Consider the following 128,922-nt stretch of genomic DNA (forward strand, 5'->3'; position numbering starts at 1 on the left):
GCTTGCCCACTCCGATCGCATTATGAGACTGTCTCGGCTTGCTCACCCAGCCCCTGATCGCGTTCATGTGATTCGCTTGGCTCGTGCGGTTTGGCTTGCTCGGTTCTGCAAACCGAATGCTGTCAAGGTTCTCCTTCCTTCAGGAGACTCAGCTCAAGTGAAATTTTTGCTCCCTTCAGGTTAGCGCTTTGCCGTGGCATTAGCCCTCTCCTTCCTCCGTGCTGCCGGCATCACTGGTTGATGATCATCCATGGTCGGCCTCTCCTGCTGGTTCTTCTAGCGGGACAGTTAAGAGTGCTTTTTTCTCCTCTCTTCCCTCAAACCCTTTCAGTTGCTGGTGTGGGATGCAAGTCTGGTAGAGAAGACCCCGACAAGTTTTGTTTCTTTTTGGTGTTCCGCTACAGGGATCTACGTCTCAGACTCAGCTTGCCGTACATCTGAGTAGCCAAGGATGGTTTTCTGGGTTCTGGTGAGGCTATCCCTCCAAGGAGAAGAAATCGGAAGTGTCGTGCCCCAGGAGGACTCGAGGGTTGTCTGCTTCGGGATGCAAACACTGTTGATAGATCTTCAAGCCGATTTGTCAGTATGTGCAATGATATCAGGGAGAGGACCATGGCATCCCCTGTTAATAACTTCACTGCTCCTTGCAGGGGTTTTGTTGGGGCTGCCGCAGTCCTTGCTTGCTACGAGGGCTTTTTCAACCAGGTGAATGCTTTTTTTCCCTGGACAAGGCGTTCATTTTGGTCGAGCCACCCAATCAAGCTCCTTCCCCTTCCTCTTCCTCAACAGAAACGATTCTTCTTGCCTCAGAGGGGTCTTATGCCGACTATCATATTGTCCTGGCTCTGGCTCGTCCAGACTTGGATCAATCGCCGTTTCTCTTTGCCACGAAGGGTGTTCCCTCTCGCAACAAGAGATGGTGAACCTGGAGGACACCACTATGGTGTCCCTCCAGGTAGTGTCCTGATGAATTTGTGATCCTTCACTTTTTCAAGGTTTTACCTGCTCGTATGCAGTCATTCCTGAAGAGGACTCTGCCTTCTAAAGACTGTTCCAGTCTGGGGGTGGGTTCGTCTACCCAGCATCAGACATCAACCTGTGGCAATTCTGGTACTAGGAAGAGGGACACTGTCCTGATTCCAATCTGCAGTCTAGTAAGTCCCAAGTTGTCACATTCCCCTCAGGAATGGACCTTTACTTGCTTCTGCCTCCCTCTTTCGCAGAGACTAGGTAGATACTGCCGTAAACAAGGTATGTGCCAGGGCAACTGCCGTGTCCTCCAGACAATGGCAGGCTAGCTCTTCCTCAGCCCCTAAGAAGTCTCGTGCTTCAAAGGGCGCTCGCAGAATACCCAGCCTTCCTCTTCTCTTCTTAGAAAGTGTGCATACGTGTGTCTCTTTCAACCCTCTTTCCAATCAGGAAGAGGGCAGAGGGAGAAGAGCAACGGAGAATGCTTGGAATGGCGTTTTCCTCCTGCTGTTGCCTCGATGAAGAAATGACTGTCAAGTCATTGGACTATATGACAGCAACATAGCCAAGACCTGGCCATGGATATCCTTCAGGAGAAGTATCTGTTTTCCTCTGGGCCTTGGCCGCCTTTCATCGAACTTCCGTTCCGTCGCCTCTCCTGTGTTCCTGACTTTGGGAGCAGCCAGCTGGCTAGAGCTAGTCATCTTTCGTGTCCTATCATCGCTGCAGAAGCTGTCCCCTCGGGTAGCTTTGCCTTCGATTCTCTTCAGGAAGAATGAAGATCTGCTTCCAGTCTTTAAAGGCTTAATCCTTTCCTCTCTTGAAGGATGAGGGAGGATTTAGGCTGGTGCTTGATCGACAGGAACCTCTGAATATGCCTGCATATTCTTCTTGCAACATGCATCTGTTCTCAGATCCGCTGACTGGGGAATAGGAGCACACCTTTAAGACCATTGTCTTGGAGGTGTGTGACCAAGGTGAGGTGATAAGTACCTTCTCATCAATATAGGTGTGTGACCAAGGTGAGGTGATAAGTACTTTCTCATCAATATCCTGGAACTCAAGGCAATTAACTGGCCCTCCAAGAGTTTCAGGATCTGTGGTGTTGTTGAGCAGCAACACCACAGTAGTGGCATATGTCAACAAGCAAGAGGGTCTTGTTTCCCTCCTGTTGCTTCAGTTGACTTTGCAGGTGCTCAAGTGAATTGTGGTGCACTCTGTAGAGCTGTCAGCCAGATACATTCCAGGCAATGGGATGTATTGGCAGGCAAGCTCAGATTCTGGCATCGAGTGACATGACAGAGAGCTCCCTTCACTCAATTCTTCACAGAGATGTTGCTCGACTTAAGGGTTCCCTATCATCTTTCTGTTCACTGCCCGGCACAACAGAAGTCTGCAGGTCTTGTGCTTCATCGTACCAGACCCACGGGCCATTACGGTGATGCATGCTGACACTGTGGGACAACCTTGAAATCTTTGTCTTCCCTTCGTATTTGTCTAATTAACAAGATGTTCAGCAGAGTGTCATTCACCCTGAATTTAGATGAATGCTGGAAGACTTTGCCTTATGCTCGACCTGCTAGCTCAGCTTCCGAGGCATTGAGAAGAGTTCCTCCCTGACCTGACCCTCTGTGTCAGCAACATGTGAACCAGTTCAATCCCTGTGCCTTCACGACTAGAGACTTTCCAGCTTCCCTTGCTAGCATAGGCTTCTTGCTGAGTGGCAAAGGAAATAGCTGGATATATCTATCAATTCTCTGCAGTAGTACCCAGGGATTGGAGCCGTTCTCACTGGTTGGTGTCATTGATGGGACTTTTTTTCTCTGGTCCTGCTCTTCAGCAGGTCGCGGACTTCCTCGCCGAGAGTTGCCTCTCTCCGGTTCAGTTGTGAAGACTTAGGTCCACATTCAGCCAAGTCTTTTGCCTGAAAGTAGCCCTTTTCTCCTTAGTCGAGATTTAACTACTGATGAGAAGCTTTGATCGGTCTTGCTCTCCCAGGGATCTCAGGCCCCTGGGCAGCATCTGACTCGTTCAGGGTTCCTGTCTCGTACTCCGCACGCACCCTTGTGAGAGTTGTCAGACAGAGATCCGACTCTCAGGACCATCTCCCGGCATTAGAGAAGAGGATAGATGATCTTCATAGACCTTCGTTGCTGTGGTATTAAAGGGATGGGGGTCAGTAGCTCGACTCCTCCTCAGAGGTCGTAGCGAACTCCGAACCCGTCGGCACCTGTTGCCAGGTTCGAGTTCTTCATGATCCCCTCCCCCTTGGACTTTCTAGTTGATGATCCAGATCAGTCGCTGCTTTGTCCTGTTTTGGTGCTGCGGTACTTTCCAAAGAAGACTTGACATCTCTAAATGAAAGAAGTGTCCAAAGAAAGAAGTGTCCAAGGACACAACTTTCTTACTGTCCTCGTGAGGCAATCAGAAGGGCGTACTCTGCAGCTGACGTTGACGGCACCTGTACACTCCGCCCAAGAGCTCACGAAGTCAATGGCTTGGTCCATCCCTCGCATTCCGGAAGTTTCTGTTGGTCTGAAAGTAGAGATGTGGTCTCATCAGACCACATTTATGTCTTTCTACCTTTGGACTTTTGCCCACGAGTCCTTGGAACCCCCTTTCCTTGGACCTATGGTGGCTGCTCAGTAAGCTGTGTTTTCTTACCCAGCTCATATAAGAGGACAGGTAGCATCTCCCCTATGGTGTATGGTTCTGGAAGTGAGAGGGATTACAAGAGTGACTGGTCTCTCCTTCTCCTTCCTTGTCCCCCTGCTGTCCTTCTTCAGGCAGAGAATGGGATTCGAACTGACACTTGCTGGAACTGGCATCTGATGCAGTAAGCTTACTTATCAAGCACCCATTCTATTTCTCTTTCATAGAATCATAGAAGCAATCCCGTTCCTTCCTCTAGCAAGGGGAGGAAGGAGACCCTGGCAATATGACAAACCCTTTTCTGGATTTTGCCTTACTGCCTCTGACTCTTTAGAATCTTCCTAGCCTATTTTCATATGAGTTAAGATTCCTCACTCATTCAAAAAGGTCCAGAAGTCTGACAATTGATCTTGCAGTTCCTATACTCCGATCAATATACCAGAGGCATGGTACTCTTCCTCACTCTTTCGACCAGTAGCAGCCCAGGTGTGGCGAACTCCAGTCAATTCAGAGACTCGCTCAGATTCCTTCCTCCAACAAGTAAGTCTTCCTAATGTAAAGGACCGATGGTTTGTATATCGTATAGGAACAAATCACAATATTAAAGTAAGTTGTATTTTTCCTAACTATACAAACCTGAGGTCCTTTACATTACATTTATCCCTGCTTCATGCCACCCCTCAATCTGAAACCTGGGCCGAAAGGCAAATTGGTATGTTTACACCCGGGCAGGTGGGACTCTCTCCTACCCGACGGTAGTTACTGCCTTACCACTTTGTTCAAGAGATTTAACTGCTGTTTCTAGTTTTGCTGTAAGTAATTCCTAATGTAAAATTGTGATTTTAAACTGCTCAGCCTTTTGTCAGAAAATTTTTTGGCCAACAGTGCCTCAATGCATGTAAGTGGATGCTACTACAGCAGGTGCAGTAATTTTAACATTTTCATGGTATAGGATGAAGGCTTATGCAGCAATTGTTTGTAACCATAGAATAACATTTTAAGGCACTGAATATGATAGCCCTAATAGAACAGTGAAAAATAGAATAAGAATGAAAATCCACACAATACAAATATTAGATAAAAACATTTCAATCTTCAAAACCTGAAAATATTTTGCCTATCATTAGATATTGTACAAGTACACTACCTCACAAACATGACAAATACTTATTGCAATATTCTTGCTATAGCAATATTTGCTGGTAAAGTCTTTAAAGATACAGCACAGACATTTGTAAGGTGATAATGTTTCCTGGGAGTCAGGGTAATTTGAAGAGTGTGAAGACACTGATACACATTTACTCATAAGTTACTACTTGCCCACTGACTCATCTACTGCAATCTCCCAACACACGAATGAATCTTTGCAACCATGAATATTTTTCTTTGTATTTTGTTTATTCACTATTTTAACTAAGTATAATTTATATATTTCATTCAAATGTCATACACATTTCTGATTACTGTCTAGCAAACACAGCCTTCCTCTCTGGTGAAGGTAAGCTTACAAAAAAAATAAAAGACTTAACCTTCAGCCTGTAGGATGCCCAGTAAACTTCCAAGGCTTCTTTCATGAAAAGATAGTGTCTTTGATGCTGGGAAATATGATAATTTTTTAGATACAAAAATAGATTGCTACTGAAAACAGAAAATGGAATTTCAAAATTAAAAGCTTTCAGTCATCATCACTTGACAGCTCTTCTTCATTGATTTCTTCATAATCTTCAATTTGCAGTTTCTCTGTAGACTTTGTAATATCACGCTGAAAAATAAAATACACCATATTAACAAAATAATAAATAAAAGACATCTGAACAGTAAAGTGCAAGGTCTATTATACATCAAATACCTTAATACAGTATAAAAAAAAAGGGGGAGTACAGAACAATGTATCCAAACATCTAAGTGATTGAGGAACATAAATCCAGACAATACACCTATAGCTTGTGAATTATGTACAGGGCAGCTGTGGGCACTCAAATTTCCCAATTTTTTTTATTTTGTTCTAGTAGATCATTTAAATTTCTACCCCCGCTGCTTTCTCGTCATCAAAGGTTCTATACAACACCTAATGTGGCCTTGCACAAGAGGCAGATTAACCCAGATCTAGTTTGTTTGGACTGGGGGTTGACCCTAGATCAAGTTAGGTAGGAAGATCCTTCCCTAACTTATCAGTCTGCCTTGGAGTCGACTGTCTCTTCTGCCTTTCAGATGTTGTCTTGGTTCGACTAATGGTCTACTGCGGTGGCCAAAATTTCTTCCTCGGCTCTAGGCGATTCAGAAGACAGTGCCCCTTTTGTTAGACTTTTACAGTCAGGTGGGAAAGCTATTTCTTATCCGACACATTTAACTGCTAATGTTTGGGTTAACCTTCTGCTGAAGAGATGAGATGCGGATATCTCAGCTGTTGCTAGCCCTGAGAAATGGAGATGTTTTGAATTCCCCTTCTCTCTTTCCTATAGAACAACTAGACTTAGCAACTGATAGACATTGTGCAGACAATAACGACCGTCTAGTTCATTTAGTGGTTTCAAAGTCAACTGGCACTTCTCGCCCTAATATGATGAGATTTAGGCCTCAGTCCTCTGAAGATAACCACTAACAAGGCCTCTAGACCAGTTCGAACTTCTCAAACAACTCCTGAGAAGACTCTACAACAACAGCCCTTTCAATCCCACTCTCCTAGACCAGGAAGAGGAGCTAGAGGCAGGACCAGAGGAGGTAAGTGATAGAGTAGGTGCCCCTCCCCACTTGTCACCAGTGGGGGGATGCCTGGCGAGCCACTGGGCTGCTTGGCAGAGCTTCAAAGCAGAGTCTTGGGTAGTGGATGTTCTACAGGTGGTATCAACTACCCTTTGATTTCTCTCCTCCTCTCTCTGAGCAACCTTTACATCATCTGTCATATGCCCAGGGCTCTCCAGAGTTTCTGGCTCTTCAAGAGGAAGTGAGAACAATGATGGAGAAAGGAGCAGTGGAAGTGTAGTCAAGCATCCTTCTCCAGGATTCTACAGTCAGGTTTTTCTTGTTCCCAAGGCGACGGCGACTGGTGACCAGTAATAGACCTCTCAACCCCGAACCTGTTCATCAGGAAGACCCGACTCAAGATGGAGACTCCTCATACAGTCCTGGCAGCTGTCAGGAGCAACGATTTTATGCTCACGATAGATCTGAAAGATGCTTACTTCAAGATTCTGATTTCTATCGAAAGATGCTTAATTCAAGATTCTGATTTCTATCGAAAGATGCTTAATTCCAGATTCCGATCCATCACTCTTCCAGGAAATTTCTCCACTCCATTCTGGGAGAACTGGTACTTTGAACCAGTTCAAAGTCTTGTGCTTTGGCCTGACAACAGCCCCTTAGGTATTCGCAAGAGTAATCACTCTAGTGTCATCACAGGCTCATTCTCAAGGAATTCAGCTCTTGAGATGACTGGTTGGGCCTGGCAAGTTACCAAGAAAAGCTAATCCAAGACAGAGATCGTCTACCCTAATTTTGTCACAGCCTATGCATCATAAATTTGGAGAAGTCAAATCTTCTCCCCAGTCAAAAGATTCTTTACCTGGGAATAGTGATAGACATGGTGTCGTTGAGAGTATTTCCACTGGACCAGCGAATTGAGAAATTCTGGAAAGGTGCCCAGTCCTTTCTGTCCAAGCAGAAGCAACCAGCACGTCAGTGGCAAATAATTCTAGGCCTCTTAACCTCTCTGGAGAAACTAGTTCCCCACGACCATCTCCACCTTTGATCCCTCCAATGGAGACTGAAAGAGTTTTGGTCAACTGCAAGATACTTCCTGTTGTTCCAGGTACCTCTGTTTGCAAAGGTGAGAAAGGACCTTCTGTGGCGGTTGGCCAATGAAAACTTGACTATGGGAATGCCTCTTCATTTTCTTCCTCCAAAAATTCTCCTGTTCTCAGACACCTCATATGAGGGTTAGGGAGCTCATTTAGAAGATTTTCTGGCATCTGAAGTCTTCAGGACAAGCAGCTGCATATCAATGTTTTGCAGCTGGAGACAGCCTTCCTGGAACTTCAGGTGTTTAAATAAACAGTATCAGGGCACTCTGTAGTTCTGATGTCACACAACACTACAGCAGTCGCTCATGTAAACAAACGGGGCACTAGTCTCTTGCCAACTTCACTTGATGATGGTACAAATCCACTTGTGGGGATAGACCAATCAGTAGACCTCTCACCCAGATATATCCCAGGCAAAAGGAATGTGGTGGTTGACAAACCAAGTCATCAGGGTCAGGTCCTGGGGACAGAGTGGTCTCTACATCAGGAGATAGCAGACAGGCTCTTCCATTTTTGGGGAAGACCAATGATAGATCTGTTCGCAACAAGGTTCAGCAAAAAGCTGGGGATCTTCTGTTCAGTTGTGTGGCAGAGGATGCCCTTCAACATCCCTGGGACAATCTGGAAGTCTACACTTTCCCTCCCTTTTGTCTGATCCATCAAGTTTTGAACAGAGTAAAATATGTCTTCCCGGAATCTCAGAATGACCCTTGTAGCTCCATGGTGGCCTCACGCAGAATGGTTCTCCGATCTGCTAACCCTTCTGTCAGCAATTCACACAGAGAGGTCCCTCCTTGGCACACCCTCCTTTGCCAGCCTCACATAGAGAGGTATCACCACTTAGTAGGGTCCCTATCTCTTCAGGCTGGAGACTATCCAGTATCTCCTGAGAGTGAGAGGCTTTACTTGTAGAGCAGTGACAGAGATGTCTGACTACCTCAGATCTTCCTCAGCTGTGTGCCAAGGTAAATGGGCCATCTACTGTGATTGGTGTCGTCGAGGAGTCTCTCTCCAGTTGAAACTTCTGTTCAGCAAATAGCAATTTCCTAGTTTTTCCCTGAAGGGAGAAACATCTTTCTGTGTCTGCCATCAAGGGCTATAAGGCTGCTTTGCATTTGGTTTTGTGCCTAAAAGATGTAGACCTGTCTTCCTCTTGTGATATATCAATGCTTCTATAAAGGTTTGAGCAGTCTTGTTCTCTTGCAAAACTAAAACCTCCTAACTGGGACCCGACTCCGGTACTACCAAAGCAGTCTCACTCGAGCCCCATATGAACCGTTGCGACAATTTATGAAAGAGAATTGACCCTTAAAATGGTGTTCTTGCTGGCTCTAGCTTCATCAAGGAGAGTGGCCAAACTCCATGGCCTCTCTTCTAATGTTAAACACTCGAGGTGTTGGGGGTCCATAGCCTTCAAATTTGTCCCGGAATTTGCAGCTACAACTCAAAATCCCTCAGTTCATGATAACATATGAATCCTTTTCCATTCGATCCTTAGGAAATTTTGTTGACAGTGACCCAAACAAATTACTCTTTACCCTGTTATGGCACTGTGTGATTATCTGAAAAGGACTTGCCACCTTACGCCAAGGTGCCGAAGACTTTTGTCAGCACAGGCTGGAACAAAAAAGAAGTGTCCAAGAATACCATCTCCTTCTGGCTACGTGAGATATTAGTCTTGTTTATAGCTCTTCTACAACCTCTACCCCCTCAATTTGGGACCACCTTGACATGGTGAGGGGTCTCTTGAACCCCAGGAATCTGTTCCTGGGTTTGAGTCCAATAGTCCCATATACCATTCAGTATTTCTTTGAATTAATTTTTGTGGAATTTTCTGCTTTTTTAAAAATTTAATGGGCCTGATAAATAGGAAAAGATATCATAACTGGGATTGGGTTTATCTCCGAAACTAAATAGTTGGAATGGAACTGTGGTAGGACCATCAACTGCCCGATAATGTTCAGACCCGAGAGATATCCGGCAGAACTATTCTTTAGGAGTGGACCACGGATTCCAGGGGGATCTGGTTCTAGGGATGGGACTCTCGGCATTCTATCTAGTTTGTCCATAACATGATTAGGGTGGGGATGATTGTATTCCAGTACAGTAATATTGTCAGTCCTAGCAAGCGGGTTTGGCTTACACTTGGGCCACTCTAATCATGTTGTGCCATCCCCTGTGGGGTAGGGTAGGGAGCGGACATTTGGGAGTCGGTTCTCACTTGTGCCATTGGAGGAAGGATAAACTCCATGAAAGACTGATGATATCTTTTTAAAATTTTCAGGTTTAACATTTTTTTAATTCTTAAATCTTTATGACAAGTAATTTTAAAGACTCAAGTACCCCTGGGCCCTCTAATGGCATCGTTCCAGCACAGATGATGACCGCTGCTCCAGTACAGAGCAAACCTTCTAGCATGGAAATGGACAATTCTCTGGATAATCCAAATAATCAAAATCAGAGCGGTATTAAAACTTTAATACCTTATAAAACCCCCAAAAAGAGTAAATACCAACACGACCCAACCTTGACTCACTTTGACTCCCTCTTTGGGAGTGGAAGTTGGTCGAGGTTCCTAGCCATGGAAGCTGACCAAAATATTTTATTACAAAATTATTTATTAAACAGACATCCAACGACAGTTATGCTGTTCAGACAAATAAAAGAGAAAACTTGGCTTATAGAAGCCACAACAAAAAGTCAGTCCGAGGACTATTTGTCTTTGAAAAATATAAACAATATTAACATAAAAGTAAAAAAAACATGATACTATGAACAATATTCAGGGTACCATTGTACTTCTTGAAAACAAAAACGAACCAGTCGATAAGAAAATGCTATTAGACTCTAAAAAAAAAATACCCCAAGGTCCAAGATTGTGAGGTATATGTTGTACCAAGTAAATATAGCAATAAACAAATATTAAAAATAGCAAAAATAAAATTTGAGGGTGAAGATCTACCTCAAAAAATAAAAATTTTAGGTAAAAATAGAGAGTTAAGACCCTATGTCCCAAAGCCACTGCAGTGTCAAAATTGCAGTAAGCATGGGCACACACAAACATTGTAGAAATAACCGGTATGCGCTTATTGTGGATCTACTGAACATACCACACAGTGGAAGTGCAGTGAACCTAAGTGTGTCAACTGTGGGCAGAATTATCATGCAAGATCCAAAGAATGCTTGTATTACATATACAATACGGAATTGAAAATACTACAAGAATGAACGGGGATGTCTATAAAAGAGGATAAGTTGGAATTAAAAGTGAGAGGCATTCAAGATCTGTCTAAGAAACATATATATTCTTCAATAACAACAGCAAATAATGAAACAAAAATGCAAACATAGAAGTAACAGAGCACAGAAAAGTAAATCTCAAGAAAAAATCAATAATTTAGAAATAGAAAATAAAATGGTAAAGAATAAAGAAACAGGTACAAATGAGAAGGATAACAGTTTATCCAATTCATTTGAAATATTAATGCAAATAAAAACACAGGAGGATGCTACTACTACTGAAGTAACAGAGGAGGGTTGTGATGGACTGGATATTAAAGATAAAAAAAGACCTTTGGAGAGAACACCACCCAAAATGAAGAAACCAACTATTATTAGAGAAACATCGGTTAAACCAAAGCTAAAGGAGATGAAAAAGGAACAAAAACAAACTAAGAATATAACTTTATCTCCTAAAATAATAGTAAAATCCATGAAGGCAGATGTCAAAAACACTGAAGTGAAAGAGAACCATACCATAGCTAACAGTGATTATGTCAAGGGAGAAGAGACTACTCTTTCTCCAGTAATCGATACAAGAGCAAATGAAAAGAAATATTCATGATAATACATGTGGATGTAATGATTGTTTCATTGCATTATGCAATAACAACAAAAGCATAACAAAAGATGGTTTAACAAACATTATAAGAAATTTTATGAAATGTAAGAAAAAAGAAGCTATGGATTTGAGTACCCAAGAAAAAGAGTATATTATAAAGAAAAGCAAATGAATGTCATGAGTAAATTATTAGAAAAAATCCAAATAGATAATACAAAAAAAAAAAAAAAAAAGAGAGAATAAAACTCGACCACTAAAACACACGAACACACACGTTTGGAAGAGACAGCGTCAGGCTCTTACAATCTCAGAAATTCTTTAGTCACTTTGTCGTAATTTTTGCACCATTTTTTATTAGCCGTTATATAAAGTTTTATATATGAAAATGTGCGCAATTTCATTTAGAATACAACAAAAAATAACTCATGGTTGTAGCTTTTATCAATTTTGAAATATTTTCATATAAATCACAATAAGTGCCAAAATTTCAACCTTCGGTCAACTTTGACTCGACCGCAATGGTCGAAAAATGCAATTGTAAGCTAAAACTCTTACATTCTAGTAATATTCAATCATTTACCTTCATTTTGCAACAAACGAGAAGTCTCTAGCACAATATTTCGATTTATGGTGAATTTTTGAAAAAACTAAATTTTCCTTACGTCCACACACGCTAACTCTGCTGAAAATCTCAGAAATTCTTTAGTCACTTTGTCATAATTTTTGCACCATTTTCTATTAGCCATTACATAAAGTTTTATATATGAAAATGTGTGCAATTTCATGTAGAATACGACAAAAAATAACTCATGGTTGTAGCTTTTATCAATTTTGAAATATTTTCATATAAATCACGGTAAGTGCCAAAATTTCAACCTTTTGTCAACTTTGACTCGACCGAAATGGTCGAAAAATGCCATTGTAAGCTAAAACTCTTACATTCTAGTAATATTCAATCATTTACCTTCATTTTGCAACAAACAAGAAGTCTCTAGCACAATATTTCGATTTATGGTGAATTTTTGAAAAAATCTTTTCTTTACGTCTGCGTGCTAACTGCTGAAAATCTCGGAATTTCTTTAGTCACTTTGTCGTAATTTTTGCACCGTTTTCTATTAGCCATTACAATAAGTTTTATATATGAAAATGTGTGCAATTTTATGTAGAATACAACAAAAAATAACTCATGGTTGTATCTTTTATCAGTTTTGAAATATTTTCATATAAATCACGATATAGAAAAAATTCGACCTTCGGTCAACTTTAACTCGACTGAAATGGTCGAAAACTGCAATTGTAAGCTAAAACTCTTATATTCTAGTAATATTCAATCATTTACCTTCATTCTGCAACAAATGGGAAGTCTCTAGCACAATATTTCGATTTATGGTGAATTTTTGAAAAAAAAAATTTTTATGTCTGCTCCTTACGAATTCATGCATCATTTTGTGATAATATTTTCTCTGTGTTGCTTTGGTCGTTTTACAATTTTTTTATATACCAAAATCATCGCAATTTAGTGTACAATACAACGAAAAAAAAAATAACTCATTAGCTTTAACCGTTTTGCTCACAGCGCAATTTGTATACAATTATATACAAAATTTTCTTTTCACGCTGTCATATATTCCAATATTTAAATATGATAATGATATTTTTTTTCATTTCTGATGGTTGCATACTAAACTTCAGGCAATGAGAAAAAAGGAGCCAAAAATGAACTCTTAATCTTAAAAACTAAGAATGCTGTGATTTTTTTAAAAAACATTCTTTCTGCTTCGGCGCTAACTCTCAAACCCCGCCGGCATACGGCAGACACTTTTGTAAATAGAGGCTCGGCGTTTAAGGGTTAAATTATTTATGAATTATTACGGAGACAGAGAATAACATGAGAGACAAAGAGAGAAGTTATCCTTACATTAGGTATCAAAAGAAGGAAATTCAGTACTGTATTAAACTAACTTTTAAATGAAATTAAAGTTACTGTAATTTCATTTAAAAGGTAGCTTAATACACTAACCTTAGAAAAAAAAATACTGTACATGGATGACGTATAAATATAGCAGTGTGGGAAGCTTAGTACAGTATACTATTTCTCTCTCTCCCTATTCCACCGATCTATTTTTAGAAGTCTTCTCAACCTTGTTTTTAAAAACTTCTTTATTCTGTTTCTTTCTCTTTGTTCTGAAATGCTCTATGTCTTTATGTTTTAAAACAGTGCATTTAGTTGTATAAGGTACAGGTAAAATTATATCAATTTAAAATTGTCTACCATACAGTTAAAGACATACAGAGAAATAGTAATACGTAGGTTGCACTAACTATGAACGAGAGAGTGAGAGAGAGAGATAACAGTTGTCCTTACTTGAGAGTGAAATTTTTTATGAATTATTACAGGCACAGACAAAGAGAGAGAGAATTGTGTAAGAAACCTTTGGCACGCTAATCAGCAACACTCTCCCTTCTTGTCACGTTAAATTGACATGTCTGACAGCTTTGCCTTGAGCTTCAAACAAAAGATGAGGGAAAGATGTTTGTTTAAAATATGTATCACATACAAATTTTGTTGTTGTTGTTGTTGTTATTATTATTACTATTACAGTAAACCCCCATATTCACGGTCTCACTATTCGCGGATTTCTCTGTGGAACGTATATACAAATTATTCACGGGAAATTTGCCTACTCGCAGTATTTTTCACTTAGAAATATTCACAAATTACTGTATTTTCATATTTTCATGACTAAATGCACTTTTTGTGATAAAACTATTAAAATACTCAAGTATAAGCATTTTTAGAGTTTTTTTTTTGTTTAAACTATCAAAATAGGCAGTTCTAAGTGTTTTGAGAGGGTTTTAAGTATTCGTGGATTTTAGCTATTCTCAGGGGGTGCAGTACGCATCCCCCATGAATACGGGGGTTTACTGTATTATTATTAATCTTGTTAATATTTGAAAATTAGTACTTATTATTAGGTAAAAAATTTATTTATAATACAAAGCAAATAAACATATACTGTACTGTACATGTACCATAAAAATTCTCTCACCTTAGTAAAAGAGAGAGAGAAATTATTACATTACTTTTATTGTTTAATGTTATTTAATTTACACATAAAAGCTGGAAAACTTATAAATTACATAAAAAATTACATAAACACTTCTGCACGGTTTCTCAGTATTTGCAAATGTTCGTGTATCTGTGAAAAACTTGTGTATGACAATTAGGTAGGTTCCAACAAAAAGTTCGCATGTCTGTAAATTCGCACAACTCAAATTGTGCACGTTCGGGGCATTACTGTAGTATAGTAATAATGAAGAGTTCAAAGAAAAGTAAAACTACGAACTGTAATAAAATTTTCTTTGTTTTACAACAAAAAAACTAGTTTTTAGTGATATTGCCTACGCTACTGAATCTTGGCCTAGACTATTCCCAAAACTTGATGGTTTTAAATGTATAACTTGTGTAATGTTCGAGCCCTGATTTTTATGCTTAAATATAGATCTCCAAAAATTGAACATTACACAGGTATATACACTATAGTTCCTACTATGAGTCATAAGCAATAAGAAGTAAATACTAGCTGTTTTTAACCATCCCAATATTTCCATCTTTTTAATATTACTGGCAATATTAAAAATTTAACAGGTTAGCTCTCATACAACTTTGTTATAGTACAGAGGTATACAACTTTGTTATAGTACAGAGGTACTAAGTCAATAGAATAGCAAATAATCATGCCAGGAGTAAAATTGTTTACCTTACCCTCAGAAATGCTTGTGGTGGCCTAACAAAATGAAAAGAGAAATAGAGTAAGAAAGTTCTGAGAATCAGCACCTACCTTTTTCCTGGTTTCTTTTCGTTCTCTTGAACTTTTAATTACTGGAGAGAGTGATGATCCTTTTCCGACTCCTAAAACCTCTGCTCGACCACTAGGATCTCCCTTCAGTGCATTACGAAACTCCTGCAATGGTAATGTTGACTCTTTAAGGCAACTATTCCTTACTATGCATGTAACATCTACAATACTTAACTTACAAGTATGTACTATATATCAAAATCATGTGCTTTTATAAAGAACTACACATCTTTAATCATCTTTGTATCCTGATCCTTTACTCTTTTTGAGTTGATATTACAAATCAATAGCTTTTGTAAAATACTCCATGCAATATATTTTTGTGAGATGTATTAGTTAAATTTCTGCAATATATATATGAAATGTTATCTTAAAAAGGTATACTGTATATTTTTGTTTACTAAATTACAAGATCCATCATCAAACCCAGGTACATCACAGACACCCAAAATCAAAATAAAAAATTAAAAAAATATAAAAGTGACTAAAAAACAACTTTAAGTTCAGTGCACCAGTCAAAAAGAATAAATAAAAAATTAACAAGCAAGTATCACTCAAGGATAGTTAGAAAACTTGAAAAGTGTGAAGTACAGTATCTATATAATTCAAGACCCAGAAAAAGAATGGTTACAACACCGCAAGCAAATGAAATATCAAAATACAGTAATAAAAAAAATATGAGTGCATATCACTGCAAAATCACCACATCACTGTATATTTTTGTTTTACTAAATTAAAAGATTCAGTACTCTGGTATTTCATAGGGCAGACAACCTAATTTAGGTACATAAAAAAATACAGAATTTCATGTCAGTGAATATATTCATTTAAATAAATGTAAGCCATACTGACAAGGCTGCTCCCTCTGATTATTTTCACTTTCAAGCAAACCTAGGCAATTGTGTGTGAGGGGAGCCTTGAAGGACCTTGATGAAAGGATATGGTTTTTAATCTACAAACTTAAAAAAAAAACAATTGTTTGTATGAAATAAGTATGCACAAGATCAAATAATCACTTGAATGTAAGGGAAATAGAACATCCCACACACGCAAGGTATGGCCTGTATACTGAAGTCCAGGCGACCTATTGAAGTCCAGTCGACCTATTTATCATCAGAAAAATTTGGAGTGTAGTTGCCATGAATTTCTTTGTTTTAAAATTTTCAGTACTTCAATGTTTACGTATTTGCTGTTTACCGCAATCCAAATATTGACAATTCTATATATGACTGTCTCTTGGAAAGGATTAGTAAGGCTCAGTCTGAGGATTCGAAAGTTTCATTCATTATTTGTGGAGACTAATGCAAAGCACAGCGAGTGGCTAAATTCAAATTCCACAGATCAACATGGCTGGTCTGCTCTTGGGTTCTGTAATAATCCTCCAATTTTGTCCATCTAATTGAGGAACCAATGCATATTTCTGGTAACAGATTAGACCTCATACTCACAGATGTTCCAGCTATTATAAAGTCAAGATCTGTGAATATATAGGCAATTCTGATCACTGCACCATTGAGACAGACATATCTGTCAATCAGTACAGTATATTCCTAATGTCACCATTGGAAAAACCATCTGGCTGAAATCTAGAACCAATGGGACTGCATTATGTAGCCTTTAAGGCACTTAATAATTCAGATGCTATATTAGATCCTGATCCCAAGATGATGTTAAATGAAATGATGATGGCTATTTTAATAAGGTATGTCCCTGGAAAGGTCATAAAATTCAGGACAGGAATTGCTCAGCCTCATCTTTGGTGGACCACATTGGCATCATCTGTCTTTGGGTCAGGCTTGCCTCCCATTCCACCACTACTAACAGATGATGGTAGATTGGTTACTGGCCCTAGGGAAAATTCTGAAGTGCTTCATCGAGCTTTTGAAGCTAAGCAATAAGCTGGGGATGTCCCTCTTCCTGATACTTGTCATTCTGAACCTACTCTTCAAAATTTGCACTTTGCCATAGGGGTGTTAAGAAAATTCTGGATAATCTTGATAGCTGGGGTGGAGATGAACCTGATGGTTTCTTCCCTTTGTTTTTTAAAAATGTTTTTAGTGCGTTGTCTTACAAGATTAGTAGATTCTATATATTTTTATGTTGACATAGTATCTTTGTGGATGAGCGTAAGCTTAGTAATGCAGTGCCTGTTCCAAAGAGTGGCATATCTGCAGACCACTGTAACTACAGGCCCATTTCTGTTCTCCCTGTGCTCTCCAAAGTTACTGAAAAACTTATTTTTAAGCTACTATATAAGTATATGGAATCTAAAGGATTGTTAGCTGATAGTCAATATGCATGTAAAAAGCAGTTGGGTACCTGCGATGCTCTTTTAGACTTGACATGCCATTTGAAAGAGATTCTTGATAAAGGTTTTGAGTGCAGAGTAATTCAAATAGGTTTTAGTGCTGCTTTTGATTTAGTAAATCATAAAGCACTTATTTATAAACTTCAGAACCTTTGAGTGGGTGGATATGTTTTAGGATTACTTCAAGATTTCCTTACAGGTAGGCAGCAGTGAGTTGCTGTTGATAGGATCTTTAGTGAATCAAGACCTATTGTGTCTAGAGGGTAGTGTTCTTGGTCCTCAAGACCTATTGTGTCTAGAGGGTAGTGTTCTTGGTCCAATGTTATTTTTGGTGTACACAAGCAATATGGTTGTTGGCCTGAAAAACAAGATTGTTAAGTATGCCAATGATGCAACACCTGTGGGTGTAGTAAAGTCTCCAATTATGAGAAATGAAGCTGCCCTCAGCCTCAATTGTGACATGGACCAGATCAGTGAATGGTGTAATCGGTGGGGTATGAGACTGAACTCCAGTAAAACAAAAACACTATTGATTAGCAGATCTTGTCAGGAGCTTTAACTATTCTAGGTTTAACTTCTGACTCACTCTTAGTTTTGAGAAACATCTAATGAATGTTTTAGCAAACGCTGCACAAAAGTTAGGTATAGTTCGTAAGGCCTCATATATCTATAACAGTAATAAAATCAATGCAACCTGTTTCAGGTCATTTGTGCGTCCTTTACTAGAATACTGTTCTTTGGTGTGGATGTCTGCTTCTGCCAGAGATTTATCTCTTTTAGACAGTGGTTCATGGTGGTAGGTTTGTTTCCCAATACTGTACTGTATTAGCAGTTATGACTTGGATCATCAATGGATGGTCTCTTGTTTGTCACTTTTTCATAAGTTGTTTTTTAACAGGGATCTTTTCCCTGAGGATGTTATGCAATTGGAACTTCAAAAGTTCAAGCAAAGATGCAACACATTGCTACCCTAATGCTGTTCTCCTTGAATTTTAATACACTTTTATCTATTTATTAATTTACTTATTTTTAGTGAGTGAGATCTTTTCTTTCTGTATTTCCATTTACCTTCTCTATTTCCTATTGAACACCAGATTCTTTGGAAGCTTGAATTTCAAGTTAATGGTCACTGTGGGCTTGTTCCATATGAATAGGGTTCATCTCAATAATAATAATAATAACTGCTTTAATTTAGTGTGATCTTACAAAGAACACTTTTGGACAGAAAAGTGTCAGTCTCATTCACTTTAGCATCTGATAAGTGTGGCACACTTAATGGATTATTCCATTAAGTATGAATTAATACCAGACTGACAAATCCAGTAAGCCCATTACTCTAAGGTGTCAGTGTATTGCCAAAATTTGGAAGTTTAAATTACAGTTATTATTACTTGTCAATCCCTAAAAACAGGGACTGAACCTCCAAGAAGGCAGTGGAATCTGAGTAAACATATAAATACCCTTTAGGGTAGGTAGTAGATGGAACAGTACAATGATTTTTACTGGTAATGTTGCGATATGATATGGGCAAGATGAAGCCAAGTCATTTACTGGGAAAGAAGCAATTTACTGCACTGCTTCTCCAGCTTTTACTTCTGTTACTGAAAGCCTTTGGAAGTCTTGCCATCAGTGTTAATGCTTATATTTACAAAGGCTACTGCTACTGTGGAAGGGCACTATGTTCCTTTGCTTCGATTTGTCTTCTCTTTCTTGGCTGCTACTTACGTATACAGTGCTCATTGTTTCCATGCAAACCCAGTAACATTATAGTCTAGTGTGCTGTCTTTCAAACCCAAAAACATTGCAGTCTACTGTAATGTCTATCTGCACAAACCCCAGACACTTCATAACAAGAAGAAAGAAGTGTTACTAGAAGTAGATGGGGGTCAATGCCTCTGGTTACCTCTGGTTCTCCAGCAGAAAACTGGATAACTTGACTGTGTCTGTAGGCCTGGTTTCAAATCAGAATTTTCCCAAACTCAGTTTTGCCTTTTTTTTTTTTTATTTCACTAATTTTTTGTTTCACTGCCAGCTAGAACACTATATCACTTGGGAAGGCTGGGGCATAATTGAATGGTGGTTAATAAAGAATTGGGGGTTTATCCAGGCTTAAGGAAGGGGTTTTGCCCACCTGAAATCAGATGTTTTTAAAATAATTCTTGGATGGTCTGCCCTTCAAAATACCAAAGTGATAAACTCTAGTATGGTGATGGTATTTTTTATACAGTTAAAACAATTCTGTTTACACACAAAATGCAAGGTAGTGAAGCATCGTAAAAATATTTTGATAAAGTTAGTGCTCTTGTGTATTACCGCATCAAAGACGTCTCTTGCATTGCGGAATGCCTGCATTGAAAAATAATATATTAGTAAAAGTAAACTTAAAAGGTATATTATTCAATTCATACTTTATCTATAACCGAGTTACAGTGGTGACATAAGGATACAACAATTTGTCAAATAGACCTATTTTACTATAGTTTCTTTATTTTCATTATATGAAAGATTAAAGTATTTTATATCACAAAATGCATTTTAAGACTAGTAAATTGAAACTTAGCAAATGATGTAAAGCTCCAACACTGAAAATGCCCCATGTATAACTATAGTAACCACTGTTCCTTCCTATTACTGGTGAAGTTTCTTAATACAGTAGCATTTTCATGAAATACCCTGGAAAATTTCATGTTTCAGTACTTTAAATATAAGACAATGAAAAAATTTAAGAAAAGCATTAAAATTTTTTGTAATAAAATTTATTATTGTAGTACACTCCCTGAACACCTGAATTCGCCCTTAATCCCACTAGCCCGAACAACTCTCAATTACCAATCCCACTATTGGGAATTTTAACAGCCAGCATTACCAACGCTCCAGGTAAAATCGTCACTTGAGCTACCATAACAAAGTTGGCAACACTGACACAGGTGTGCCAACACTCCCACTTTCGTCAAATGCTTTTTGTTTGTGCTGCTGGAAGGTTGTTTCCTTCTGCAGTGCGAGGTTTTAATGCTATTACCGGACTTCTCTTTGTATTTTGGACTTCTCGTGAAGACCTGGATTGTATCTACCAGTTTTTTCTCCTGGATTTTCTAGATATCTTCGATGTGGAACGTCTTTGGGAATTGGACTTGCTGGTTCCCAGTCTCGATTGGTCATCATGGACTCTTTCACCTTCTATTACCGCGCCTTCAGCTTCGACATTGACCTCAACTGCCCCTACGACTGTGGATGCTGGAGCTGATCGCTTCTTCCTGCCAGAGACGGATGAGTACCTTGAGATACAATATACATTCTGTCAGGTATGTAGGAAGGTTAAATGTGATGTGATGTGCAGACTCATTGCGATGAATGTTCCAATTGGAAGGCACAAGAGATAGAGGATTATATTCGTCATCGCAAGTCTTTGGCTAGTAAGGGTGGCAAACATTGGTCAGATTCTCGTTGTCTCAAGTGTCTCAGGCTTCTGCTACAGATCAGTTGATGGATTTAGCGAGTTCAGAGGTAGTCAAACAGATAGAGGATACGACTGCAAGTAGTATGGAAAATTTAATAGCTAGTCTTCTTCAACATTTCTCAGATAGGGATAGTAGTAGTGTTAGGATGTCTAATCCTTCTTCCTTTTCAGCTCCCCTACCTGTTCCAGAACCACCCCTAACGGGTGCTGAGGGTAATGGCAGAATCACAAGCCTCCGAGTGGGTAGGGTTTGCCGGCCCCCTCAGCGCAAAGCAGGCAGTGAAGGATCTCCCCTCAACCCCCTTGTAGTATTGATAGATTTAATGTTGATAATGTTAGTAAGGATCAAGTTCTAGGTGTGATAAAGGAGGATAGGTCTGGGTTAGGTAGTGAGGAGAAGGTATTAAGGGTACAGAGTCGTTCTCCTGGACAGGTTCCGGTTTCGGGTTCGAGTGGTTTTTGTGCTATGGCAAGAGTTTTGCCTTCATTGCTTCTTTTCGGTCTGGCTTAGTCTCAGGTCAGTGTTTCAGTTCCGGTGGTGCAGAATCCTTCTGTCCTACGTCCTAACTCACTTCTGACTGTTTCTGAATCTTCTACTGTAGTTTCCCCCTTCTCTGTATTTTTCTACTCCTCCATCTAGCAAGGCGGATTCTGGTGTGTCCTTTTGGTTTCTAAAAGTAGTTTGCGGGACCTGCAATTGGATGTGGCGGAAATAAGGCAGATTTGCTGGGTCTTTCAATGGGTACAGATCTATGATGAGAGGTTATTTTTTGAATGGTTTCTCTAACATTAGAGAATATGTGACACAGTAGTGCCCAGAACTCATGTTGGATATGTTTCAGGATTACAGTATCGAGGGGGGCCGGATTCGGTGTACCTTCTGTCCTTTCGTTCTAAGTTTTCTTCTGGGTTATCTGTCGCTTCATCTCTGGCTCCCACATTCTCTGTTACTCTTTTTTCAGTCTCCTCTTCTTCTGCTCCGGTCTTTCCTGTGGCTTCCGCATCTTCCGTTTTTCCCTCCTTCAACTCTTGGCTCTTCCTCTTCTCAGGAATCCTTTTTTATGTGTCTGCTATCCCTCTGCCTTCTGCTTTTCCTTCCTCAGTATAGTCGGGTTATCTGTCGTTTCATCTCCTGTTCCCACATTCTCTGCTGCTCCTTTTTTCACTCTTCTCTTCAGCCTCCTCTTCCTCTGCTCCGGTCTTTCTTGCAGTTTCTGTGTTGTCCGTTTTCCTTCCTTCTTCGACTTTGGCTTTCCTCCTCTCAGGTAACTTTTTTTATGAGTCTGCTATTCCTCTGCCTCCCGCCTTTCCTTCCTCAGTACAGTCTTCTCCGGTAGGAGGAGCTTCCGGACAGGTGAAAATACAGTTTCGGCAGAATTTGGCCACAGGGGTTTCATGTTCCATCCCTTCGGGTAGCCACAACCCCTTGCTTCCGCTTCAAGCGGCTGTTCGTAGAGCTCCTTACGGAAGTTGCGATGTCCCTACCCATGCGAAAGTTCTTCTCAGACGACCGCATTCTCACCATTATCATCCAAACCTTCGCATGCTGTACCTAGTTGCAGGGTGACTGTAGAGAGAGCCGCTAGACAGTCCGGGCTCCCTAAAGCTGTGGCTAGACAGCTTTCTTTTAGCTTAAGAAAGTCAACCCGTAAGCCTTACCAGGTTCAGCTAGACAAGGCATAGAAGTTAGTGTTGTAAGGAAGGTCATTCCATCTCTAGACCTTCCATAGCCAAAATAGCTGATTTTCTTTTATTCCTTTGGAAAGTCTAGGGTCTTTCGTATTCGGCTATCGCTGACTACCGATCAACGATTAGCGGCACAATTAGTTTCCACCTTCCTGAAATCTCTAGTAGTAAGATAATCGATAATTGATGATTTATTACGTTCTTTTAAGACTGAACGTCCTGTCTTGCCGACTCGGGCCCCTCCGTGGGACTTGTCGGAAGTACTTCAATATTTTTCTTGCGTTCCCCTGCCTTTGAACTCTATGAAGCTATAACATTAAGACAGTGACTAAGAAGCTGCTTTTTCTTATGGCTTTAGCTTCAGCTAGAGGGTTGGGCGAGCTTCAGGCAGTTATTAGGTTGGGTTCCTATGCGAGAAATGATACGTATTTGTCTGTCTTCCAGAATTTGTGGTGAAGACAGAGTCGGAGGTTCAAACTCTGCCTCATTCATTTAAAGTTCTTTATCTGCAAGTGTTCTTTACCAGTGATCCAGCAGAGATATCTTTATGTCCGGTATGAGCATTAAAGTCTATTTATCAAAGGTTGAGAAACTCCGTCCGCTTCTGGCGTACACCTCTTGTCTCTCCGTGGAATCCTTCCCGTCCGCTGTCAAAGAATGCGTTTAGTTACTTTCGGAGGGAGGTGATTTCCCAGGGTTCTCAGGGTTCTTCTTCGTCGTCTTCAGCTCTGCATTTCCCCGACCGCACAGTATTCTGAGTATGTCCACTTCATCTTCCTTTTTAATTAATTATTCAGGGCCTTCTATTCTGGAGGCAGCTACTTGGAAGTCCGTCTCAGTGTTTACTTCTTACTTAAGAGACGTTCGATTTGCCTCATAGCGTGTAGCGGCGAAGTCTACTATCTAAGGTGCGTTCATTTAGCTGAGGTGGCATTCGCTTAGTGTGGAGGTTCGGAGGGTTATTCTCTTAGTCCATGCGTAGCGGCAGTCTATTATCTAGGGTGCGTTCATATAGCTGAGGTGGTATTTGCTTAGTGTGGAGGTTCGGAGGGTTACTCTCTTAGTCCACATGTAGTGGCGAAGTCTGTTATCTAGGGTGCGTTCATTTAGCTGAGGGGGTATTCACTTAGTGAGGAGATTCTTAGTTAACCAGATAGAGGAATTCCTTCTAGTCTTTAGAATTCTTAGGCAACAGTGATAGTATAATCACATGAACTTAGGTTTAGTATGTTTTAAGTATCTTAGTCTTTGAGAGTTTCCCTACAAGAGTCCAATGGGATGCTCTAGTAGGCTAGGCTCTTTCACCGGCGCTGAGATACTTCTTCGCTTGTCAGTCGTCAGGCCTTATCTGCACCTGGATGGCGGAGGGTCAGCGGCTCGGCACACTGCTTCATTGCCTTTCATACCTGAGAGGCTCTGAATAGCCACATGGGAGGTTCATCGTACTCCTCCATACATGAGAGGTTCTGAAGAACCACAAGGGAGGTCGATGGACCGAGACAGTACGGACCTGATGGGCGATCAAAGTACTCTCCAGCATGTCTCATCACCAAAAGCACCGATTGATAAGGTGAGTGTATAACTAAATAGATATCCTATGCAGAGCAGATCGGTGAGCTGCCATCTCTGCAGCTGTAAAAAGAGGTGTGCCGCAAACTTAGATGGTCCTCCCGGAGGGCCAGCGGCTCTGCACTCTGCCTCATTCTCCTTCATACATGAGAGGTTCTGAAGAGCCACATAGGAGGTCGACGGACCAAGAGTACTGACCTGACTGTCGATCAAAGTACTCTCCAACAAGTCTCTTCACTGAAAGCATTGATTGATATGGTGAGTGTATGACTAAACAGATATTTTATGCAGAGCAGATTGGTGAGCTACCATCTCTGTGGTTGTCAAAAGGCATGCAATAGAATTGATCCCTCCTCCTCTAAATGTTGTTAATCGGGTGAATTCAGGTGTTCAGGGAGTGTATTGCAATATGAAGTTTTCATAATAAAATTAATATTGTAATACTTACCTGAATGACTCCCACCCTGCCTTCCCCACATCAATTTTGACCTTGAATAAAGCAATTGACGAAAGTGGGAGTGTCGTCGCACACCTGTGTCAGCGTTGCCAACCGTTTGTTATGGTAGCTCAAGTGACAAGATTTTACCTTCAGCGTTGGTAACGCTCGCTGTTAAAATTCCCAATAGTGGGACTGGTAACTGAGAGTTGTTCAGGCTAGTGGGATTAAGGGTGAATTCAGGTTTTCAGGTATTACAATATTAGTTTTATTATGAAAACTTCATATTTGGATACTTACCTACTGTTAAAGTTAGCTCATATCTCCTCATCTATACACGCAGAGATACAGTATAAGCTAACTTTAGCAGTAGGTAAGATTCATCCCAAATAATCAATACTCTTCTACCTCTTTTTTTTTTTTTTTTTTTTTATTATACTTCCTCCAACATGTTAAGTCAAAACCTAAATACCCGTCATAGTTCTATTTAAAACATTTTAAAGTGAGATAGGATAGAAACTATCTGCAGATTATTTTCCTCTAACAGGTAGCACCACAGATAGTGTTAGCTTTCCATCAGGAGTCTGATATAGCTTCAAACAGCCAGGAACCATGGGGATAAGTATCTGAGGTAGCCTGTTTGAGCTTCAGCCATTAAAACTTAAATTTAGCTCAATTCTAACAGCTTAACTGTAAGCACAAGGAATACCTAATTTATCTATGAGCTGATATGAAGACATTACACTTTTAGGTTCACAATAAATATAGAGAGAAGAATTTTCTAAAAATTATGACACATTCGGCACCAAAATGACACACTTTTGTGGAACTCAGAAGTTCAATTTTTGATACTTGATTCATTGGCTCTATGGAAAAGTAAATGAACAAGTATAAGACTGATTTGAGAAAATCCATTTGAAACATCAGAACCTGATTTTATCTACATAAATAAATATGGGTGATAGTCAATAAGATATAGAGTGAAGTATACGGAGGTAGTTTTTAGTAGTGGGAAAATAATTTCACTGCCATGAAAGCAGTTACCTCTTTGAGCTGAGCTTCCTTAATGAGGTATGCCATTACTCTTCAGACAACAATCTTTTGACAATACTTTCCTAGATAAGTCAGTAAATAATTTACTGATTTCAGTGAGGTGCCCAAGGAATTTATTACATCTAACATGATTCTTCTGGAGAGACCCAGTGGACGAAGTACATCTCATATTTACAGTTTCTCATTCTTTGTGAGGATGCAATAGTACAGAGATCCCAATTCTATCCAAAGGGCCTTACTTATTTCAATTATTCTACTTATCAAGGGAGGGAGGGAAGGTGCAAGATTTTCCAGATCAGGACATTCAAAAGGAGCTGATACATTGATGGTTTTCTTGGATCATCTTAAAGATGTCAATCAAGTTCCATGATACAACTCTGAAATAGAACTCACCCATAAAACTAACATTAAATAGTGAATGAGCTAAGCTTGTGTGTAAGTCTTGACTGTGGATATACACTGGTCAGTAGCAAAGAAAGTATTACCAATTAAAAAAAATTATCTTTAAAATGGCACTCAACAATATACTAATTCTGTGGCCCGTCTTCCAGTGAATATGGCTGCTGTCCTAAAAAAATAGCAGTGAAAATAATTCTTTTATTTATTATCTTGCTTGGGACCTACTTCTGAGCAAAATTATCTACCAGGAAGCCAAAAATGTGAGCATAATCTTTACATCCCTTTACTACCACGTATCACCTGGAAAATAGTTTTATGCATGTCGTCTGTCTGAAGGGACTATGAATGGGAGCAGGTGACCTGCTGTTAATTGCTTTCCACTGCAAAATGTCTTCATCAGTAAAATGCTCTCTTTGTGAAGGACTGTTTTCTGAAGGCATGACTTATGGCATTAGAAATTTATGAGAACAGTAAGAGACTATTGCATTACATGGAAAGATGGAAAATTTTTCAGCTAAAAGGACTGAAAAGTGTGACAGTGATGAAAAATGAAGATAACTGTACTCTGAAGAGAGAAGTGCTGAATCTCTCCAGGACCTACACTGTTTCTTGAAATGTTCAATACCAGCTTCTTAAATTATTCATGACTACTGTGAGTGAAGATGTTTCAGATGAGTTGGAAAAGCCTGTAAACTTGATGTGAAAATCAACATTCCATGCACCTTTGCATAAACATAAATTTGCTTCAAGACAGCAAACCCCAATAATATTAGTATATATATATATATACTGTATTTTTTATGAATGCAAATAAGAAGTAAAGAAAGAAATTGAACAAATTTTAACTAAAATAAAATAAAGGTAAGTGATGTATAATTCACTCTCTGAAGAAATAACTTATAGTGGGTCATATAAAAAATGGAAGTGGCTAACAATACTCGCTCTCAAAAGAAAAAAATGTAGTGATTACTAATCATTCTTCATGATAAAAATCAATGATAATGATGTGATGCAAAGTGACACACCCAAGCACAATGCTGGGCTATGATTTCTCCAATGCATTGGAGAGGTTGTCACCTTAAGGTAAATTTAATGAAATTGAACAAAGTTCTTCCAGGATGCCAGTTGCAGATAGCAAAAATGGAAATAATTTTGGAAAATTCCAGGGCACAAAGTGTAATGATAAGAAAGACGAATGGCTGAAAATAGTACATGGACCTAGACAAATGACTGTTGACAATGATGTCACAGTTGTCCAAGACTGATAAATATCCGCCATCAGATTAAATCTTGAATGACTTTGAATCCCATTACCAACTACCTAACTGCCTTGTTAAGCTTACAATACTGAAAAAAAGGCAGGTACAAAAAAGTTTCATATGCACCTTACATAACTGGCTTCATTTAATACTACTGGTATATAAGAAACAGAAAAAGTTAGTATTTGTTATCCAGCATTGTATTGTTCACCTCAATATTTTAGGTTTTCAGTGGTTTTTAAAATGTTGAATCCTACATCTTTAAGAGGGTAAACAAACTAAAGGACCTTCAAAATGAAAAGCAAGATAATTTTCCTTGCGATGTTAGGCAATGTAGGGGCATGAAAAATTATATTCCTACATCTCATGGGCTAAAATGGTTAAAAAAAATTTAGTTGTTATGAAGAACCCATTAAAATAAATAGCCTTATTCTGTGCAGAAAGCACCTAGATGCACCAACTCTAGAGAACTGAAAGTAAAAACTCCTGTGCAAGAGCCAGCATCACTACTCATTCTTCCGTGTATCATTACTCATTCTTCTATGTACCTCAAAAGCTGTGGACATGCAGACTGGTCTTCCCAGGGCCAATGGGTTGCATTCACTGAATTTATCCCTTGCCATTCATAGTCATATTTTTCATCTTTCACTCATTTATGTGAAACTTTATTTACTTTTAACATTATGCCCACTATTTAGTGAGTTATTTACCTCTTTTCACTATTCAAATCTCCAATACCTAGCCTCTTGGTAGATGCAAGTGAAGTACCTCTGGATTCTTATCAGCAGTCATTGCTGGTTACATATTAGCACAGAATTCAAGGAACTCCAAAAATGCTAAAATAGAAAGTTCTTCGTAGAAATTTTTTTTACATTAAACAATCAAAGAAAAATATTAATAAGCATGTGTGCTGGTACTGTGAGGAATAGTGCACTGGGATAGACATGACCTGCAAGAGGCTGAGTCCCATATGGTCAATTTTAGACCATGTGGCATAAATACTGAGTGTACTAATCTCCTAGTACTATATAGTTATAATACTGACTTATAAAATTACTAAAACATCATCATCCCTTGAAAATACAATTGGTAAATGTTTAATGATCTCAAAACTTCTAAGCCTCTCAGTGTGTACACTTATAATAGCTGCCTATTACATTTTAAAGATGTTAATTTCTACCACATAATAGCATTCAAAGAGCAAGAGAGAGGAGGAAGGTTTCAGCTTTAAAATGACAATTTTATGATAAAATATAGTTTTATATTAACTTATCAAGTAATTACATAGATAGCTATTAGTTTTAACTTGCACAGCAGCTAAAATTTTGAAACTCGCGGTAGCTCTACTTTCGATTTGGGTAGGTGACTAGCCCTCTTTCAGGGAAAGAGAAGAACAGCTCAGCATAGGACTCAGTGTTTGTGCCCTTCTGCCCATATGAGGGGAGGAGGGAGGGCTCTGATCATGTAATTACTTGGTAAGTATATGTAAAATTTTATTTTATCATAAAAATGCCATTTTTATATAAGTAACTTAACAATCCAACACTGACAGGAGGTGGGATGCATGGACATATCTACTCCAAAACAGTAATGGTAATGAATTTGAGAATAGAAAAAATATTGCTAGCATTGATATAATGCTTGTTGTTCCTTACCTGGTAAGAGAGCTACTGCAGGAAGATGCTGCCTCTGGGTGGTGCTCATCTTATCCTGTAGTGGCGTGGTGGTATAGCCATGAAGCGCCTACTACTTCAGTGGGAACTTTGCAGGAAGGACATTTCCAATGGCTAGCAAAGTATCCAATGTTGCCCCTGCCCGGGCGCAGTACCACAAATAAAAACAACCAGAGAAAACAATGCTGTCATCTACACCACATAAATAAAAACCACCACCCATCCGCTAAAAAACTGGAGGGCACTCCAGGTATACAGTACCCCCCGGCTCCCCTAGAACTCAACACTGTCACGGCAAAGAGAAAAAAGAATGGAAGGGATGCTTCCTAGGCTTCTTCCCCCAAAACCATGCCTGCACTGACAACGGACCCAGGGTACTGCAATTTTCATACACGGTTTCCACTTCCTGCAAGTAATGGGTTGCAAAAATTGACTTGCACCTCCAGTAAGTTGCTGGAAGAATGGAGGTGAGAGACAAGTTGTGTTTAAAAGCTAACGAAGTAGCAACTGCTCTAACTTTAACTGAGGGTAAGATATCCTCCCCAATCAGAGAATGTGCTCCTGAGATAAGGTCTCTGAGAAAAAATGCCAGGGCATTCTTAGACAGTGGATGAGAAGGGTTTCTCACTGAGCACCATGGGTTACTCGCCAGTCCATGGATTTTCTCAGTTCTGTGCAATTAATACCTTAATGCCCTCACAAGACAAAGCGCTCTCTCTTCCTCTTCTGGTTCCAAAATCTCCACCAGATTCTTAATAATAAACAAACGTGGCCAGGGGTTAGATGGAGTCTCATCCTTGGCTAAAAATCCCAGGGTAAAAGAACAGACTGTGTCCCCTTGGAAGCAACCAATCCTCTTATCAATTGTGTGTAGTTCACCAACACACTTAGTGGTTGCCAAAGCCACAAGAAAAACGATCTTTCTGGTGAGATCCCTTAGTGAAATCGAACGAAGGGGCTCAAAATGGGGACTAGACAGCCATTTGAGAACCACATCCAGGTTCCAAGAGACTACTCCTATCTGCTTGGCTGTGTCGAATGACTTAATGAGGTCGGTTAGATCCTGGTTCGAGGATAGATCTGTTCCCCTATGTTGAAAAACAGAGCCCAACATGGCCCTATAACCTCTAATAGTGGAGGAGGATAGACCTATAGAAGACCTTAAATACTGCAGAAAATCTGCTATCTCTGCTATAGATGTCTGAGAAGACTAGATGTTGTCTTCTGCACCAAGTACAGAAGACTGTCCACTTGGCTTGGTAGACTTTGCTAGAGGATTGATATCTACATCTAGCAACAGCCTCTGCAGCTGATCTTGAAAAGCCCTTCACTCCAATGAGCTTCCTGACAGTATGTATCCTGTCAGGGCCAGAGTGGGGCTGTCTGAGTAAACTTGGCTTTTGAGGGAGCAGCCTCGGAAAATCCACCTAAGTCCGAGAAGATCCGGCAACCACTCCTTCGAGGGCCAAAACGGGGGTGTAAAGTCATGTTTTGGTGGGTCCAAAACACATCTATGACTTCCCTCACCATGTTGAATGGCGGAAAAGCATAAAGATCCTTGTTCAACCAGTCTTGTAGCATGGCGTCCGTCGCCCATGCTGGAGGACCGGGGTTGGCAAACAGAACATCGGAAGACGATGATTCATAGAGGTTGCAAATAGGTCCAAGATTGGCTTTCCCCACAGCTTCCACACATCTAAGCAGACTAGAGGGTCTAGGGTCCATTCTGTGGGGAGAACCTGTCTTTGAAGGCTCAGCTCGCCTGCCAATACATTAAGTTTTCCCTGAATGAAATATGTCAGGATTCTAGTCTGCTCAGAGGAGAAGGGCCCTTGCTGCCTCGCAGAGGGAGAAAGTGAGTCCTGCCTTGTTTCCTGATATAAGACAGGGCAGTGGTATTGTCCATGTTTACTATCACTGTCTTGTTGTGAGGTTCCGACGTGAAGAACTGTAGCCGCAAATGGATCGCCTTTAATTCTTTGACATTGATATGCCAACTTCTTTGTTCCAGGGACCATGTCCCAGAAACTTCCTTGTTCCCCAGAAGAGCTCCCCAACCTAGGTCTCATGCATCTGAGTAGAAGTCTAGGTCGGGGCTTAGAGGGAGGAAAGATTTCCCTTCTAACAGCTTGCCTTTGGAATTCCACCATTGCAAATCTTTCCCAGCTGGCCCTCAGGAAGAAAGAAGAAATCTCATATGCAGTCTGCCCAGACAGACGAACTGTTCTATGGAGGCTAGAGTCCCTAGAAGACTCGTCCACTTGTTGGCTGAGCAGTTTTGGAGAGAAATTCGTTGACTGTTCTCAGGCAGGATTCTACTCTCTTAGGGAAACCCAAAAACTCTGAGTCTATCATCATTCCCAAATATAGAATCTCCTGTGTCGGAGTCAGCTGGGACTTCTGCGTATTGATCAGTAAGCCCAAGTCTTGGGCTAGGAGAAGGGTCTTCCGAAGGTCCACCGTACACTTCTCCTCTGACTGAGATCGAAGGAGCCAATCGTCCAGATAAAGGGAGATGTTGATCCCCATAAGATGGAGCCACTTTGCAAGAGGGGCAAGAACCCAAGTGAAGACTTGAGGAGCCGTAGAGAGGCCGAAGCACAGAGCTCGAAGCTGATAAACTCTGTTTCAGAACACGAACCTGAGGTACTTCCTGGAGCCTGGATTAATGGGGACGTAGAAGTATGTGTCCTGCACACTGAAGGAGATCATCCCTGGCGAATGGATGATAGGACAGTCCATTTCTTTTTCATCCTGAATTTCGTCTTTTGGACAAAGAAATTCAGGGCGCCGACGTCAAAGATGGGACTCCAGCCTCCTGATGACTTGGGGACTACAAAAAGACAGTTGTAGAACCCCTAAGAACTGACGTCTTCTACCACCTTTATTGCTCTCTTCCTGAGGAGGGATGAAACTCCTTGGGAGAGGGCTGAAAACCTCTCCGAGCCTACTGAGTAGGCAGTCAATGTGATGGACGCATTGACTGGGGGGTGGTTTCTCCCTGAATGGGATGGAGTAGCCCTCCCTCAGGGGTTCCATGATCAAACATTCTATTCCCTTCACTTCCCATCTTTCCTAAAAATGAAGGAGTCTGGCTCCTACTGGAGTACAGAGGACAGAGTCCTCACTTCTGTGAGGAAGGCTTGGAGGAGGACTTCTTAATGGCACGAGACGAGAAGCAGACGTTTGAACAAGGTCTGGAGTAGGCATCTAGTCAAGTGGGCCAAGAGGTCCTGCGCTGACCTCTTTTGAAGGTCTGATGTGATTTCTTGAACTGTAGATTGAGGAACTGGGTGTTGACAGTCTAGTGGGGAGAAGAGGAGCGCCGACTTCAGCGAAGTAACTCCCTTGGTGGTGTACGAACACCAAAGCTCTCTCTTCTTGAGCACCCCCATGACAAAGAACTCCTGTGAGCCGTCTCTAATGCCCTTATCAGTACAAGAAAGGACATGAAGCCAGTTCGCGGCACAACCTTCAGGTAAATCAGCACAGTCCTTAATCTTATGTGCAGGGGCTCCCACAGACAAGTCCAAGAAACTCAGGACTTCAAAATCTTTAAAAAGATTAGTGGGGAGATGGTCAAGTTCTGTTGTGGAGAATATCACTATGGCTGAAGAAGAAGCCGACCTTCGGGATGAATCAATCAGACTCCCAAGGAAGGAGCTTCCCCCCTGGTGTATAAGTACCTCCTTCAAGACAGCCTGGAAGGAGGCCTTCCCCTGCTCTCTCTTCTCAGAGAGTCAACACTCAACTTCAGTCAAGGCTTTCCTCGCTGAGGAAGAAAGTACCACCTTAGGAAATCCTTTGGAGTCTATAGGCTGGTTGCTCATTAAAAAAGCTGAAGCTGGTGAAGCCGGTTCCGTTGGTGATACGAAATCAGAAAATTAACTAGTAAAAATCTTAGCAAGGCCGCATAAGCCGAAGGAGGAGTGTCCTGGTCTACTTCCTCTTCCACATCTGATGACACCAGGGACAAAGACAAGTCTGCTGGAGGTTGAGCTGTCAATGGAGTCTTCTTGAGCAAGAACTTGAAGCTGAATGGGGGCCAACGATGGGTCAATAACTGCGGGTGCCTGAGTATCTGAGACAAGTGTCTGACGAAGAGGCGGCAGTTGTATGGAGGCTGGTGCTGCAAATACTGGATCTGGCACCGAACGCTCAAAAGCTGAGACTGGACAGTCAGGCACTAATGGGAGCTTGGATGCTCTCGGGCACTCAAGACACTAAAGGGAGCTCGGGAGCTGCGGGGCGCTCAAAACGACGACAGATTCTTGGATGAAGAGAAACGTTTACGAGAGTAAGAAGCAGAACGCTTGGGAGCCAAATATTGGCTCTCTACCTCTGAGCGCTCTGAGGGAAAACATTCTGGACTGTCCCAGTAACTGCAAGACAGATGAGGGCCACAAGCAGGTTCTCTGAACCTTTTGCTGGGCACTGGAGGAGAGCATGATACATCTACTGCATGCCTTTTCAGTGGCTGTGATTCATCCTTAAACACCACTGGCACCTGAAACACTAGAAGAAAGACAATGCACTTCCATAGAGACACCTCTCCAATGACTCTCTGTCATAACCTAAGATGCAACAACAGGTCTGACTGAAGGGGCAACTACCTGTGGGCAGATTTCATTGACCTCCCCTGGGCTACCAGTATGACTCCCCCAAGGTTTAGGGGAGTATGACTGACTTCTGCCTAGGACAATCGGCGGGACGCGCAGCCACCTCCTCCACTGCCACTTCGCTTGCATTGTTATCACTTATCTTGTCCATTAGGACTCTCACTGAAGACCCCAACTGGGCCATAGTACTCACTATCAAATTGAATTTCTGATCAAATCTTGACTTGAGGCAGGCAATGGGATCGGGTTCGAAAGTGTGAGAGCCAGGTAAAGAAGAAGGTGGTATGGTCTGAGGACTGGGAATGGGAGACACAATAGACATAGGCTCAGAAACAGGAGGAACAATAATATCATCTGAAGACTTAGTAGAATCCTGGCTATCTAAGGTCTTACTATTATTGGCTCTAGCAGCTGCCTTCCTCTTCCTGTCTCTTTCCAGTTTAGCTAAATGTGACTTTAAATTCTTCCACTTTTTGCTATCCCAGTCTTTACATTCTTCACATGTCAAATCCACTGAACATACCTATCCCTTACAATCTGTGTGAAAGGGTATGCCATAAGAAGCCTTTGTCAAACTTGTATTGCAGCCTTTGCTGCAATACCTAATACCAGGTGAACTTGAGTCGGACATCGTACACAAATCAACTATCAAAAAAGCCTAAATTGTGAAAAAATTGTCTCCAGTAGTGAAAATAAGTAAAAAATCAGTAAAGTCAGTCATAGAGAACCTATCACTGACTAAATATGCCGAAAAGGCTACCAGATGCAAGAATACTTCACTAATTGGGTGAAAAACGTCAACCAGAAAAGCAAAGAATTCCACAATGAGCTGCTGCATACAACTGGTCTACAGTCATAAGCTGGCAGAAACATACTGAAGCTCTTTAATGAGCTGTTCCTCTCTTTCCCCAAAAGTGGGTGGGGCTAGTCACCTACCCAAATCGAAATAGTGCTACCGCAAATTTAAAAATTTAGATGCCGTGCAAGTTGAAACTAATAGCTATGTAATTACAGTATTTGGTAGTTACTTATATAAAATAAATTTTTTCCACCTTAATTTTTCAGGATATGTAGTAAGTTCATGTTATGAAGTCCCTACTTTAAATGGCTTATTCTTGCTACAGGTATCTTAAAATACAATTAAACTTCCTCAATAGAAGGCAGCAAGTACTAGTTATAATCTTCCAAAACCAGCAAACACAATGAATGTATTTCCAGATGAAATATAAAGTGTTACTATCAAATGGGAAATATTCTGCAACAAAGACCTACAATTTATAATTATATATTGGGTATACTGTATAGTGTTATCAAATCTGAGTTTTTATTTTATAACAACAAGATAACATGCAGTAAGATTTATTTCAGACATACCTCTAAATCATCATCTTCATCTATGTCTGATATCTGGCCGTATGCTTTTGTATACAGTTCCAATGCCTTTGCATGAAAAGCCAACTCAGTCTGTAAAAATATACCTCAGTATGATACCATGCCATCTGAAATTGTGTTAGTAATTCAACTTTCTATAGGAATTTAAATGTATTTTTTTTTTGCTACTGCAAAATTTTAGGTCAAATACCATGAATTACTATGAGTCTTAAAGTCTGGATAAAAGAGGGCAAATGAAAGCATAACATTATTTGAAATCTGAAAGACATTTTCAGCAATTTCTAACCTACAATTGTTTCTGTATTAAAATCTGACACTGGGTGAAGTTGCTACAGAAGAACTCAAATATTTCAGATAATGACAGACAAATCAGTAATCAAGTTTCCCATATTGCAATAAAATGTAAAAAAAGACAATCTGAAATCAGTTGAATGTGAAAACGTTACCAGACAGAATGGACTCACACACAGGTACAGAATCAACTTTACACAATAAGCAGGCTGATGAAGCCTGTAATATGATAAGTAGCATTTTGTTGTAAAGAATGGTACTCTTTATGCCGCTGAGCTTATATTGTGCCTTCTCAACTTGGGGTATAAGTTTCTTTGCTTCAGCAGGTAAAGTATATAGCAGCTGTCCAAAATTTATTTATTGTCCCAATGCTTCAGCAGTTTTTGCCACCATGTAAAAGGAGTGTGGCACCTGGGGACATGAATGGAATGTTTATACCAGAAAACAGGTTTGCAAAGAAGCCGGGGGGTGATTTTTGGTTTGCTGGTCATATTCAGGGACCTCTCCTATTAGCTGTAAGTCTATCTGACCAATAGGCGTACTGATTGGTTGGTGCTAGGGGCTTTGCTCATGGCTTGAGGAGGAGGGTGGCACACCTTGTTGTTCTGACAGTGGTTGACAGGAGGGTTTCCTGAGTAATAATGAGAGCGGGTTTCCACCAAAGAATGGCGAGGGCCTCCTCCTAGCAGAGGTGGCAGCGGTCTATTTTGCTGCCAGGGATTGTGGAATGCCTCACGATCTTCTGGCCAGTATTGGAGGGTGTTGCCATGTTCCCTCATGCAGTGTTGGTCTACTGCCCCTACATGGAGATGGATGGTGATCCTCTTAAAGAGGTGAGTCGTGGTCATAATAATGCGAGAATGATGGCATCCATTCTCAGGGCACAGTATATGGTAGGCCACTCCTCTCTTCACGGGATCGCTGCTGAAGGAGCGGCTGTTCTTCACAAGATACTGGGCATTACAAGACTGTATGGTCGGCTGCTGTCTCTACTTTGGCAGGGGTTACATGAGCCTGAATTATGTTCTTCAAGGCTGCCTTGTCCTTCTTATACTCTGTATTCGTATATCCCCTGTAAAATGATTTTATGGTCCTTGCACCCTCCTGGGGGGGGAGATGGCACCCTTGCAACTTTTTGGTGGCCATATATTGGCTGTTCTGTATTGTATACAAGAAATACTAAACTTGTAACATAATTACTGTAAATTTTTATATTGAATATTAAAATTTTTTTTGTACCATTTTTGTGTCGTAATGAAAACATTATGACACGTGATAGAGTATAATGGCCTCCGATGGTAGCCTAGCCTTAAGGCTACACACTAAGGCAATTGTTTTTTATGTAACCATACCCTCGTGAATTAAATAATCCAGATTAGGCAGTATCCTAGATTAGAGTAAGTGATAACCTGGCTATAAGATTATACATTACTGGGTTACTACTTTATATAATAGACCAAATAACCTAGGACTGAATACAAACAAGGGAGGTGGTCAGCCTGAGCTAGACAAAAAATAGGTGCTTGTACTTCAAATTTCATGAACTGAACTTAATTTGTTATAAGAGTGCTGTCTGAATGAATACTGATGATAGCTTTAAGAGCAATTGTATCAACTCAGTTGCAAATCACTGAGACACAAATGCACCTTGCATACCAAACAAAATGGAAACAGATTTATGTAAAGCTTGATTTGAGATAAGTGCCTGTGATATAAGATTGATTCAGTATTATAAGACTATTGTAACAATTTTTTAACCCTTAAACACCTGTTGGACGTTTTAAACGTCGTCAAAAATTGTCTGTTGAATGCCGAGTGGACATTGCAAACGTCGACTGAAAATGCTTTTTTTAAATATTCGCGGAAAAATAATTATAGGCCTAGTTTGCGGAAGATTTCAAATCACGCGCCTTGGCGGATGCTGGGAGTTCACGGATCCAGGTGTTGTGTTGTTTTTGAGCATCACCCAGACGTGCATGCGCGAATTCCCTCCTACTCACGCCAGATAGCATCAGCGTCGGACCTTGCGGGAGCGATATTTTGACGCAGACGTATTTTGCAGAACTTTGGCGTGTGTTTGCGTATTCGTGCTGCACTAGGACGTTTGTAGATATGTCACAAAGGCGTCAGGACCGTGAAAGGCGCATACTGCCTGTCGGAAGTGAGCGAGTGAGGCGAGTTTTAGACTGGGATGCTGGAGAAGGACACAGCAACCAAAGTGAATTTTAACATTCGGTCAACTTTGACTCGACCGAAATGATCGAAAAACGCATCCGTAAGCCATAATTATTACATTCGAGTAACAATCAATCATTTACCTTCATTTTGCAACAAACGGAAAGTCTCTAGCACAATATTTAGAATTTTTGTGAATTTTTGAAAAAAAAATTTTCCTCCGCTCCGCACTCGCGAACTCCGCTGAAAATCCTGTCATTTCTTGCGTCAGCTTGCCGTAATTTTTTTGCCGTTTCATATTATTCGTTACATAAAGTGTTATACATCAAAATGTGCGCAATTTCATGTAGAATACAACAAAAAATATATCATTCCTTTAGCTCTTCACAGTGTTTTAATATTTACATCGAAATCACGATAACTGACAAAATTTTAACATTCGGTCAACTTTGACTCGACCGAAATGATCGAAAAACGCATCTGTAAGCCATAATTATTACATTCGAGTAACAATCAATCATTTACCTTCATTTTGCAACAAACGGAAAGTCTCTAGCACAATATTTAGAATTTTGGTGAATTTTTGAAAAAAAAAATTTTCCTCCACTCCAAGCGCGCGAGCTCCGCTGAAAATCCTGTCATTTCTTGCGTCAGCTTGCCGTAATTTTTTTCGCCATTTCATATTATTCGTTACATAAAGTGTTATACATCAAAATGTGCGCAATTTCATGTAGAATACAACAAAAAATATATCATTCCTTTAGCTCTTCACAGTTTTTTAATATTTACATCGAAATCACGATAACTGACAAAATTTTAACATTCGGTCAACTTTGATTCGACAGAAATGATCGAAAAACGTATCCGTAAGCCATAATTATTACATTCGAGTAACAATCAATCATTTACCTTCATTTTGCAACAAATGGAAAGTCTCTAGCACATTATTTAGATTTTTGGTGAATTTTTGAAAAAAAAAAAAAAAAAAAAAAAAAAAAAAAAAAAAAATTCCTTCGCTCCGTGCGCGCGTACTCCGCTGAAAATCCTGTCATTTCTTGCGTCAGCTTGCCGTAATTTTTTCGCCATTTCATATTATTCATTACATAAAGTGTTATACATCAAAATGTGCGCAATTTCATGTAGAATACAACAAAAAATATGTCATTCCTTTAGCTCTTCACAGTTTTTTAATATTTTCGCCGAAATCATGATAACTGACAAAATTTTAACGTTCGGTCAACTTTGATTTGACCGAAATGATCGAAAAACGCATCCGTAAGCCATAATTATTACATTCGAGTAACAATCAATCATTTACCTTCATTTTGCAACAAACGGAAAGTCTCTAGCACAATTATTTAGATTTTTGGTGAATTTTTGAAAAAAAAATTTTTCCGCTCCAGCACGCGCATCTCCGCTGAAAATCCTGTCATTTCTTGCGTCAGCTTGCCGTAATTTTTTCGCCATTTCATATTATTCGTTACATAAAGTGTTATACATCAAAATTGTCGAAATTTCATGTAGAATACAACAAAATATATGTCATTCCTTTAGCTCTTCACAATTTTTTAATATTTTCGCCGAAATCACAATAACTGACAAAATTTTAACATTCGGTCAACTTTGACTCGACGGAAATGATCGAAAAACGCATCCGTAAGCCATAATTATTACATTCGAATAACAATCAATCATTTACCTTCATTTTGCAACAAACGGAAAGTCTCTAGCACAATATGTAGATTTTTGGTGAATTTTTGAAAAAATTTTCCTTCGCTCCGCGCGAGCGGACTCCGCTGAAAATCCTGTCATTTCTTGCGTCAGCTTGCCGTAATTTTTTCGCCATTTCATATTATTCATTACATAAAGTGTTATACATTAAAATGTGCGCAATTTCGTGTAGAATACAACAAAAAATATATCATTCCTTTAGCTCTTCACAGTTTTTTATATTTACATCGAAATAACGATAAATAGAAAAAATCAACCTTCGGTCAACTTTAACTCGATCGAAATGGTTCAAAAATGCAATTGTAAGCTAAAAACTTACAGCCTAGTAATATTCAATCAATTTCCTTCATTTTGGCACAATTGGAAAGTCTCTAGCACAATATTTTGATTTTTGGTGAATTTTTGAAAAAACTTTTTTTACGTCCAGGCGTTACAAATTCATGCATCATTTTGTGATAATATTTTCTCTGTGTTGCTTTAATCGTTTTACAATCTGTTATATACCAAAATCATTGCAATTTAGTGTACAATACAACTTAAAAAAATTAACTCATTAGCTTCAACCGTTTTCCTTACAGCGATTTGTATACAATTATATACGAGTTTTTTTTCTTTGTCATATATTCCAATATTTATATATGATAATTATATTTTTTTATTTCTGATGGTTGCATACTAAACTTCAGGCAATGAGAAAAAAGGAGCCAAAATGAACTCTTAATCTTGAAAACTAAGCGCTGTGATTTTTTTGAAAAAACTTTTTTTCCGCTTCGGCGCTACCTCTCGGAGGCCGCCGGCATACGGGAGACGTTTTTGAAAATAGGGCTTCGGCGTTAAAGGGTTAAGATAGGTTTATTGGTCAATGAGATTACCAACTGAAGTATTTTGGCTATTCTGATTAAGAAAATTACCTTTAGAGTAGCATAAGCAAGATGGCCATCATAAATTAAATAATAGGGGACTTATTGATTGTTGTTTAGTTACTGGTTAGGTAGGGGCTGGTTCAGTGAATTATTGTCTACAGGAATTCAGAGTTAACATGTGCTGACTGTACAATTTTGGAAATAAAATTAGCATATAAATCTAGGTTAAATAGTGATTTTATGATTTATTTCCCATGATTGTTAAAATGAACCATTGCTCTTACTCTACACCTTTCAGTTAACACTGTTCTTAAGAGGGAAAAAAAACATGACAACTTGAAAGCAAGACTATCTGCTGTTAACTAGTGTCTGGGTAATGCGCTCAAGTTCATTGAAAGTCTCCAAGAAGAGGAGTGGGAAAGGGCATAGCTAACGTAGGCATTTATGATCTATGTTTTGAATTTATCTGGGCTCTCTCCATTGTGGAGCGACTCCTGCAGGAGCTCTGCATGAAGGAGGTACCTTTTGTTGATCAATGGGGATGACTAAGGACTCAGATCAACAGAGTTGCCATGGGTTCTCCCTTTGGTGTGCTGTTCGCCAGCTTCTACAAGGGAGTTATTGAGCAGCATGTCTTCAGCAGGATCCCAAAGCCTGCCCTGTACTTTACAAGAGCTGGAGACACTTCGTCCTCCACTTCACATGTAAAAGACCAGTTGATGATACCATCCCCTTCATTGACGTCTGTGTTACCAGGATTCCCCATGGCTCTGAGACGAAGGTCTACAGAAAACCAACCGACATCATGCTATGCCTCAACAGCAATGGAGAGTATCCAGATCAATTTAAACGTCAGTCATAAATGCCTACGTTGGCCATGCCCTCTCCCACTGCTCTTCCTGGAGTGTCACCTCTGAAGAACTTGAGCATGTCACCCAGACACTAATTTGCAATGGATATTCTTACCATCAAGTTGCAAGGGTGTCGAAGACCAGTGTCAACAGATGGTATCTGGGGGGACAAGGACTACAAAATTATTCTACAGGGGACAGATATATGCAGAGTATAAGGAGGACGATGCAGCCCTTCAGAATATTGTTTGGGCTCATGTAACCCTTGCCAAAGTAGAGGCAACGGTTGACCTTACAATCTATTACTGTATAAGGAACAGAGGACTGCCCAGTACTTCATGAAGAACAGCCCCTCCATCAGCAGTGATCCCATGAAGAGAAGCAGAGTGTCTACTAAATACTGTGTCCCAAGAATGGATGCCACCATTCTTACACTGGTATGACCACAATTCGCCTCTCTAAGAGGATCGCAGTTCATCTACATAATGTGGTGGTATACCACCTGCAAGAGGGAAGGGAACATGCTAACTCGCCCCCTAAAGGCAGCAGACCATGAAAAATATCACAATCCTCGACGGTGACATGGACCACTGCTGCCTCTGCTTACAAGGAGGCCCTCACCATTCTTTGGTGGAAACCAGCTCTCAGTGTTATTCAGGAAACCCTCCTTCTGCCGACCACTTTCAGGAGAACAGTGAGGCGTGCCTGAGATAATGCTACAGCCACCATCCTCCTCGAGCCGCAAGAAGAGCCCCCTGGCATCAACCAATCAGCGCCCCTGTTGGTCAGCCAAACTTGCAGCCAATAGGAGAGCTCCCTGAATTTGACCAACCAGTCAAACTTTGCCCCACTTCTTTGGAAACCAATTGCTGGGTATAAATAGGACATGCACATAACCTCAGGTGCAATTCACCCCTTTTAGATGTTACTGAGGATTACCAAGTTGTCGGGTTAATAAATGAACTTCGGACAACCGTTTTATAATTTACCTGCTGAAACGAAGAGGCTTATGAGTAAAGTTGAGAAGTCGCAATATAAGTTCAACAGCATACAAGGTGCCATTCTTTTCAACAAAATCTGCCTCACAGAGGTCTTCTTCCAAAATAAGTAAATTACAATATTTTCATTTCAAAACAATTACAAACACTCCTGTTCATGTATACCAGAACAGCACACTGAAAGCTTCAAAACAAAAACCTCCACTTTTTGAACTATGCCTGGAAACAAGAGCCCATCACTCCTACAAATCTGAGTGATGGAAACATCAACTGAAGACCAGTTACAAGCACAGGTCTCTCCTGAAATAATAACATTTCTTTCAACCACTTGGCTGACGTACAGGAAACAAGTATTCCTTGAGTTACTTACATAGCCTTTCCTTTGAGGCATTAAAGGCCTCTCACAAATTATGGCAAATATAAGATTTATATATATGAAAAACAGAATCTCTTATGATGGAATTTTTATATCACTTACAAAGAATGCATAATGGTTAGACAGTGACAACAAAATGAGTACAAGCCATAATTGCACCTGAGAAAGTCCTTACCTATATTTAGGCATGACAGTTACAGATGGCTTTTGACTTTCCTAGTAAATAGGGTATAAACAGTCATTACAGAAGGCAGCCAACTTTTCTAGCAAAGGGTGGTTAGCTGCTTACAGAAAAGCACATCTTTAAGCGGCAGTTGTTCTTCATAACAGTGAAACTATCGTTCTACCAGTAGAGTTGTAACACCAGCCTCTGATTAATTCTGTGAGTGCAAATGATGAAGTTAAGGTATAACAAATAATTCACCTGATAATATATAAAAGGAGGTAGAAAAACATAAGTTGATTCTAAAAACCACTTATTATTTATACTCCAGAACTCCTCTTTACAGGGGAGGCTGAGATGCTGAATTCCCGAGTGCATGTGTTTGCATATGCAAGTAGGATTATTGAGCAATTAGGGACTGTAATGAGTTATGGTATGAGTCTGGTAGTACCCAAGTTTGTACATAATAAGGTAAAAGACTTATGGTAAGTAAAGCAAGATGCTCGTATCGTCTGGTAAGTGTCTCTCAGATTTGAAAAGGAAGTATGTTTACCATCAACATTAGACATAGTAGCCAATAACTCTGGAGCTCTGTGTTTCCTGATAATGCCATGAACGAGAGATACAAACGGGTTATGGTGAGGTGGAAGATGTCTAGTTCCAAACTTCTTCCCAACAGGTAAAACATGTCCTGCTATAATTAAACAAGTCCAACCCTTTATGAGAAATGTCTTTCAAATAAAGGTAGCATGAGTAGTCTGACATTGCAAAATATCTTTTATGTAGTTGAATATAAGATCATTCCAAACTGTCTAAGAGTGAGTGCATGCAACTTTCTGGACCTGCACTCTTACCTGTTCTTTTTTACCTGTTCCATTTTTCCATCAGTCACATCACTGTAACTCTCAAAATCACTTGCCTTAGCCAGTCAGAGACCATGTTCTTCATGACTTGCTTCTTCTTTAGGGCTGTGACCAGGAGCATTCTGAAGATGTTGTTTCTGAAGTCTGATCCTAAAGCAGATAAAGCCTGATATCCCTCACAAGACAGAGCTAGATGTCCTCTTCTTTGTTTAGGTATAGAAGGCAAGAAAGGAATCATGAAGGGTTTTGCTGAAGAGTCCAGGCTACAAAACTGCTGACAAAATGTCCTACAGATGCCAAAAATGCCTTGCAGATCTTGAGGTCAGCAATCACTCCAACGGTAGGACCTTGTTTCCTGTGCAAAAACTGCCAACTATCCCTTTGTGCCTTCTTGAGATGAACCTTGGCACCATGCTAACCTTGTATGCTTACCACCACACAAAAATGCTGACTACAAGCCAACACAATGTCCCAATTCAGCGCCATCTTTATTTTGTTAGTATGCCACTCTTTTGCACCTGACTGCCTCATGAAAGCAGAAACATCAGGTAGCCAGGACCAATACAGTAAACCCCCCGTATTCGCGTTGTCATGGTTCCCGGACTCACGCATTCGCGGGTTTATCTGTGGAACATATCTAGCCATTTTTCGCGGAAAATTCGTCCATTCGCGGTATTTTTCAATGAGAAATATTCACTAATTACTGTATTTTCATATAATTTTCATGAATAAATGCACTTTTTGTGATAAAACTATTAAAATACTCAGGTATAAGCATTTTTACAGAGTTTTTCTTGGTTTAAGCTATCAAAATGGGCAGTTCTAAGTGTTTTTAGAGGGTTTTAAGCATTCATGATTTGACCTATTTGTGGGGGTGGGGGACGATCCCCGCGAATACAGGGGTTCACTGTACTACTGCTTACTAGTCCCACAAATGATCAAGCTTTAGTGTGTGGGTAAGTGTTTGTGAGACCTTCCCTAAATGTGAATCCTGTGGGACTGTCTCATATATGCAAACACAAGTAGAAAGATCATCTTCAGGGTGAGATCCAACGTTGTAACTCTCTAAAGTGACTCATAGGGTGGCTTCAAAAGACTTTACAAATCAGAGTCCGATCCCAATTAGAAGGTCTGAGTGACCAACTCCACTAAAGAATCCATGTTGAGCACACTAAATAAAAAAAAAAAGGGAGAAACCTTGTACGAGAATGGATCTATATACCATGAAAGTGATGACGAACAGCTTCCTCCACTGAATTAAGCAATTTTGGGTTATGGGTAACCCATGGGATCGTCAGCAACTCACTGTTATATGGGTTCCAAGTTAAAGCCCCATTCATGGCTTTACCATTCCTATAAGCTATGGATGAGGGTATGGGGTCACCCAGTTCTACCTGCTGAATCATCAACAGCCATTAACTGGATCCCTTTGATTCTAGCTTGGGTGGAGAGAGTTTGGGCACTGATCAAATGAGTATATATTCAGTCTCTGGGACATTGTGTGACAGCACAACAATCTGTCCCTTGCGCTGCTACTCGTGAATGAGCTTTAAACCTGTAAGCATGTAAATGGAATTGATCAAATTAATACAACTTCCGTTACTATAATTACAGAATTAGCCTCACTTTGCCATTTAGAGATTGCTATTTGAAGTTCTGCAAGATGTTATGATAACTGGACTGTTTCTTATGAAAAACCTCAAACTCTGAACCCTTTCTAGATAACCTCCAAGCATCAAGATAAAGGATGTCCAGGTTGTTGTGGAATCTAAATGTGCAGATCCTTCAAAAGCTTATTTCAGATCAAGACTCCTGAACCTGTCTGCCATCCCAGACAGGCAGTCCTTAAACCATTGCTGCTGCAACCTAAAGGCACTATCAGAATCATCTTTGTGTTCTTGAAGGCCCAGAGTTCCTCCAGTACTTGCATGATGAGGTCGTTCAGACTAAAGTGTAAGCAATGACATCATCCCAAGGATGTAATACAAGTCTATCCTCCAGGCTACAGGGGACTGGCTGAGCTGATGAGTACAAGGGGGTTATGTGGGTTTACTATCTGCCAATAGTATGCCCTACAGATGCCTAAAAAGCCTTGCAGATCTTGAGGTCAGTGACCACTCCAATGGTATGACCTAGTTTCTTGTGCAAAGACTGCCAACTATCCTCTTGTGCCTTCCTGAGCAGAACTTTGGCACTATGCTGACCATGTATGCTTCCCACCACACAAGAATTCTGACTGCAAGCTAACACAATGTCTCTGACTGAGCACCACCCCTATTTTGTTAGTATGCCAGTCATTTGCAGGTGACTGCCTCATGAAAACAGAAATTCCAGGTGGCCAGGACCAATACTGCTTAGTTCCCCTCTAAGTTAAGTATACCTTAGTTTTACCAGACCACTGAGCTGATTAACAGCTCTCCTAGGGCTGGCCTGAAGGATTAGACTTATTTTACGTGGCTAAGAACCAACTAGTTACTTAGCAACGGGACCTACAGCTTATTGCGGACTCCGAACCACATTATAGCGAGAAATGAATTTCTATCACCAGAAATAAATTCCTCTAACTCTTCATCAGCCGGCCGGAGACTCGAACTTGGGCCTACCGAGTGCTAGGCCACAGCTCTACCGACTTGCCTAACGAAGAGCTTAGTTCCCCTCTGACAAGAGGCTTTACATCTGTGTATAAATATTGTCAATCTTATGTTCCTATCATGCATATAACATACCTGAATGAATTCTTTAAGTGTCTTCTTCAAATCTGACACTTTTCTTTGTTCAAACTGGTCCATCTGTTCTTCAAGATTTTGACAAGCACGTTTTGCTTCTTGAGTAGATTTCTGGAGCTTTGTTTCTGCAATTACCTAAATGAAATAAAACTTATTTAAGAATTATTGGAATTTGTAGAGCAATTACTGTACATGATAAATAGAAAATGATTTTAAGGACACATTTATTCACCAACACAGAGGTCAACTCTGAGTGATGAAAAGATCATTTGAAAGATTTCTTTGAGAAATTGTTTTGTTATGCAAGTACTGTACTATGTTACATCTAGTATAATAAAAATCTTGTACAGCATAATGCTATATAAAATCCATGATAGTATTGTAAAAGAAGAGCTTTCAACTGACTATACAGAATATTTTAATGATGCATAGGACCCTGCAAAAGACCACAAAACTTCAGTTCTCAACAGAAGCTTACTATATGAAATAAAAGACAAATGTAATGTATTCTTTCGACTGATATCATTCTAAGAGATTTGAAATTAAGAAAAAAATGTGTCAATCTTGAGAATTTACAGCTTGATTTCATGGGGCTGAAGATACACTGTACTTATTACTGTAGGTCCTAGTTGTGTTTGCTTCATCATGTTTTATTTTTACATATTTCCGTTTGAATGTTTTCTTAATATTAATCTATAACACATACAGGTGATTTTCCTTCTAATGTATTAAGGATGTCTGATAAACAATGATCATTTGCATGAGATTCTGTCTCTTGTCTTTCTACTTTAATTTCTAACAAAATTACTAACTGGGATATCTTTTGTGATCTTATAAAACAGAGAAAGCTACATGTTTCACTGTATTTATCTGCAGTTTTATATTTTGCAGCTAGTAATCATTGGTGAGTGAGTAACCTCCCCTCTTCTTTGCAGTTTTTTGAGTTGCTCATACACAAATTGTTTGTCTTGGTAGTGGTGTCTTGTTTTTAAAATTCATAGGAATGGTAAAGTAGTTTCAGTGTATCTGTATGTGACCTTCTGAGTTTGAATACTTAGGAAAATGGGAAGACCATATTATAAGAATGAGAAATTTCGGGAGTTAAGAGAGCATGTGTTGCTTGCTTGATAGACACAACAGGAGTAACTTAGCGACTACTAGGGGTGCGAGTGTCCTAGATGTATGCTGGCCAGGTGATGGTGTTCTTTTTATATGGAGTGCACCCAAGGAACTGCTGAGAGCAAGATTAGTTATTGCAAACTGAAGGGATTATTTTAACTAGATATTTCAATAAAATGACAATGATTGGTTCTTCTTGAACTCTTGGACACCTCTTTCTTGGTCTTGCCATTGCTAACTAAAAGTCGTTGACACCCAGGCCTGAGCTTTCAAGTCCTTTTAAGGTAGCACCACAGCACTCTAACTGGACAAAGTAGCATCTTGTCTGGTTCGTTACCTACAAAGTCCTCTAAGGAAGAAATCAAGAAGGACTCGAATCTAACATCAGGGACTGATGGATTCTGAGTTTTCACCATGAATTCCAAGACAAATTCGAATGAAACAATTTCCCATTCCCCTTGAGTGTTTAACATTAAGAAAGACCATGGAGTCTGCCTACTCTCTTTGCCGGTGCCAGGGCAAGCAGAAATACAGTCCTGAGGGTGAGATCCCTGTCTGACGACTCATGTAGGGGCTCACGAGGTGCACGAGTCAGGCTTCGAAGGACGAGAGTCACATCCCACTCAGGGGGTCTGAGTTCCCTGGGAGGGCAAGAATTTTCGAAACATCTCATCAGCATGTAGATCTCCCATGAGGAAGAGAGATCTATGTCCTTTAGATGTACAACTAGGCCCAGAGAGGCTCTGTAGCCTTAATTGCTGAAACAGAGAGATACTTTTCTCGGCAAAGGAAGACCAGAAAGCCTGCTATCTGCTCAATAGTAGCTCCGACTGCAGAGAAACCCCTTCCACAACACCAACCACAGAAGATGGCCCATTCCCCGATAGATGTCCGCAGAGGTTTTCCGAAGACACCCAGACATCTCTGACGCTGTTAGGCGAGAATAGCCTCTCACTCACTGGAGACACTGGATAGTTTCCAACCGTGAAGGGATAGGAACTCTATGGAGTGGTGGAACCTCTCTACATAGGGTTGGCAAAGGAGGTTGTGCCAGGGAGGAATTTCTCTCGGTGCCTCAGATAGCAGAGCTAGCAGGTCTGGGTACCACTTGGCATGTGGCCATTGGGGAGCCACCAGGGTCATTCTGAGATTCGTGGTGATTACCCTGTTGACCACCTGACGAATAAGGCAGAATGGAGGAAAAGCTTACGGGTTGAGATTGTCCCATCGGTACTGAAAGGCGTCCTCTGCTGCAGCCCAAGGGTCCGGGACGACAGAGCAGAACACCAGCAACTTCCTGTTGACCCAGGTTGCGAAGAGGTCTATTACTGGATATCTCCAAAGGTTGAAAAATCTCTCCACAATGTCTGGGTGTAGGGACCATTCTTTCCCTATCACTTGATCCTGACAGCTGAGTTTGTCTGCCACTACATCCCTCTTGCCTGGGATGTAGTGGCAGACAACCCCATTGAGTGTGCTACTGCCCACTCGTGCACTTGCACCATCAACTGATGAAGCTGGAGAGACACTAGTCTCCCTTGTTTGTTGGCGTATGCCACTACCATGGTACTGTTGCTCATTAGTACCACGGAGTGCCCCATCACTCGATCCTGCAATTCTTGGAGAGCTAGGAAGGCTGCCTTGAGCTCCAGGATGTTGATGTGGAAGTGCTTGTCATTCTGATTCCACACGCAAGAGGTTTGTATTATTATTATTATTATTATTAAAACAGTTTAACCAGACCACTGAGCTGACTATCAGCTCTCATAGGGCTGGCCCAAAGGATTTGGATGAAATGACAGGTCTAGGCTAGAAGCCTAGCACTGGGACCAAATAGGTCATTGGATATGGTGATGAATGAATAAAAATGAAATTAAAAACTGCACAAAGGCATACGCTCTCATACTGGAACACTCACACAATAAATACATTTATACGGTACTCACATCTCCATATGTACCCACTAAAAAGGTATATTAAAATTTAAAATAAATTTATTAAAATTTAAAAATTTAATTTTAAAATTCATTAGACCCCTAAGGGTTTTAGTATTTCTATTATACTCTGAGTTCTGTTTTGTTTGCCTTGTGTCAGGCACTACATTTCTGCTCGGAAGAGCTACGTATTGACCTGTCTGTTTGTTGTTTTGAATAAATTAGTAAGTCACGTGCCTCTGCACAATAACAATACATACCAAGAGAAGGAAGAAAGAATGAGAAAGATTTTCATACAAGTGATAAACATGTTCTGTAGTATCATGTAAGCTGTATCATCAGGTTTTGGGTCTTTGTTACTGAACAAGTTTTGTTACCTATCAGGGGTCCATAGCCATGCACTGTCCATTAAGTTCAAATGCCAGTGTATCAAAACTTCAATGATGTCAGTTACTTTTTAAATAAATTGAGCTATGTGGTACTTTCAGGTACATAAACTTTACAAAAACCCACTACTGTATTTGCTTTTTTAAAGTCTTTCATACACACAACTATAAAATGACTTCATCATATCAAACTTACAATCTGCTGTCTGTTTTGAGGATGACGATTTCTGGTTTTCTCTAAATTACGACGAATATTCATCTCCTGTTGTCGAAACTTGAAGCATGTTCCCAATTCTTCTCTAGCAGTTTTGCAGATACCTCCATACAAGGACAGTTCTCCTACTACTTTTGTTTCCAGTCTCTCTACTTCAACATTTCTGAAAATTTAGTTCATAAATTGTTAGATAAAACACAAAGGCTTCTTCAACCTAGTTAAAAGAAATAATACCTATTCTAGAATTATCAGCATCACCATGTAAAAGTATGACTTCATTAATGATAGTTACTGAGATTGAAATCCATAACAGAGCTTGAGTACTGTAAGTTTTATTTGTGACATGGAATGTCAGTCAACCTTTGAATTATTTGTGACATGAATACTGTAATAATCTTCCTCTAGAATGAAACCAAATAGAAACTGGAAGTCAGTTTACCTAAGCAGTACGATAAATCTCTAAAATTGACAAACTGTCAGTCTGATTTGCATATGAACAATTAGCCCAGACACCTAAAACTCTGGTATAACTGAGGAAACACAGAATCTGAGCTAAGTCATTATTTCATCTCCAGCTACAGTGCTTGAATCACCTCCAAAATGCTCCCTTTGTGTATCCAGAACTTGATATTTTCCGACACACCCAGACCAGGGACCATGGCCCAAAGATACATGATATACCGGATATAAATTTTTAATAAATCTGAAAAAACTGCCTTCCGGTGCTGTGGCTTCACGAAAATGTTGGTAATGCTGCTTACACTCATAAACAGACTGCGAAATGGTTCTGGGCAGTGGGGGAGACCTGGAGAAGTTTCCAAGGTTGGGGGAGGGGAGGATGGCTGAGCACCATGGGAGAGGGGCAGTAAGGGTGTTTGGAGGAACTCACTAAAAGAAGGGGTTGTTTGGAAGGTGGGGAGCAGTTTCCCTTACTGGGAGGGGGTGGGGATGCAGTGTTGAATGGGTGAAGAAATGGGTAGACATCTGACTTGATAAAAGCTTTTTTGTTTTGTGTTTTTATGTTTATGATTCTTGCGTACTATCTGTTTCATCCTCAAGGAGTTACCCTCCATGGTCTAACCAGAGCTCCATGGGTGACCAAACTAGTATCAAAGAATTCTCTTACAGCTGGTCTCGTGGCCAGGTACTGTGTCATAGTGATAAACACTAACACTTGATGGAGTATATAATGACTCAAAGGTAAGGGGGCACTTTCCCAAATCTTTACAGCAAGGCTGTATACAAATGTTCTTCCATCATCAAAACCTGCTTCGAAAAGGAAGTGATTAATGCGCATGTGCAGTCTGCCCTAGCGTCAACAACAGACCCGATGTGGAGACCAAGAAGTATTACTCTCTTTGGTCAGAGCTCCAAAAAAATTCTAAATTTTTCTCCAATTTCATTAGGGAAGATCATGGAAACATCAAAAGAGCAAGATAAGTTCTTGATATTAAGTTCCAGTTAAAATTTTAGTTTTAAACTTTTGGAAGTAATAATTAATTTGTGTGAAAAGCCAGAAAACGGCGTTCCTTGCCACCAATGGTCGGCGCTTGCTCAGTGTTGATTGCTAGTTTGTAAAGTGCAAATTGTTTTAATTTTTCATTCTAACTAAATGTTTCAACTAAAAGAAGAAATGTTCCCCACCTTATCATTAATATAGAAAATCCTTGCAGATTATACAATGTCTACAATAATCTAGGCAGTAAGTAAGAATAATTTAGACTAGATTAACAGTGGATGTTGTCTGCAGCCTATAAAATGGAATGGAATATGAAATTTTAGGCTTGAAGCCAAGCACTGGAATCCAAGGGATTACTCAGTGCTATACTGAATTTGGTTTGAGATGAATAGTAATGGCAATGAATTTATGAATTAAATAAAATTTAAAAAATGATTTTAAAACCATGGTAAAAATAAACATTTGGCAAAAACTGATATTCCCTATAAAAAATAACTTTGCATTTAGGATATGCATATAACCTTTACAGTGTACAAAATTTTAAAAATTTAAAAAATATCCATAAACATGCTTATATACACAACTGCAAACGTGTATATACTACGCTTGGCAACGTACCAAGAGTCAATATTAAATTTCATTATAGAGGTTAATGTCTCTAAGGAATGCAACTATGCTATTAACAACTGCTTCAGGACCAAGCAGTTCTGCTATATCCCTGCCCACTAACCCATGTCTTTGCCATGCTGCAGCATACTTATGGCAATGTGATAACATGTGTTCCACAGTAAGAGGACAGTCACACTGTATACAGACTAGTGCAGTTCCCCCCCTCTGAAAGGAATCTGGGTCAATTGAGTATGGCCAATTCTCAGACAACATAATACAATTTCTACCCTACAGTTTTGTTGGAATCCACATGGCCAATGCTCAGTACTTTGTCTGATCTTCCTGTACTTTTTATTGCTGGCCAGAAGGGGAGAAGACCAATGTGCTTCCCATTTATTTCTGATATATGATCGAATAGTCCATTAGATATCGGTAGCGGGAATACGGTGGAATAGAATGTCATCTTTAGTAATGACATCTCTTGCTTCATGGTCAGCAAGTTTATTACCTAAAGTGCCTACATGGGCAGGGACCCAGCAAAAATGGATTAATTTGAATTTGGAAGTAAGCCTATACAACCATTTTTGAGTATACTGTACTGAATAATTGGATGTTTAGGGTTATATTGCTTAATAGCCATGAGTGCACTATAGGAATCTGAGTATATGGTGAATGTACTGTATTGCCCTGTAGAGTAGAAACAATCTCATGAGATTTGCCTAATGCAGTTAACTCAGCCATAAAAATAGGGGCATTATCAGATAGTCTGCCTGCATATGAGCTATTACCATGAACAACAGCACAACCAACGCCACTTGATGTCTCTGATCAATCAGTGAATAGTTTAACAGAACCTGAAAGTATTTGGCCATGATCAAGAAAACGAGCCTTCCCTTCCTTGACATTATCTGATTTTTTAACAGGAGCTTTTTGACAGACCGGTGGTTCTGGAGACAACCACGGAGGCAACTTAGAGCAACGTATTGCCTTAATTTTTTGGTTTTTAATAGACACATTGTCAACTGCAGCATTAACTCTTACATGAAAAGGCTTGGATGCTCTAGCATTTGCAAACTGATGTGCACTGTTTTGGCTATGAATGGATGCTGCAGGGTTTTCAGGGGAACCTCTTAATTTGATTATATACCTCAGTCCCAGTTCCTCTCAACGTAAATCTAGAAGGAGCTCTTCAGTGTCGGTATATAAGCTTTCAACTAGTGATGTCTTAAATGCACCAGAGCATATTCTTAGACCAGCATGATGAACTACATCCAACTCCTTAGTTTGCTTACATTTGCTGAAGAGTAGACTTGGCAACCATACTCAACCTTGGATTTACATAGTGAGCCATATAAATGTAAAAGTGACCTCTTATCAGCACCCCAGTTAAAACCTGAGACTACTTTTGAAATGTTAAGGGATTTCTTTACCTTAATTTTCAAGGAGTCACTATGACTAGCCCATGTTAGCTTCTTATCAAAAATCATCCGTAAAAACTTCACCTCCTCCTCATTTGGTATCAGAGTGTCTTTCAGCTTAACATTTGGAATAGTTTCCTTTCAAGCACTTCTAGTAAAACAAACTGCCACAGTTTTGGAAGGGGAGAATCTAAAGTCATTGTCATCAGCCCAATTGCTGATTGCATTAACTGACTTTTGCAAGAAATTACAAGCTGCAATAGCATCGTAACTAGTGACATATATAGCAAGGTCATCTACAAACAGAGATGCCTTTACTGGAGGTGAGACACATTCAACAATGCCGTTTATAGCCACGGCAAATAAGATGACACTCAATACACTGCCTTGTGGGACACCTTCCTCCAGCTCAAGAGCAGTAGACAAGGTATTTCCAATTCTAATTTTAATATACCTATCACTTGAAAATGAGATGATGAAATTTAACAAATTAACTTGTATTCCCATGTCATGAAGCCACTTAATAATACCAAAACACCAAGTAAGGTCATAGGCTTTTTCGAGATCGAAGAAGACTCCAATAGTCTGACTGCATTTTAGAAACCTTGCTGAATTTGGGATGATAGTCTTACTAGTGGGTCCAGAGTGGAACGATTTCTCCTAAAACTAAGTTGGACAGATGATTACAAACCATTTTTCTCTAGATGCCACATTAGTCTAGAATTCACCATTTTCTCGAACAATCTGCACACACAACTTGTAAGAGATATTGGCCGATAGCTTGTAGGAAGATGTGGTTCTTTCCATGGTTTCTTAATGAGGACAACAACTGCAATCTTCCAAGAAGGGGGAAGATTACCAGTTTCCCATATTTTGTTAAAGATTTTAAGAAGATAAGATTTAGCTGAATCTGGAAGATTTTTTAGCATGCTATAAAGAATGTTATCATTCCCGGGGGATGTCGATTCAGATGATGATAGAGCATCCCTTAATTCCCTTAAAGTTAACTTGGCATTATAAGATTCACCATTTCCAGAATTTAAATTAAGGGAAATGGTTGAATTCCTAATATTCTGGAACCGAGTTGGTAGTTCCTAGAACTCGACACTTCAGAGAAATGCTCACCCAGTTTTTCAGCAACTTCATCAGGTTTGGTGACAAGGTCTCCATTGATTTTCAGACAAGGCGTTGGTGATGGAATGTATTTGCCACTTAGTTTTCTTATCTTTTTCCAAATTAACCTGGTTGGGGTCTTAGAATTTATGCCATTTATATAAAAAAGCCAAGATTCTCTTTTACTTTTTAAAAATATTTTCTCTGTTTTGCCGTACCTCCCTGGTAAATAGATTTTGCTATTGCAGATTGACTGGATTCACAATGCCTGTAGCATTTCCTTGTAATTTTCCTCAAATTACCACAAGTTTTATCCCACCATGGAACAGCAGGTATGCATGGTTTCCCTTTGGTCTTAGGTATTGAGTTTTTACACTACAGTATTCAGTATTTCAGAAGCAAATTACTCATAAGCCTTTATAGGGGACTCAAAGGACTCAAATTCCTGGGATAGGTTAATACCTTTTTGAAATCTGACCCAGTCTGCTTCCTTTTCCTTCCATTTAACAGGATAATTCACGGGGACATTTCTCACAAACTTCAGATGAATGGGAAAGTGATCACTTTCATGTAGAAATTCATCTACAAACCAGTTAAAAATCCAGATAGAGAGAAGAGGAGCAACTACTTAAGTCTATAGCAGATGAATCACCTTAAAAAGTGTAGGATCATTATTATTAACAATGTCATCAATGATCCTACCCTCGTGTCTACAAAATTACCACCCCAAAGTGGATCGCGAGAATTAAAATCACCAAGTGGTAAAAAAGGATGAGGAAGTTGATTAATTAAACCTTGAATGTCCCCAAAGTGAGCCTACATTTGAAAAACTGTGATTTCATGGTTAAAAGTAACCCAGATAATAACTGCTTGAAGCTGCGTGTTCAGGGGAACAATAAAATATTGTCATGTTTTAACAATAATTATTGCAACACCTCCATGGGCACAGTCCCCATCAGTGGGGCTCATCTTATAGATCTCATAGTTTAGACCAGGATTGTATACTGCATCCCCTAATTTAGTTTCTTGGAGACATACAACCCTGGATTATGCTCATGCAGTAATACTTTTAGAATTTCTGAATGAGTGCTTAGCCCCTTACAATTCCATTGTAAAATGTCCAGATTGAAATTTTAGTGCTAGGATCTGCCAAGGGCAATCCACTATAATCTATATAATCTTTGATTTATTGTCCTTATGGGACTTTATAGGAATTTCTTTAAAAAATTGTCTTGAGATATGTGGCATATGATTAGCTCCATTATGTTTTTTATTAGCTTCTTAATATGGAGTAGAGTGGACTTCAACTACTATTTTCTTATTATCCAAGGAACTTGATTCCTTGACTGTTTCTGAGGCAGAAGCAACCTCATTGTTGGCCTCATTCTTTTTACACTTTTTATGGGGTTTGGAAATTTCCATACTTTGAGCAGGTGGAGGGGAGGATGAAGGAGTTCTTACTCTCTTTGGAACTTTACTGTGTTCTTGTTCCATTTCTTTGGGAAGGGTTTCTTGTTGCAGAGATGGGAGAGACAGAGGGAAGGACTTATCAATTGGAGGTGATTCTACTGTATAAGTAGGCACATCTTCCATAAAGAGGTGTGCTTCAACCCTAGCAGGCTGAGCATGTAGACCAGATGAATTGGTCTTAGCCTCAGGAGTTCTTACTTTTACACTGGGTAACGGTGCTACATTGCATTGTTGGCTTGAGTTCTTATAGGGGTACAGGATTCAGAACCATAGCATAGGTCTTTGTCCGACCAATTAATTTTTTTTACATAACTAATGCTTATATGTTCAGCATTAGCTTTACATACAGCTGCCTCTTCATATTTATATTGGCTGTAATTTTTATTGGATGGGGTATGATCCAGTTCACAATTAATACAATCTGGTTGTTTTCGAACAAGGACCATGTTCAGGGACTGAGCAATTATTACAAATTTTTTTGTTTTTGCAGAATCTGGATGGATGACCAAATTGAAAAACAGCTGTAGCACTGCAGAGGTTTGGATAAAAATGGTTTAACCTTGACCCTTTCATTTCCAAATTGACATATGATGTTACATCGGAGTCCTCAAAAGTTAAAATGACCATATTTGCCTTTACAATTTTTCTTACTTTCCATACAGAGGTTGGACCAATTTCTAATATTTCACTTTGTGTCAATTCACAAAGGTCTCTATAAAAGCTACTCCTCTTCCATAACTGAAATTATATGTGGTCTAATTTCTTTTATCATGTAATCTTTCTCGAACTCCTTTAATGTCAGCATGACTGGGTCTTTGATTTGGCGTGAATAACGACACTGCCTTTAACAAACCTTGAGATGTTATCCATATCAATACCACCCCCAACCTTTTTATGGATGTATCTGCTAAATTTATAGTAATTGTAATTTTCCTCCCTAGTAGATACTACCAACCACAATGGAGGTTTGGGAGTTCTTTCAAGATTGGCATTGTCCTCCAAATTTGGCTGAACCACTTGTACCCATTGAGATGGTCTATACACATCCATGTTTTTAGGGGTCTTGTCAGACAGTGTTCCTTTGACATTTGATTTATATATTTTGATATTAATATTGTTGCTGGCTTTAAGTGCGGCTTCATGTTTTTCAAAAGTTACCCATACTTCCCATTTTCCTTCATTTTCATCAGAGTTCATTCTTAACTCTATTATTTTACCATAACTAGCAAACGAATCAGAGAGTGTTTCATAGTCACATTCCAAGGGAATGTGCTCTACAAGTAATACTTTCAAATTATCCACTGTGTTCCTACACTGGCGAGTTTTCAATTTGTGATGACTACCCTGAGAGGTAGTACCACCACTGGAGCATTCCACATCCATGGTCAGGTTCATGCCAAGAGTTGTCATTTGTCTCGAGGCCTTGTCAGAGGTCGTCACTGTGCCATATCATCATCAAAGGGCCCTGGGGGTACTCAAATCCTTATAGTCACTAGTCATAAAGGATCGGTTAAAAAAAAACCTGAAAACCTTAAAAGATATCATCAACCTTTCATGGAGTTTATTCTTCCACCAATGGCACAAGTGGGAACCAACTCCCAAATGTCCACGTCCTACCCTATCCTACAGGGGATGGTTCAACATGATTAGAGTGGCCCAAGTGTCAGCCAAACCTGCTTGCTAGGGCTGAGAGTATTTCAAGAATACAATAATCCCCACCCTAGTCACGTTATAGGCAAACCAGACAGAATGCTGAGAGTCCTACCTCAGAATCAGACCCCGATGGAATCCATGGTCCACCCGTAAAGAATAGTTCCACCTTTGAGTTATCAAATTTGATAACCCTCAGGTCCAAACATTATCAGGCAGTTGATGGTCCTACCACAGTTCCCACTATTTAGCTTCGGATATAAACCCAATCCCGACTGATATCTTTTCCTATTTATCAGGTCCAATAGATTTTACAAACAGTGGAAAATTCCACAGAATTAGTCTAAAGAAATATATAATAATATATGAGACTCTTGGACTTAAACCCGGGAACAGATTCCTGGGGTTCAAGAGCCTACTCACCATGTCAAGGTGGTCCCATATCGAAGGGGGTCTGTAGCCTATACAGTACTGTACCTTAGGATTATGTATCCTCAAGTGGCCTAGCTTAGACCAAGGACCTTAAGATCAGATAATAACAATACCTGGGCAAAATAAATCAGTAGCCTAGCTATAAGGCTACATATTAGTAAAATTTTTTCCTTTTATATATGCCTGAACACTTAAGCACGATCTAAATAATCCAGGACTAGGCAGTACTTTATATTAAGTGATAACTTTTTACGAAACATCCCATCATTGGGCTAAATTTGTTAGCCTAGACCATGTAACTTTGAACTAGATGAAATACAGTAGTAATCTGTGCAGGATGAGATGGTAGCCTAGCTTTAAGGCTACATACTAAGGTAATTGTGTTTTATGTAACTCATACCCTTAAGTGTGAATTAAATAATCCACATTACGCAGTAGGCTACATTAGAGTAAGTGATTCCCTAGCTATAAGGTTACACATTAGTGAGTTACTGTTTTATATAGTATACCAAATAGCCTAGGATTGGATATAAACAACCTGGGTTAGACAAAAAATAGCAGCCTAACTATAAGGTTACAAATTAGTAAGTTTCTGTTTTTATATAGCCTATACATTTAAGAGTGATCTATAATAATCTGGATTAGGCAATACCCAATACTAAGCTAAGAAAGAACGCATAAGCCTAAGATTATATATAAACAGTACCCTAGGCTCAATAAAATCGCCTAGTTTTTACAATTTGGTAGCCTATCTGCAAGGCTACATACTAGTAGGGTCTTATGTAGCCCTATACCCTTAAAGGTGATATAAACCTAGAAAAGGCAGTAGCCTAACTAGATAAAGTAAGAACCCTTTCTAGGGGAAAATCCTATATTAGCCTAAAACAGCGGTGGCCAAATATCAGATAAAAGGTTAGTCTCGGCCACGTAAAACAGAAAACCAGATTATAGGGGTTATATTTTTTATAGTTTATATTCTTAACTTTTAAATAAGCCTAGAATAGGCAGTGGCCTAGAACAGGCTATGCAAGAACAATCTAAGAAATCCTCTATTCTTAGCTTAACGTATATTATGCTAGAAGCATTAACCTAAGCCATATAAAACAGTAGATTGGGTTAGTTAAACAAATTAGTTCATAGCAGTTAGTCTGAATGGCATGACAATTAGAATTAAAATTTCAAATAGCCATTGCAAAAGGACTAACAATGTATAAGTAATACAGCCATATATAGTACAAGTATGAAAACTAACCGAAGCCTTAGAGGGTTTAAGTTAACATAGATACTTAACTAATTGTATTACAACTGCACACTTGTTATCAAGTTAACCTGTAATATGGAAACTATATGAGGAACTACAGAAGTGTCCCCTCATTAAAAACAATTAATGCTAACTAGCCTCTAATAACAACTTGTTTTATATCACTACAGGGTGGCCATTATGCAGGACCCTCAGCTCAAATGTTCCATAGCAAATTGTTCGGTTCACTTTTTGCCAGTGGGTATGGCCCATACCACCTGCTATGAGCATAGTCCTTGTAAAAAACAAGGAAAATTTTCTTGATGCCAGATATATGAGAAATTTGTGGTGTGTTCCTGGCAGCAAGTTTTAAAGACGAAACAGCTCATTTTAAGTTGTTTCAATGGTCCTACAGTTCAGTAGGGGTGAGGAAGGGGAAGATTATATCTTTCCAGCAGAACTCCGGCAGCAGATATTTAACCCTTTCTCAGAACAAGATATGTTTGGGCCAAAACCCAGTAACATTAGTCCCCAATACCTCCCAGGTTAACCCCACAGAGGAAATAGAGTAATCTTTACATGGAGGTGACATTCTTTCTAAGGAATATGAAGTGGATATTGCCACTGAAATGGACCCGCTGAATCCAGAAGGATCAGGGACACAAATTTTAGTTAGCCATGGGAGAAACCTTCCAGAAGGAATTCCATTCCCCGTGCAGCTATCAATGGTGAAGAGCATCTTTCCCCAAAAAGGGATACTAGGATCCACATAACTCCGACTGAAATGACTACACTTTCAAAGGGGTATAGTAACTACCCAAGACTTCTGCCCCTTGGTTAACAGGCAGTTATAGTTCAGTTGCTGAAGCTCAGTCAGACCGCACAAGCTCCCCAAAAGGGATACATAGCTTGAGATATTTGATCAATTCTGTAAGGAAATTATAAGTAACATCAAAGATGTCCTTGCCACAGAACAGCAATATATAAGGGACACAATGCATGATTCCAAAAAAGAAATTGAGTTAGTCATGTCCACCTCATAGTGTAAAAGTAATGCATCCTGTAACCAAAATGTGAGAGTAGATATAAATGCTGCCCAAACAAGGTCTAATGTTGGAATTCCTACTGGAAACAACAAAATGGTCAGTTTGAAATACAAAACTTCAGATCAAAACATAACAGGGGCTCCAATACTCGCCTCTGATGATACTGATAATAATCCTTGGCGAGACACCTCAATGTGCATTTTCTCTCCTGATGGTAGGTATCTAATTAATGAGAGAAAAACTATGATCGAAGCTGTACATGTAGAATTTAGAGACAGGGCAGCATTCCCTAATATATGTACAGAATGGCACCTGGTATCACCTTCACCAGACATGCAGAAACCACTAACAGAAGCGGTTCTCTTACCTGTGCCTGTAGCATTAAAAGCTATAGAAGACACCCTTTACCAGGTCAATGAAAAATGGATCTCTACTTCCATTTTGAATAAGATCCAAGTTGCTCACCAAGTAGCCCCAGCTTCCTGTCCCTTCACTTTCAAAATGATTAATCATGTGAAGGCAGATTTCATAATTTTGTAGTGGCTAAAAAATGAGAGACAAGGGCAGAATTAAAACCAATTGCCATGGTCACCCCAGTTTCAAAAAATTCCACCAAAGAATGGGCAATGCTACAACTCCCTTTTGAAAGGAAAAAGCTCTCTTTAGATATAGCTATGCAGTAGTTTGGGACCCCTATAAGAAGATTATCAGATGGGACAGCCTCGGCAGAATTTCATGCTAGGATCCACCTCCTTAGTACATGTATTATAACCTCTACCACTTTGCTGGAAGTTACCACCAAAAGGCTTCCAGAAGATTCCAGAACAATTTTTGCTGTTGTGGTCAAAAGTCTTATGAGAACCCTATGGGAAACACTCTGACTTTCTAGAGTGGTCCATAAGAGTGCGAATGGAAACACTGGAGGGTTTCAACAAGTCACTTCCCAATGTAACTTCATTATTACATTCTAACCCCTTCTGTATGGACCTGTTTGAGGAGTCTGTTGTGGCTAAACATAACGAGCAAGCCCGCCAACAGAGTTGTACAGAGTACGCTCTTCTGGGGACAGGAGAATTCAGGAAACAAAAAAACCCAAAACTTCTCTTTACCCAACCCAAAAAGGCTCACTACGAAAAAAAATCCTATAAGCCTTCAGTCACCCCAAAAGTTTTCCTCAAAGACAGGTAGGTGGTCAGAAGGGACAACTCTTTACAAAGGGACAACAACAACAGCAAGGAAATCCTTTTCACAAGGTCCGAAGACCCTCTTATAGGGGAAAAGGAAAAGTAACACCTGGAATGCCTATCAAGGGAAAAAGGTTGAGGAAGAGCCGGATACCAATAGGAATTGTATGGTTGGGGGTCAGCTTCAACGACACCACAAGCAATGGATGTCTTCCCCTTGGGGACACAGCATTACTTTCAAACGAGCTGGGGTGGAAACGGTCTCATCCTTTAAAGGGGTTCTTCCAAAAACCAGACCCCTTTCTGGCAGATTATGTGCAGAGGCCCTGTTAATGGGAACCATGGAGAAACATGCATATTTTTGCCACCAAGCATGTCTCTTCAGTGTCCCCAAAAAGGATTCCTCCGAACAAAAAGTGATCCTCGACCAATCAACACTGAACAACCACATTGTTTGCCAGAAGTTTCAGATAACTACCGTTACCCAAGTACGTTCAATCATTCCAAAAGGGACTTGGACAGTTTCTATAGATTTGAAAGATGCATAGTGGCACATTCCTATCACCGTTCCCTTCCGTCCCTTCCTAGGGTTCCGGATAGGGAAAGATACGTACAGGTTCAAAGTCATGCCCTTTGGGCTAAACATTGCCCCAAGAATTTTTTTTACAAAATTAGCAACATTAGTTGTTCAAGAACTCAGGCAAGGAATACAACTAATAGCCTATTTGGACGACTGATTGATCTGGGGGCCCATAAGAAAAGAGTGCTTGAAAAACCTAAGAGCAGTGGTCAACAGACTACAGTCAAGAGGTTTTATGATAAATTGGAAAAACTCCTGCTCTACGCCCAGCAGATGCTTTGGCTGGGACTGTGTTGGGAAACTCTTCATGGCCTGTTGTCTCTCCCCATCTTACTCAAAACAGAATAGCCAAGTCCTCAAAACGTTCCTTGCACAGTCCAGAGTTTCCAGACAGCAATTAGAATGTATGATGGACCTGCTGCAGTTCGCATCAGTAATAGATCCAATTCTCAGATTGCAACTGAAAAATGTGAACAAATTCTGGCTTCGCATGCTAGAAAAAATATGAGACTGACCTCATCAAAAGATTCCAAAAGTTGGGGAGATACTTTGGACTTGGACCTGGAAGTAATCTCTGGCAAAACAGAATACCCTGATTCCTCCATCTGTATGAGTGACAATACACAAAGATGCCTCGTTGACAGGTTTGGAGGACATTGGGATGATCATCAGGTGGCAGGGAGGTGGTTCAGCTACCCTGAGGAATTGTCATATCAATTTCCTGGAGCTGATGGCTGCCTTTTTTGTCTCTCAAAAAACTCAAACCTCTAAAAAAGAGACACATTTTGTTGGTTCTAGACAACATAACTGCAATGTCCTGCATCAAGAGGTCAGGATCATGTTCACCTCCCCTCAATACGATAATGCTAGCCATCCTTTGGATGGCACAAGCAAGGAAGTAGTACTTGTCTGCAATTCACCTCACAGGGTCTATGAATGTAATAGCAGACTCTCTACCAAGGAAAACGACAGCCTCAACAGAGTGGATGTTGGACAACCACTCTTTTCAAACAATAGCCAACATGCTTCCACAACCAAAAATGGATCTGTTCGCCACATACAAGAATCACAAAACTCCCAGTGTATGTGCCTCCAAACTTGGACAGTCAAACAACAGCAAGAGATGCCTTCCTACAAGATTGGAACAAACCAAGGACGGTATACCTTTTTCCTTCATTATCCCAGATTTTGAAGGTTTTGAGCAAACTTCTAACCTTCAAAAGAACAGCTTACTTAACCCCAAATTGGCCAAATAGGCATTGGTTCCTATTACTCCAACAACAATCCCATTACTGTCCGCTGTCCTACCCCCAGACAGTAAGGGGAAAGTCGTCTAAGCATCCTCCTTTCTAAGCCGGGCCCTTCACAAGTGGATTTTAAAAAAATATTGTCCACCGTGAAAACTACTCACCCAATACTGCTGGGTACCTAGTGCAAAAACCACGGACATCGTCTATTCGACAATACCAGTCCGTATGGAGGATATGGTTAGATTATACCCATACTGAGAGCCCAGTTGATATTTCTATGGAAACACTAAAAATTTCTTATACTGTATAGCTTTTTGAAGACAAACGCCTTGCTGTTACAACAATCATGGCATGCAAGGCAGCATTAACAGAACCCTTGCTTTATAGATTCGGGATTGACTCTACATAATAAAGAAATTGTCAATTCCCATCTCCAGTCTTTTGCACTACAAAGACCTGTTCTCGAAAGGCTTCCAATCACTTGGTCCCTGAACAAGGTGCTTAGACTTCTATCAACCCTTCAATTCAGCGGACTCAATACAGCCACAATTCACATGCTGCAAAAAGTGATCTTCTTAATTGTGTTAGCTTCAGGAGCTCGTATTAGTGAACTGGGCCCTTTTCAACAGGGACCATACATCACACAAACAGCTGACCATCAACTATTGTTGTCCCTGGTCCATCATTCCTAGCCAAGAATGAGAATCCTTTAAGAAGGTAATTCCCTATTTTTAAAAGAAAACTCAATTTAGCAGACAAGACATTATGCCCAGGTCAGGCACTTAAGGTTTACCTAGAAGTCACAGCAAACATCCCAGAGGGTCCGATTCTCCTACACCCTAGCACAAACAAACCACTCTCCCTACAAGGGCTAAGAATTATTGTAGTGTTCCTTATTAAAAAGGCAAGTCCACACTCCTTTCCTAGGTCACATGATATTAGGAAAGTAAGTACATCATTGGCCTTCTTCAGAAATGTCTCTTTCTTTGAATAAGTCTCCGAATGTACAGGGTAGTCATAAGAGACAGTATTTTTAAAAAACATTATTGCCACGGGCTCGAACAAATTCCATTACATTGTATATCAGTATGTGGCATGGTTAGTCCTAGCCCCTAGGCACTACAGCAGAAAACCAGGGGTCTTACTGACATTGAGTATGCTAACTATAGCTGGGAGAAAGTGCAACAGTACTGCAACCAAACCAGCATGCTTAGGTAAGCCACTGTAGAACCACATCCTAAAATGACATTTTTATAATAATTCAAAGTTTTATATATACTTACCCAGTCATTACATAGCAATTAGTTTCACTCGTTCAGCAGCTTACAATTTTGAAATTCGCAGGTCGCGCTATTTGTTTTGGGGTAGGTGACATGCCCCGCTCACTTCCAGGGGAGAGAAACAACTTAGCCAAGAGCTCAATTTGTTTATGCCCTTATGTCCATGCAAGGGGAGGAGGGAGGGCTTCGATCATGCAATTACTGGGTAAGTATATATAAAACTTTATTTTATTATAAAAATGTCATTTTTATATAAGTAACTTACCGAGTAATTACACAGCTGATTCCCACATTGATAGGAGGTGGGAAGGCTTGGACATATCTACTGCAAAACATTATTAATGGTAATGAATTTGAGAATAGAAAAATTGCTAACATTGAATCAAAGTTTGTTGTTTCCTTACCTGATAACAGAGCTGCTGCAGGTAGATACTGCCTCTCGCTGGCGCTCATCTTATCGTGTAGAGGTAAGGTGGTATATCATGGAGTGCCTACTACTACAGCGGTTGCTTTGCAGCGATGGACCAATTCCGATGGCTATAGCCGATTCATAAGGTAGATTCTTGGGCCTATGAGACGTTTGTTTGGCGGCCTCTGATTGGCTGGTACTGGGAGGTATGCTGCTCGCTCACCGTTTCATTTTAATGTCTGTAGCTCAGAAACTTGAAATATGTTTATATTTCTTCATTTATCTCACGTTTTACACAAGATAGGGTAAAGAGAGTAGACAGGTACGCTCACTTGTGGGGGTGAGGATTATCCCCCAAGCCGCTGGTGTCTGGTGTCCACAGGTCGGTTTGCGACCTGGGTCACTATAAACTCCTGTGATTGACTTCACTCACATCAGTTGTTCGTGTGTTATTGTCAATAGCAGTATACAAATTTCTCTTCAGTACATTTCCAATCACCAGTGGGTTACCGTTTTATTATATAGAGTAATTTTCGAGAAATGCCATTTATTTGTGCAGTGTTTGGTTGCAATTCTCATGGTAGAAAGAAAGAAGGCATATCATTTTTTCGCTTCCCTAAAGATGCAGAAACAAGACAAAAGTGGATTCATGTTTGTCGTAGAAAAGACAAATTCAATTATCCTAACAGTAGGATATGTAGCAGACATTTTGAGGACAGTGCTTATTTAAAAAGTCAAGAACAAATTTCGGCAAATGTAACCAGTGCTCCTAGAAAGAGACTTTTGAAGTCACTTGCAGTTCCAACTCTTCTTCTTCACTTGCCTAAATCTAAAGGTCAGTATCAACCATCTCTAATGATATTACTGTAATTAGTCCATATGTATAATCTTGGAAATAACTGTATATACAATGTTATAAATATAGGTTATACATATATACACGTAAAGAGAGAGAGAGAGAGAGAGAGAGAGAGAGAGAGAGAGAGAGAGAGAGAGAGAGAGAGAGAGAGAGAGAGAGAGAGAGAGAGAGAGAGAGAGATATTTCATAGCCTTATAATAAGAAAAAAATTATGATCGAACATATTTTCAAAGTAAATAAAAATGAAATGAGAGAGAGAGAGAGAGAGAGAGAGAGAGAGAGAGAGAGAGAGAGAGAGAGAGAGAGAGAGAGAGCGAAAAAAAAGAATTTTTTTATTACTTGGCATAACTAATATTATTTCTTCTTTATATTAGGTACTGATGAGCTAAACAGATTTCGACAATCACGTGCAGAGAGAAGAAATCTGAAACGATTAGTTGAAGAATCATTTGAAGAAAATAGATCAGTATGTGGTGAAGAAATTCATGTTGAAAATGGAGATGTTTCATTCGTGCAAGATTTGGATGACGTAGATCAGCAAGATGAAACAAAGACACTGGAGGATGTGCAGCGCCAACTAGAAGAGGTTATGCAGGAAAGAAATAATCTCATCTCAGAAAAAGAACAGTGGGAGAAAGAAAAGAGAGTGTTAGTGGATAATATTAACAAATTAAATAACGACGTTTTACGGTGCAAGACATTCCTTGGCAAACTTTTTTTCTCCATCTCATGTGGAAAGCATCATAAATGGTAAATACATGAAACGTTGGTCAGTGTCTGATATAAGCCGAGCAATAACTTTAAGGAATATAGGTCCTAAAGCATATAAATATTTGCGTAAACAATGTGGAATTCCTCTTCCTTCAGAGAGTACTTTAAAACGTTGGTCATCAAAAATAGACGCGGAACCGGGCATTTTGCAAACAGTGCTTCAAATGTTGAAAGAAAAGGGTCATTCAATGAATGAATATAAACGATTATGTGTTATGTCTTTTGATGAATGTACAATTTCTCAAATCTGGTCCTACGATAGGGGAATAGACGAATTATTTGATCCACAATCTAGAGTGCAGTGTGTAATGATTCGAGGACTTACACAAGCATGGAAACAGCTTGTTTTTTACAATTTCAACACCAATATGACCAAAGACTTATTATACAAGTTAATTGTAAGTGTAGAGAGTATTGGTTTTCCAGTGGTAGCTATAGTAAGTGATATGGGCCCTACAAATGTCAGCCTTTGGAATAGTATTGGTATAAGTACAGAAACCATTTCATTTTTTCAAATCCTTATGATTCGGAGAGAGAGTGTATGTATTTGCCGACCCCCTCATCTCATTAAACTAATAAGGAATAATTTTCTTGATTATGGCTTCCAGTTAAGTGATGGAAGCTTTGTTCAAAGTGAATGTGTACGAGAAATTGTCAAGAAGAGTGTAAGTGATTTACGACCCACCTATCGCTTGACTGAAAATAATTTATGTGTTAAGGGAACAGCACGCATGAATGTGAAGAAAGCCGTTCAGCTTCTATCAGAAACTACTTCAAAAGCAATAGACTTTTATGGAAAACAAGGACTTTTAGAGAGCAAACATTGGAAAAGTACTCGAGATTTTATCAAACTTGCTGATGCATGGTTTGATTTATTCAATTCAAGAGTTCCTTATGACAAAAAGGCACAAAGAAATGCATATGGGTTGCAACTGACACAACAAAATAAAATTCTGGAGGAAATGAAAAGCGTTGCTAAAACAATGAGAGTGTGTGGGCGTAAACGTGTGAGCCTGTATCAGTTTCAGAAGGGAATTATCATTTCGTGCAAATCTTTGCCCCTGTTATATGAAATGGTGAAAGCTAAATATGATGTATCATACATATTAACTTACAGACTCAATCAGGATGGATTAGAGCATATGTTTGGATGCATCCGACAAATGGGCATTTGCTACGATCATCCTTGTCCGGTTACATTTAAGAGAAGAATTAAGTCATATCTTCTCGGTAAAGACATTTCTATAATGGGAAGGAATTGCAATAACCCTAACCAATGTAGTGATGCCACGATGTGTAAAGAATCATACATTTCTCATGATAAGAGTGAAGATGTGGCAGAAAAGGATTTGGAAAAAGAGCTCTCTATCTCAGCCATGGTGTTTGCTTCCATGGAGGAAAAAGATTTTATCACAGAAGACGACAATACATACGATTTGGAATTTGAAGAACGGACAAGTACTTTGTCACATGTTGCAGACAGAGAGGGTCTTCGGTATGTTGGCGGATACATGGCCTCAAAATTTCCTAGGTATCAATTTCTAGGCTGCAAGTTGGAGAATAAAAGTGGCACTTGGGTTAGCGTTATTGAGAGACAGCAAAATAAGTTAACATTGCCAAGTAAGGAATTTTATGAAAAGCTGAAAATAATGGAAAAACTGTTCAATATTCATCATGGATATGATACTCTTAGGCCAGGAAAGGGTAATGTGCAAGCATTATCATTCATTATTGAAAAACATGTAATGCTCCCTATGGATATAATAACATTTTTCGTAAGATGTCGCATGTTTTTTAGAATGAGAGTGTTGAATAATAAAATTGTATCTAATAGATCAAAATGTAACAAAATACTCAAGCTTTCAAAATAATGGATTTGTACTTTTGTAAATAAATATCTCCATATCATGGATTAGTATTGATTTTTCTTTGCCTTATGAATTACTGAATAATATGTCAAATACTCTCCATACCCATATGCTTAAACAATTAAACACATATATGAGTGTCTGTGCATATATGTATTCATTCTTGCATTACATAAAAAAGAAAAAAGACGGGTACAAAGAAAACATCAACAAAAAACAAGTTCATTTCGGGTCGCCTATATTCCGATCGTCTGACTGACCCACTCGACTTGGGTTTGACCGTTTGGACACCAGCAGAGGGATTAGCTACCCCAAACTTACCCCCACCATAGAAGTGAGCGTACCTCTCTACTCTCTTTACCCAGTTTCAACAATATTTACCCCACACACATTATTATGTCATTATGCATTTTCTGTAAATAAATGCATAGAATTCCCATTATGAATGTCGAACACTTTCACTCCAATATCATATATGTCCGTATGATTGGACTATGGACATATCTGATAAGGAAAAATGAAAAATCAAATGGATGCATCTGTATAATTTTCCATTCTTTTTGTTTCAATAGGTAACGACATGACTATATGTATGATTTTCCATTAATTTTTTTTTAAATAATGGTAATGACGTAACAGAATATGTAAGATTTTCTTTGCTTTTTGTTCATATACTGTAGATAGCCTAATGACACTGTCAATGTAAGCCTACTGTATATGATTTTATTTTGTTTTGTGACATAATACATCAGTATGAATTTCCATTCTTTTTGTTTAAATATATAAAGCTATAAAAGTCTTCTGATTCATCTCATTATCCTACATGCGCTATATAGTGATGCAGGGGTGTGGGAAACATTTACGGGAATTAAGAGCTTTCTCAGATATGTTCAGACACACGGACATATATGATATTGGAGTGAGTGTTCGACAGTCATAATGGGAATTCTGTGCATTTACTTACAGAAAATTTAATGACATAATAATACGGTAAATACTGTCGAAACTGCAAACTTCTCACATCACTAATTGGCAACTGTCAACGGTGCCTCAAAGATCTCGCTGTTTGCAGACCACCGTCTCTCGGCACTATTCAAACTGAGTCAAGAACGGATGCAACATAATACGACATATTCTTCATTTTCTCTTCACATATCATACGCATCTAAAATCTGAAAGCACCAGCGTATTCAGGGTGAATTTATTGTATGAAAACACAAGTTTTATTTTATCTTGATCGTATGAATGATGCAAAATCCGACGATATGTAAAAACAGGTATAAAGAATAAAATGCTTCTCTCTTCACTTTTACTCGTTGTAATTCCTTTGTGTTTTATCTTACTGATTTCAGGAAATCACGGTTTAGTTGTACAATTAATACCGAATCCTATGGTATGACCGAAACTTTCCTATCTTGTGTAAAACGTGAGATAAATGAAGAAATATAAAATTATTTCAAGTTTTCTGAGCTACAGACATTAAAATGAAACAGTGAGCGAGCTGCATAGCTCCCAGTACCAGCCAATCAGAGGCCGCCAAACAAACGTCTCATAGGCTCAAGAATCTACCTTAAGTGAATCGGCTATAGCAAAGAATACAAGTTGCCCCTGCCCAGGGTGCAGTACCACACAAAATAACCAGAACAAAAATACAGTCACCAAAAACCACCAAATCAATATTAAAAACACCAATACCCAAACATTAAAAAGAAATGACTGGAGGGTACTCCAAGTACACAGTACTCCCAGGCTCCCCTAGGACTCAACACCCTATGCAAGGCGAAGAGATAAAAGGAAGGAACACTGCCTCCTCCCCCAACACCACACCAGCCATGTAAAACGAACCCAAGGTACTGCACATACCACATACTGTTTCTGTATCCCTTAATAATGACAAGCAAAAACCGATTTGCACTTCCAAAAAGTCATATGTAAGATACAAGCTAGTGATAAGTTTCGCTTAAACGCTAGGGAAGTAGCGATTGCCCATATCTCATGAGCTTTCACTTTACGAGTGAAAAAACTCTTCTCTAACCATGGAGTGTGCTTTGGATATGAGGTCTCTGAGGAAGAATGCCAGGGCATTCTTAGGCAGAGGCCACGAAGGATTTTTCACAGAACACCAAAGACTGCTTGAAGTTCCACGAATAGACTTCGTTCTGTAGAGGTAATATTTAAGGGCCTTCACAGGGCAGAGAGTTCCCTCCTCTTCAACTGGACTCACAACTTCAGACAAGCTTTTAATAGTAAAAAAGAACGAGGCCATGGTTTCGATGGTATTTTGTTCTTAGCCAAGAATCCCAAGGAAAAGAACAAACTGCATTTCCCTGGGAAAAGCCAATTCTTCTATCTAAAGCATGAATCTCACTGGCCTTTCTGGTGTTGCCAAAGTGACCAGGAAAAGGGTCTTCCTAGTAAGATCTCTTAAGGAGATAGAGTGCATGGGTTCAAAACAAGGACTGGATAGCCATCTATGGACGATGTCTAGGTTCCAGGAGACTAAGGGAGTTTCCTTTTGCATGACTGATTTGAAGGACTTTATTAGATCCGACAAATCTTGGTTGAAGGATAAATCCATTCCTCTGTGGCAGAAGATAGAGCTTAGCATGGCTCTGTACCCCTTTTATAGTGGAAGTGGAGAGGCCTCTAGAAGTTCGCAGACATAGCAGAAAATCTGCTATTTCTGCTACACAGGTTTTAGTAGAGGAAACATTGTGTCTTCTGCACCATGACCTGAAGATGGACCACTTTGCCTGGTAGACCTTTTCTGAGCTTTTGAAAAGCCCTTCTTTCTGTGCAATCGCTTAACAGTTTGTACCCTGTCAGGGACAGAGTAGACAGGTTTTGGTGAGACTGCCTGAAGTGCGGTTGTCTGAGTAGCTGCTGCTTTTGAGGCAGCAGTCTCAGAAAGTTTGCAAGCAGTTCGAGCAGATCCAGAAACCACTCTTTCGCAGGCCAAAAGGGAGCTATCAATATCATGGAGACATTTTGGTGGGACTGGAATTTGTTTAACACTTGCCTCACCATACGGAACAGAAGAAAAGCATAGAGTTCTTTGTTTGACCAGTCCTGCAGCATTGCATTGGTTGCCACTGCTAGAGGATCTGGGACTGGTGAACAGAACAGAGGAAGCCAATGGTTCCTGGAGGATGCAAAAAGATCCAATATAGGTTTCTCCCAGTTTCCATAGACCCAGACAAACTATTGGATCTGACGTCCACTCTGTAGGAAGGACTTGTTTCTGGCGGCTTAACTTGTCCGCTAGAACATTGAGTTTCCCTTGGATGTAGTGGGTCACCACTCGAGTGTCGTTCTGGTCCAACCAGAGGAGGTCCCTCGCTGTCTTGTACAGAGAGAAAGAGTGGGTCACCCCTGTTTCCTGATGTAGGACAGGGCAGTCGTGCTGTCTGAATGTACTGCCACTGCCTTGTTGTACACTTCTGAGGCGAAGAATTGAAGGCCCAGATAAATCGCCTTTAGTTCTTTTACATTTATGTACTAGGATCTTTGTTCTTGGGACCAAGTTCCTGAGATTTCTTTGCACCCTAGAAGAGCTCCCCAACCTCGATCTAATGCATCTGAGAAGAACTTCAAGTTGGGGTTCAGAGGGAGAAGGGACTTCCCTTCTGTCAATCTTGTCTTGCAACTCCACCAGCGTAGGTCGTCCTTTATGTCCGTCATTACTGGAAATATAAACATGTCCAGGAACTTTTTCCTGTTCCAGCTGACTCTTAGATAATACTGAAGAGGTCTCATATGGAGCCTCCTGAGAGAGACAAACTGCTCCATGGACGACAAAGCGCCCAGAAGGCTCATCCATCTGTTGGCAGAGTAAAAGTCCAGCTCCAAAATCCCACCTACTGTCTTCAGGCACGCTTCTACTCTTTTCAGGACTGGAAAAGCCCGAAAATCCTGAGAGTTTATCTTCTTTCCTAAATAATGAATCTCCTGAGAGGGAGTCAGTTGAGATTTCTTCAGGTTGATGAGAAGGCCCAAATCCTGAGCCAGGAGAAGGGTTCTTCGAAGGTCTTCCATACATTGTTCTCTTGGGTGGAATTGTAGTAACCAGTTGTCGAGATAAAGGGATATTTTGATCCCCATCAGATGAAGCCACTTTGTGAGGGGAGCCAGTACTCTGGTGAAAACTTGAGGGGCTGTCGATAGCCCGAAACTGGAACACTTTGCCCTTGAAAACAAACCTGAGGTACTTTCTTGAAGCAGGGTGTATTGGTATGTGAAAGTACGCGTCCTGCATTTCAATGGATGCCATCCATTCTCCCTGGCAAATGGATGCAAGAACTGTCTGGTTTGTTTCCATCTTGAAAGCTGTCTTTTGTACAAAGACATTCAGGGCACTGACATCTAATACAGGTCTCCAGCCTCCTGACGACTTGGGTACTACGAACAGATGGTTGTAGAATCCTGGAGAATAAGTGTCCTCTATCACTTCTATGGCCTCTTTCAGAACGAGAGACTCGACTTCTTGCGAGAGGGCTGCAAACTTCTTTGAGTCTGGCAAGTAAGGTGTCAATGCGACAGGCGTGTTGACTAAGGGAATGAATGAATGAATGATTTTGAGTTATCTGGCATCGCAACAACTGGGTCACTGATGCCAATATCAATTAAATGAACAACATACTACTATAAAAACAAGAAGATAAAAGAAAATGAATGAAATATTATATTTTTGGGAGAAGACCAGCGTCGATAATAAATTGAAAAATACCACTCGCATCATACACCACATCCTCTCCAAGGATCTTGACAAGGATGAACCTGCCATCCCGGCTAAGGGCCTCAGAGAGGTAATGGCTTCTAATATCCCCAAGACTGGGGCATTCAGCCAGTAAGTGCCTCACCGTCAAGGGGACCAGACAATCCTCACAAAAGGGTGATTCTTCCCGGCCATCAAAAAGCTGTGTGTTAGGTAAGTATGCCCAATCGTTAAGCGGCAAAGAGCCGTCTCCCATCTTCTTGGCATACTGCCATACTTCCAAGGAAATATAACATCCGTAATTTCTTTCATTTTATTTTTTCTCCCATAGTATTCCAATACTCTTGACACAAATTAATCATATATTTTCTAATGCTTGGGAAGAAATCATTATATAAAAGTGGACGTCTCCTTGGAAGTAAATCTGGAGCTGCTGCTTTGGCCAATCTGTCAGCTTCTTCATTTCCATGCGCACCAGCATGTGCTGAAACCAAACAAAACCTAATTTGTTTTCCTTTGTATAATAATAGGTGCACCCATTCCTCAATTTTTAAAACCAAGGGGTTAGTCAAGTTAAAAAAATTAAGTGCCTGTAATGCACTCTTAGAATCGCTAAAAATTGTAAAATTTGTTTCATCATCAATTGCTATTTTTTTCAATAAAATTTAAAATCCCAAGCAACTCTGCCATAAAAATGGATGTTAAAACATGAAGTGCACCTTTTGTACAAAACTTATTACTAAAAACTCCAAATCCAACGCCAGCACTGGATTTAGAGCCATCTGTGAATACACAAGTTGGATCCTTACGAACTTCACTGTTTCCCTAAATATGGAATAGATTTCTATATCTGTCATATTTTTCTTAAAACCATAAAAATATTTACAAAATGAAATTTGTTAATTTCCATAGTGGGGTTTGTTGATCAAGGGAGGTTTGCTCATAAAGGTAATAGTGTAGCCCTCCCTCAGGATAGATACTATCCAGGATTCTGCTCCCTTTTGCTCCCAATGCTCCCAAAAGAGGAGCCTTGTGCTGACCTCTGAGAGGGAGTTACTCCCTTAGACGTAAAGGAATACCACAGTTCCCCTTTCTCAAAACACCCATGGTGTAAAGACCAGCTAATGCCTGGGGAGCTATCTCTTATTCCTGTGTCAATACAGGAAAGAATTCCCAGCCAGTCGGACGAGAAATCGAGGTAACACCACACAATCTCTAATTTTGCGAGCTAAGAGCACCTACAGCCCAGTCTAAAATACTCATCACTTCGAATACCTTAAAGATATTCTACAAAAGGTGCGCTAACTCCGTGGCAGAGAATGTGATCTTGGCCAAAGTGAGAGCAGATCTCTGGGCAGAGTCTATTAGCCTGGAGAAGTCCCACAAGGAGGAGGCAGAAATTCCCAGGGAAGGAGCTTCCCCTGTGGCATAAAAGCGGTAACTCACTCGCGAAAGCCTGGATGATGGAAAACTGAAGGTAGCTTTTCCTTGGTCTCTCTTTTCTGCAAACCACCCTTTGATTTCCCTCAGTGCCTTCTTCGCTAAAGAAGAGAGGACCAACTTAGGTAACTTGGAGGAACCAGCTGTCTGAGCCTCCATAAAAAATGCCAAAGCAGGAGAGGAGGGAGTTGCTGGTGAAAAAAGCTAGGAAAGGTGGCCAAAAGGAACCTCAGCAAGGAGGCATATGCTGTCGAAATTGTCTCCTGTTCTGCTACAACTTCTTCCTCAGAAGAAACAGGTCACAAAGATAAATCAGCAGGAGCCTGGAAAGCCAGAGGAACCTTATTGAGCAGACTCAAAATGCTGTCAAGTTCACTCTGAATAGGATCGGTGACTGCAGAAGCCAGAATACTGGACGAGTGAGCCTGAGTACTAAGAGGAGTCTGTGTGAGTAAGGGATCAGGGTGCAGAAAAGACAAAATTCTGACTGCAGCAGCGACTGAAGAAGCAGTGCGATGCATAGGTTGACTTGTGGGCGCTGATGGACGCTCTGAAATCACAGGAAGGGTAGGCACCAGAGACTTCCAGAATGCTAGGGAGCTCAGGCACCAATTCACATATGGGAGCTGCTGGGCGCTCGGGCACTAATTGATGCACTGAAGCTACTGGGTGCTCAACTTCTGCAGGAAGTTCTGACACTGCTGGGTGCTCAGGCTTTAACCCCTTCGCCACCGGGACGTACACATGTATGTCTTTTACGGTACAGTAATAAAAGACCGCGACGTACGCCTATACGTCTTTCATCCCTCCTCGAAAATCAGAGCTGTTTTCTTCAGCTTGGATGGGTTTCAGGCGTAGTATTGTGTACGAGAGAGGTGCAGAAGCTCCACCCACTATTCATTCTAGCCAATGAGTGTCCGATGGTCGTCGTGACGTCATATTCATATGGGATATAAGGGGTATCGTCCAGCAGCACATGTCAGTGCGCCTCAAGCTGTTATGTATGAAACATTGTCACGATCTTGTGAGTAAACCATTTGGATTCGAAGGCTAAACTTTTTCTCCTTTTGATTGCAGTTATTTTACAGGTTTTTTTTTTATTTTTCAGTATCATGATGTCGGATGATAGTATTTCAGATCCTGGGTAGGAATACCTGCCAGATCTGTCAGATGATTATAGTGATAGTTGTTATAGTTGCTTAGAGGATGACAGCGACACCGAGATTTTAGAAGACATTGAACCCATTGTCGATGAAGGTTGGCAGTTCATAATAGATCCATTTTGTGACAAGCGCCAGACCCACCCCCGATTTCACGGAGGGTGACAATGGGATCTCTGTTTGCACACCCGACTTCACCTGCCCACGAGATGCATTTGTTTCTTTTTGTGATGATGATATTGACAGACTGTGAATGGATGAATGCTCGGGCAGAGGAGTATTTTCGGTCAACAGGAAAGAGTACTATGTTTTTTGAAGAGTTCTTTCATTTTTTTTTACACTCACATGTAATTTTATTATCATTATTTTTTCTACTACAAGTTGTAGTAGTAGTGGTATTACTGTTGAATTTTTTTATTATTATTATTATTATTATTACGATTATGATTATTATTATTATTATTATTATTACCAATGCCATAAACATTCATTGATGTATACTAACTGTTTCCGTAAGAAAACTAGTATATACTGCTATTACTACTAGTACTATTTTACTAATACTTTACTACTTTTTCTGCTACTTTATTTCTACTACTTTACTACTATTTCTATTTCTGCAATTACTTTTCCACTAAATATTCCTCTTTTTCGATATATATATATATATATATATATATATATATATATATATATATATATATATATTATATATATGTATATAGCCAATGTGGTGAAAAATATTCATTGGTATGTACACAATGTTTTCACATAAGAATATAAATGAAAAATATGAATAACAGAAAGTTTAGTGGGAGCAAATGATGACTGATATACTCGCGGTCTCATGCGGTATGCAAGCGTTATCGGCAGTGCAACAGGCCAGTGGCGAAGGGGTTAAACGATGATCCTTGGAAGAGGTTCTTCTAGAAGATGAAGAGCGCCTACGAGACACTTGGAACTTCAGTGCCGAAAGATGATCCTCAGCTAAGAGGTTACCTTAAGAAAAATGCTCCAGACTGTCCTAGTGACTATAAGAGGGGCGCTCGAGATCCTTACTCTTCTTGCAAAGTACAGGAGAAGAGTTCACGATGTCCACTGCACGCCTTTCCAGCGGTCGTGACTTGTCTGAAAAGCACCACTGGCACCTGGGACTTTGATCCTCAGAACTAAAAGACATACAATGCATGTCCACTTTAAGGCCTTTCCAATGGCCCTTGGTGACAACAAATGATGTAATCCATGGAAAATTTTTGGAAAACTTTAAACTTTAATTTTGACTATTATTTTTTCCATTTTTGAACACACTATAGCAAGTACAGGTACGTACAGGTACATGTATTCAGCTTCAAACTGACACCAAAACCAGTTTTATACCATGAAAAATCAAATTCACAGTGAGCATTGAAATTATTACGATGTTCATAAGTGGTGAGTATATGTACTAAATTTCAAAGGGTTAAGGTATTCACAGCTCACCAGAAATGGGTAGCGAGCACAAAATAAGAAATAATGAAAAGTTTAATACATGTATGTTCAGAAATTATTGTAAATATGAATAGAAATTGAACTAACAAAAGAGAGAGAGAGAGAGAGAGAGAGAGAGAGAGAGAGAGAGAGAGAGAGAGAGAGAGAGAGAGAGAGAGAGAGAGAGAGAGAGAGGCTCAAGCACAAATGTTATTCATGACTGACAACCTGCAGACAGGAGTGCAAATTAAGAGTATGTATTATCTATAGTAGAAAATTAATAATATTAAAACCAAAGTAAATTATCTACCATTGATACACCAAAGTAAATTATCTACCACTGATACACCAAAGTAAATTATCTACCATTAATACAATCTCTTGATGAAAAAAGTTCAAAATTAAAATGAAGTATCAGTGGAAGTAGCTAGTATTGCAACCCAAAGTAAATGTCATAGGCTATTAGTAAGATAGTTTCTGAACAATACTATTGCATAGAAATGTAAAACTATATAGAAACAGTATCCATATACTATACATTCTTACATAAATATCCAAAATAACATTTAAAGCCTCTCAATATTGACTCAACAAACCTGAGCATGTTTTACTTTCCTTAAAAGCTCCTTTCCTTACTTCAACTACAAATGGAAAGAATATATACAATAACTTACCGATAATCCTGCACTGCAGCTAGAGTATCACCAACTTCACACAAAGCAGACCTTAGGCTCTTGTTCAGTGTCTCAAATTCTCCATAGTCACTCAAAACTTTTGATAACTCGTCTCCCTTATCTCGAAGCCATTAATAAGAAAAGGGAAAGATTCAATTATTACTTCTATTTTTCAATATCAAAAAAAAAAGGTCAAAGAAATTCTCTGCAAGGGGGTACCACTTGTATGGCAATCTGCTTTCTTCCTTTTACATTTCATCTGTTCCCTTTTGTTTTCTCCCCACTTAGCTGTCCAGCTTCTGTTACTTAACCTTGTGCCAATTTTCATCTCCCATTCAAGAATAAATCCTTTGGGAGGGTACTTTGGATTTTGAAATGTGATGCAGTGGCCTTGGCTCACTAATCTATAACAATTAAGTATGGAAATTATTGGTAATGATGTCACTTACAACTATATTTTGATTATTGTATAAGTAGCCTAAACTCTGAAGTGGGTTTCAAATCTGCTGTTAATAATGTAAACCAAATAATGACAAAAATACCATACAGGTATACAAAAAGGCAAACAGAACAAAAATGTACAGTATTGCTTCAAAACATCAAAAGACATCTGAATACAGTAAGCCTCTGTTTACTTCATGAAATGGACAGGCAATCCAAACAAATACAAAAATGTCCTAAATGTTATAATTATAACTATCAGGATGCAAAACAAGTGTCTTCATAATCCATAAAATCCATGAACTAAGGCCCCTCAAAGCCAAACTCTCCGATATAGAGGGGGCTTGCATGGTGCAATGAAGAAGTGGGTGATGGTGGTGAGGTTGGTATTTCTATTCAAGAAGATTCAACAATGTCACTATATACTGCCGTTTTGTTACCAAAGGAAACAACTTTCTTGGTCTTGTGACCCTCTTCCAGGTTGAAGATGTTACAAATCTAACCTAGTGTTTTTTTACTACACAGCCTCATTCTAACCTGCTAATGGACCATGTGGAGATTCAATGGCTTACACTAAGTGGGGCTCATCCAAACCTGGGTTAAAAAGTGTTTTCTTAAGTGTGAAAAAGAATCAGGAGCACCTGGATCAGAGGAAGGATGTTTAACTATGATAGTAGAAGCTTCTCATATTTTAGGCAAATGAACTCTCTTCCTCTTGAAAGTATTAAGAGGAACTCTTAAGAGCTGAGGTCACATCCAAATATTTTGGAGATAGAACAGGAGAGGCTGATGAATCACTTTCCTCGAGTCTCATAAAGTCCCAGAAAACTCTCACCTAATGGCAGTCTATTGCTTAATTGACAAGCTTCAACAAGCTGACAACTTTAACAAAACTCTTAATAAATGTGCACCAGTTAAGGTAGGTGACACTGACAAACAGCTGTTTCTCAATTCAGTTGTTTATGTCAGTACTGTTATTTAAGCTAGTGTTTTGTACAAAATAGTAAGTGGTTGTTAATTATAAGAAATAGTAATATACAGTAATCCTTCAATTATCCAGAACTCAACATTATCTGAAACACCTGGACCAGGGACCAAGGCCCCAAAGATATATGATACTGTATTTATAAATTAAAAAAAAATTTAAAAAATCTCTGATGGTTGGCAATGTTGCACGGCCCCAGAAAATGTTGATAACACTGCTTACACTCATAAACAGACTGCGAAAGGGTTTTGGGGGTGGGGGAGGCCTCAAGAAGTTTCCACAGTGGGGGGGCTGGATGAATGGGCTCCATGGGAGAGGAGGGGTAGTACAACCGTGTAGAGGAACCCACTTGAAGAAGGGGTTGTTTGGAAGGTGGGTGGGGATGGGGAGCAGTTTCTCTGGCTGGAAGGGGGTGGGGATGCAGTGTAGGATGGGTGAAGAAGACTAGGTGGGTCTGACTTGCTAGAGCTTGTTTTGTTTCATGTTGTTATGCTTATGATTTTTTAATTTATATTTTACACTATTCTCATTTATATTTTTACTGTATTTTCTCACTTTTTATCTTTACAACATGAAAGATAAACACAATTGTGTGTGGGGAACGTACGTATGCACACATTCATTTGTTGGTGTCAGTGAACTTGCTAGAGCTTGTTTTGTTTCATGTCGTTATGCTTATGATTTTTTTTATCTACATTTTATGCTATTCTCATGTATATTTTTACTGTCTTTTCTCATTTTTTATTTTTACAGCCCAAAAGATAAATGCAATCATGTATGTTGGGTACATACATATGTACACACACACTCATTTGCTGGTGCTGGTGAACTTTCTACAGCTTGTTTTGTTTTGTTTTGGCATAAAATAAAAATGGCAAATGTAATACTGCACAGAAACACACACAAACACAATCGCACATGCATTCATGGTGATATTATGAGGTTATGTGAAAAATCATTAATTCCAATACAGGCAGTCATCGGTTATCGGCGGGGGTTCCATTCTGGGGGTGTGATGATAACTGAAAATCGCTACTAACTGAAAAAATACGATTTCTGGTGCTTTTTCGGCGATTTTCAAGTTTATCGGCGCCGAAAAGTGCCGATTTTCGGTTATCGGCACCTCTGTTAGGTATGTATCAACGCCAATACCCAATTGTCAGCATCGATAAGCAGAAATTGGAGATTTTCAGCGCTGAAAATTGCAGATTTTTGTCGCTAGACAAGCCCCATAAAACCAGATCGCCATTAACCGAGCCCGCCGTTAACCAGGGACTGCCTGTAATACAAAAAATTGTCAACTACTTTTTAATACTGTTCTTCAAATGAATTTGCTTTGAACATTCATCACTGAGAAATGCCATATGTACTAAAGATGTAAACACACGGTGTTTTACACAAACAGTTTCCATGATAGTCTAAACTTACCCAACAAATTTCATTTTTGGTAGATTGTACAAGATCACCAAACTTATGATTTATATAACAGCTCATAACCAGTTCTTAAAATCAACAACCACTTACCAAGGAAATGACACGAACAACATCGAGTATAATGTAAACAAAAGAATCGGGAAACGGTTGTTTTGTGATTTTGAAGCATTTTTCTTTAACAAAGAATATTAGTTTACCTTTGTATACTGTTTCACATTTTATTTTTGTACAAGAATAAAAATGCAAACCCCAGTCAAAGATTCGTTTCTTTTAGCAGCTAAAAAAATGATTCTCCTAATTCTTCCATTAGTAGGCTCAATCAGCTGATCTTGCAACTGTAAACACTGTCAAAGCAAATAGCGGAGCATTGGTTTTTTAACCTTAAAGGATGGGTTAATTATATATCATGGACACCCCAAGACCGGGCAAACTTTAAGGTTGGCCAATTTAAGAAAAACACATCAATGGAAAGCAATAGGTAAGCAAATGCACATGGTGTAAAAAAAAAAAAAAAAAAAAAATTCTAGAAAATTTTCCCTACCTTCCAAGGGAAGTTGAAAGTGACCACAGTATTTACAACCCTGTGTGGAGCCTCTTTTACAACACTCGTAAACTTTACCAAGTTGTATAGGCAGTCCCCGGTTATTGGTGGGGGTTCCGTTCCGACGGCATAACGATAAGCGAAAACCGCTGATAACCGAAAATCGTTGACTTTCAGTTATCGGTGCCTCTGTTAGGTATGTATCGGTGCCAATACCCGATTATCAGCGCCGATCAGCAGAAACCAGCACATATCGGTGCTGAAATTTGCAGATTTTCGTCGCTACACAAGCATCGAAAATCCAGATCACCGATAACAGAGACTGCCGATAACCAGGGACTGCCTGTACATGTTTTTTCTAATAATTTATTTTATTTTATTTTGTAAAATTATAATTACAGCTCAACAATATCATAACAGATAAGAACTAAGATCAGTAACAAATTCTGAGTATATTTGTTGTAAAATATTTACACAAATTTACTGAGATTGGGAGATGTAGTAACTTTTTTGGAGGTACAGTATACATGTTTTTTCTAATATTTATTTCCTTTTTTCTTTGCAAAATTACAATTATAACTGACATCATATCATAAAAGATAAGAACTAAAACCAACAGCAATCCCTGGGTATATTTATGAGCAAATAAATAAAAAGACGTCATGGGAGAGAGAGGAACAAGACATCCCCCATCAAGTCAAGAACAATACTGATCTCCCTGAGATGCCCACTGACAGCTGAGCTGAGTCTAAAGTTGCCACCAGTCATTTATGGGCCATTGAAGTGATGGAAACTCTCTCTTGCTTGATAGTATGGCACGTAATATTATTATTCATATGAGCATTCCTGTCCATCACCAAAAACCTGTTATAGATACCCATTTGAGGATTCCCATCCATTACAGGTTAATACATATTAAGATGATATATTTTAATAACGCAGTATAAATGGATTCATTTAGCAAAATATTAGTTTCATTATCTTTATCTTAAATACAGCTGTAATAGACTATTTGGATACTGTAAGTGTAACACCTAGCCTAGGTCAACAGTTCACACACATTCTGTATACCGTATATGGTAATGCAATATGGTAACAATTGATACGAAAGTTGCTGTATGAAAATACATTAATGGTGATAAAACCATGGTAGGCTGTGGGTAAACACAGGCAGGCTATGTACCTACTGAACTATGTCATTTACAAGAGAGAAAAAGAAGGGGTCAATTTTTCAAAGTGCATTTATGCAGTATATTTTGTTACAAATGTGGAAAAAGGTAGATAACTGCCTTTTGCATAAAGTTTTCAGTTTAAAATGCAATGGTTAATGTTTATATGCATACTGAGGCATTTAAATTATGTTATATTGACAAAGTTAGGTAAGGAAGGGTACAAAGTTCCCCTTGAACACCCCTAGATGTTTTTACTTGCCTTTATCCGGACTTCACCATTATGCAGCGGGCCCTTGGCTCTATTAATCCGGATAATTGAAGGATTACTAATTAGGCAAGCTACAAGTTTGGTAAACCTGATCAAACATATGACATTTTGCATTTAGCCCAATGAACTTTAGCTGAGGCCTATTATGTAGTCAAAAGCTAACTTAGATCAAATAGACATCATCAGTGGAATCTAACAAAATTGAGACAAGCATATGGAGCTTAGCCTGGTAAAACATACCGAAATGAAACTGGCACATTAAGCATAGCCTAGTGTAATTTACCAAAAACGCAGCTTGCATGATACACAACATATGAGATAAAATCATGTTTTGTTGACAAAATTATGCGGGTTGCATACATGAGATCAGATGACACATGAGTATGTATGTTCATTATGGTTCTTTAGGTGCTGTATATTTTTCAGCTTTGCAAAATTTTTTTTGTTGGAAATAAAATGTGCTAGTATATAAAAGTTTCAGATAATGGGTTGAAAAAATGTATAACAAATTGATCATGAATCACCTACAATAGTATTACTGTATATAACATGAACCACCTACAATAGTATTGCTGTATATAACATGAATCACCTACAACAGTATTACTGTATATAACATGAACCATCTACAATAGTATTACTGTATATAACATGAACCACCTACAATAGTATTGCTGTATATAACATGAACCACCTACAATAGTATTACTGTATATAACATGAATCACCTACAATAGTATTACTGTATATAACATGAACCACCTACAATAGTATTGCTGTATATAACAATGTCATAAATACAGCCTAAAAATAACATTCAAATTTTTAACATAATTCTATTGATTTATAATACTGTAATCTGTATTGTGGGTCCTCAGACACTCTCCAAGAACACTTCCAATTGGTCAGGTATACATCTGGGCCTCTAAGCACCCCTGCTAGAAGTTGTCATTTAGTGTTTTTTGGACTCATTGCAAGAAAGGAATGGTCAGGAAGCAGGTACTTTATGTAAATTACTGGGTTAGTTTTCACAAAATTTTACTTGTTTCAACAACAAACCCATTTATTTCCAACACCCTCAGTTGCTATTTAGGTGGGAAGGTTTCTCGCCACACTAAGGTGAAATTGACCCAAAGCACTGAACTTTGTGAACTATGTGAACTTTTTACATTTAGGTGAACAAAAGGTTGGAGTAAGTACTTGGGCATTCTCTGTCATCACATATCTCAAGTAAAAAAAAAAAGACTGTAAGTTTCTATTTACAAAACACATTTAAATGTTTCCATATTTTGGCATGACTTACAGCCTCTCTTAGTTTAAATTCAAACCAAAGGGCTTAATCAGGTACTTACTTGGCTGTCTTTCTTGCATACGATCCAAGTGTTGTACAAATGTTACCAAAATGCTTTTCAACCCCAGATATTCGTTCTTGAATGAACTTGTATTGCTCAGAACTGTAATAAAATTTAAAATGTATGAAGAAGAACATATATTCCTCTGATGCTATCATACTGCTAATAATGTATAAGAAATTTGAAATTACCATGTAATGCAGTTGAATTTTTAAACTTCCCAGTGCCAAGGCAATTATTCTCAGTAAAAGTTATACAGTGACAATAACTGATCTCTACATTACTTTAGTCATCAAAACTTATGAAAATAAGAGGAAAATTTTAAAGTTACACATTTTTAAAGTAATCAGTATTCTTCTTAGGTATACAAACCACAGCCTTTTATTTAGGAGTATTTCTTAGGTGGGAGGTAGTAGTCTAAACTAACTGGCAAGCTGAATACCCACCTGGAAATGCCACATTACTGGTCAAAATGACTTCTGTCCATCCCTATTTAGTTTGACATAAGAGATGCTAGACTGATAAGTCCCTGAACTCAAGTGAGAAATATCTGGATTCTTACTTGTGCTGTGTTCCAAAATCTTAGAGAACTAGTGTGACCCCTACGAGGGGTGACATGTTGGAAGGCAACTAAACTGGTTACCTGAATGTGTTATCTGAATCTGTGCCTGTTCCAGCACAGACTCAGCCCAAGCTGCTGCCTTGCAGAGGGAGGATAAGGAGGAAGAACAAAGAGAGGAACCAATCACTCAACCCTTCAACCAGCCTTACACCCTCCACGCACCTTAGGTGAGATGCTTTTCCCTAATTGGCATTGCTAATTTTATTGATCCTTTTCCAGGTGTTCCTATCCTGTCTTCCCTTTCATCTATGCTTTGTTTGTCATCTTCTTGAATGCAGTCTCTTCAACTTCTCTTAGGCTTTCCTCTCTGTCATGTCCCCAGCACTTTCATTTCCAGGATGTCTCCCAAAATATGTTGCTAATCATCTTCCCTCCTCATCAGATGCCCAAACCATCTCAACCTTGACTCTTAAGCTTTCTTTGGCACTTCAATGACTTTTGATAATTCGCTAATGTATTAATTTCTTATTCTACCTACTCCCATTGCTACACTCATCCATCCAAGCATGCTCATTTTTGCCATGTCTAACTTATTTTGTTCTATTTTCTTTAGTGGTAGTGCTTCAAGTCCACACAACATAGCAGTCTTACAAACACCTTATGTACCCTGTCCTTCCTTGTCACATAGTACATCTGATACACCACTCCAATTATTCCATCCTCCTTGAATTCTATGGTTAACCTCTTTACCCATTTTACCCCTTGTATCTATTCTCAAGGCCAGATACTTAAACACTCTCTTTGTGTTCACTTATCTATGCTGATCAAGGCTTGCTGGTCATTATCCATCCAATCTGTCATATATTTAGTCTTTTTCCAGCCTACCATTATCCCCCTACTCTCTAATGCATACCTTGTCTTACCTTGCTCTCTCTAGCTTCTGCAATAAAAAATGTCATCATTATAGAACATGTCAAGGGAGCTTCCCCCTTTCATCCTTGGTCATTACATTCAGCACAATACTGAACAAGAAGGGACTCAGTGCTGATCCCTAGCACAGTCCTACCTTGACCTGGAAGCTGCTGGTCATCCCCCATGACACTTCTCACAGTGGCTGTTACATTTCTATACATTTAACTATGTAATTACTCTCACTATTTTTCCAGTGCTACCAGCTCTCTCAAACTTCATCTCATTTCCTGACTAGGAACTCCATCATATGCCATTTCTAGACCAATAAAGACTATATGAAGAGCCTTGTGCTTCTATGTGTACTGTACTTCTCCACTAATGCCTAGTTAGTCTCCAGATCTTGACCTCCTGTCTAAATCTTCAGTCTATAATTCTTTCCAATATTTTCATTATCTAGGTCATTAATTTAATTCTTCTACACTTCTCACAATTTTGCCTGTCTCCTTTCTCTTTAAAAATCTGTAACATTGCACTCTCTTTCCATTTTTCAGATATAATGTACTTTCCCACAACTTCCCTCTTACATAAAAGGTTATGGCTTGCATTCCTGTAGGAACAAAGAAGCATTTTCTATAACACTGATTTGTAATTCACTAATTATACCTTTTTGAATCCTTCAATTTACTTTACTATTTTAATTTCATCTACAATTCAAACAAGTTCTCCAGACTTACTGAACTTTGTTTAAATTATCTGTTGAAAACATGATGAGATTACAGGATTCTTGAAGATGATGCAGAAACCTGGGAAAAAGCAATATTAAAATATAATTGTGGAGGAAAACAAAATATAAAATATCAAATTAGATATACTGCAATTACAATAACCTGCTGTCATAATTAAAAAAATAATAATATTCTGTATATTATAAAGCAAAAAAAAAAAATTAATTTTCAGACACTTTAACTCTAGCTCTATTGAGAGTAATTTTTGAAAGAATGTATATAAAGTAGGTATAAAAAAATTGCAATTTGTGGTATTGTGGGGGTGGTAGAGCAGCGTAAGTTGTTTTTGTTATTTTGGGGGGTTGAGGATGAGTTAGGAGGGCTGGGAGCCCTTGTCGGCACGGGAGCTTTCACAACTGTTGTTGGGTTAAAAGTATCAACATCACTTAAACACAATTTTGTTTATCACTATTCTTTGGAAGCTTGAATTTCAAGTCAATGGCCCCTGTAGGTTTGTTCCATATGAACAGGGTTCATCTGAATAATTCTGAGTGGCTGAGTACTGCAAGGGGGTAGACCATGGTAAGCACTTACTGTGCTAGGTGGGAGAGCGTGAGAGCACAGTGTGAAGGGTTGCACAGCTTTCATCTATTTTGACTGTCTCATGTAATTTTTTCACCTTATTTTAAAAATGACATTTTTATGACAAAATGAAGTTTCATTATACTTACCAAAACACTGTAAATGCTTTAATCTCTTAAATTTCGACACGTCCGAGATACATTTTTTCAAACTTTGTTTGGAACGCTGATATAATTGGTGGGAGATCCAACCCCACCGGATGCTGGTGGGGGGGAGTGGAAGGAGACTAGCCCAGTAAACAGCACCAGTTTCAATCTCGGCATACATAAGTGATAGCCTGAGATAACGCTGGCCCCTGCGGGGAGGAGGAGGCCTTAAGTTACAGTGTTTTGGTAAGTATAATGAAACTTCATTTTATCATAAAAATGTCATTTTCATTATAATGCCTTACCAAAACACTGTAAAAGCTGATTCCACATTTAAGGTGGAAGGGCAGGGGATGAGGTATCAGCTATCGAAAGGATACATCATCATAAAAAAGGGACAAACTCTAAACATGGGCATCATATGGATCCCTACCAATAAAAAGGCAGGTGTCTCCTTACCTGGTAGATGGGCTTTTGCATGGAGGTACTGCTGCCGGTTGAAGCTCCACTACCTGCAGAGGCATTGAGCATAAGCACTGCTAGCTACTCTGCTCTATTGTTCCCCTAGTAGTCAGGGAAGTACACCGCTGACTAAGACAAGGGGTGACTTTCCATTGCTCTTGCCCTGAGCAATTGGAAAGCAACCAGACTGAAAACGGGCCTCACCACCTAACCTAAAACTAGTTAAAAACAAAACATCCCCTTCTCTATACCCTCTATAGCTGAAACTAGACTGGAGGGTACCCCAGATGAAGTGAACACCCCCAGCTTCCCTTTAACTCAGCAACCATAAAATCACAAGGAGAAGGTAAGATAAAGAACCTACTCCCCTAGTGTGTTCCCCCTAAAACCAAGCCAGCTACAGATAAGGGACCTAACACAAACAGGTCCTGGTACGCAACTTCTACCTCCTAGGGTAGTGAGACGCAAACACTGATTTCGATCTCCAGAAGGTGCTCTGTGTGATCTGCGAAAGTGACTTATTATGACGGAAAGCCACTGAAGTTGCTATTGAACGCACTTCATGAATGTGAGACTTGACTAGGTGTGCGTCCTCTTCATTGATGTGTCTGTGCGCCTCCAGAATGAGTTCCTTGACGAAGAAAGCAAGGGCATTTTTGGATAAAGGTCTGGTTGGGTCTTTCACTGAACACCAGAGGTTAGAGGAATCTCCTCTGATGTTGGCAGTTCTGGCTAAGTAAGCCTTGATAGCTCTAACGGGGTACAAAAAAGCCTCTAATTCTTGAGGGCCAGCCACTTCGGAGAGGTTTTGAACAGTAAAGGATTGAGGCCAAGGATTGGAAGGGGACTCATTCTTGGCCAAAAAATTCAAGGTGAAAGAACAAACAACATTACCTTGTGAAAAACCCACTTTCTTGTCAATGGCATGTATTTCACTAACTCTCTTTGCCGTTGCTAAGGTAACCAGAAAAAGGACTTTCTTAGTGAGGTCTCTAAGAGAAAGTTCTTCTAAAGGTTTGTACCTTGGAGACATCAACCATCTCAAAACTACATCCAGATTCCAGGCAAGGGAAGGTTTTGGAGTCTTAGCTGTGTCTAAAGACTTGAGGAGATCTGACAAGTCTCAGTTATTCAACAGGTCTAACCCTCTATGGGAGAAGACGGAGGATAGCACGGCTCTGTAACCTTTGATGGTTGATGGCATCAACTTTCTTGAATCTCTTAAGTAAATGAAAAAATCGGCAAGTTGAGTTATAGACGTCGAAGAAGAGGAGATGCTATTTTTTCTACACCAATTCCTGAAGACTGTCCACTTGGATTGGTATAATTTGCTAGAGGTGTCCCTTCTGCACCTCGCAATAGCCTCTGCAGCTTTGCTTGAAAAACCTCTCGCTCTGATGAGCTTCCTGACGTCTGAAGCTTGTCAGAGCGAGAGTGGACAATCCCTGGTGGAACTTCATTAGGTGGGGTTGTCTGAGAAAAGACTTCCTTTGAGGTAGAAGCCTTGGGAAGTCTATCAGGAGATCTAGCAGGTCCGGGAACCACTCCTTCCTTGGCCAGAACGGGGCAATAAGGATTAGTTCGACGTTCTGATGGAATTTCATTTTGTTTATCATTTGCCTGATGAGCCCAAAAGGAGGAAAGGCATAAGCAAACAGGTTCGTCCAGTCTAGGAGCATGGCATCCACCAAGTGAGTCAGAGGGGCTGGAATTGGCGAGCAGAACACTGGGAGACGATGGTTCTTGGAGGTAGCGAAGAGGTCTATCATGGGAGTGCCCCACAATTTCCACAGATCTAGGCACACTTGTGGGTGCAGGGTCCACTCCGTAGGAAGAATCTGGTTCCGACGGCTGAGTTGGTCCGCAAGAACGTTCAGTTTTCCTTGCACAAACCGAGGGAACAGAGCAACCCTGTTGCTGTCCGCCCACAGAAGAAGGTCCCTCGCAGTCTCGAACAGGGAGAAGGAATGGGTACCTCCGTTTCCAAATATAAGCTAGAGCCGTAGAGTTGTCGGCGTGAACAGCAACTGCTTGGCCTGAGACGTGGGCCAAAAAATCCTGGAGAGCGAGGTGAATGGCCAACAGTTCCTTGGCGTTGATGTGGAGCCTCTTCTGTTCGGTTGACCAAACCCCTGACGTCCTGAAGTTGCCTAGATATGTTCCCCAGCCAACGTTGGATGCGTCTGAGAACATCTGCAGAGATGGTTGTCTTGGGAGGAGATCTAGACCCTCCGAAAGTCTTTCCAGCGACTCCCACCAAAGAAGATGTCTCTTGACGTCGGGGGGAATGTTGAAGATCGTGGAGGCCAGTTGAGTTCTTCTGTCCCAAGAACTCTTCAGGAAAAACTGTAAGGGTCTCATGTGTAGACGACCTAACTTGACGAATTGCTCCACTGGATAGCAGAGAACCCTCTGATTCACAGATCAGACTCAACCTGATTTAAAGCACCACAGGCAAGCCACAACTACATCACTTGGAACAATTGCCTTGCCTCCCAGTGAACCCTCAAGAAAGTTCCAGCTCCAACAACAACAGAGTTCAACAAAGGGGGCAATGGTTACTTCCCTATGATCATTAGGCTCTCAAAGAACCAAACAATCTTTGTTTCAACTTTGCTGGAGGTGTTCTAAAAGGATATAAACCCTCTAATTTTAAAAAGATTCCCTAAAGTAAGGGATGGAAAACCTGTCCTGGTGAGATCTCTTGGACAGTGAACATGAAAGATTGCAGATCCCCCAAAAATATTTGGACCCCCCCAAAAATAACAATCTACAATAGTTGTAATTGCTTGAAATCATGGTCCACCAACCTGTAGACTTTCAGACTATAATGATTTTAGGTTAACTTGTAACCTCTTGAAACCATGGTTAATGTTCTGTAAACTTGGTTGAAACCAAACTCAACACTACAAACACGTTTGTGTACATTAGCATGTAAGTAAATGGAGGCTTGAATGAAGTGAACATCTCTCGCAGGTGCCATACAACACAGAATTGTATCACAAACTCCCTGTTTGTATATGCACAGTTCAGCACTACTCACTCACCAAATGAGTGGGTAGAGGTGACTCAGCCTCATGAGCTTAGGAAGACGCGTAGAATAGTATGCCCTCTTGTACAACATATGCAAATGATCAGTACCATGGCACCAGTTGCATATGCCAAGCAGTGGATGACCAGTTGATTCTGTGCAGCTCCCTAAGTTCTTTGAAAACCATACTAGCCAAGGCCACAAGAGAGGGTGTATAGCACTATCATCTCAAACTCTGGGGTCTGTGTCATCCCACTAGTGGGCTGCAGTATGACATTATCACACATAAACGGATCATCCAAAAAGTATGAACACCCTGTCTGTGTGTACTGTAAACAGTCTGGAGATGATATACACACTGAACGAGAGGGTGGTGCTGGGTCAACCAGGCATGCTTCTGGAGAGGCTCCAGTGAAAAGTCATGGCACTCACCACACAATTACACAGGGAGTGTGGGTTGAGCAGTCTTGTCTGTGAAGACATGGGAAGGCTTGTGTTTGCTCGTTCACTGTATAGAGACAGGCCATGCACCAGGCAAGAGGATTATCTTGCATGCCCTGCAAGCAATGTGTAACATTGGCTTCTATCAGGTTAGGGGAGAAGTTAAGTATACCTTAGTTTAACTAGACCACTGAGCTGATTAACAGCTCTCCTTGGGCTGGCCCGAAGGATTAGACTTATTTTACGTGGCTAAGAACCAATTGGTTACCTAGCAATGGGACCTACAGCTTATTGTGGAATCTGAACCACATTATACTGAGAAATGAGTTTCTATCACCAGAAATAAATTCCTCTAATTCTTTATTGGCTGGCCAGAGACTCTAATGCGGGCCCAGCAGAGTGCTAGCCGAGAACTATACCGACCCGTCCAACGAGGAACTGGTTAGGGGAGAAGCCATACTCACCACACACTGGGTGCTGGTCTGTGCCTGTTACTGGGAGCATGGTGTACAATCAGTGCCAAAGGTAGCAGTAGAAACACCAAAAGCCACTGAAGATTCTAACCTTGAACAAAGTTCTAACCCAAAGTTTACCGACCTGCTGACCTGCATGACTCCCTATGTTCGACAATGGATAAACTAGAAGAGGGTATGGATGAATGGTTTGAGCATTGTCATGCATGCGCAACCTCAGGGCCTGTGGCAAGCCAAGAGCTGAGTAGAGAGCAACATGATCATGTGTAAACAGATCATCCTGGTACCAGTGAGTACCACACTGATAATTGTTGCGAGCAAACCCTGCGGCCTGTAGTCTCACAACCCAAGGACTGTGAATGAACTGAGAAAGTGGGCAGTGCTGGCTCAACTAAATGTGTTCCTGGCAAATCACAGTCGGAATAGCCACGACCAGTCCTCGTGTCCAAGGCAGAGGAGGCTGAGGCAGGGTACTGAATATGTCCAGTGACACCTGTGCTAACCCAGCCAACATTAGATGGGTTACAAAGGGTGGCAAAATGCTGCCACCCCCCAGAAACTGGGAAGACCAATCTCTGGAAGTCTTATAGGACTTCTTATGAAGGGTCTTGAACATGAGGAGGAAGGCACCTTGGTCTTAAGTGACGAGTCTTTTTTTTGACAACAATGCAGTGCTCTGACAGGGCAAAGCAGTAACTTCTGAGGATTGTTGTTAACAAAATCCCTAAGGGAAGGCATGGAAAGCGAGGCAAACCTGTCATCATGAACCGAGGGATTTTGAGTCTTAGCCACGAATTCCAGGACAAATTCAAAAGCCACTGACCCACAACCCCTGGTGTGTTTAATGCCATAATCTAGACCATGGAGCTCACCAACTCTTTTCGAGGAAGCCAAGGCCAGGAGGAAAACTGTTTTCAAAGTCAATTCCCTGTCTGACGATTGATGCAATGGCTCGAATGGAGCTCGAGTGAGACTACTCATAAACAGAGTTAGGTCCCATGTAAGAGGCTTGAGATCCCTAGGTGAAGACTGCTCAATGCTCTTGAACAACATAGAGATTTCCCAGGATGAAGTGATGTCCACATCTTTCAGAAATAGAACTAATCCTAAAGCAGCCCTGTAGTAGTTGATAGCAGAAGCAGAAAGACTTTTCTCTGTTCTGAGATAGATTAGGAAGTCCACTATCTGTTGAACAGAAGGTCCGAGTGAAGAGAAACCCCCCCTGCTGACAACACCGATCACAGTAGATGGCCCATTTGCTCTGATACACGGCTGACAAAGATCTCCTGAGGTAGCCGGACATCTGAGTCGTTGCTCTGCGAGCAAAACCTCTCGCTCGTAAGAGATACTGGCTAATCTCCATTCATGAAGAGACAGGGACCCTACCGATAGGTGGTACCTCTCTACATGAGGGTGGCAGAGAAGACTGTGCCAAGGGGGAATCTCTCTCGGCACTGCTGAGAGCAGAGACAGAAGATCCGGGAACCATTCTGCTTGGGGCCACAAAGGAGCTACTGTACTAGGGTCATCCTGAGATTCTTGGAACTCATCACTGTTCAGGGCATGACGGATCAGGCAGAACGGAGGGAAGGCGTAATTTCTAGGTTGTCCCAAGGATGTTGAAGGGCTTCCTCTGCCACAGCGAATGGATCTGGGGCTACCAAACAATAGACCCCTAGCTTTCTCTTGAATCATGTAGCAAAGAGGTCTAACATGGATCTTCCCCACAGACGAAATAGCCTGTCTGCTATGTCCTGATGCAGAGACCACTCCATACCCAGAACTTGTCCCTGACGACTTAGCTTGTTGGCCACTACATTCCTCTTGCCTGGAATGTACCTGGCCATGAGCTCAACCGAGTTGTCAATCGCCCACTGGTGCAATTCGACTGTTAGCAAATGAAGTTGGCATGACACCATTGTGATTTTCAAGTTTCATTAACATGCGCAATATGAAAGTCATATCTTTTGCAAATTTACTGTTACCAAAATTTTTGTTCATGATTTTTATTACCTAGTGTATTAAGATTTTTTCTAAGTTGTCTGCATATGTTAACACTGTCACAGGAGTGGATCAGATTTTGTTTGTCTGAGAGCATTATGGGTAAGGATGGGTTGTGTATCTGAAATGTCTTCTGCTATTTTCACCCAGATCTATATAGGAAAATGTTGAAATGTAACTGACTGCTTTGTTATAATAATCAAATTTTGTGGGATTCTGGAAATCAGGCATTGCTTGAAAAAGCCAGCTGGATTCTGCAGTCATGGCGCCTTTGGTTCAGTTGCATTCTTCTTGCTCCGTGGATTATTTTGGCTGCATCGCTAACTTCCACGCCCTCACACAGATGTTCTTGTTTAGGGAATGTGATTTATCTAATTCTTGGCAGAGTACAACTCTTCCTTAACTTATAGGATATTGATATTGTAGAGTGAAACTTACAAAGACAAAAAAAAGATGCCAGAGTAATCTCTTGGTTAGTCATTTCAAAGATTTCTTCTTGGAAGGTTTTCACCTTCCACCATGAAAATTTTATTTTGCTTGTGACTCAATGGTTAACCATCCACAATCTGACAACTAACCGCCTTCAACATCCAGGGCAAATCCTTGCCAGTATAAAGACATCACTCCTACTGATAGTTCTCATTCAGATTAAGGTAAATTTATGGAAAGTATTCAAAATGTCGTGCACTAGGGTAAGAACCTGGTACCCTACATAAGGTTAGGTTAGGTGTGGTTGGTTAGGATGCAACCTCATTAACCCTTAATGAATGGGCATCATCATATGAGTATCTAGGCTACAACAGGTTTTGAGTGATGGACGGGCTTACTCATATGAGTGTTAATATTACATGCCATAAGATTTGGATGAATTTAGCAGGAAAGATGTTCATAGCAATTCAGTGGTCCATCAATGACTTATGGCAACTTTAGTAGCTCAGCACAGGACAGAGGGGGAATCAGTTTGCCTTGACACTTGAAGGGGGAAAGTATTGGCCCCCCTCTATCCTGTGACGTCTTTTTATTTATTTGCTCATAACTATACCCAGGGATTGCTGTTGGTTTTAGTTCTTATCTTTTATGAGAGTATGTCAGTTATAATTGTAATTTTGCGAAGAAAAGTGCAAAGAAATACTAGAAAAATCATTTATACCTCACAAAAAGTTACTGCATCTCTCCATCTCAGTAAATCTTGTAAATATTTTACAACAAATACAGTTAACACCCGTATTCGTGGGGGGTGTGTACCCCACCCACCCGCGAATAGCTAAAATCCGCAAATACTTAAAAACCCCTCCAAAAACACCTAGAACTGCCTATTTAGATAGTTTAAACACAAGAAAAACCCTCTAAAAATACTTATACCTGAGTATTTTAATAGTTTTATCACAAAAAGTACATTTAGTCATGAAAATATGAAAATATAGTAATTATTGAATATTTCTCAGTGAAAAATCCTGCGAATGGGCGAATTTTCTGTGAATACTGGGTAGTTACGTTCCACAGAGAAATCCGCTGAATATGTGAGTCCGCGAATCGTGAGAATGCGAATATGGGGGGGTTTACTGTATACTGTACACAGAATTTGTTACTGATTAGTTCTTATATCTGTTATGATATTTTGTTAGCTGTAATTATAATTTTAAAAAATAAATTACAATAAATAATTAGAAAAAACATGTATAACTTGGTAAAATTAGCATATTTTTATGAGTGTCTTGTAAAAGAGGCCCCCCATAGGATTGTGAAGTTACTTTCATACTTCCTGTAGAGGTAGGGAAAAATGTTTAAAATTTTTTTCTTATGCAGTGTGCATTTGCATATCTTCCTCTTTCCACCGATATGTTTTTTCTTAAATTGGCCAAACTTAACATCTGTCCAGTCTGGAGGTGTGTTTGATACATATTTAGCCTGTCCCCTAGGGATTAATAATCACTTCGGTGAAATTGAAAACTACTGCTGCGGACTAGCTACTGCTAATCACCAACCAGAATATTTACTGCCTTGTGTTTATGTTTATGCCTTTTGTTTACATTTACGATAATTACTGTCTGTTGTTTATTTTTATGTTCATCCACATGGGGCTGGTATTAAATACAGGGTAATTCTAAGCCTGCTGTCCGCGGCGAGCTAGACTATGGCAATTGATGTTTTTCTATGTTATTTTACTTGCTTTACAAGAATTTAAAGTAATATTTTGTCGGCTTGTTAGGGGATGGTGGGGGTGGGGAGTTTTCACAGAGTGCCGGCTTAGACCTTAGGTAATTCAATTTGGCAAAATGTAGTCTTCAAGGGTCAATTACAGTTTAGTTACAGCCGGCCGACAAAATATTACTATTTTTAGGGTGTTTCACTGGTTACAATTTTGCCGAATTAGCTATGGAGGGGGTGGTGGGCTCGGCGTTCAGAGTGGCAGCTTAGACCTACCTGCAACATTAGGTAAAGTCGTAAAGTATTCTTCAAGGGTCAATTACAGTTTAGTTACAGCCAGCCGACAAAATATTACTTTAAATTGTTGTAAAGCAAGTAAAATAACATAGGAAAACGTCAATTGCCAAAGTCTAGCTCACCGCGGACAGCCGGCTTAGAATTACCAAATACAGTGCACATTTTGCATGTAAACCAGTAGTTACAGAACCTGGAGGTGCACTGTTTTAATCCTCAGTTTTATTGTCACTTGCAGTGGGAGGAGGTTAGGTCGAGTGGTGGGTCTTGGCTTAGGTGAGGGCCCAGTGTCCTTGGTTAGGTCAAGTGGGGGGGTTTCCATGGGGGAAAATGCATCCTCCTCCCCATGCTAGATAAGGAAGTAGCCACCTAGGTTAAGTTAGGTGGGGGTCCAGGGAGCAGTCTCTGGCTAGGTAAGGATGCAGCCCCTAGGTTAAGTTGGAAAGTGGGCTAGGTTCAATTAAGGTGCTGCAGTCCTTAGTTAAGTTTGGCAGGGGTTCCAAGGTGAGGGCAAACTCTCCCTTTTTCTACTGTAGTCCTCCCAAATTGCAGGAGAGGCTATACTAAGGGCGGGGTACACCATCTCTATATATATCCTACTTACCCTATTGGCTAATGAAACGAACACCAGAAACGTGCAAAACACACTAAAGTATAAAAAAAAATATATTTTAAATTCTGTTTTGTATTAACGGTTTACAGCAACATTTTACCTCTTACAGCAGGACAGGTAGGTACTTCTTTGCAAACGAAACTAAAGTCAGAAATGCACAGAGCAACCATTGAAACAAAAATTTTCAAGTAAAAAATGCGATATTGGTTAAAAGTACGATAATACAAAAATTAAACATACTAATGCACTACGGTTAGGACATACTGTGAAAAGACACGAAAAGTAAGTTGGTTATTGATATTCATTTATACGTACCGGTGTGCAATTTAGCAGCTCTGAGCAAACGTCAAAAACTATGACAGTAAATATAACTTTAGATTAGTCTACTTTTGACGAAAATATTTTGAACAGTTTTGGAAGGAGCCAGCACTTTCCAGACTATTATTTTATAGCTTTATTTTAATCATCTCTAAATGCAAAAGTTTCTTTTTTGTCTTCAGTGCAAAAATACTTTTACCGTGTAGACGGCATATGAAAAATATTTTGTCCTGTACAAAATTGTTACAACTTGTAAGCGGAACCGGAATAAAATAAAAGATAAAATACATTTACAAAATTATTTATTTAACAAGTTTAAGACATTTGATTAGGTTTTCGTGGCGGATAAAACTTTCTTTATTGATTAATATATATGTATGACAGACTTACGGTATAGTTCGCGTTGGCTAAATTGAACTCAGCTGCCTCATCGAATGTCATCCAGTTATGGAAATAAGGAGATTCTCCTAATTTTGGAGAGACATTTTTCTTAAAGAGCTACAGTACATCTGGCTATAACTATAATTTCATGCCAAACACTGAAAGCTATAAGCAGATGCAACAATACTCCCAGTATATAATACAAATTTACCTAAGCGGTTAAAGTCAAAGTCAAAATACGAATACACCCTAGCAAATGTTTGTAAACAATGTGTCCGAGAATATTAATGCATACTTCTTTGTTGCATCCCAATATAGGTTGCATAAGACTTCTACAGGCTTATTACATATATTTAGGTTATCCTTCCCTTATATAATAGGTTCAAGTACTTCATAAACAGTTACAACTGAAAAAGTATGGCGTTTCTAATAATTGATGAAAATCGAACACATTCATCGCCGGATACGTTCATAATCAATGTCTCATACCGCAACAAGCAAAGTTTTATTTTTAACTATTATTAATACTGGTTTTTCTTAATTCAAGATTACTTCCAGTAAGTTTACTTCATCTTCACATAAAATTTTCTGTCAACCAGAATGATTTAATAAACCAATATAACACGATGAAAGTGAATAAAAATCTACCTACATCACGACGCGTAAGGGTTTACCTTCTGATTTGTCCATATTTACTCTACTGTACTCTTCAAGCTTTCATTTGGGAATATGGAAAACTATAAAAGCAAACAAATTTCTATCAAAATGGAGTATTTCTCACGCAAGTAGCGTGGCCATTTCCAAACTGTCGAATAGAATAGAATAGTTATTTAGGGCAAAGGACAAGTGCTGGGACCTAAGATAGTCCATCAGCCAGGGTCCGATTTTTGGCTCATCGGTATCAAACGGGGGGAGAATGCTTATAGTGTTTTTTGGATAGGTATATATGTCTAGTGTTAGAAAGCATGTGATAGTATTGTGGCAGTTGTAGCTTTATATTGTGGCGGAATTCAAACCCACAAACAAAACAACAAACAACACTCACCCTGATCTTCGGTTGCTGGAGATGGATAAAGGCCGCCGTAACAACCACAACCGCAAACAACCACAAACACAACAAGGGAATACAAAAAAAAAAAAGAGACGGAACACACACACAAATAAACAGCACACCAACAAGAAGACCAACAACTCCCAGAAAAGCATACGACAAAAACTGTCCCACACAAGAACCACTAGCTCTGACTAAAGACTCCAAAAAACTGCCTTCAAAACCGAAAAATCCTCACACATATTCCACAGACAGACAGCGCCGTAAACAAACTAACGACCTCATCCCTCTTCCAACAACCGAAGCACTCACTTACGACAATTACACACACTCTCACTCTCTCTCTCTCTCTCTCTCACAAAACGTTGGGAAATGCTAAATAAAAACAAATTTATTCATCCCTCTATATTTCTCCCCTTTTAGCATTTCCCAACCAACACCTTTCACACCTCTTTCAAATCGCCTTGCAACACCCACGGATGCTCACTAGCAGGTCCTCTAGATCGCGTTTATTTTAAGACTTTCACGCAATCATTCTCTCAGAATCACTCTCTCTTCTAGCAACATTCAAACTCACATCATCTCCTCCATTCTCTCTCAGATTCACGCTATCTTCTTCACTATTACCACTCTCAATTTCATCCACAATCTCATCTATACCCTCTAAACTCGTTTTCCCCCCAAATACCTCCCCAATTCTTCAACTAACCCATCCCATTCGCTCATTGACCTTTCCAATTCTTGCAACGATTCATTCTTGCTTTCAATCAAACTCGTCAAGTCACTGCTACGCTCTTGCTCTTACACTTTCGCTCACCTCCAACCGCTCACCAACCCCTGGCACGTTCAGTCAACTCAGTTTCAGTCAAATTGTATTAAAACGAGTATTTTCCATTGGTTTAGTTTGCTTTGGATTACAGATCCAGGCGGCTGTATGTTGCGGCATTGTTTTGCCGTGTGACTTGAGAGACAATGGAATCCCCACTTGACCTGAGGTCGAAACAATAATATGCAGTGAACTGCACTACAAACTTGCAATACGAAATATAGTTACAATATGGATCAGTCTTGATGCCTGTTTGAATGAAGAGATATATTTGTTTTAAATTCAGTTGTTTGGCGCCAGGATAGCTGCATAACGGCGCCATTTAATTTCCGTTTGGCTTGTTTTTTCTTTGATGACTTTTCATTTTCTTCATGCTCAATTAGTCACGCCTAAAACGTGCCAGGTCACGCATTTTAATCATTTTTACTTTATGGTATTTATCCGAATGTCACACATCCCTTAAATCAATGTTTCTTCATTCACAGGCATCAAGACTGTATCTATATTGTAAATCTGTAATATTTATGTAACTGTAATTTGTACAGTTGTCAGGATTTTTTTGTTTATTGATATCAAATTGCCTGTCAAACAGTCAATTCCATTGTCTCTCACGGTCCCTGCGTAAGTCAGGCTTTTAATATAAGCCGCCTGGATCTGTAATAAAGCAGCAGTAACCTTTACCTCCCATTTCTTTGACACCTAAAAATAACAGTGGTGACGCTCATAGTGTAATTCAAGTTTTTATTTCCCTTATCTAATAGCTTGGTGAGGGCAGTATTAATCAGATTAAAAGGCCTGCATGGCTATCCCAAGACAATGGACTTGTGGTTGACCTTTATGACTTCCGTCAGGGGGCTTCAGCTGAAAATCCCATGGATGAAGCGCCTGTACAGACAAGTTTACCATCCCAAGGAACTCCTGGAGGCCTTGATGGAATTAAAAAGGTGATAAAGGGAAATTGAAAATATGACACTGAATTCGATGTAAGAGGGCAGGAATTAATTTCGGAGATACCTCGTGACCACAAGAACTCTGCTTTCTGTACGCCAAACTGATACACTTGTCAAAACGGACGACGAGGCCGTTTTCTTAAAGCGCTGGAGGACTGCTTTTTGTGCCTCTGGTGTTCAAACCAGAGACCTGGAAAATATGAGAATGTCCTCGAGTGCAGACGCCAAAATTTTAGGTCCCCAGGATGCTGTCCATGAGCAAGGTGGTTTAACTGGTGGTCATCAGCCCGTGGTGGAGAAGGCGAACACATAGGACCCACCACAGGGCGTGATGATGGCTGTCTTTGGTATGTAAGAAGGCGCAACAGGTACCTGAAAATAAGATTTAAGAAGGTCCAATTTAGTGAATATTTTGACCAGTGAAACTGGCCATAAAGGTCTTCATTGGGCTAGAGGGTGTGGTGGGATGGGCAATGTTGATCTGTCAAGGAGTCGCCGCATCTCCAGGATTCCCCGGTTTCTGCACCATGAACTGGAGGGGGAGGCCCATGGACTGGAAAGCTTTCCTGCAGATGCCCATCCGTTCCATCTCTGGTCTGGTTCCAAAAGCCTCCTGAAGGCGCTGAAGAGAAGCCTGCAGAAAGGAAGGGAGTCCAGGGCCCTTTATCACACCCCTGGTATATGCTAAGCTTGTATTCAGCCCCTTTTTGCTGTCCAAACAGCTGTGTGCCTAAAAACCTCAGGCACTCCACCATAGGTCCCAAGGAGGTGGGGGCCAGGCTGATGGTGGGTCTGGGTCCCCTCAGGTAAAATGACCGTGAAGTTTTTTTGTCTATCGAGACACCTGCCCTTATCATCCATTCCGACCAAGCAGGCCAAAAGGCCAGAGATGGTCCCATGCTCCAGATTCCATGGGGTCTTAAACAAGTCCCAGGAAAGTAAATCTGGCCAAGGATGGAGATCGACAGGAGCCTGGTTACCGTGAGAGGATGGGTGTTCCGTTGGCGGCCGTCAGGAAGGCTCACCTGTACTAATGAAAAGACCAACACTCTCTGGATGCTGAGGAAAGTCCTTTTCAAGGCTCCTGTGTCACACCAGCATCATCCTGAGCATGTCGCCCAGGAAAACACCAACAAAGTTCAGGAGGCCCTGGGAATCAAGAAACCATGGCTCCTGTCCTGCTGGCAGGTTCTGAGATCTAGTCACAAACTTGAACAAAGGATGAGAAAGGCTAGTAACTCCCCACCTTTCCGAACCACTTGGATAGCGAGCAGAAGCCGTAGACCACCTCTATTTGGTTCGTCTCTGGAGCGTCTGGGCACTAGGGAAGGCGTTGACGGGCTAAGCTCTACACCTCTTCAGTGGAAGAAGCTGACCGGCTGTGAGGCGGTTTTAGACCGCTGTGAAACCTTCATAAGCATGGTGAGGTGTTTAATGGCTCAATAAGGTCCTTTAAGGCATTTGTAGCCTTTTGCGATCTGGTTGAATAGATGATCCGGGCAGGTGTTGGCGACTAAAATTTCCCGTCAGAAACCTTGAATCTTGCCGCTTGTTTGATCCACCCAAGACTGGTGTTGACAGGAGATCTCCCTTTACCATGCCCTTCCACTGACTCCAATTGAGGCTTGGCGTGGATTTTGGCACTGGTCGACAAGACCTTGCTCTCAATGGGCAGGGAGCAATAGAGGAGGAACTTTTGTTTGCTGTATGCATCAGTGTTTGGGTACCGGTGATAAAAATTGTAGCTCCGAAGGGCTTGACACTAGTGATGCCGGCCTGTTATTTCATGACCCAGGCATTTGAAGTGGCTTCTCACAGATAGCCATTTATGATAATGGTTCCCTGCACTTCACAGCTAAAAAGCTTTACTGGTGTTGTGGCGGCGCAAAACCAAAAAAACAGTACACAACACTCATCCTGGTCCTCGCTTGCTGGAGATGGAGGAGGGCGCCGATGTGGGGGCGGTCGGCTGTGATGGGAGGTACACAAAACCACACCGCTTCCAAACCAAAACATGAAAACAGGACTATCGCATACAGCAACAAGAACAGCACACTAACAAGGAAAAACAACAACTCTGAATCAGCACACAAACAAACTGTTTAAGACCAAAGAACGACTGGTGGGGTAGCTCTGAGTCAAAAACTGCCTCCAAAACTGAAAACAGCACATATTTTAGACAGACAGCGTTTAAAGAAATCCTGGAGCCAAGACTCTTCCAACAACGCCGTGTGAGTCCGCTAACGGCAATTACATACTCCTCACCACTGTAAGGTGTCAAAGAAACGAGCAGGTAAATGTTACTGCAAATTTATTCAGATCCAGGCTATAATTCTCCCCCTGAGCATTTCCCAACCAAGACAATGGAATTGACTCAAACCTGAGGTCGAAACAATGCTCAATAATATGCAGTCCTCTAGATACAAATTACAATACAAAATATTCAGAGTTAGAATCATAGATACAGTCTTGATGCATTGAATGAAGAAACATGTGATACACAATTCACGACATTCTTATAAATACCATAAAGTAAAAATGATTAAAATCGTGACCTGGCTAACTCTTTAGAATACGTCCCTAATTGAGCTTGAAAAAACGGGAAGTCACCAAAGAAAACAAGCTCAGCGGACTCTTAATTTTCATGCGCCGCCTCCAACACTATCCTGGCGCCGAATTCAGTCAACTTTACAGTTATATCAAACCCGCATATGCTATACGTTTATCCATACCATCCCATTCATCCGTATTACACGCTTTATCACTCATTTCCACTTTGGCACTCACACCCCTATCACACAACTTACGACCATTCAATTTGCTTACGTTCTTCCCTTTCTTACGTTTTTTACCATACTCTATCAAAACAAATTGCTGATCCTCCATACACAAGCTCTCATGCATACTTGGTTCACCCACATTCAATTTCAACCATTTATACACCCCATTCTCTCTCACATATTCCGGTACATCCTTCCATCTACGCAACTGGTTGTGATGCGCTCGTATTTCTCTCACACTACCATCTACACATACTTCCCCTACAACATAACTAAGCCCACTGGGACCAACTTCCAACACCTCATACGGACCCTCAAATTTTTCAACGCACTTTATTTACATTCAACCGCCCTTTCTCGATTACTTCTTTCAACACTTTCTCGCCCACCTTGTAACTTTCAAACCTTTCATGCGCCTTCTTCCATACCTCCCTATCATTCTCAGATAGACCCAATCTCGGTCTCACTATCTTTTCAAAATTTAACACATATTTACACGGAGACATACCAATACCCTTATGCACAGTGGCGTTGTATACCCACAACGCCGCCCAACGCTTTACATCCCAATCATTATCACATTCACTCATCATACGTAATATCTCTGTCAACGTTCTCACCGTTCGTTCCGCCAATCCATTCGCACTGGGCATATACGGCGAGAGTACACATGTTCTATGCCCCAATCACGCAACATTTGCTCAAACTCCCATCCAACAAATTCAGGCCCATTGTCACTCAACATTCGCGTCGGCTTGCACACATTTGGCAACATCACTTGACCCACCATTCTCGCCACAGTCTCACTCTTTTTGTTCCGAATCGCTACCGCATATGCAAACTTACTCAAATGATCTACCATTACAACCATTCCCACATGTCCTCTAGCAGTCACAGGCAACGACACACAATCAATCACAACCATCTCAAATAACTCTTTCATCTGCAATCGCAACACAGGTGGATTCGCATGCACACTTTGATACTTACCCTTCTGACAGTCCGCTGCGTAATCGCTACATCCGCACAAATTTTACTCAATCCAGGCACATACAATCTCTCTCTCATACATTCCCATAATTTATTTTTCCCCAGATGCCCAAACCTATCATGCACCAATAAACACATACCCACGGCTGCGTCTTCCGAAAATACTGGCATATACACTTCCCCATCCCATATTCCTTCCTGATGCAAAAAATAAACTATACCTTTACATACAACAAATCTCTTAGCACTTCGCTTATACACTTCTAACTCAGACGGCCAACTTCCTACTCTTACACCCCCTAACACACACTCTCTTAACATATTTATTTTCATGCACTGATTTTGCATCTGCTTAATTTCCTCTTCACTCAACAAATCATTTTCACTCCTTGCAATATCTACCATACCTACAAAACTAGTTTTAGACACATCCCCTCCTTTAACCTTCGTTATTTCCCTGCCGCCCTTTCCTAAAATTCCCCTCCCGACATCCACACTTATATCATGCATTCTCATAAAATCAATTCCTAATAAAAAACATGTTGGCATATCATTCTCATCCATGACTACAAAATTATGTATTATTTCAAATCCCCCTAACTGAATTTTTAATTGTACCTCCTCCCATACTAACACACTCCCTTGTCCCAAACCATGTATCCTTACACTCGATTTTCTTTTTATATCCCAATCGCACCTTTCCAATTCACTAACTACTGTACTACTCACTAACGACACTTGTGCTCCTGTGTCTACCAAACTACAATATTTATTCTGATCCACCACTACATTTATTTACTAATTTACCTTTCGCTTCATGCATACACACTCTCACGGCTACATTCACCTGCTTAGCTTCCTCACAACCATCCTCATCGCATTCATCTTCAACGATATCCTCAACCATACCCCTTATTCCTCATTTTCCCCACAATCACCTTTCTTAACCAGCCAGCTACAAGTATCCTTTCCACAAATCACATTCGTACCATTTTCATTCACCCTTCCTTTATACTCCACCGGCCTATTCCATCCAAAGAACAATCGTACTGTAATTTTAAACATTTCAGCCACTACCAACAACACTTTCACTAACTTTTCCTCCTCATCTAATTCCCTTCCTTCCTCACGCACTCCTCCTTCCGGCATCTCATTCATCACCTTTTCATGTAACTCGTTCATGCTTGCAGGTACTCCGTCAATCAACCCATTTGTTTCCAAATTACTCAACCCCCCAAACAGACATTCCCACACTCGATTCTCCCCTACATACTGTTGCTTTACCACAAATCCTACAGGTACTTGGTCCGGGTCCCAGTCGCTCCTAACCCTATCATCTCGTTCAGTCCACATACGCGACATAGCATCTGCAACAATATTCTGTCTACCTTGTACATACTCTACCTTAAAACTAAACTCATTCAAATCCTCTATCGTTCTCGCAATTCTAGCATTCACACTCTCCTTTTAACCATATATACTAGCGGTCGATGGTCCGTCCGTATCACAAAATCTACCCCATATAAAAATACTTTCAACGCTTTCACAAAAACCTTATTGCAGCCAATTCCTTTTCAATCACCGAATATTTCAACTCTGCCTTTCCAAACGCCTTGCTCACATACGCAATTACTCTCAATTGTTCTTGCCCATTCGCCTTCTGCATTTGTACCAAGCATCCTCCCATACTATATTTACTTGCATCCGTATACAGTTCTAGTTTATTCGCATTCTCACTATAGTCCGGGAAAGCCAACGTCACGTCTCTTGCAGCCTCCTCTTTCAATCTCTCGAACGCTTCGATCATTTGCTCATCCCATTTCAATCTTACACAATTTCTCTTCCCGTCCATTCAGTAAGTGGTTTCCCGATCCCTGAACAATCCTTTTATAAACTTCCTTCCAAACTCAATTAAACCCAAAAATCCTTTAAACTCACGCACGGTCCGGGGACGTGGAAATTCCTTACCTTATTCACGAACTTATCACTCTTCCTTACACCTCTTCCACTCACTCACCATATGCCCTAGGAATTCCACCTCCCAGCCAACCAAGCACACTTTTCAAGTTTTACTTTTTATTCCTACTTCTTCCAACCTTTCTAACACTCGTTCAAGCAGTTCCATATTCTCTTCTACAGTCTCACTCGCAATCAAAATATCATCTATAAAAAGAGTTACCTTCTTTTGATCAAACCCAGCCAGAACCACATTCATCACATTCATGCCCTTTGGAAGGCAGCAGGCGCATTAGCCAGTCCGAAACTTAATCTCTGGAACTCTCTCATCTACCCCAGCCCTTACACTTACACTTCTGCTCTCTTTTATAACCCTGTCAAGCTCATAATCTTCTAATTTCCAAAATTTCTCCCCAAGTCAACCTTTCACTCGTCCATCTTTTCTTCTCCTTCCGCTTCAAGTTCACAAATTCTCTAACTCCATCTGGCACTGTCCCTAACAACTTCCGTATTAACTCCTTACATTCATCTATCCCATCATCCCCAAACTTCTTCCTTGCCAACTTCTCCAGCCTACAAGCATACAGTGACAAGGTTTCCCCGCTTTCATTCTTGCCTCATCAAATTCATTCTTCCTCTTATACTTAACACTCGCTTTCATACGCCTCACTTGCTCAACTAGTCTAGCTTTCACCTTGTCATACTCAACATCTCCCACACTCATAATAACCCTATACATATCAAGCAAAAACCCAGTCAAATATTCTCCTAACTCTCGTGCCCACACTCTCTTACTTTCCCCATACTTATCCTGACAAAACCTTTCATACTCCCTAAAGAAATCATGCACATCCCTACTTCCATACTCATTATACCTTTCACACCAGGGTACCTCCCTCACATACATAGCCTTTCTCACTTCTTTCTCACTTTCACTCTCACTTTCGCTACTTTCACTCTGTCCTTTCATACCCTCTTCCGAATACAAAGAGTCCACTTCCGCACTTACATTCATCTTACTCATTACACTCTTCTTCCCCCTCTTTTTATCCACTTTTATCCACTCACCTCCATCCACCTCACTATCACTACTGCCTTCACCCTCTCCCTTCTTTCCTGCCTTTCCCACTTCCTTACCCTTCTTACCAGTTTCCTTTCCTTTTCCCTTCTTCCCTTTTTCTTCCCCTGACTTATCCTTACTTTCCCTCTGTTCCTTCCCTTGCTTTTCATTCCCCTTTTCCTTACCCTGCCTTTCATTCTCTCGTTTCTTACTTCCTATTTCCACATCACTTTCATCACTCACGCTTCCATTCACTTCTTCCTCCTTTTCTTTCTCTCTTGCCCCTTCACGTTCCAGAGGACCTGCCTCCAACAGCCCCTTCTCCAAAAACACCCTTGAACATACCTTTCATCATTTCTTCCACACTTTTCATCATTCCTCCAACTTTTTATCCATCCTCTCTTCCATTCTCTCTTCTGACTCTTTCATCTCCCCCTTTCATTTCTTCTTTTGCACTCCTTAGCATTCCCCCATCTCCTCCAACTGACTCCTCAACTCCTCATTCTCACTCCTCAGCCTCCCATTCTCCTCCTCCAGCCTACCCTGGAGTTCCCTAGCCACTCCAAGTTCCTCTCTCAGTTTCTCTATCTCACTCATCCTGACCTCTTACTCTCACTCTACCCACCACAAACAATCCTAACGGCTATTATACAACAGCCCCACGTTGGGCGCCAAATTAATGTGGCGGAATTCAAACCCACAAACAAAACAACGAACAACACTCACCCCGATCTTCGGTTGCTGGAGATGGATAAGGTCGCCAGAACAACCACAACCGCAAACAACCACAAACACAACAAGGAAATACAAAAAAATAAACAGAACACACACACAAATAAACAGCACACCAACAAGAAAACCAACAACTCCCGGAAAAGCATACGACAAAAACTGTCCCACACAAGAACCACTGACCGGCACTAGCTCTGACTAAAGACTCCTCTCAAAACCGAAAAATCCTTCACATATTCCACAGACAGACAGCGCCGTAAACAAACTAACGACCTCATCCTCTTCCAACAACCAGAAGCACTCACTAACGACAATTACACTCTCTCTCTCTCTCTCTCTCTCTCTCCTCTCTCTCTCTCTCTCTCTCTCTCTCTCTCTCTCTCTCTCTCACAAAACGTTGGGAAATGCTAAATACAACAAATTTATTCACCCCTCTATAATATATATATATATATATATATATATATATATATATATATATATATATATATATATATATATATATATATATATATATATATATATATATATATATATATATATATATATTTGGTATGGTGGTACCTGTGATTCAGTATGTAAGAGGCCTGAATGTCCATGAACATGGAGACACCACAGACACCAGCTAAAAATCTGTACATCATACACCAGACAGTATCCAAAGGAGATGAACATTTAATTAGTCTTCAAAGCCATGATTCCTGGTTCTTACTTGAAGCTGCCAAAGTCAGGAATCATACCCATTCTAGATATTGCAAAAACTCTTCAAGACAAAGAACTTCCAATTGTTCTATCATCGAAAATGTAGAAGCATTTTCACCCTGAAAAGAGACTTAGAGACTGAAAAGGAAAGTAGGTGAATGTAGCAGTGAAGTATCTAGTAGTAGTGAGGGTCCTCAAAAAAATTCTTCCAGAAAATCAGTATCTGAATCAAGAGTTTATGCTCCGATCTGTATATTCTGTAGTAAGGTCAAATACAAAAAACATTCCCATACACGTGAAACACTTACGCTAGCGTCACAACTGAGAGTAGATCAAACACTAAGAGAGAGTGCCATTAGAAAGGGAGATGGAAGGATGATAGCACTAACAAATAGAGACATTGTTGCAGCTGAGGCACACTATCACAAATCATTCTATAGGAATTACAATAGAAACAAAGAGGACACCAATGAGAATGAAGAAGAGGAAGTGACTACGGGTATTGGTAAAGAGTTTAAAATGTATCAAAAGGTTGAAGAAGAAGCTTGCAAAGAACTTTTCAAAAACATCAGAGCTGACATTATTCCCAACAAAAGGATTATGTCAGTCGCCTCCTTAACCACAAAATTTGAGTCATTAATGCTGACTGGTGGAGTTAATCTTCTGAAGGGATCAACAAAGAAGAATGTGCACAGAAGACTGAAATCCGAGCTTGGAGGTGAGGTTGAAATAATATCTGACGACAAAGGAAACTTGTTGATGGTTCCATTCTGCGTATCAGTAAAAGATGTCCTGGAAAATCAATCTCTACATAGGGAACTCGAGCTTTGGAAGGCCAAGTCTACAGATGTCAATAAGATCATAGGTCAGACTTCATCACTTAACCGACAGGCCATCAAGAAGGACATGGTTTCCACCCCATGGCCATATCATCCATCTGATGTAGCTACTCACATTACCATACCAAATGAGTTACAGCAATTTCTGATCGGACTCTTCACTGGAAATCCAACTAGTACTACATATACATCCCAAAAAACTGATATTTTTGTAGAGTCATTTAGCCAGGACATGATATACGCTGTGACCCATGGGCAGTATAAGCCACCAAAACATTTCCTGCTTCCATATGCGGTAAAAACGCTCACTGGAAACACCGAGATCATTTGGACATTGAATATATATATATATACTGTATATATTATTATATTTAGCAAGAACTCGCTAGCAAATTGCCTCCCCCTTTTTTTGTTATTTGTTTTGTTGTTTTCATTTACTGCAAGCTGTTGATCGATAGACATCTGTCTATCGAGACTTAACAGTCAGAATACAAGAGATTAAAACAGATTAAGGCCACTCCTTTAAGTAGGTAATTCCTTTCCGAGGCAAAAGTAAATCTGTCTGGTCGTCTCCTTTTCAGGCAAAAAACCCCTGCGGGCATCAGCTGAACATGACTCAACACCCCCTATGTGTTGGACGTGCCCCCTGCCCCATAGGAGGAGATAAAAGCAGAAAACCACGAGGCCTCGCTCTCACACGCGCGCTGGAAGATAGGGAGTGAAGAAGTCCCCGAATCTCAGCCATGCCTTGGCCCTCTGTTAGCTCCTAACCACGTGGCCTTTCAAAGTATACTTTCCCTCTGTGAACTCCGGCCACAACCACGTGTTCCCTTGGATGCTAGCCGGACCGATGACTGACTCCATTTACTTGGAGTTTCGAGAAGTCCCCATCGCCTTGTCCTTGTACTGAAGCCCGTGCATCCTAACACGCGGAAGAAACTCGCCCTCGGAAATCGCAAGTCATCCATGGACCGCTTTCTGCGCTGGAACCAAATCTGCCTTACAGTAAAGTGCTCTGGAAGACCTCCATTCAGTCACGCTTTTGTCTCGTAACATTTACTTAAGTTGAGAGCCAGTAATCACCGAATCTCTTGTCAAATGTCCGTGCTCCTCGAGTGTCGGCAGTGCTAAGCTATCATTAATTCATCGAAGCCCCTTGGCACCCTCAGTGCAGCTTCGAATTCATTATTCTTTTGTCTATTTTCATTACTGGCGTATAATGTGCATATCTCTCATTTCAGAGGGACCCTATATCGTGGCAGCTTGGACTGTGTCTGGAATCCCCAGTTTCATTCATCCTGTAGGAATCCTCCAGGATCAATAATCTACTTGCATTCCTCTTTCCCATATTAATGTTATTTATGTAAATACACTCCTGCAAGTTTGCCCACGTGTTTTACGTAATATTTTCCTCAGTAACAAGAGCCTTACGCTCATATGAAATTCCCCTTTGTTTTCCTCTTTTTTATGTTTTCCTGGACCCACGAAGTCAGAATCACAAGGCTAAATTACCTTAAATTGTTGCTACCTGTCTCACGGAGAACATTTCAAACTAAATCGCCAGGAAAAACGTAAAAAATGGCGACCTGGCCATAGATCTCGTTTTGCAGTTGCAGCTCCCCTAGTGTTGCTTTATTGCATTTGCAACTTGCCAGATCAGTTATTAGCAAAGCTAAGCTGGGTACGAGACAATTACGAACCTTTTGCGTAAAACCAGCACACAGATCCGGAAATTCCACGTAAGTAATGTGTTTATCTTAGCAAAACCTTTTTACAGTCGTGACTGTTCCTAGGAATTAGAAATAGGGACGCATGTATTCACTGAGAGAAAAGAACCACCGTATTAGATTCATTAATGCATGCCTTTCAGGATAGGTAGTTAGGAAATAACCAGTGCTAACCATCCTTTGCTTCGAGGAATAGTGTGAAATTCCTGTGTTAAAATCCTTGCCATATCCTTTGCTTCGAGGAATAGTGCAAAATTCCTCTGTGTTAAAATCCTTGCCATATTCTTGCTCCGAGGAATAGTGCGAAAGAAATTCCTCTGTGATAAATTTTACTTCGCATTTCGGATTAGCAGTTGTTATTTAGGCGCGAATAAATTCCCACGTGGGACAAGACGAAGTCAGCTTGCATTGCTGAAATTCTCTCAGTGTAGTTAGAATTCAATTAGGTGTTAGGAAAGCGAAATTTAAACTCCGCTGATAGGGAAAATTACTAGGTCGTTTTACTGTTATCCTCTCATCCCGGGAAATTCCCCGGAATCCCAGACGGTCTATAAATAGACGGGTCCATTCACACAGAATCTAAAAATAACTCCAGTGATGGTCAGACGTCCTGCACCCCCCCCCCCGCCCATGCCCACGTGTGTAGCATTTTTTTTTCCCATTCATTTCTCAGCAAACATTTTTCTTTGGGTTTTTCCCGTTAGTAATTTCTAAGTCCTAAGGGACGAATCGTAATTCCAAGTCCTCAGAGACTCTAAAATTCTACGTCGCACGTGGCGAGAATTCCTCCAAATTCCACAATTCCAAGTCCTAAGAGACTCCTAAAAAAATTCTACGTCGCACGAGGCGAGAATTCCTCAACCAAAATTCCAAGTCCTCAGGGACTCCTAAAATTCTACGTCGCACAAGGCGAGAATTCCTCCAAATTCCACAATTCCAAGTCCTAAGACTCCTAAAAAAATTCTATGTCGCACGTGGCGAGAATTCCTCCAAATTCCACAATTCCAAGTCCTAAGAGACTCCTAAAAAAATTCTACGTCGCACGAGGCGAGAATTCCTCAACCAAAATTCCAAGTCCTCAGGGACTCCTAAAATTCCACGTCCAGTGACGTGGCGAGAATTCCTCCAAATTCCACAATTCCAAGTCCTAAGACACTCCTAAAATAATTCTACGTCGCGCGTGGCGAGAATTCCTCCAAATTCCACAATTCCAAGTCCTAAGAGACTCCTAAAAAAATTCTACGTCGCGAGAGGTGAGAATTCCTAGTTCCTGCGGGAAACCCAAAATCAAGTCCTTTTGAGACATTATATTAGTGTATTTCACACACATCTAAGCCCTTATGGGACTGATCACTCTAGTTCGTTAGAACAACTCCTTAATTTCACGCTACAGCCGGCCAAGTCCGAGCGTGACAAAATCCCAGTACGTCTTCCGAGACGCATATTAAAATTCGTTCGCCACGAACCACCACGTCTTTCCGAGACCTATTAATTTTAACAAAGTCTCCTCAGACTTATTGATCCACTGTCTTATTCAGACAGATCCATTCTCCTGCAGTCTGAACGATTGAGTGTTTCAGATTCCTGCAATTGAGTCTTTTCAGACATATCATATAACCATTATTTCAAGATGGCTAATACCAGAGCCCAACAAAACGAGGACTTCAAATTCTACATGTCCGCTGGGAAGGACATGGGACTATCGGGGCAAGATCTGAGAGAATGGGTTCAAGAGCGAGTGAACGATGCCAGGGCGGAGAGAGAGAGAGGAAGAATTACCCAAGAGAAACGAGAGGAGAAAGAACAGGCGGAGAGAGAGAGAGAGAAAAGAATTGCCCAAGAGAAACGAGAGGAGAAAGAACAGGCTGAGAGAGAGAGAGAAAGAATTGCCCAAGAGGTGGAGAGAGAGAGAAAGAATTGCCCAAGAGAAATGAGAGGAGAAGGAATGTGAAGAGAGAGAGAGAAAGAATTGCCCAAGAGGCGGAGAGAGAGAGAGAACGTGAAGAGAGAGAGAGAGAGCGCCCATGAGCTCCAGATGCTAGAACGACAGCACGCCACCGCCCGCCCCTGCAGCGGGAATGAGTGCCCTCAGCCAAGCTCACTCGTTCATGCCAAAATGGACAGAGTCCGAACCCGAAGTATGGCTTGAAAGGGCCGAACAAGTCCTGGAGTGCTGCGACCTCTCCCCATGAACTCTCCCTTGTTCTCACTAAATTCCTGGGTGGAAAGGCCCTCGTTGCCTACCACGCCCTTTCAGCAGAAGACAGGGGAACTGGGAAGCCGTCGCCAAGCAGTTCGAAGGCGTCTGAGATTACCCCGAGAGGTGGAGGAGACGTTGGAGAGAGCAGCCCAGAGAAGCAGGCCAGACTTGGTCTGGTTGGGGCGTACCATTCGAGCTGGCATTAACAAAATGGCTCGATTCCGAAGGAGCCACAACACCGCCGAGGTACTCGAGCGGTTTAAATTCGAGCATTTCCTGCGCTCGCCCCTCCTGCCCTCGCCACTCATATAGTGGAAAAAGCCCCAGCAACACTCACTGAGTGTTGCCGAATAGCAGACATGTGGGAAACTCACCACCCTCAAGAAGGATCTATGGGGCGGAAGATAAATCCCCCGTCCCTCCTCGGAGGATCAAATTCCCACAAAAATGGGAACTCGGGCAAGCCCCTAACTTGCCATTATTGCAAGAAAACGGGGCATTCCTCCGAACAGTGCAGGAGCAAGAAATCGGCTCCTCTCTCTCCCAGAGAACCGCCCAATAACTCGCCTGCGCCCTCCACAGGGGCAGCGCGGAAAGACTTCAGCCAGACCTTTTGCACAGCGTGCAAGGTTTATGGCCATTCTCCCGCATGGGCGAAATGCCCGAGCAATAATAAATCAAATACTCCCACCGTCGCCTTGGCCGTCACAGATCCCAAGACATTAGGCCCTCCTGCCGAAGGGTCCGTATACGTGACTCCTCCACGAGGTAGCCACCCCACGCGCCGAGTCACTACATTCGAGGACTCAGGCGCGCAAATCTCCCTCATCTGAAGGGACAGAGTTCCCTATGGAGCTATCGTCAATAGACGAAAACTCGTCACGATCGAGGGAATAAATCAATTTAAAATGATACTCCCTACGGTCCAACTGAGAGTCACAAGACCTCACCAATCCAAAATTTGCAATCTTGCAGTAGCAAGCCATCTCCCCGGAGGCTATGACGTCATCCTGGGACAGGACTTTCAGTCCCCACCGAAATCACGACAATCAAGGGGTCCACATTCCCGAATCATTCCTCGGGCGCGAGTAATCCTCCCCGCTTCTCCCTCAGTCAAGACTGGCTCCCCCTGGGTACCAGGAGGACGTGCAGTCCCCACCAGTGCCACCTGAGTACGATGCACAGTGGCCCCCTCGATCAGTTCCCGATCCAATTCCAGTGCCCGGCCCTGCCTCAGTGCCAGCGCCAGGGCCCCAATCAGATCTCCCTTCCGGAGATGCCAAATTCCTGCCGGTGCCACTTGCATGCCCCGAGCAGTGCCAAGCTTCGTCCGTCCTGACCGACGAGCCCAAGAAACCTCTGATAGTGCCTGACTCTGCCCTAGTGCCAGCGCCAGAGCACTACTCCGATCTCCATTCACGGGATCCAACTCAGGACCCCCTCTCTTCCCCCCGGCCTGGCACCACTACCAGCATCGGTAAGAGAGACGGTTCCTCTCGACCACAGAGGAAGCTCACCTGCAGGTGCGGCCTCGCAACCCGTGCCTGAGCTGGTCATTGATACCTGCGAGCTGCTCACGCCGCCCCCGACCGCCTCCTCTCTGCCTCAGCCCGTAGCCGATGCAATTGCAAGTCAGGATTCTGCCATATCTCACTTGGCCGATGAACTACAAGAGCTGCGACAGGTCATGGTAGAACCAGCATGGAAAACTCCTGCGTCAGCTGTCGCAGCAGCAGGCCCAGGTGGTACTCCATGCCGCCCTCCGGTCTCGGGCCCTCCGCTTCCCCGGCCGAGGACGACTGTCCCCAAAGAAAGGTTCGAGGCGAAATTACCACAGGCGTGGGAATTTCCAAGTAATTTACAAAGAGCTCTAGAGCTCCCCTGGCACCTGTGCCACCATTTCATTTTTCGAAGGTCTTGGCACCTCTAATCCAGAAGGGGTTGTCAGGCCCTCCATTATCTTCTTCTGTTCCTCAGGAACTTCTATCTCTTATCATCCTCTATTAATCTTTCCTTAAATTATCACCACAAGAGGCAATTAAATACGGGATACCATTCCTCACAAATGTATAAATCATTGAGAATAACAGAGTGAGAAATGGCAAGCCCTTGCGCCCCTACCTCAGCACCGGGCATGCGTGTCAGCCCTTCCTGAAGGAGTCACGCCCTTCGGGGTTCCCTTTTCTCGCCCTGAGACTGAAGTGATAGTCCGGGCCGTAATTTATAGGTGGAGGACGATAAATTCCCGCCTAACACAATACAATCCTCACTCCTTTTCCCTTAGCTCTACTGCCAACATCATTTACTCTCTTTTAGTTATTTATTTATCTTTCTTTTAATGAATCGTTGGTCATAGACTCTTGCCCTTGTGATTTAAATGCCCCTTTCGTAAGCTCTGAGAGACGTGCTCCGCCTTTCATATGCGGTCACGTTCCCATTCGTAACATCTAGTTAATTTTTCCTTTTGTTACTATTATTATTTTTTTTTTCTTTTCTTTTCCCCTTCCCTTCCTTCTAAGAACTGTTTATCCTAGACCCCACGTCTTTTGTCTGCTCACCCCGTCATAACATTGAGTACCTGAGTGTGGGCAGTGGACGCATAAAATTAGCGTAGTTTAAGGTTAGCGAATTAAAACTCGTGAATACTCTCGCCTGCATACGACTGTCAAAATCCCTGTGTGGGGCGGCCATCCGCGATGCTTGAACTATTAGCTAAGCAATTACCAATGTGAATATGTATAGTCATTACAATATCGCGTAAAGGGGATGTCATTTACAAAAAATAAACGCTGTTTTTCATTTATACAGCCTCTTCAAGGCAGACTGTACTAACCGCATGCATTTAATCTAAAATTAAGTAACCATGTGTTTTAATTCTTGAACAATAACCTTTCTCTTCATTCGTTTGCTATAGCCTCATATACTTGGTCTTATAATCCTAATTAATTCACATTGTTCGAGTCACTTTATAAAGTTATCAATGTGTAACCAAATCTAAAGTAATTACTCTTTTGCAAGTGTCTAAATTACCTTGCGTCCTGTTAAAGAAATTTGTCCCAGTGTGTTATTAAAAGTAATGTCACAGGTTCATAAATCCCTTAGTAGTAAAGTTCATTGCAAGGCAGAATGTAGAGTAACGTGAAGCATTTGCCGCTCATTCTTGTATATCGATGTACACACCCGAAGAAGGTGTGTACATCATCTTGTATGGGGAGGTATTATGATTAGTAAGAACTCGCTAGCAAATTGCCTCCCCCTTTTTTTGTTGTTTTCATTTACTGCAAGCCGCTCGATCGATAGACACATCTGTCTATCGAGACTTCGCACGGTCAGAATACAAGGGATTAAAACAGATTAAGGCCACTCCCTTTAAGTAGGTAATTCCTTTCCGAGGCAAAAGTAAATCTGTCTGGTCGTCTCCTTTTCAGGCAGAAAAACCCCTGCGGGCATCAGCTGAACATGACTCAACCCCCCCTATGTGTTGGACGTGCCCCCTGCCCCATAGGAGGAGATAAAAGCAGAAAACCACGAGGCCTCGCTCTCACACGCGCGCTGGAAGATAGGGAGTGAAGAAGTCCCCGAATCTCGGCCATGCCTTGGCCCTCTGTTAGCTCCTAAACACGTGGCCTTTCAAAGTATACTTTCCCTCTGTGAACTCCGGCCACCACCCACGTGTTCCCTTGGATGCTGGCCGGACCGATGACTGACTCTATTTGCTTGGAGTTTCGAGAAGTCCCCATCGCCTTGCCCTTGTACTGAAGCCTGTGCATCCTAACACGAGGAATAGAACCCCGCCCTCGGAAATTGCAAGTCATCCACGGACCGCTTTCTGCGCTGGAACCAAATCTGCCTTACGGTAAAGTGCTCTGGAAGACCTCCATTCAGTCATGCTTTTGTCTCGTAACATTTACTTAAGTTGAGAGCCAGTAATCACCGAATCTCTTGTCAAATGTCCGTGCTCCTCGAGTGTCGGCAGTGCTAAGCTATCATTAATTCATCGAAGCCCCTTGGCACCCTCAGTGCAGCTTCGAATTCATTATTCTTTTTGTCTATTTTCATTACTGGCGTATAATGTGCATATCTCTCATTTCAGAGGACCCTATATCGTGGCAGCTTCTTGGACTGTGTCTGAATCCCCAGTTTCATTCATCCCGTAGGGAATCCCCAGGATCAATAATCTACTTGCATTCCTCTTTCCCGTATTAACGTTACTTATGTAAATACACTCCTGCAAGTTTGCCCACGTGTTTTACGTAATATTTTCTCAGTAACAAGAGCCTTACGCTCATATGAAATTCCCTTTGTTTTCCTCTTTTTTATGTTTTCCTGGACCCACAAGTCAGAATCACAAGGCTAAATTACCTTAAATTGTTGCTACCTGTCTCACAGAGAACATTTCAAACTAAATCGCCAGGAAAAAACGTAAATATATATATATATATATATATATATATATATATATATATATATATATATATATATATATATATATATATATATATATATATATATTGTTACGTGTGTCTTGGCCGATCATGTATTGTTCAATTTACATAAAAGTTGCATGGCCCTGCAGGCCAAGAGTACACATAACCTGCCACTTGAAGCCACGAATTCACCTCAAAGACAGTCGTTAATTAACCAACGTCACCAGTTAAGGGTAATTAACCTTAACAAAGAATATTCAAGAAATAAAGACTTTATGATGAACGTCACCAACTGCGGACGCATACAAGAATCTCTACTCGTTAAGATGGTTTTAACTACAACGCAACAGTTCCTCCAAACAGTGAACGCTTAGGCATAGCGAATACCGAGTATTAAAATGACTTGCTTGCCTAAATCCCGACACTTACTGGGACAAATTAACGCTAACAATATAATAATTTGACTTAATCTAGACCTCGTGAACACATATACCGTAAGTGGTGGCTGAAGGATGAAACAAAGGAAATTTGAAATACAGAAAAGTTACTAGTCAATCAACGAAGCTTTAACAACAATCGGACTTACCTTGAACGCTGAGTCGTTTTTTATTATAAGATGGACCTCAGGAGTCGGGATTCTGGCAGTCTTCCCAATTCACTAATTAATATAGACGTAGGAGTAAAAGTGGAGTGAGGGAACAAAGGGACACCGTTCCGGCACGCACGCGCTGCGTGCTTTCTTGTTCGTCGTCAGTCTCTCTCTGACCTGCGCCAGCGTTCCAAAGGTGAGGCGGTCTCTTGACATACCGCCCCAGGCAATCCGACCTTGACAAAGGCATCGCCGAATGCATAGAGTAAAGGGAAAGATAGCTTAAGGCCACCATTACTAGAGACGATTGAGTGAAAACCATCTCTGAGGTTTAGGTCCCTAATGCCCTAGCATATTTTGTTTTTTTAAACTGCCCAGCCTATGCGCGGCGCCATCTGTCTACTGCTGTGATCGTTATTTTGAATTGCCTGGCCTACCGGTGGGGCAGAGATGTTCTCTGTTGAGGTCAATCTGACTAATATTCCTACACTTAAATACATCGAGGGGAGAACAGCAGTAATATTTATAATTATAATATATATATATATATATATATATATATATATATATATATATATATATATATATATATATATATATATATACATATATATATATATATATATATATATATATATATATATATATATATATATATATATATATATATATATATATATATATATATATATATATATATATATATATATGTCACGACCCCTAATTTGACCAAGGTAAAATTCTTAATACTCAACTGTCAAACCGGGATGCCAAGCTGTGAAGTGTACCTAACCTTGGTGACAAAGGTTAAAGAAATGGTGACCTGCAGTACACCACAACAACTTACATATATAAAAAAAAATATATATCACCAAAAAATATATCTGTTTCAGCCCTTTATGTATAATTATTATACTGATGATACCAACACTGCTCCACTGTTCAAATAAAATAAGCACTGAATGTATTATAGTCAATTTGCCAGTTATAGAAACTCTCGAAAATTTTTATGATTATAATTAAACTTCCCAACACCAAAATAAGAAAAATAATTATATGAATAAACTTCTTACAACTTGACACTATTAAAATAATAATAAATAATGATTAACACCAGTATGCAAATACACGAATAACAATGATAATATGATTACTGACAAAAATAGGTATGTACACGATAAGAGCTGAAACTCCTCTCTTTTTAAGGAAGAGGGAGGAAATCAAGGCAATTTTAAGGAGTGAGAGAACAGGGACTTTAAAGAAGAAACTTAGGAGATATTACAAATATACATATTTGGTGAGTTTTGCACTCACTAGATGGTGGGCTGTCACAATATACATATATATATATATAATATATATATATATATATATATATATATATATATATATATATATATTATATATATATATATATATATATATATATATATATATATATATATATATATATATATATATATATATATATATATATATATATATATATATATATATATATATATATATATATATATATATATTGTGGAAGCTATGTGAGCATTGGCTCTTGAGGAAAATATATACTGTGTATATATATATTTTATATATATATATATATATATATATATATATATATATATATGTGTATATATATATATATATATATATATATATATATATATATATATATATATATATATATATATATATATATACACACACACACATATAATATAAAATATATATATACACAGTATATATTTCTCCTCAAGAGCCAATGCTCACATAGCTTCCACAATCCACTGGCAAAATTCCAAATATCCCGAGCTTTTACAGTCTTCAGGATTGTTATGATTCAGGATTTAAATTGCCATGATCTTTCTAATTTTAATTTAAAAAATGAGCCCTGCACCAACAACTGGATACAGGGTAAAGACTATAAAAAAACTCAACAATAGAGTTTTATTTTCAATAATATATACTGGAAAAAGTAAATGCTGCATTCACTCAACTTCATAATTCTTCAAACAAAAAATAAAGTAGGTGAAGATAGGGGGAATGGTGAGCAAGGTAGAGCAATATCAAAATTATGATGTAACTTTTGAATTATTCCTTGAGGCAGGGGCATTGACAGCTGATGTGTAGAAGGCACAGAAGGTTTCATCCAAGGTGGGAAGCTACCAAATATTGTGTAGATAAGGGCAAAATACTTTTTTTTTCAGTCTCAACACACCAAAATATCTGAAAAGGGTCTCAGACCTGAAGGTAGAATATGGATTCCTTTTTTTTTCTCTCCCTCTCTCCTAGTGCAATCCTATGGGGGCTTATATACCCCTTAATGGGTGGGGCTTACGATGACACTTCAGGTGATTGTCATTTCCTTATATGAGGATTCTTGCAATTTTTGCTTAATGATTGGCTTATCAAAATACCATTAATCTGACCATGTCCGACTGGAAACTTCTAGAGAGCTAGTGACAAAATTTTGCCATCAACCTGTGTTGAATTTGCCAGAACATTTCATCAGAGACCATGTGGGGCTACGAAGGGATGGCATGTGACACTGAAAGGCAAAGATAGGACCAAGGCTACATCGGACTGAACATTATTGTTTTTCTTCCTTAGCCAAGTTTGCCACTATCCATGACAAAGATGGATAAACATAACTGTTATTTTTATTCATTCCTAAATCAGCAGCTGTTTCAAACGTGCGTGTGTTTTCACCGTGACTCGGGAATAACTTATATTTGACCAGGATTCAAATTTCTGCCTTTTTGGAATAAAACTAAAGTGACAGTGATTTAATCTACTGAGCCATAATGATTTTAATTCTGCTATACATATTGCTCTTGAATTCAGGTTCTGTATTTCAATCTAAATCTACTTATCTGTCATAATAGGTGGGTAATAAGCTTGTGCCACACAGGTTTGTGTGTACTATTTTGTCATCAATTTTACAAAGCATTTTTATTACTTATAAATCCATGTAATCCTACTTGTGGCAGCAGAGGGAGTGGATTGCTACCCTCAGTGACCTCCTCCCTTCTTCTTCCTCTTTTCTCCCTTCATATCTGCAGCTGGGGGAGGTGGATGAAAGGGCTTCCAAGATTCCTTGTCCTTCTTTGAGGAAGAAGTCTGAGCTAACTGTCTTGGGTTTTGGAAGTGTATGTTTCTTTGATAGCTTAGATGCTGAAGGCTTTGATGAACCTGAAGGTTTAGCTGTAGCTGCCTTCATCCCAAGGAGGGTTTGAACAACACCGTATGGTTGATAAAGGAGTCTTCAGAACCCGACTTTCAATACTCATCTGGTGCCTCCACTCTACTCTTTGGAACGAGTAGTGATATGCTCAACATCCAATTATTCCTTGAAGGATGAGGTTAATCCACTGGCTGGCAATTTGTTGTGCTAAGAAAGTAAGGCCCTTACCTACGGACAGCAGCAACTTCATAAAAATTGCCCGAGATGAGACCTGTCACTGCAAAGTTTGTCATGAGACAGCCTGGAGAGAAGCCATAGTGATGGGCCTCACGGAGTTCGCCTGTGAAATGGAGAACAGACTGTCCTGATGGAGTCTCTCCTGGGAAAGGTCATTAGTCAGTTGGTAGACTGACCAGGCCAACTGCCAAGGAGTAGCCCTCCTGCGTGTAGTAGTACCTTCTCTGACATAGCAGCAGGGGAAGGAGTTTGCTTGAGGCAAGGGAACCACCTGACCCCTAGATAAGGATGTTCACCTCCTCCAAAACACCATGAGCCAACTGTGACCAATGCAACCTGACAAAAGTTTGTGCCTCAGGAGCTTTCCCTAAGGAGAGACCTGCAGACGAGACTGTTGGCAGGTATAAAGCTGGGATTGCCTCCTTGAGACTATTAAACTCATGGATGAGAAAAATAATCCTCCAAAAGTGCTACCTGAGTGCTCCCCCTAGGGGCTCAGGAGGAGAAGCAACCTCAGGACCCATCAGATCCCCTATGGCAAAAGCTATACAGCACTCTCTTCAGGCAAGGAGGATGTCATAACAGCTCTCTACCCCTGACCTGTTCCAGACCTCGTAACAAGCCAGATAAGCTTTGCCAGGGAATGCACATGAAATCCACCAGATTTGCTGTCAGCATGGAGTACTTAACATTGACACCTCTGCTCCCCTGCTCCTAACTAGGTAATCACTGAGCCAGTAGACTGAGGAGCAGAACGGGCACAGGCAACACCACTCCCACACTCCTCAAGCCCATGTGGTGAGCTGGGTGAGAAAGTGGCAATGGCTCTATCCTTCGTGCCCCAAAAGATGAGTGAGGGAGAAGCTACCACATTGCTGAAGAACATGTGGTATGTGGACCACACACGTAGCACAAATGGGTTGCATGTGCCCCTCTCTGTGCAAGTCATAATGGCCTGTTCACACTAGCAGGCATGCCCGTCGGGCACTTCCAGCTGTTTATATTTTCTCTCACTTCTGAAGCAGTTACCAGACAATCACATTGTTCTGGCTCCATACTCGGTCGGTCAGTAAAGGTTTTTGAGTAGGCAAGGGAAGAGGGTAGTCTCACCATGTCCAGCACCATGAAAAATAAAAAAATAGCGCTGTGTGGAGTAATAGTTGTAGTGTGTTTAAAAAAAAGATTGAAAGGAAAACTGTTGCACAGAACAGTGAGTGGTGTAAAGAGTGGCCACTCACCTTCCCACCTTGTATAGTGGAATGGGTTATGGGAACAGTGTTTGCCCATCGGGCAGTGCCCACTAGTGTGGACAGGGCTTTAGAAGCATGAGGAGAGGGGTTGTCTCAAGTTACCATGTGCACATGATCACCATGCTGACCATGCACAGAGTGAGATATACAGACTTGTCAAGGTGTGAGCCTGCGAGTTCATGCGAGAACAAGGCAGGAGCAGACCTCTCATTTATGTAAGTAGGAGGGCCTTGTGCACCAACTCTGCTAAAGGTATGATGATCATGTGCTGGTGATCCCACCCCTCTGCTCTCCTCTGAGAAGGAAGAATGTATGTGAGGAATCTGCCTGGACTTCTTACATGAGGCCTTAGACTTCCCCTTCTTCTTCTTCCACCCAAATGGTGGAAGAGAGTCCCAGAAGGAGGAGGAGGATAATGATGAACTTGAATGTAACAACAAAGAAGGTGAAGAGGAAGAACCCTGAGAACACTTCTTATCTTTCTTCATGAAGGGCTTACCTTCTACACTAGAGGGTTGGTTGAGGTCCGGAAGACAATGAAGCACCTACTGGAGGAACTGCCACAGTTGACTACTGCAACTGTTCCTCACTCTCCTTTGCAGCAGATCATGAAGCTGAGGTAGCTACAAACTCAGCAGGTGAAGAAGTCTCGGTTAAGAACTCCTCCTCCTCATATTGTCAAGGAATGGCCATGAAAGGACAGACTACCTAGGATGTTCGAACATCATCATCTTATAGGTGCCTGTCTGATGAGAGAGAGCAAGGCGCCTGCTGAAGAAGCAACTCCATCAGTTGCTACCTTGTCCTCAAAGGAAAGGGCATGGGTGGACTTTTTATCAACCCCCCAATCTCTACTAGTTGTGGCGGAATTTCAAAACACAAAAAAACAGTACACAACACTCACCCTGGTCCTCGGTTGCTGGAAGATGGAGTAAGGCGTCCACGGTCGCCAACACAGCACACAAAACCACACAAACCAAACCAAAACAGAAAAACACACGACTCACAAACATACAGCAACAAGAACAGCACACTAACAAGGGAAAACAACAACTTTGCATCAGCACACAAAAAAACTGTCCAAAACCAAACGACAGACCAGCACTAGCTCTGACTCAAGACTCACTCTAAAACCGAAAAACCCTCACATACATTCCACAGACAGACAGCGCCGTAAACAAACTAACGACCTCATCCCTCTTCCAACAACCGAAGCACTCACTAACGACAATTACACTCTCTCTCTCTCTCTCTCAAAAAAAACGTTGGGAAATGCTAAATAAAAACAAATTTATTCATCCCTCTATATTTCTCCCCCCTTTTAGCATTTCCCAACCAACACCTTCCACACCTCTTTCAAATCGCCTTACGCAACACCCACGGATGCTCACTAGCAGGTCCTCTAGATCGCGTTCGCGGGCACGCAATCATTCTCTCAGAATCATTCTCTCTTCTAGCAACATTCAAACTCACATCTTCTCCTCCATTCTCTCTCAGATTCACGCTATCTTCTTCACTATTACCACTCTCAATTTCATCCACAATCTCATCTATACCCTCTAACTCGTTCCCAAATACCTCCCCCAATTCTTCAACTAACCCATCCCATTTGCTCATTGACCTTTCCAATTCTTGCAACGATTCATTCGTGCTTTCAATCACTCGTATATTACTGCTACGCTCTCTTACTCTCACACTTTCGCTCACCTCCAACCGTTCACTAACCCCTACGTTTAGTCAACTCAGTTATATCAAACCCGCATATGCTATACGTTCTATCCATACCATCCCATTCATCCGTATTACACGCTTTATCACTCATTTCCACTTTGGCACTCACACCCCTATCACACAACTTATGACCATTCAGTTTACTTACGTTCTTCCCTTTCTTACGTTTTTTACCATACTCTATCAAAACAAATTGCTGATCCTCCATACACAAGCTCTCATGCATACTTGGTTCACCCACATTCGATTTCAACCATTTATACACCCCATTCTCTCTCACATATTCCGGTACATCCTTCCATCTACGCAATTGGTTGTGATGCGCTCGCATTTCTCTCACACTACCATCTACACATACTTCCCCTACAACATAACTAAGCCCACTGGGACCAACTTCCAACACCTCATACGGACCCTCAAATTTTTCACGCACTTTATTTACATTCAACCTTCCTTTCTCGATTACTTCTTTCAACACTTTCTCGCCCACCTTGTAACTTTCAAACCTTTCATGCGCCTTCTTCCAACCTCCTATCATTCTCAGATAGACCCAATCTCGGTCTCACTATCTTTCAAAATTTAACACATATTTACACGGAGACATACCAATACCCTTATGCACGTGGCGTTGTATACCCACAACGCTCGCCCAACGTTTACATCCCAATCATTATCACATTCACTCATCATACGTAATATCTCTGTCAACGTTCTCACCGTTCGTTCCGCCAATCCATTCGCACTGGGCATATAATGTACACGTTCTATGCCCCAATCACGCAACATTTGCTCAAACTCCCATCCAACAAATTCAGGCCCATTGTCACTCAACATTCGCGTCGGCTTGCACACACATTGGCAACATCACTTGACCCACTTGATTCACTCTTTTTGTTCCGAATCGCTACCGCATATACAAACTTACTCAAATGATCTACCATTACAACCATTCCCACATGTCCTCTAGCAGTCACAGGCAACGACACACAATCAATCACAACCATCTCAAACAACTCTTTCATCTGCAATTGCAACACAGGTGGATTCACATGCACACTTTGATACTTACCCTTCTGACAGTCCGCACACGTAATCGCTACATCCGCCAAATTTTACTCAATCCAGGCACATACAATCTCTCTCTCATACATTCCCATAATTTATTTTTCCCCAGATGCCCAAACCTATTATGCACCAATAAACACATACCCACGGCTGCGTCTTCCGAAAATACTGGCACATACACTTCTGCTCTCTTTTATAACCCTGTCAAGCTCATAATCTTCTACAATTTCCAAGATTTCTCCCCAAGTCAACCTTTCATTCGTCCATCTTTTCTTCTCCTTCCGCTTCAAGTTCACAATTTCTCTAACTCCATCTGGCACTGTCCCTAACAACTTCCATTACTAACTCCTTACATTCATCTATCCCATCATCCCAAACTTCTTCCTTGCCAACGTCTCCAGCCTACAAGCATATAGTGACAAGGTTTCCCCAGCTTTCATTCTTGCCTCATCAAATTCATTCTTCCTCTTATACTTAACACTTGCTTTCATACGCCTGCAACTTGCTCAACTAGTCTAGCTTTCACCTTGTCATACTCAACATCCCCACACTCATAATAACCCTATACATATCAAGTAAAAACCCAGTCAAATATTCTCCTAATTCTCGTGCCCACACTCTCTTACTTTCCCCATACTTATCCTGACAAAACCTTTCATACTCCCTAAAGAAATCATGCACATCCCTACTTCCATACTCATTATACCTTTCACACCGGGTACCTCCCTCACATACATAGCCTTTCTCACTTCTTTCTCACTTTCACTCTCACTTTCGCTTCTTTCACTCTGTCCTTTCATACCCTCTTCCGAATACAAAGAGTCCACTTCCGCACTTACATTCATCTTACTCATTACACCCTTCTTTCCCCTCTTTTTATCCACTTTTATCCACTCACCTCCATCCACCTCACTATCACTACTGCCTTCACCCTCTCCCCTTCTTTCCTGCCTTTCCCACTTCCTTACCCTTCTTACCAGTTTCCTTTCCTTTCCCTTCTTCCCTTTTTCTTCCCTGACTTATCCTTACTTTCCATCCGTTCCTTCCCTCGCTTTTCATTCTCCTTTTCCTTACCCTGCCTTTCATTCTCTCGTTTCTTACTTCCTATTTCCACATCACTTTCATCACTCACGCTTCCATTCACTTCTTCCTCCTTTTCTTTCTCTCTTGCCCCTTCACACGTTCCAGAGGACCTACCTCAACAGCCCCTTCTCCAAAAACACCCTTGAACATACCTTTCACCATTTCTTCCACACTTTTCATCATTCCCTCCAACTTTTTATCCACCCTCTCTACCATCCTGTCTTCCATTCTCTCTTCTGACTCTTTCATCTCTCCTTTCATTTCTTCTTTTGCACTTCTTAGCATTCCCCCCACCTCCTCCAACTGACTCCTCAATCTCTCATTCTCACCCCTCAACCACGTATTCTCCTCTCTCAACCTTACCAGTTCCTCTTCCATCCTTCTCTTCAGTCACACTACCAGCCACCAATCTCACTTGCAGCTGCAATACCAGCTGCCCCACGTTGGGTGCCAAATTAATGTGGCGGAATTTCAAAAACAAAAAAACAGTACACAACACTCACCCTGGTCCTCGGTTGCTGGAAGATGGAGTAAAGGCGTCCACGGTCGCCAACACAGCGCACAAAACCACACAAACCAAAACCAAAACAGAAAAACACACGACTCACGAACATACAGCAACAAGAACAGCACACTAACAAGGAAAAACAACAACTTTGCATCAGCACACAAAAAAACTGTCCAAAACCAAACGACAGACCAGCACTAGCTCTGACTCAAGACTCACTCTAAAACCGAAAAACCCTCACATACATTCCACAGACAGACAGCGCTGTAAACAAACTAACGACCTCATCCCTCTTCCAACAACCGAAGCACTCACTAACGACAATTACACTCGCTCTCTCTCTCTCTCTCTCTCTCAAAAACGTTGGGAAATGCTAAATAAAAACAAATTTATTCATCCCTCTATATAGTCAAGAACCTTGTTACCTAGTTCAGTGACCGCTCCATCTCAGGCTGAAGGATAAGCCTACATGAATGATGATGGTTTGCATTTCTGAAGGAACAACTACTTTTGGTCTTGCTACTTTAAAGTCGTCTGTTTTTCAGTGTCTTTTTCTCAGCACAGGCAAATGTTTTCACTACCTTATTCTCAGCATAAGCACATGTCTTCAAAGTTATCACTAGTTTTCTGGTGTGCTTCTCTCAGTACTCACATAAAAGTGATTGGCCTCTCCTTACAGACAATATCTCCCTCTTGCAAAGATGATTTTGAATCTTATTCATTTTTGGAAGACTTTAGAATCCCTGTCAATGATGTACCCTTAACAGGTAAACCCTTGGCCAAAGGAATCTTTGTGCGATAGTTACTTACAACTAAATGATATCTTTGTTTAACTGTCTACTCTCCTTCACAGCAATCATGACAACCTTATATGAAAGTGGTTTTGCAGTAAAGAAATAATTGAGTGCATAAAATGTATTTCAACAATGAACACCCTCTGCAATCTTCCTTACCTGACCTAACTATTTTTGCTTGCAACACTAGGCAGGCTGCTGCTGCAAACAGTGTGTATTTTCTAGTATCAAGTTTAATATTTATCAGTTTGCTAAGAGTTTTATTTTTGATTTAATATAATGTGGAAGAGTTTGCCTAGTGCAGTTGCGTAATCTTCTGACCTCCAAATGTTTAAGTGAGGAGCAAATTCATTCCATTTTTCCTGCTGATGTCTCATGAATTCAGGTAACAGTCTTACTTTCTATTCTCTCATAATGACTTACTTTATCACCTTTTCCTAATTTCCCTTTGGAGCCCTCTTGGGTTTACAGTCTCTTTACTCTATCCATGAGGGTTTTCAGCTTCAGATTTAAAAAGAAAAGAAAGTACATATCTAAATGGTAAGTATAGCCGGACTACGCTTCACATAAATGGCATTTCTTGAGTCCATAAAGTGGATGTTTGTTATTTGGTATAAACTGGGTCTGACTGGAAAGAATCTCCATATCTATCTCTGGAAAGAATTTCCATATCTATCTTGCTTTCTTCCTAAGACAAGATCTGATGATCTGTAGAAAATTTCTTGAATAAGAAATTGCAGGAAACTAAGAATAGCCTTACCTATACCCATCAGACATCAACTGATAATGATAAACAGCAGAAATCTACTCATAATGATAAATTTATTTGTGATCATTACTAAGGAAATGAAGTACACTACTGTAAAATATTTCCGTGTCCGAGTGCGTCTCACTCCCCTGTCTTGGACACTACAGTCCATCACTAAGATATTGCTAAAATACTTTTTCATGGTATTCAAATCAACAGATATCTATTCACAGTAGCAAGACTTGAGAAACATGCATGTACTCATCCCTCTCATTATGAATATACAGTGGACATTTATTTGTACTACTGTCAACTACAATCATAAAAAATTCATTAGCGAGAAATATTGGAAAGAAATATATAGCACTGTCACTGCTTAGTACATATCTTGCACATGTGTCATAAATTGAAATTAAAAAATCTGTTAGATATGATGCATCTTCTAGTGGCTACACCCT

General features: G+C 40.4%; 1 protein-coding gene across 11 annotated transcripts; it reads right to left on the reverse strand.

Moving 5' to 3' along the window:
- Window positions 1-375: 375 nt before the first annotated feature.
- On the reverse strand, window positions 376-97,351 carry LOC136841662 (CBY1-interacting BAR domain-containing protein 1-like). 11 transcript variants are annotated; one of them, XM_067108821.1, is made up of 10 exons: window positions 97,048-97,214; window positions 86,158-86,226; window positions 83,949-84,051; window positions 77,757-77,884; window positions 49,646-49,826; window positions 46,011-46,145; window positions 34,956-35,045; window positions 19,744-19,776; window positions 15,105-15,227; window positions 376-5,383 (listed from the first exon to the last, which is right to left on the reverse strand). In XM_067108821.1, the coding sequence occupies exons 2-10, from the start codon at window positions 86,187-86,189 to the stop codon at window positions 5,297-5,299; spliced, it is 912 nt and encodes a 303-aa protein (XP_066964922.1). In that variant the 5' UTR covers window positions 86,190-86,226; window positions 97,048-97,214; the 3' UTR covers window positions 376-5,296. The 11 variants fall into 11 exon arrangements, with proteins under 11 accessions (XP_066964922.1, XP_066964927.1, XP_066964928.1 ...); XM_067108826.1 differs by having other exon boundaries at window positions 77,757-77,877; window positions 83,950-84,051; window positions 97,048-97,084; XM_067108827.1 differs by lacking the exon at window positions 97,048-97,214 and adding an exon at window positions 96,440-96,595 and having other exon boundaries at window positions 77,757-77,877; window positions 83,950-84,051.
- Between the last annotated feature and the right edge of the window lie 31,571 nt (window positions 97,352-128,922).

Source organism: Macrobrachium rosenbergii, chromosome 9, assembly GCF_040412425.1.
Source record: "Macrobrachium rosenbergii isolate ZJJX-2024 chromosome 9, ASM4041242v1, whole genome shotgun sequence".
Lineage (NCBI taxonomy): Eukaryota > Metazoa > Arthropoda > Malacostraca > Decapoda > Palaemonidae > Macrobrachium > Macrobrachium rosenbergii.

Excerpts from the sequence above, each read along its gene's own strand:
- LOC136841662 (XM_067108821.1), bottom strand. The coding sequence starts at position 86,189 with ATGTTTTCAACAGATAATTTAAACAAAGTTCA. Across the intron at positions 49,827-77,756 it reads GCTGCAGTGCAGGATTATCG|AAATGTTGAAGTAGAGAGAC; the intron begins GTAAGTTATTGT and ends CTAAATTTTCAG. Across the intron at positions 19,777-34,955 it reads ATGAAGATGATGATTTAGAG|GCATTCCGCAATGCAAGAGA; the intron begins GTATGTCTGAAA and ends TTTTCAATGCAG.